General features: G+C 39.3%; 2 protein-coding genes and 3 long non-coding RNA genes across 7 annotated transcripts; 2 read left to right on the forward strand and 3 right to left on the reverse strand.

Annotated features, from left to right (window-relative positions):
- Positions 1 to 10,504: 10,504 nt before the first annotated feature.
- On the forward strand, positions 10,505 to 37,754 carry LOC148846077 (S-adenosyl-L-methionine-dependent methyltransferases superfamily protein). Its single transcript, XM_088956227.1, has 5 exons — positions 10,505 to 10,708; positions 10,839 to 11,321; positions 36,351 to 36,595; positions 37,021 to 37,321; positions 37,415 to 37,754. Exons 2-4 carry the CDS (start codon positions 10,873 to 10,875, stop codon positions 37,260 to 37,262), a joined length of 936 nt encoding a protein of 311 aa, XP_088812353.1. The 5' UTR covers positions 10,505 to 10,708; positions 10,839 to 10,872; the 3' UTR covers positions 37,263 to 37,321; positions 37,415 to 37,754.
- On the reverse strand, positions 33,223 to 46,880 carry LOC148846078 (uncharacterized). Its single transcript, XR_016102599.1, has 3 exons — positions 46,454 to 46,880; positions 46,298 to 46,359; positions 33,223 to 33,552 (listed from the first exon to the last, which is right to left on the reverse strand). It is a non-coding gene; the product is annotated as an uncharacterized LOC148846078 (long non-coding RNA).
- Positions 46,881 to 49,691: 2,811 nt separating this feature from the next.
- LOC148846079 (uncharacterized) lies at positions 49,692 to 50,396 on the reverse strand. Its single transcript, XR_016102371.1, has 2 exons — positions 50,062 to 50,396; positions 49,692 to 49,912 (listed from the first exon to the last, which is right to left on the reverse strand). It is a non-coding gene; the product is annotated as an uncharacterized LOC148846079 (long non-coding RNA).
- Positions 50,397 to 63,223: 12,827 nt separating this feature from the next.
- Positions 63,224 to 110,047, reverse strand: EDA7 (embryo sac development arrest 7). 3 transcript variants are annotated; one of them, XM_088954306.1, is made up of 17 exons: positions 109,775 to 110,047; positions 109,504 to 109,652; positions 108,603 to 108,701; positions 108,382 to 108,473; positions 106,324 to 106,424; positions 102,068 to 102,158; positions 88,410 to 88,468; positions 88,131 to 88,251; positions 87,700 to 87,768; positions 86,216 to 86,268; positions 86,008 to 86,116; positions 77,014 to 77,184; positions 76,734 to 76,892; positions 68,292 to 68,384; positions 67,358 to 67,540; positions 65,715 to 65,920; positions 63,224 to 63,994 (listed from the first exon to the last, which is right to left on the reverse strand). In XM_088954306.1, the coding sequence occupies exons 2-17, from the start codon at positions 109,628 to 109,630 to the stop codon at positions 63,643 to 63,645; spliced, it is 2,085 nt and encodes a 694-aa protein (XP_088810432.1). In that variant the 5' UTR covers positions 109,631 to 109,652; positions 109,775 to 110,047; the 3' UTR covers positions 63,224 to 63,642. The 3 variants fall into 3 exon arrangements, with proteins under 3 accessions (XP_088810432.1, XP_088810431.1, XP_088810430.1); XM_088954305.1 differs by having other exon boundaries at positions 109,504 to 109,657; positions 109,775 to 109,902; XM_088954304.1 differs by having other exon boundaries at positions 109,504 to 109,840.
- Positions 110,048 to 115,204: 5,157 nt separating this feature from the next.
- LOC148846081 (uncharacterized) lies at positions 115,205 to 118,714 on the forward strand. The gene is made up of 3 exons (XR_016101858.1): positions 115,205 to 117,136; positions 117,229 to 117,330; positions 117,414 to 118,714. It is a non-coding gene; the product is annotated as an uncharacterized LOC148846081 (long non-coding RNA).
- The last annotated feature ends 25,465 nt before the right edge of the window (positions 118,715 to 144,179 follow it).

The following is a 144,179-nucleotide window of genomic DNA, read 5'->3' on the forward strand; positions in this document are numbered from 1 at the left end:
TTTTGTACATAATGACAATCTTTTAGTACAATTTTTCCTTCTCTAAAAATTAACTCCACGGTTCCTATGGCCACGGCTGCAACAGTTACAGTAGTCCCCAAGTAGATTATGACTTCTCCTTCACTCAGCCTTCTGCTTACCTTGAACCCCTACAGTGAGTTACACGCATGAGTTGAAGCCCCGGAGTCAATACACCAGGGTGCAAAAGCTACCAATAAATTGGTTTCTATAACACAAGTTTCGAAATTACCTTTCTTTGATTCTAGGTAGGCAGGACAATTCCTTTTCCAGTGGCCGGTCTTCTTGCAGAAGTGACAGGCATCCGATGCTTTGTCTTTCTTCTACCTTTTGCTCTTAGTGGCTTTCTTCTGAGGCTTCTTTGCCTTCCTCTTTCTCTGACCCGTTTTGCTAGCTTCAACAAGCATAGCTACAAGCTCATCCTTTTTAATCAGTTCTTTAGCTCTTTGCAACATATTGCTGAGCTCTTGCAAACTGACATTCAACTTGTTCATGTTATAGTTCATGATGAACGGATTAAAGGAAGGAGGTAAAGAATTAAGGATAGCGTCTATCTGGGTTGCGAGGTCCAGCCCGGATCCAAGAGCCTCTAGTTTGTTGATGTAACCCATCATCCAAAGACAATGGTCATGAACTTGTTGGCCCTTGGACATTTGAGTGGTCATGAACTGCTTCAAGACCTTTTGCCGAGTAGAACGATTCTGCTCTTCATACATCGTCCTCAGGCTGTCCAATATGTCCTTGGCAAGTTTGATCTGATCGAACTGCCTCTGTATTGGGTTGTCCAAGGAGGCGATGATGTAACACCGGGCTAGAGAGTTTTTCTCCTCCCATTCTTGATAGTCTCTCCTTCAGGCCTCAGAAGCCCTGTCTCCCGAACGCTCTGGGGCAGGATTCTTTACCACTTTGTCCAATTTTTCTGAAGCTAGGACCAGCATAAGGTTCTTGTACCAGTCGGCATAGTTTGGGCCCTTAAGCTTGTTGCCATCAAGAAGCTTTGCAAAAGATCCATTTGCCATTTTCTAATAAAAGAGCAAACATCAGTCCACAACCTAATTTGATTCATGTTCATTTCATAGATATGGATTTTAATCTACGATCCATTTCCATTTATTCATCTTTGAGATTTCCCTCCTTTCTCAGTGATGGAGACTACGGGTTGTCTTTGGAAATGTGGGAAATCACATAGGGTGCATGGAGCCAACTGTTTCAGCTGCATAACCCCACCACCTTTCTGTGAAGGATCATATCCACTCATCATATGAGTTTTCCCTTTGGCCTCTGTCAGACAAGGTTCAGAGCCATTTTCAGGTAAACATTTCTGTCCAGTGAGTGCTTACCCATCATATTCGTGAACACCAAGGTACCGTGAGAGAGTTTCCATTTTCTGGTGAAGCCCCTCCCACATTGGCCTATGACGCCCCTATCATCTTATGAAACACTCAGACAAGCCCAACAGCAAATGGATAGCCCATTTTCTGGTGCGTTTCCTCATTACTGAAGAACCCATCCTTATTCTAATGATGGAAGGCCTTTAGAGAGTTCATCATATGAATCTCCCTATCACATGCACTCATATTAGCCGGAGGGAACAAATAATTATGCCTTAGTTTGATTTGGGTCAAACCAAAGTGGCTCCCACTGACTTTCATAAAGCCAGATTTCGGTGGGCCCTAAATCAGCTAGAGTTCCGCACGTAACCTCTTGATGAGGTGTGGGGCCACCACTGAGGGAGGTCATCCAATGACCAAAAGGGACACCATGGCAATGATGTGCATTCAGCCATGGTGTGAGCAAGAGCCACTGTCGAATGAGCATGGGCCAAGCACTTATGGCCCATGTACGCAGCACATCACACATCCATACATCTCATGCAGGGATAAATTGATCCAATCAATTAATTATCTGTAAGGGCCGTTGGAAGCCCGTTAAAATTCCATAATCTTAACCATTAATATTATCTAGGTATATGTGCTGAATTAGGGTTACCCAGTTCGGCCCATATAGCTTTATCCTTTGAAATGGGTTTTTGCAGTTTTAACTGTTTAAAACTAGGCCTTTACAGGCTAGGCCAAATTAACCATTTAATTAAATATCAATCCTTAGGCCCATTAGTGGGAAAAATAGGGCTGACTTTCAACCTTGATTAAACCCTAGAATTGGTCCAAACAGTTTGAACCAATCTTGGTTCGAATGGGTCTAGGGTTTGATTTTTAATTAAATCCTTAATTCAAGAAAATAATCTGAAATTAAATAACTGATAAAAGAAAAACAAAAATCAGTTAATCAGGGCTGTTCGCACACTCCATCCTACAAAACAGAGGTTAGATCACAGATTGCAATTTCTTAAACTACAAATCGCGGATAGCAAATCTCCCATTTGCGAAATCTCCTCTGCGTCGCCATCTTTGATCCAATATTAAAATGAATAAAAATCCTATTTCTATTAATTATTACATCAGATCAAATACCTATAATAAAAAAATTATTTACAGACCAAATGTAATAAATAAATTCAATAAACTACAAATCTTGCAGTTCTCCCTGCGCAAACCAAGATTTCGATCTCCTCTTGTACGAACAGCCCATAAATCAAGAAAATTACAAAGAACTATTCTAAATAATAATCAGATTTATTTAAAATTAATTTCAGATTATTTGCCCATCTATTTTGGGAACAAATTTCCCAAAACCCATATCGCGCAAATTGGGTAGAACGCCTTCTCCCTATTTGCGCAGGTTCAGATCTGAAACAGAATGGTTCAATATTTGAACCATGGCTCTGATACCACTAAAGGAATAGGAAATCCATCACATGGACGCCCAAGATTGCGGAATAAAGGGGGGCAAATTTCAAAAATTTTTCTTTCCCTTTAATTGGGAATCAAGTTCCCTATTTAGAAAATCATATTTTCAATGATCATTTTTGAACCATAAACTGAACCAGATCTGAACCAAAAGGAGGAGAGAGAGATAATATCTGATACATAGAAATAATATCTCTCAATGGAGGTGTTCACGCCCAAGGTAGAAACCAAAATCTGCTCCCACTGAAGATGGCGCAGTGTAAGGTGGAGCAGAATCAGCAGTGTCCTTCCTAAGAACTTGATTCTTCCCAAGAATCATGTGGACGGCTTGTGAATACAACTCCTACCAATCTTTTCTCCAAAAGATTGGAATCAAGATCCAATCTTGATTTCTCCCAAGCAATGGAAATCGAACTGCTATAGGCGGCGGCTGCAAGAAGGAGACAGCTAGAGAGTATTTGTAGGGTGCAGAATTCTCTCTTCTGTGATCTCAGCTCTGAAGACAAGACTTGAGTCTGCTGGATGTTGTGTCTAAAGGCTGCACTTTTATTCATTTACAATAAATTCATAAAGTACATCATTTTGATTGAAGCTAAGGGCATACAAAACTGTCTAACAATTGTTGAGTTCGTGAAGGTAACATTTAGTTTGTTCTTGTTATAGTTCATGATGAACTGATTGAAGGAGGGATGCAGGGAATTTAGGATGGCATCAATTTTAGTTTCATGATCAAGCCCTGAACCGAGAGCCTCCAATTCATTAATATAATCCATCATCTTTAGACAATGGTCATGAACCTGTTGGCTCTCTGTCATTTTTGCGGTCATAAACAACTTTAAGACCTTCTGTCAAGTAGAATGATTCTACTCTTCGTACATGGTCCTCAGACTATTTAAGATATCTTTGGACACTTCAATCTAATCGAACTATCTTTGTGTCGGATTGTCTAAAGAGGCTATGATATAACACCAGGCAAGAGAATTTTTCTCTTCCCATTCTTGATACTCTCTTTTACGGGCCTCAGAAGCCCTATCACTGAGAAGATCCGGAGCAAGGTTTTTAGCAACCATGTCTAATTTTTCAGACGTTAATACCAGCATAAGGTTATGGAACCGGTTAGCATAGTTTGGGCCCTTAAGCTTGTTGTCGTCCAACAATTTGGTGAACTGTCCATTTACCATTTTTTATAAAGGCAAAGCAGATTATTAGTCCACAACCTAAATTGGTTCATGTTAACTACATAGAAATGAATTTTAATATATGTTCCATTTCCATTTATTCATCTATGAGATTTCCCTCCCATCTTAGTGACGGAGATTACGGTTATGTCTCTAAAAATGTAGGAAATCACATATAGTGCATGGAGACAACTATTTCAGCTGCATAACTCCACCACTTTTTGTGAAGGATCATATCTACTCATCTTATGAGTTTTACCTTTGACCTCAGTCAGACAAGGTTCATTGCCATTTTAGGTTAAACATTTCTGTCTAGTAAGTGTTTATCCATCATATTCATGAATGCCAAGGTACTGTGAGAGAGTCTTCCATTTTAGGATAGACCCCCCTCCCACATGGGTCTATGATGCCCCTATCATCTTATGAAATAATCCAACAGACTCACCAACAAATGGATAGCCCAATTTTATGGTGCATCTCCTTGTTACTGATAAGCCCATCTTCATTCTAATGATGGAAGGCCTTTAGAGAATTCATCATATAAATCTCCCTATCACATGGACTTATATTTTGATGGAGGGAACGAGTAATTGTGCCCTAGTTCTTATTTAGGTCAAACTAAAGTGGCTTTCACTGACTTTTTCAATGTCAGATTGAGATGGGCCCTAAACAGGCTAGGGTTTTGCACAGGTCCTCTTGGAGATGAAGTTGATGTGGGCCCCATCAAGAAGGGAGATTATCTAATGATCTTAAGGACACCATGGCAATGATTTGCATTCAGTCATTGTGTGTGAAAGAGCCACTATCGACTTAACATGGGCCAAGTGCTTATGGCCCATGTCTGTAGCACATCACACATCATACATTACATGCATGAAACAATCACATAATTGATCCAATCAATTAAATCATCTGTAAAATCCTAATTAATTAAAACATTATCAGCCCATTATATCCCTTAATTTTATCAAATAACATTATCTAGTTATATCGGCCCATTAGCAAATATGCTGAAAATGGGCTAAAGTAGTTTTAATTCACTAAAATTGGGTTTTACAGGGGTGGGCCAAATTGCATCTTGTGATGGGCCATCAAACCCCTGGCCCATAACCGAATTTGGATAAGAAAACTAACCCATCGAACCATGGGTTCTGTTCAATCAAATTGGACCAAACCTAGGTCAAATTCAGCCTAGGGTTTGGTGTCCAAAATAATAAGCAATTTCAAGAACATGATTTGAAAACTAATTACAGCCCACTCAAGATCAGCAAGAAAATAAATCAGAGGGTTGTAATGTGATGTTTTTGGAAAATCTACAAACCTGCAAAACAAAGGTTAATTGCAAGTAGCAAATTCAGTATCTGCAAAACGCAGATTGCAGATCTTGTATCTGTAAAATGTCTTCTTCTCCTCCATGTGAATCAACACTTCTTCCAATGTAAAAAAAAAAAAAAGAAAACCCCAACTTTCTATTAATTACATCAGATCAATCCCATACATTTTGTCTAAAAATAAAAAAAGTTATTTACAGACCAAAATAATAGAATAGAAAAATGCAGAGTGTGCAAATCTTGGTACCATTAAAGATTTTGATTTCCATCACACATACAGCCTACACATCTACAAAATAATCACAAAACCATTCCATAATTAAATCAGAATAATAAAAATTAATTTTCAGATCATATGCCCCATTACTGATAATCGAATTCTCAGAAAAACATCAATTTGTGCAAATCGGGTAGAACCAATTCTGCCCATTTGCGTAGGTTCAAATCAGGTTTGATTTGGTTCAAGAATTAAACCTGACTCTGATATCACTAAAAAGATGGGAGATCCATCATATGGATGGCTGAACCATGTAGGGTGGCTGGGCAAATTTTCAAAAATTTCTTTCTCCCATCCGGGAATCCTATTCCCTAATTTAGAAAACTGCATTTTCAAGGTTCATTCTTGAAACAAACCAGACCAAATCTGAAACCAAAAGGAAGTAAGTAGGGATGTACTTGATACGAAATAACAATAACTCCCAATGTAGGTGTTTACACCCAAAGAGGTGATCAAAACCCGCCTTCATTGAAGATGACACAACTTATGGTGAGGCAGGATCAACAAAGTGGTTCTTCAGCAAGAGCCCTAATTCTTCAGCAAGAATCACGCAAGGGGCAGGTGAGCATGACTTTAGATTGTTTTTTTTATAAAGAAACAATATCAAGAACTATTCTTGATCAAATCCAAAAGTGGAAACCGAATTGGGTAGGGGCGGCAAGAGGAGAATTCTGCATATTGCTGAGTGCATAAACTAGTAAATTTGCCCCCTATTTATAGTATTCTTTGGATCTGCTTCCTAATAGTTTCTTGATCCAAATCTGATATTTGGATTTGGACTCTTAAATGGATAAGACTTATCTTATCCTTTAGCTACTCCTGATCAAATTATAAATTAGAAATTGCCTCATTTTAATTAACTCACTTAAGCCTAGTTTAAAATGGGCTTTAGGCCCATTTAGTCATATAGCTCACTTTCCCTTTAAGTGCCAGTTAGTTTGGCTCTCTTTGTATGTTGTGGAACCCTAGCATTGATTTACACATTAGCTACATGGTTTAGCCCAGCCTCTGTTACAAGGCCTAGTCGAATTCACTGCAAAACATAGTGAACCCCTGAGTCCATCAGTATGGGCTTTTAATGGGCCCAATATTTTCACTAAATGGTCCTTGGGTCCAACCACCTTATAAAGGCCTAAGGACTGTGAATAGATGCAAGATTAGCCCATCAGGTATTACCCTCAATGGTCTTACACTTAACCTCTTAGTCCATAATGATTAAGCATTGCCCAATAAAAGAGGACATCTCCCTTGGTTGCAAAGTATAGTGTTGCACTCTCTACTCACATGGATCCGAGGAATTAAAACATTTTGCAAATATTTTGTGAACCATAATATATATGTATATCTCTATATAAATATATTTTGCAAAACAAATCACAACACTTTGAAATCAACTGCCGGTAGTTTAGGTTTCTGATGAGGGTGGATTTGGCCCTCTAGTGAAAATATGACACCTGACACCTCATGCCAACTAAGTGCAGCCTCTTGACAACTAGGTAGTTTGCCACTTAGGGGCAGCTCGGCACCTACAGGCAGCTCGACACAGGTAACTCGGCACCTGGTCAGCTCGGCACCTCACAGGTAGCTCGGCACCTAGTCATCTCGGCACCTCACAGGTATCTCGGCACAGGTAGCTCAGCACCTAGTCAGCTCGGCACCTCACAGGTAGCTTGGCACCTGGTCAACTCGGCACCTACAGGTAGCTCGGCATAGGTAGCTCGCCACTTAAGGGCAGCTCGACGTATAGCAGGAAGATCTCCTGCCTGACAATCGTACCTGACAGATCCGAAGACTTGTGCCCACGTCTCTTGCCAGGCGGCGCCGTGCCTGCTAGCCCTGAGAACTGTCCCTTGCTTGGCAGAGCCGTACCCTGCAACAGCTGCCTACACCCGCCACCTCAGCTCTGGCAATAACGGCTACGACAGAGAGACAGAGGCGGTTATGCCTGGCTTGACAGAGGCGGTTACGCCTAATGTGACTGGGCACCGCTATATAAAGACTCTGACCCCCAAAGACAAGGGGAGAGAATGGAAAAATGGAGTTCTCGCAGGTCCCTCAGCTCTCGCCGCCTACAAAGGAGGGAAGATCACCTCATGCAGAGGGTAGTCAGGTAGCTCACCACCAAAGAGCTCATCACCAGGTAGCTCACAACCAGAGAGCTCGTCACCAGGTAGCTCACCACTAGAGAGCTCATCACCAAGTAGATCACCACTAGGGAGCTCGTCACCAAGTAGCTCACCACTAGGGATCTTGTCACCAGGTAGCTCACCACCAGAGAGCTCATCACCAAGTAGCTCACCACCAAGGAGCTCGTCACCGAGTAGCTCACCACCAGGGAGCTCGTCACCAAGTAGCTCACCACCAGTCAGTTCACCACTAGGGAGCTCCATCATCCTCTGAGTCATAGGCCACCTAGAAGCAGGTCAAATGACGAAATACTTAGCCAAAAGTTGATACATCACCAAAAATAAAAAAAATTGGTATGTGACCAGGACCGGTTACATCATTTTCCATCAGAGAGAGTGCATTCCCTGATCATTCACCTTGTTCGGCAAAGGGGTTGATCATGTCACTGTGATCACCCACTCAGGTGAATTCTTGAACTGTTCCAACATACCCAAGTTTTGACCCCCATTAAGGATCTCACTGATTGGCATATCAAAGATAGCCCAATCCTATACCTAGTGCAGTACCATAATCGAGTCTAGGGGTCAGGTATAACATTCCAGTTTTGCCTATTTGTCTCCAAGGTCTAGGGCAATACTGAAATTTGGTCCAGTTCAGGGTTTCAAGAAAACCCACACTATATGTACCTTAGGTCTCACCCTAGCAGCTGAGACATGCCATCCCAACCCACTTGGCGGCGCATCAGTGTCAGCCTTGTCAGGATAAATCTCCTAGATCTATCCTACAACTATGAAGATTCTAAACTAACACAAGTCTCATAAGTTTCTAGTTTAAGGGTATTACACAGAAACATACCAAAATAACATGAATCAATTATAAACTTTATTCATTTTCAATAAATATCAATAAGTACCTCATCCTAGAGAGATCTCATAAGACACGTGGTGAAACTTTAGAAGTGTCTCTTGACAACTGACACCGAATCAAAGATTTCATTCCCTAGTGAGAATAAAATTCTTTTGGCTCATTTCTTTTGGGATCTCATGCTCTCTTCTTATAAAAGGAGGCCTGACTTGTAACGAGAATGACATTCTATCAATTAGAGCCTTTAGACTACCCTTTGCCCTCAATCTTCCTTCATCTTTCAAGGAGAACTCTGTACATAGCCTTACCGCCATAATCACAAATACATATCAAAGCACTCAACTCTAGAACTGCAAAGAGCTTGGTTGGATTTAAAAGTGAGATGGGTGACAGGAGGTCATGTGTCATCCTTTATCCTCCAAAATGATGAATTTTGTAGAGCTATTATTGATGGGTTTCATAGGTTGGCATGGAAAGAGTCCCCTTTGTAACAAAAGCACCAAACTTAATGAACTTGCTTTTATCATCTTGGGCATTTGACTAATTCATTTCAGCAACACATGTAAATGAACTTATACGAAAGGTTCAAAATATCACTACACCTCTGTGTATAGGCAGAGGTGCATCAATGCATTATGTTTTTTTTTTTTTTTTTTTTTTTCAAAACTTGATTTTTGGGCATGTTTTTTATTAAAATAAAGGGGTCCCAAAACACCTGTAAATAGGTGTATCGAGACCCAAAAGATATGATACAATACGGCCGATCGTATCAAAATTTTGAACCTTGCTTATACCTTCTTATATATTTCAGTAAAAATACAAGGAGAAAAACTGTCTCCATAAGACACATTAGCATCATTTCTATTTGTGCAAATAGATTAGATAGCACCCATATATCCAACCCAATATCATTTCTATTTGGAATGTTGTCAAAATTAGAATCAACCATTTAATCTCAACATAGAAGACGACAAACAATGTCTTCTTTTAAAGGGTAATTTTGATATTTTTAAAGATTTAAGTCGCACATGCCATCATGTGATATAGATAACTGATGGACCGCTAATATTAGGGGTTAAATTGGTAGCTTTTGGAAGTTCAGGTACTATAGTGCATGTTTTTGAAATTTGGGTACTAGTATGAGACTAGCCCCAAAGTATAGGAAGATTTACCTTTTTTGAAAGTATAGGAAACTTGTCCAAGTAAAAGTTGAGAATTCATATTGGCTCATGCGATGCACATCTCAGCATGCATTGAGAACATTTACTATACTTGTCTTGCAGAGATGTTCTCAATGCATACTTGGGATGTGTTATAGATAGAGGTGTAAATCGGGTTGTTTTAGGCTTGCCTGACACAACTTTATAGGCTACTTCTGCTTTAGCGGGCCATGATATGTTGGCCCATGGGCCTATGTGGGCCATGCCTGCCTCCTTTGGGGATCTTAATAGGTTAGGCCTGGCACAATCCATGGCATGAGCCTCGGCATGCTTGGGTTGGACCATGCTGTTCTATAGGCCAGACCTTGGGCCAAGCTGGGCTGCATGCTAGGCCTTGGGCTAGGCCATGAAAGGCATATTTTTTTTAAAAGAAATTGAAAAAAATAATGAAGAATTTAAAATAAATTAACAAAATAGACAAAAATTAAAAAATCTTAATATTTTGTTTTATACGATTTTGATGTAAAAATAATACAATAAAATTAAAAATTGTAATACAATTAGAATAAAATAGTATAATGAAATTAAAAATATATATATATATATATATATGTATGTATAAAAACCGGTACAGGCCACTTTGTCCTGACGTGCCATATCGGCCTTGTAAATCTGAGCCCGATACAGGTCATACCGTAGGCGGCACCCGATTTACACTACTACACATGGGTATTCGAAAGTTGAGCCCATAGAGCGGTCTCTTCTGCATTCTGTAGTATTCTCAAAAAAAGTTTAGAATAGAGTTGAGCGAAACTGTGAATGTGGGGGCGCAGGGGAGAACTTTCGAGTGTTCGATAATCAGAGAGAAGAGAGGACTGTGTCTGACGAACAAGTTGGCAACTAGAGGAGATCAACCTCACTTAAGTCTGTCCGTCTTCCAGCTCTGGTAAGTTTCATTCTTATTCTTCTTAAAATGTACGAAACAGGACATCACCTCCTTCCTTTTCTTTTGTTTATTGGGAGTTCCTGGTTTTTCAACTGTTGTTTCTTACTTTATTGACAAACTCATTGAGCAGGGAACTGAATAATAGTGTGTGAGAGATTGCAAGGATGTTGCCAATGGATCCTGGAAAAAAGATTTCTTTTCAGGGCGGAATCTGTGATGGAGATTTGGTCATTGTGTATGAGAGGCACGACAGCATGAAGGCTGTAAAAGTACACGAGGGTTCAGAGCTTCAGAATCGGTTTGGTGTATTTAAACATGCTGATTGGATTGGGAAGTCTTTCGGGTCCAAGGTTTTCAGCAACAAGGGTGGATTTATTTACCTGTTAGCTCCCACTCCTGAGCTTTGGACTCTGGTTCTAAGTCACAGGACTCAGATTCTATATATTGCAGATATCAGTTTTGTGATCTCATACTTGGAAGTTATTCCTGGTTGTTTGGTTCTTGAATCGGGTACTGGTAGTGGTTCCCTAACCACTTCACTTGCAAGGGCTGTGGCTCCAACTGGTCATGTTCACACATTTGACTTCCATGAGCAAAGAGCTGCTTCAGCTAGGTGAGAGACAGAAATAACAGCACTTGATATATTCTTTTCTGATGTTTCTGTGCACTTTATTGACATTTAGAATGCCTTATGAGGATAATATTTATATTTACTGTGGGGTTGTCTTAATTCGTGTATTCTACTAGGTGCTTTTTTTTACTCCGTTTTTCATTTTTAATAGTGAAGGGTAATATGTTTCATCCCTGTAAATACAAGTGCCTATATATAGAAGAGATTATAAATTGGCAATCAGTGAAAGTTCAAGACAAAAAAGCATGATGTGCTAACCATGCTTTCCATACAAAGGGGTTTGATTTAAAACAAACTGTGAATGGTGGCGTCTGCTTTCCTTAGAATATCTTCTGAACGTTTGCTCTTGTTTGCAAATACTCGTGCATTTCTCTTAGAAAATATGAGCTATAGTAGCATGTTGAAGCAGTCCCCATTTTAGCTTTCTTTTATTGCCTAATCCCTTGATCTGCCAAGAAAAGAAAAGGTCCTCAACCAATGCTGGAGAACACCATATTCATCAAAAAAAAATGCTGGAGAACACCACATAAACTCCAAACATCTCCAAAAATGTGTCAAACAAGACTGACCAGATACCACAGTGGAGAAAACTGATGGTTTACTATTTCCTCCACCTCTCCTCACATTCAACATGCTATATCCTGCAATTGCATCACTATTTTCACAAGATGCTGCATTATTACGAACTTTCAAACAGTTTCTGTCCACACCGGGAATGCTACCTTGTTGTTACTCTCTCTCTCTATTGGTATTGGAGCTCTTATTTGAAACATGATATGCTGAATGTAACTAGAGTTTAATAACCTGAATATTAAATTGAAAATTTTGCCTAGTTACTTAAGATAGTCAAGTCAAGGGGCAGCTGTTAGACCTTGATGCTGTGCAGTCACCAGGAAGTCAACCTGTTCTTATGACAACTTGACTGAGTGGTCAAAACTCTTAATGCAACAGGTTCCACATATTATATTTTTTCCACTTTTAGCAACTTTAAACTATAATTTGATTGTTGATGGCAACACTAAAACTTTAGTAAGGAGCTAATGTCCCAATCATCATAGTGGACCAGTACCACTTAAAAAAAATCTTTTTTATTGGGAGGCAAATCATTTTAAAAGGAACACCTGTAAGATCTGTTATAAAAGAAGACCTAACTGGTGTTTACCACCTTATATGTGTTTTCTTTGTAATGTTAGCTGTGAAACTACCTTCCACTTACTAATATACTGACTCTTTGTATCTAATATTTGGGGAGTGGGGTTTTCAGTCTTTAGTTGTAGGTGGTCTCCACTAGGAGATGTAGATCACTTCTTTAAGACTTCTTTTTTCACCATTCAATACAAGAGAGGGAGGATAATGTGGAGGTGCACAAGGGAAGAAAGGTCTGAGACTGAAATCTAGGATCCATAGGGTTTGGGGACTCAAAAAGAGTTAAAGCTGATAGCTGTATTACAGGGGCTGAGACTGGGCAGATCCTTTGGTTATAGGAATATAGTGATGGAAGATGACTCCTTGGTAGTAGTGGGTTGGTTAAAGAACAATAGCCAAGGCTTGTGAAAGTATCGGTATATCATGAAAGAAATGAAAATAAATGAGCAAAGCTATAATAACTAACGAGGGATTAAGCTCACGAGCCATACCATGAAACTTTGGGAGAGAATAATCGAGCAAAGAATATGATATGAAACAAGTATATCAAAGAACTAATTTGGGTTTATGCCAAGGAGATCAATTGTGGAAGCCATCTTTCTTTTGAGAAGATTGTTCGAAAAGTTTAGAGAGAAAATGAGAGATCTCCATATTGTTTCATTGATCTAGAGAAAGTATATGATAGAGTTCCTAGATAGATAATATGGTGGGTCTTGAAAACGAAAGCGGTTCAAAATAGGTATATAGATCTTATTAAAGATATGCCATGTATGATGATGAAAAAACCAATGTTAGAACACCTATGGGAGAGACATCAGATTTTATAGTTATGATGGACTTTAACCAAGGTGCAGCACTTGGCTCATTTATTTATTTATTTTGAAAAAGGTAAGGTAAATTTATTGACTGAAATCAGAACCATACAAAGAAGCTCCCAGGAAGGAAGCAAAGGCTGAGAACAGCCTCTCAGCTTTCATTACAACTCAAATATACTAATAGACCTTAACTGAGACCCCAAGATGCTAGGATGGAAGCCTTTCACGCCTGCAGTCCAAGACACTAATTTTCCCACTGCACAAGACACAAGACTGTCCACCTCCTTTTCTTTATTTTGAAAGATTCTTCTGTTTCTCTCCGCCCATATGGAACTGATTACAGCTGCAGGGATAGCCCACCACACACTTCTAGCCAGCTTTGAAAGACCTAACATATCCCAACTCTTTAACAGATCTGATACCTGTTTTGGCATGACCCAGGAAATACCTTTAGAAGAGAGAAAATGATTCCAAATTCCTGCCGCGAATGGGCAATGGATGAAGAGATGATTGTTGTCCTCCTCTGCTTGACCACACAGCTCACAAAACATGTTTTGAATCAGAATTCCTCTTTTTGCCAAATTCTGTTTAGTTAGGTTTTTATCCAACACTACCACCCTCAGCAGTGCATTCACTTTGAGAGGAGGAATCTGAGTCCAGATTCTAGCAGCAGGAAAATTTTCGATTCCTCCACCAGCTAATCTTCTGGCAAAAGAATTTACAGTGAAACTTCCATCTGCATTCCACTTCCAGATCCATGAGTCTTCTTCCAAGGGGTTCAAATCTGACTAGAAAGCAATTGTAACAGATTCATCACTTGGTCCACTTCCCAATCTTGGAAAGGTCTTCTGAACGTAGGACTCCAGGCAAGACTATTCCCAATCAGTTCACAACAATCTGCCACCATTACATCTTGATTCTCTGCAAGTTGAAACAGGTGAGGAAACAACTCTTCAAAGGACCTATTGTTACACCATTTGTCTTTCCAAAACTTCAAGCGAAGTCCTGAACTCAAACACTTTGGATCAGAGGGTAGATTTCCATAATTTTCTTCCAAAGAGAGCAACCCAAGGAAGGAAGGTTCATGGTGGTTAACCAGTCCCCTCCATCTGTTTCATACTTGGCTGCAATTAAAGACCTCCACCAACTTGTTCTTTCTCTAGCAAATCTCCAGATCCATTGTCCCATTAAAGCTTTGTTAAATGTTTTCAGACTTCTCACTCCTAAGCCACCTCTTTCTTTTGGAGTACACACCTGTTTCCAACTGACTAAGTGTATTTTCTTTTCCTCCTCCCAACCCTTCCGTAGGAAACCCCTTCGGAGCCTTTCTAATTTATTCGCCACTTTGGTAGGAATTGCCGAATTGGGAAGAGAGAGAGGAAGTAGGAGGGGAGGTTAGACAGAGAACTCTTCAGTAGAGTGATTCTACCCCCCAAAGAGAGATATTTAGCTTTCCAGGACGTCAATTTCCTTTCCAATCTTTCCACCACTGGATCCCAAATTAGAGAGGAAGAGCACTTAGCCCCCAAGGGAAGCCCTAGATTCATTGTTGGAAGATACCCAATCTGACGAGCAAGAGCTTCTGCTAGAACTTCAAGATTCTCAACCTTCCCCACTGGAATTACTCTACTCTTGGCCCCGTTAACCTTCAAACCAAATCAACACCCCAAGCATGACCTCCAGTTGATCTAGATCTGCATCAATAAAACACAGTGTGTGATCTGCAAACTGAAGTAATTGGACCTTTTCTCCTCCTGGTACTGATTCAAACCCCTTCCACAATCCTTCTTCACTAACTCAGTGAACAAAAAGGGACAACATTTCCATTATACAAATGAGGAAAGGGGGTCCCCTTGTCTGAGGCCTCTAGAACTTTTAAAGAAGTCAGCTGATTCACCATTAACTAGCACTACAAATTTGGGGGAAGAAACACAAACTTCGATCTAGTTCCTCCATTTCTGACCAAAATTCAATTTTTCCAAAACTAAATCCAAACATTTTAGTTAACATGGTTGTAGGCCTTTTCAAGATCCAGCTTACAAATCAGCCCTGTTTTACCCTCCCTTCTCCTCGAGTCTATCAATTCATTTGCCACCAGGACATTGTCTAACATCTGCCTTCCTGGCACGAATGCAAATTGATTCTTTGCAATCACAGAATTCAGCACTGTTTTCAACCTTTCTGCTAGAGCCTTTGCCAGAATTTTCTAGAAACTGTTTAACAGACTGATGGGTCTAAAATCTTTAATGTTAGTTGCCCCTTCCACTTTAGGAATTAAGGAGATGAAAGTGGAATTTAGACTTCTTTCTAGAGCTGCATTTTGATGGAAATCTTGAAATACTTTAATTAAATCTTCTTTCACCACCTCCCAGCACTTCTTATAGAAAAGACTTGTAAGACCATCCGGCCCTGGAGATTTATCTACTTCCATATTCTTGATCACATGCCATATTTCAGCCTCAGTAAGGGGGCTTCCAACTCTCTTTGTTGAGAATCAGAAATCTTCCTAAACTTGAGATCTATCGGAAAAGGTCTTTTAGTCCAAATTTCCTAGAACAATTCTGAGAAGTATTTGGTGGCAATTAGCTTCATCTCATCCCCAACCTCTCCCACTAACTCCTCAAACTCCAACCTCTCAAGCTGATTAAATCTAATTCTTGCATTTGCCATTTTATGAAAAAAGCTGGAGTTCCTGTTCCCCTCCTTAAGCCATTTGACCTTTGCCCTTTGCCTCCACTTAATTTCATCTCTAAAAGATAGCTTGTCAATGGACATCTTTGCTTCCATTCTTCTCTTTCTATCTTCCTCTGTTAGAGGACTAGATTCCTCAGCCACATCCAACTCCTTGATCACTTCAAGGCACCTCTTTTTCTTTGATTCTGAGGTCCCACAAAACTCCAATCTCCAAGATTTCAGGGTTTCCTTAACTACTTTGATTTTTTTTTTTTTTTTTTTTTTTGCAAATTTGAACAAACTTGTGCCTTCTAGCTGGAATTCAGTCCATTTAGAGCTCAACAAGGGAACCAACCCCTCTTCAAACCACATATTTCCATCTTGAGAGGTTTTTTTTTTTTTTTTTTGGAATTTGCTTACCACATACCAACTGGATAGGAGCATGATCTGAGACTGGTCTTGGAAGGGCCACTTACTTTATGAGGCTAAAAGCATTCTCCCAATTCGGAGATATGAGAAATCTATCTAACTTGACCAACGTCGGGGACTCTTGGTTATTTGTCCAAGTAAATCGGGCCCCCAACAAAGGAAGATCAACCAGTTCAAAACCATTCACAAAGTGTGCAAATCTTCTCATGTCCCTTGTCTGCCTATTCCCTCCTTTCTTTTCTCCAAGAATCTGACCACATTAAAATCCCCACCTATTACCCAAGGAATAGAGTGCACCCCTCTTGCTTCAGCAAGGTCTTCCCACAAACTCTCCCTCTCCGCACTATTTGTTGGCCCATAAACATTAGTGAATTGCCCTTGAAAGCCTCCCTCAAATTCCAAGATTACCGTTATCGAAAAAACCCCAACTCAAGAAGAGACAAGCTTACATTTTGATCTATCACAGATCATTAAGATACCCCCCACACTTCCTCTAGCTAGTTTACTCACCCATCTTACCTGACCATCCCCCTAGACACCTCTAATTACTTCTTCTTCCACTGCATCCACTTTAGTTTCTTGGAAGATCACCACATTTGATTTCCATCTTTTAAAAAGATCACAGATCACCAACCTTCTCCTACCTGACCCTGACCCCCTCACATTCCATGAAAGAATTTTTAAATCCATTAAATAAACGAGAAGAAACCCCCACCCTTTCAATGACCCTTCCCCTCCCCCCCCTTATAGATCCCTCTCTCCCTTACCTGCCTTGTCATTCAAACCCCAGACAAACCTCACCATTTGTCTACTCCCCCCCCCATTTCCACCTTTTTTTGCATTCAGCTTGCCCTTCTCCTCTAACCATCGCTGTTCAATCTTTTCTAAATTGTTCACCGTTTCTTCCTCCATACCCTCAATTGAAACCCCTAAAAATTTTCCCAGCCCCAAAATCTTGGAACTCACCCATGTCAAGGTAGTTTCTGCTCCTTTACCCTTGTCTCCCTCTTTCCCATTAACTCCCTCTCCGCCCTCATATTTTTTCACCACATCCAAATCCCTGTCTCCTCCCACAATTCCCCCCTCCCCACCTCCAAGGAACATACCTGGTTTTCACCAACTTGAGGGCTGAATATCGTCTGGGAAGCTTGGGCTTCCTGACCACTTATCATTGCTAGTGGCATTATTTTTGCCAACTCCACTTCGGGAACCTGGATACTCGCCAAGGTTAGAGCACCATCTTCTTCATTACCACACGAAACTGGAGGAGTTGTCATCGACTGGTCTTGCCCTTCTGGATGTAGCGCTCGCAATCGTCTTCTCTATATCGGCGAGTCTCTTCCAATTGAGCGTTGAGAGCGGATTTTGCTACTTTCAAATGGTGGAAGAGGATGCATTTGGAGCCAATTTGGGCCGGTCAGAGCCAAAGTTCCAATCTCAAATTGGGTTTTCTGGGCTGGACCCAAATTTAGACGAGTCCAAACATTGGTGGGTTGGACCCGCCCCGGAATAATCCCAATTTGGGGTCTTAGAGGAGATGGCACTTCCTTTACTACCCCTCAAATTTCTCCATCCGATCCCAACCCCCTCCATTTGTCGTCCTTTTTGACTACAAAGAGCCCCCAACTGGCAGCAGGTTCAACTCCTGAAGGCATTCCATCAATGTCTCTTTGAACCAGTTTTTTGAATGGCCCACCTAGTTTTGCTCTTTCTTTGAATTTTGAAAATTATCCTGATTGTCTGTCAAGATCTCCATCTGACGGTTGTCCCAAACGGGATCAACTTTCGGATCCACCCGTACGACCTGACGGGACTGAATCTGATTCCTTTGTGTTTCTGGCCGTAAATTTGACTCTCTACCCTTCTACCTTCTCCCTTTCCGGCGAAACCCTCCCCCCACAGCTTTCCTCTTCTTCGTCCATAAGAACCAGGGTTCTACTCACCGACGAACCATCCCTCTTTTCCTCTAGTCCCCGACCCCTCTCCCCCTTCCCTTCCTCCCTTGGATCCCTTCTCTCCTCCCTTCTAGTCACACTCGGGCCTCTCTCCGTCCAAATCCACACACTGAAAGACAAATCTCTTGTCACAATCTCCACTTTGTTTGGGATCACACCCCCTGCCTTCACCTTCATTCTAACCCACTCGTAGGTTTTGATTTCTTCCAAAGAATCATCTGACCCAAGGAATCCTCCACAAATGTTTCTGATATCTTCTATTATACTTGGACACCACAGAAGCAACGGTAGCCCGAAAACCTTTATCCAAATTTCTTTCGGCTCACTGAATGACCCCAACTTCTCCGGACAATAGTTGAACATCGTTTTCTCCCACTACTCCAATGCAAGTCTATTTTGACCCCAAGCCCAAGGACCGTTTTGGATAACCCATTCCACCTCTTCTTTAGACAGGAAGATGAACAGAAACATGTCTTCAACAAGTTTTTTCACCCTCACCCCACCCACCGCACTCTAGCAACTTGCAGCCCAGGCTTCCACTTCATCTACCGAGCACTTCCTACCAAAATAGCCCACTAAACAGCCTTGTAGGAAGACCCTTCCTGCCCTTATCCCCTCCTCCATCGCTTCTAACCAAATCCTCGCCCCGTCCATCCTCTGAACAGTTTCTCCAAAGCTCGGCCAGACTCCTGCCATTGCCACTTTCTTGTATTAAAAATTCCTTCTGAAACTAGCACCCCTTCTCCCTGCGTTTAACCACATCTCCGCTCTCCACCTTCTTCCCTTACCTTTCCCGAACTAGATCTTTTCCATCTATAGGCAGCTCTCCAAACCCCAACGCTCACCGGCCTTCAACAAGGGAATCATCGTTCTCCATTGATGGTCACCTTCAACAACCACCTTTGTCACTACTCTCCTTCATCGCCACCAACCTTTGACGTCTCTCACCTTCGTCGCCACCCACTGTCGCCTCTCACCTTCGTCGCCCAGGCTTCCACTTCACTTGGCTCATTTATTAGCACTGGTCATGGATGAATTGACTAAATATATTCAAGAAGAGGTCCTATAGTGCATGTTGTTTGCTGATGACTGATGACATCATATTTATTGATGAAACTAATGACAGATTAAATGAAAAATTAAACTTATGGACGAATGGCTTAGAAACAAAATGTTTCAAGGTAAGTAGGACTAAAACAAAATATATGATATGTAGGTTTAATAACAATGGGAGTGAAAATAAGGTTATACATAGGATTTGAGACCAAGAAGTTGTGAAACGATATAACAGACTCAAGAGGACATATTTAACCCAGAAAATTACAAGTGAGCCCAATACATAGACGTCTTTGAACCTTTTGCTTAGCTAGACCATTTGCCAAATGGTTTGCAGATCTTCTAACCCAATTGACTTGAATCATCATTTCTTTAGATAGCCATTTCAACCTTCTATAATCATTCCTTAAATTCCAAGTTATTTTTTTGATAATTGAAAAGTTACTTCATTACCAAAATGGAAGCAAAGTTACAGCACCCCAAAGAGAGGCGCGAGGTGTGACCTCTCTTGAAAGTAAAAGTAAGTGTAAGAAACGACAGTACAGTATAGTCAAATCATTACAAGGTTGCCCAATACAGATGTTCCCTCAAGACCCCCTGTTTAGCGAAACCATCTTTTTTTGATCAATAACTTCGAAACTTTTATTGATTAAAATACTTTAGGATACAATGATAAGATACAAAAGAAATCAGCACGGTAAGCTGACCCAGTACAGATTACAAGTGTGCCCAAAACATATCTGTTCTGTGAACCCCTTGCTTTGCTAAGGTATCTACCAGACTGTTGGCAAATCTCCTTACCCATCTCACCTGAACTGACAAGTTCCTCGACATCCATTTAAATCTTCTGAATTCATTCTTCAACTGCCATGTCACCCCTTCTTTCTGCAACCATTTGTCACAATTTTTGAATCTCCCAAGATGATTAGTCTATTGATCCCCAACTCTTTGGCCTTCTCAACCCCATATACTGCAGCTAGAAACTCTGCCCTTGTCACATCACCTACCTCCACCGGACCAGAGTAAAGGGCAATGATGGAACCATTTTCATCTCTAATGGCCCCCTCGATGTCTGAAGGGCCGGAGTTACCCACACAACATCAAAATTTAGCTTCTTCCAACCCTCTGTTGGAGGGGACCAAGTCTCAACAGACTGTCGTCTCATAGATGATGAAGCAGCAATAAGTCCCCAAACCCTGAAAAAATCTTCAACCTTGAAAGCTGAAAACAGCTTCAAACTTTTTACCCAATGAGCCACTCCTAGTCATACCACTGATACCATTAGGGCTGAATAAGCCTTCCACCCTGCCAGGAGAGGACCACCTGCACCCAAAAAGGGAAGTAAACCAATTCCAAATAAAACTGACAAAAGGGCAAGATATAAGAAGGTGGAAAACAGTCTCACCATTCAATTTACACAGGACACACCAGTTAGGGGACAAGCACCAGTTTGGCCTTTTTCTTTGAAGAACATCAAAGGTGCAAATACAACCATGAGAAACTTCCCAACAAAAAGCACTGGCTTTAGGGGGTATAGGAGGGCACCAAATTTCTTTGACTGGAAAATGAGAAGAAGATTGTGCGGCAACCACCCTCCCCCAAACAAACTGCACTCAACAATCCTAACTGTTGACACTCCAATTCAACCCTGGAAGGTGAGATGGTTGACTTAGGAACTTAGAAATAGGCTTACTTTTAAACCTGGACAGGTCATAAAGAGAAGGAAAATTTTCACCCAAAGGAATATCCCCGATCCACACATCTTCCCAAAATTTGATTTTGCTACCAGTGGACAAGTCATACTTGATAAAATTTAGGAATGTAGGGAGAACATCATGGATGGCCTTCCAGGGAGCAGCCAAGTTAGCCCTACGGAGACATCTAGCATCCCATCCGTTGCTCGACATGCCATGAATGCTTGCAACCACTCTGTGCCATAATTTCTCATTTTCTTTTGGAAACCTCCAAAGCCATTTGCTAAGCAAAGCCTGATTCTTGAATCTAACATTCCCTATTCCCAAATCCCCTTCCTCTTTCAATTTCCTCACCTTTTCCCATCTAACCAAATAATTCTTCTTCTTTTCCCCAGGCTCCTAGAGGAAATCCCTCATGATTTTTTCAATTTTCCTCACTATCCCTTGTGGCATCCTAAACACTGACATGTAGTATATTGGGAGATTTGCTAAAGTGGATTTAAGTAAGGTTATTCTCCCCCCAATGAGATATAGTTCCTTTTCCAAGCCACCAACCACTTCTCAATCCTTTCCACTATCGGAGACCAAAAGCTAACAGATCTAGGGTTATCTCCAAGGGGTAAACCCAAATATTTCATTGGCCATTCACATTTCTCACAGCCTAGGGAATTTGCTAGATCTCTCACTTGATCCTCTTCAATATTAATTCCAACCAATAAACTCTTTGACCAATTAATCCTCAAGTCATTCTCTTAAAGAGTTTCACAACCAACCTCAGATTTTCCACTCCCTCCCTATTTTCTCCATCACTAAAGATTAGAACATCATCTGCGAATTGTAAATGAGTGACTAGCACATTATCGCTCCCAACTAACCATCCCCTAAATAATTGCACACAATTTGCTTTTGAAATCAATTTGCTTAGGGCTTCAGCAATCAGAGTAAAAAAGAAAGGAGAAAGAGGGTCACCCTGCCTAAGTCCATGGTGAAGGGATGAGAGATCCATCATATGGATGGCCGAACCCTACAGGTAGGTTGGGCGAAATTTCAAAAAATTTCCTCTCCCCTCATCTGGGAATCGTATTCCCTGTTTTAGAAAATCTGCATTTTCAGTGATCAATCTTGAACCCTAAACCAAACCAGATCTGAAACCAAAGGTAGGAGAGGGATATACCTGATAAAGAGAAATAGTATCTCCCAACGAAGGTGTTCACACCCAAAGAAAATCTCCAAAGACTGCTCCCACTGAAGATGACACAGTGTAGGGTGGAGTAGAATCAACAATGTTCTTCCCAAGAACCGAACCCTTCACAAGAATTTGATGGAGGCTGTGAGCACGACTTCAGATCAGCCTTTCTCCAAAGACTGATATCAAGAACTATTCTTGATCGCTCCTACTAGAATGGAGATCATACTGGTAGTTGATGACAAACAGGAGGAGAACGCAGGGAGAAGTCGGTGCAGTCACACTGTAGCTGTCTTCTCTCTCTGTTATCTGAGATCTGATATCTCTGGGTGGGTTGGAGTGAATTGAATGGTTTGCCCCCTCCTCCTTTTATAGACCTAAAGAGATCAATTCCTAATCCCATTAGGAGTTTCTTAATTCAAATCCTCATTTGAATCTGGACTCTCTTTAAGTGATAAGGATAGACCCTTATCTTATCTGCAGGTTAGATCAGCTCTCTCCTAATCTCATTAGGAGGTTTCCAGATCCAAATCTCTATTTGGATCTAGACTCTCTGAGTGGATGGGGATAACTCCCTATCCTATTTGTTGATCCAAATCCCAGATCCGCCCTTCTTTAATTAGTCTTACTAAACCAGTTCGAAATGGGCTTTAGGCCCAATAAGTCTTATGTGCTCAATAAGCTTCCAAACTGCTGCCTAGTTGGGCTTCTTTGTATGGCGTGGGACCCAAACATTGATCTACACATCAGCCACATGGGTTTAGCCCAGCCTCTGTTACAAGGCCTAGCCGAATATACTGTTATGGACAGTGAACCCCCTGAGCCCATCACATGGGCTCCTAATGGGCCCAACACTTACACTAAGTGGTCCCTGGGCCAAGCCACCTTATAAAAACCCAGGGACTGTGGGCAGATGCAAGATTAGCCCATCAGGTATTATCCTCAATGGTCTTACACTTAACCTCTCAGCCCATAATGATCAAACACTGCCTGACAAGAGAAGACCTCTCCCTCGGCTGCAAAGAACAGTGCTGCACTCTCTACTCACATGGATCTCGGGAATATAAACCTTTTGCAAATATTTTGAAACCATAATATATATATGTATATCCGAATATAAATATATTTTGCAAAACAAATTTCAACGATTGAAATCGGCTACCGGTAGTCTTGGTTTCCATCAGAGAGAGTGCATCCCTGATCATTACCTTTGTTCGAAAAATGGGCTGATCCTGTCACTATGATCACCCACTTAGATGAATTCTCAGACTGCCCCAACATACCTAAGTTTTGACCCCCTCTAAGAATCTCATTGATTGACATATCAAAGACAACCCAATCCGACACCTAGTGCAGTATCATAATCGAGTCTAGGGGTCAGGTGTAACTTTCCAGTTTTGCCCATCAATCTCCAAGGTCTAGGGCAATACTAGAACTTTGGTCCAGTTCAGGGTTTCAAGTAAACCTACATTGCATGTGCCTTGGGTCTCACCTTGGCGGCTGAGACAAGCCACCCCAACCAACTTGGCGGCACACCAGTGTCAGCCTTGGCAGGATAAATCTCCCCAGACTTATCCAACGGCTGTGAACATTCTAAACTAACATGAGTCTCATAAGTGTCCAGTTTAAGGGTATTACAAAGAAACACACCACAAGAACATGAATCAAATATGTACTTTATTCATTTACAATAAATGTCATAATGTACATCATTCTGATTGGAGCTAAGGGCATACACTGTCTAATACATGGAATCCTTCAAAGAAGTCATACACTGGCCCATCAACTATTACAGAAAATTGACAAGTTTGTAGACACCCCATGATCCATTTACACCACAAATTTCTAAATCCACATTTCCTCATAATTTTAATCAAGAAGTTTCAATCCACTAAGTCATAGGCTTTTTCCAGATCCAGTTTGATAGCCACTCACTTTCTCTTTAATCTCTTTTGGGCCTCAACGCATTCATCGGCAATTAAGATCTGATCAATTATCTGTCTATCCTGCACAAAGGCCCCTTGAGCTTAAGAAACGATTGGAGAGATCACCTTTTTAATCCTTAGAGACAACACCTTTGCTATCACCTTATAAATACTAGTGACTAGACTTATTGGCTTGAAATCCCCTAGTTGGTTGGCATTATTCTTCTTTGGGATTAGAGCTAAAAAAGTAGAATTCATTCCCGAACTTATCACCCCTCTCCTTTGAAATTCATTAAACACTTTGATCAGATTTCCTTTAACTATGTCTCAACAATCTTGATAAAAAGCCATTGTGAAACCATCTGGTCCTGGTGATTTTGATCTATTCATAGAAAAGATTGCTTCCTTAATCTCTCCCTCTTCAAACCTTTTTTTTCAGAAATTGGACTTCAGACTCCTCCAAAGTCTCCCTCTTCAAACTTGTTTAGCGAAACCATCATGCATAGCATGTGTTGACCTTCTCACCCAACGTGAACTAACATTCATGTTGCTTGTTAACCAGCTTGCCTTCTTTAGGAAATCCTTGTAGCACTGAATTGTTGAGCTCAAGTCTGTTAACCAGCCCACAACCACCTTAGAATCTCCTTCAATTAGGAGATGCTCCACTCATATTTGATTTTCTATCTGAATACCTTGTAGAGCCGCCAATAGCCTTGACTGAATCTCCTATTCCCACTAGACCAGAGTACAAGGCCAAGATGTTGCTGTTCTTATTATCTCAAAATCCCTCATATGCATAAGGGGCCAGGATTTCCTTGACTAATGCCATCAAAATTCAGTTTAACCCAATCTTCAGGTGGCGGAGTCCAATCTACTATGACCTTTTCTTTTCTGGATGAGCTGTTTGCCACTATTGACCAGTTTCTCCAAAAGTCATCAAAGGAAACACAACGGAAAAAAATCCAAAGTTTTCAACCAGTTAATTGCCCTTGTTAGGATACATTCCTTGACAAGTAAGACACTTCGTTCCTTTTCTTGAAAGATTCTTGCATTTCTTTCTTCCCAGATTATCCAAAGTGTAGCAACTCTAATACGTTTCCACATAGTCCCTCTTCTAGTCGACCACACAAAGGTTGACAGGTCAAAAAGCGGATTTACATATGAAGGCCGGTTCCACCTACATCCAAACAAGGCAAAAGTCCAATCCCAAATAGCAACAACAAAAGAGTAGGAAGTTAGTAAGTGGAAGCAATCCTCACCATTAGCCTTGCAAAGAATACACTAGTTAGGGGATAAGAACATGAAAGGCTTTTTCTTCTACAAACAATTTAAAGTATTGATCTTCCCATGTAACACTTCCTAGTAGAACAGAATAACCTTAGGGGGAATAGGTCTAGTCCCAAATTCCTTAATTGAATAGACACCTTGAGCATGGGAAGAACAAAGGGCCTTAAAGAATGAAGCACAAGTAAAGAAGCCTTTGGGGTGGGGAAACCAAATCCTCTTGTTTGACTTTAGAGGATCCAAACAAACACTATCTAGGATACGAAGAAGTTCCAATACAACATCAAGTTCAGCATCTTTTAAACCCCTACGGAAGCCAAAAATCCAATTCAAAGCTAGAGGGGAGAAAAGGGGAAGGAAGAAAGTGGGAGACAACCTTATGCTTAAATGAGGAGATAGAGTATAGTGAAGGGAACAGGTCCTTGAGAGATAAATTACCTACCCAAACATCGTCCCAAAATAAAATAGAATTCCTAAACAAGCATCATACCTGACAAAGTTTAGAAAAAGGGGTAGGATACCTTGAATTGCTTTCCAAGGAGTGGTCAAAGTAGCCCGACGAGAAACTCCAGCATCCTGGCCATTCTCCAGACAGTCATGAATATTAGCTATCACCTCATGCCACAACCTCTCTTTCCAAAGGCCATCTCCACAACCATTTACCTAACAAAGCTACATATTTTAGAGCCAAATTCCCTATCTCCCATCTTATTAAGTGATCATTTTTCTCTCCCCTAGGCTCCCAGAGGAAGTCCTTCATTAATTTCTCTAATTTTTTTTGCCTACCTAGAGGGTATCTTGAACACAGAGAGATAATAAACCGACAAATTAGCTAGAGTGGCTTTAAGCAAAGTTACTCTATCTTCTAGAGATATATAACTCTTTTTCCAAGATGCTAGCCTTATTTTCAAATTTCTCTAGGATTGGAGTCCAAAAAGAGCTCTCTTTCGGATTAACCCCTAGGGGAAGCCCAAGACAAGGGCCAAGAAGCTACATGACAACTTAAGCACTCTGCCACAGACTCAATAAACCCTTCATCTAGGTTAATCCCTACTACACAACCCTTGTCCAGATTTATTTTTAGGTTAGAGAACTCCTCAAAGTAACTTATTAAAGCTTTAAGATTCCTCACTTTTCTTAGGTTAATCCCTTCATTGAAAATAATAATATCATCAGCAAATTGGAGATGGGCCATTAGGACTCTTTTTCTTCCTATCCTCCAATCTCTAATTTCCTCTTCCTTGTCTTCCTTTGAGAGTAGCCTACTGAACACATCTGCTATCAGAGTAAAGAGAGAGGGGAAAAGGTTGTTCTGCCTTAATCCTCTACTGGCTGGAAATAAGTCCTTAACCACACCATTTACTTGGACTGAAAAATGAACAAAACTAATAGTCCTTCATCCAATTGCACCACCTATCACCAAAACCACAGTTCCTTAGGACCTCAATCAAGAGGCTCCAATCCACTAAGTCATAAGCCTTTTCTAAATCCAATTTACAAACAATACCTTGCTGGCCTAATCTCCTCGTTTCCTCCACACATCATTGACTATTGGTATTTGATCAGAAATTTATCTCCTTTGCACAAAGGCCTCTTGATCTTGGCTTCTTAGAGGAGGTATTACTGCTTTAAGCGTCAAAGACAAAACTATAGCCAAGATTTTGTAGATGCTAGTCACCGGGCTTATTGGCCTAAAATCCTTAGGGTGTTTCGTATCTATCTTTTTTGGAATTAAGGCTAGGAAAGTGGCATTGACTCCCGGGCTCACTAAGTGTCTTTTTGCAAACTCCCTCTTAAATTCCGTGTTATTCCTTCTCCCCTTTTCAGCCAACTTAGTGAACTCACATTTATTCTCGAGTCCCCTTCAATAATCAGTTTCTCAATACCAAATTCTTTTGCTTCCTCTAGGGGTGTAAATGGATTGAATTCGAATTAGATCAGGCAATATCCGGATTCAACGGATATTGAAAATTAATATTCGAATTCGACTAATTAATTATTTTAAGTAATTAATAAATATAAAATAAATATTTTATTTATATAAAGTATATAAATATATAAATTATTTATATAACTTAATTATTATATATAAATTATATAAGACATTTAAATATTTTACATATTATATATAAGAATTAAATAATCGGTCGAATTCGGATATTTATCGAATTGAATCAGGTCATATCCGAATTTGACTGATTAGATATTTGAATTATCCAAATTCGATTCGATTATGTCGAATCTCGAATTCGAAATCGGATTTTCGAATTCCGTTGACACCCCTAGCTTGCTCCACCCCATAAACTACTGCCGAAATTTCTGATTTGGGTACATCACCTTGCCCAATTGGACTTGAGTACAATAAGAGTATAGCTCCTTTTTGATTCCTACTCCACCAATGCTTGATAGTCCCAGATTATCCACAATTTTACCGTCAAAATTTAGCTTCTTCCAACCACAGTTTGGTGGTGACAATTGCACAGGGGGCTAAACAACCCTCCCAAGCTGATAGGAGGGGACCACCTGCACCCAAAAAGAGAAGAAAACCAATTCCAAATGCAGCCAAGAAAAGGACAGGAAATAAAGAGATGAAAAACTCAATGTGACCTTTTTACGGTACCTTGGTTTGATAATTCATAACAAGGGAGGAATTGAGGAGGATTTCACATATAGAATTAGAACAGGATGGTCAAAATGGAGGGGTGCTAGGTGCATTTGGAGTTTTACGTGATAGGCGAATACCACTTAGGTTAAAAGGAAATTTCTATAAAACAATTGTAAGGGCAACTATATTGTATGGAGTAGAGTGTTGGGCAGTTAAGAAACAAAATGTCCAAAAGATGAGTGTGGCAAAAATGCATATGCTGAAGTGGACGAGTGGAAAAACTAGATAGGATAGGATAAAAAATGAGGTCATTTGTAGGAATTTATGAGTAGCTCCAACAGGTGATAAAATGAAAGAAAGTAGACTAAAATGGTTTGGTCATGTTCATAGAAGACCATCGACAGCACCTGGAAGGACATGGGTATAAGTAGTAAGAAATGATTTAATCACCAATAATTTAACAATGGATATGACATTAAATAGAATAGACTGGTGAAATAGGATTCATGTAGCTGGCCCCATATAGTTGGGATAAGGCTTTGATGATGATGATGATGTGCATAGAAGACCATCAACATCACTTGGAAGAAGAATTGATTTGTTACAAGTTGAAGGGGAAAGAAGGGAAAGTGGTAGACCAAAAAGGCATGGGTATAGGTGGTAAGAAATGGTTTAACCACCAATAATTTAAAAATGGATGTGGCATTAAATAGAATGGACTGGTGAAATAGGATTCATGCAGCCGACTCCATATATTTGGGATAAGGCTTGGATGATGATGATGATGTAACGTCTAGGGAAGCAGGAACTACCTTTAACTGGTCTCAAAGTTCAGTAAATACTAAATGGTTGATTGATGCGATGGATAGGCAATGGGTGGATATAGAATAACTTTTCTTGGGGTTAATCTCCCACTGAATTCTTGTAATTGGTAAAATATAGGGTTTAGAGTGGATGTTGAGACCATTCCAAATATCCTATGGCTGTTTTGTGTGGAAAGGGATAGTAAAGTTCTGAGCACTAATCAAAAAGGGTTCTTTCCTGTAGGATAGGGGATGGACTATGCATTTGGTTTTGGCCAGACAACTGGTGCAACAAAATCTGTCTTTGCCACTCCTACACAAACCTATTCTCCATTGCATTTGACAAGGAAATCAAAATAGCTGACTGCTATGAAACTAAGGGTGAGTAGATCACTTGTTGGCCAGGCTTTCAAAGAAATCTACAGGATTGAGAGGCTGAGGAAGTATCCTCCTCACTTCAGACCATTCAGTGTGGGTCTCTGTGGAGTCCTACATTAGGTTGCTGGTGAAGGGATTGCACAATAGGACCAACAGTTCTTTCCCTGTTTAAGTGACATGCAACCCTCTAGTTCCATCCAAAATTTCTTACTATGGTTGTTTCTCAAAGAAATGCTGCGGTACCAGCACCAGGTATGCAAATTAATTTTGTTTGGTTGAACTGTTTCAAGTGAACTAGTTGTACTTTCCTTGCCTCGTGTTATGTGATAACAACTTTTGGAGAAAACTGACGTTTCCTGTTATGGAGAAATGTTTTCACCTTTTTGGTTCCATATGGCCTTTAATGGTGCCTAGCTGTCTTAAATAGTAATAAAAAATTGTGCACTGGGTTCTATGCACAATACCACCTACATTATGATTTCCAAGACAAAATTCAGTTACAGCACTGCCTGAGATGGCAATGGTTATGGTACCAAACATACCCTCTGTTGGTTCGGCTGTCTTAATATGTATGCTTATCTTTGTTGGGTCTTAAGTCATTAGTTGTTGGGCCTTAGTTATTGGGCCTAATCTTATTTAGTGTTTTATTTGTCTAGGTGTCCCATTACTAATCAAGGGCATTCTAGTCTATTTATGTAACATTATGTAATACACTTATTTATAATAGAGTAGGGCCGACTAAGAGATTCATTGCCGCCATTCTCAAATCTTCCTCTCCTTCTTCTCTTCTTCTTCTCTTCTTCTTCTCTTCTTCCTCTCCTTCTTCTTCTCTTCTTCTTCTCTTCTTCCTCTTCTTCTTCTCTTCTCCTTCTTCTCTTCTTCTCTTACTGCATCATATTTGATAAATCAAATGCCATCCAAGGTATTGGGGATGAAAACTCCTTTCTCAGTCCTTTGCCCTCATCTTCTAGACTTTTCTCTTCCACCGAGAGTCTTCAGTTGTGTATGCTTTATACATGTAAAGGATCCAAAGAAGGCCAAACTGGATCCTAGGGCTACGAAAGGAATCTTTTTGGGGTACACTCCTACACAGAAGGGTTACAAGTGTTATGATCCAGTCACCAAGAAAAAATGTGTCACAAAGGATGTGGTATTTTTTGAGTCTCAATCATATTTTCATTCTTCCCAGAATCCTTTCAGGGGGAGACTAGCGGGATGGAAGAGGATTCTTCTGTTCCCTCCTTTGTGCCTCTTTCAGCCTCGGACCTTCCATCTTCTCCTCCTGATCCTCCTAGTTGTGGTATCCCAGGTGAATCTAGTGAGGCTCCCATGGAAGGAAAAAGGGTCCTCTAACTCATGACAACAACCAATTGGACTCGGATCAACCTGTCTCAGCAACTCCAGGTAATCCTATCACACATCCCTCTGACTTGGATCTTCCTATTGCCCTTCGTAAGCCTACCCGTTCTTGTACTATCCGACACCCCATTGCTGATTTTGTGTCTTACTCACATTTGTCTCCTCGTTGTTCTTTTGTGTCTGCTCTTTCTTCTGTGCATGTCCCTACTAGGTATTCAGAGGCAGTGTTCGACCTAAGATGGAAAGAGGCTATGAATGAAGAAATGAAAGCCTTAATGAAAGCATGGACTTGGGAATTAGTGGATCTACTGGAAGGCTGCCATCAACATTGCAAATAACCTAGTGCAACATGATAGCACGAAACATATTGAGATAGACCGCCACTTTGTCAGAGAAAGAATAGTCTCAGGAGAACTCTGCAGTCCTTATACTCCCTCCGAGATGCAGATCGCAGATGTTTTGACTAAAGGGCTAGCTTCAATAAAATTCTTGGACTTACTTGGCAAACTAAACATGATTGATATCCATGCTTAGCATGAGTGGGAGTGTTGGTTTGGCTGTCTTAATATGTATGCTTATCTTTGTTGGGTTCTTAAGTCATTAGTTGTTGGGCCTTAGTTATTGGGCCTAATCTTATTTAGTGTTTTATTTGTCTAGGTGTCCCATCACTAATCAGGGGCATTCTAGTCTATTTATGTAACATTATGTAATACACTTATTTGTAATAGAGTAGGGCCGGCTGAGAGATTCATTGCCTCCATTCTCAAATCTTCCTCTCCTTCTCTTCTCCTTCGGCAACTGTATTCCAGCAAACACCCTCAGGGGGTGTTAGGTACCACAGTGAATTCATGTTCCAATTGCTTGTGGAAAGCACTAGACTGCCCATGCAGGGCAGAGCATGGCATATTTGGAACCAACAATTCATGGTTATGGAGCACAAACCATTGTGAATTTTTGAACATGGTTATTTCTCGTTTCTAGAACACACCACATTTTGTTTACTTCATAAACCGTTGCTTCAGTACATTTTACCTACGAATAATAAGGGCAGCCCAATGCACGAGGCTCCTGCCAATGTGGGGTCTAGGGAGGGACAGATGTATGCAGCCTTATCCCTGAACATACAGAGAGTGTTTCATTTGAATCCTGGTCACCCAGGTCGCAATGGAGCAACCTAACTGTTATGCCAAGGTCCACCCTCATTTTATCTGTGAATTAGTACATTTCAAATACCATTTTTGTACAGACCGCACATGCAAAAATGGTATTAGAGTTTCAAAATGCACAATTTCAAATACACCATTGTGGAGCCATGTAGTCCGGAACACACTGCACCTGGTTGAGACTATGGGTACCACACACGTCTTTAATTAGAAGAGCTATGCTAGTTGGGGAGACTGAATGCGTGCATGCAATATGCAGATGAATGATCATCTTTTTCTTTGTTGTTCCATTGCAAGAGAAATATGGTGTTCGATTCTTTTGGAGGCTCATTAGATGTTGGTTTGGACAAAGAGTATCCAATTAGGCAGGAAATTGTGGCATTCTATACTAACAGAAGTGATTTGAAACATGTGGACTGAAAGAAATCAAAGAGCCTTCAACCTCAAGCATTCCCAAGATGATAAGTACTGAGAAAGGTGCTTAGTTCACTCTTCTCCTTGCTTGGAACAAAGTTGACCTAAGGTGGCATTCCAAAATGTTACCATAACTGAAGAAAAGTACCACTACAAGCTAGAGTGGCATTTGTGAAATACATCGCTAATCGTCAGGTCGGTAAAAGTATTAGTGGCATTTCTATGACAGTATGACTTTTAGTGAAAACTTGTGAAAACACCATTCTGGCATTTAAAAAAAATGACTTTTTATTGCTCTCCTGTGGTGCTTCTGAATACCATAATTAATTCAAATAGTGAACCTCATTGTTAACTTTTAGCGGCAGTTTTGAATGTCACAACAAAGCAACCGCTATAGTGGAAATTCAAAGTGCCACCAAGGATTATCACAAAAGTCGCTCCTAATGTTATAGCAACAGTTATTTTTCCATATGGTGTCACTTTTCAATGCCACGTCAAAGTTCAACTTCTTTAGTAGCAATTATAAGTGCAGCTAAATTTGCAAAATGTAGTTGCTGCTAAATGTTTGAATATATTCACTCATAAATACCAAAAGAATGGTAAAGGGTATGTTTTGTACTGTGGCTGCTTCTCAGGCAACGTTTGTACCTGAATTTTGCCTTGGAAATCATAGAAGTAGGTGGAGTTTTATGCACAGAGCCCAATGCATATTTTTATTATTATTTAAGACAGCTAGGTGCCATTATGTGCCAAATAGGACCAAAAGGTGAAAATGTTTCTTCAAAGCAAGAAGCATCATTTTGGTGCTTCATCTAAAAGTTACTTTCACAATAGCCCAGGGCAAGGAAAGTACAACCAGTTTACTAAAACAGTTCATCCAAACAAGTAGTTTGGTTAAAATTAAAACAACTATATGGTGCTGATGTGGCTGTATTTCTTTGAGAAACTAGCACAACCAAATATATACAAAAAGAAGTAACAATAAAATCCATTACTTATTACATAATGGTAAATTGACTTGTATCATTGAATATTGGTTCCATTCTACTCCATTGGATTAAATGTCTAGTACTATTAATAAAAAAGAGTGTCAAACATTAAAACTAATTACATATTTGACCTAATTGAATATATATATATATATATATATATATATATATATATATTTGTCTAAGAGAAGTTCATTACAAAACATTTATACAATTATCACTTTCAAGTCATGGCTCCAATAATGGAGACTCCAACAACAGAGAAGTTCATCCATGGTTTCCAGTAATCTTCGATCAAAGTTAAAGATATTTTCAATGTACTCTTTTATAAACTTTCTCCTGAAAAAATAATCACATTTTGTTAAAAAATTCTTAATCAACATGTAAATGTAGAAAACAATGATAGCAACTATGCATGCAAAATAAATACTTAGTACAAGAAATTTAACTTTAGTCGGCAGTCATTTGGTAGCTAGTTGTAGAAAATAAGACCAGCAATAGAAAGGAAAAATGCATTTGTTCTCTACAGAAAAGACAAAATGGTATAACAGAAAACTGTAGTGCTTCTCGAAGATAGTGTTGGCGGTTCAAAGACATGAATTTCTAGAACATATCAATTTTGAGAGAAAACAACCACATGGACTTTTATCTCTCACTTGTTTTCTGTACTGACAAACTTCCAGTAGAAGTTGGAAATAAATAGAAATCTGTTCGATCAACCAAAGATTACTCAGAATTGCATTATCAAATAGGGTATCTGTCCTTTAACATAGTAAATAATAAATCAATTCAAGAACAATTTAGTAAAGAATTAAAAATTAATTAAAAGAAACAGAAACAATAATATTGATAAAAAAAAAAACAGAAACAATAAAAGCTTCTGGAGCTCCTCCAGTAATTATTCTAGGCTATTAGAAAGACATCAACTTTCATTCTTCTGTGGCAGCACTGGTAGCACTCAGGTCTCAACTCCATTCAAAAACAATAGATCCAACTACCATTGCTTTGGTTCACCCATTGTACATTTGTAAGCTAGGAGGCTGATCTAACCATAGACTAAGAGTCTAGGACTTTTTCTTACTTCTAGAAAATACTTGACTACCAAGTACCAAAAAATCAGCTAAAGAAAATTGTTTAGAGGCATTCAGTGATATGAAAAGTCATAGTCCACCTCAAAAAGCTTAATGGAATTGGAAAGCATTCCATCTTTATTTTTGGTGGCTCAGAATGAGGAAAGTTAATGGTTATTATGAAGAATATCATGGCAGCATCATTTGGAACCCCAATGTAGAAGAAACATGAATCATTGGTAAGTGGAACTGAAGGTGGAGGAGTTTCTGCACAGAATTCAGTTCATTACACCTCTGGTGGGGTAGGCAGATTGCAGGAAAGTGGGACAAAAAGGTGCTTTTCCTGTGAAATCCTTTCTTGCATTTGGGCAGCTGCAAAGTGCAGACTTCCCCTATGTGTGTATTTGACAATCTGCTTCTCCATCCAAAGTGAAGTTTTTGGCTTGGACTGCAACTCTGGAAAAGTGCCTCACCTATGATAAAACTTCTTAGTAGAGGGCTGAACCTGGATAGCCCCAACTGCCCCCCTTTGCCCCTTTGTTTTGAAGACTGAAGTGTGAACCGTATTTTCCAGCTATGTTTGGATGGGAGGGCTGCTTTTTGGAATCCATCAACAGTTTTCTGCTAAGCTTGCAGCTTTAGAGGACTGATCAGGAAAGGGAATGTTGTGTGGGGCTTAATATCTATGGTCTTGTTTTGGTGTGTTTTGGCTTGAAAGGAACACTCAGTTTTTTTTTTTTTTTTTTTGGTTTGGTTGACAAGGATATTCTGTTTTTATGTTGTATGGCACATATGAATCTCCTATCCCACACCCCAGCAGTACTTTGTTTTGATTTTTTATGGTGCATGTGAATCTCCCACCCCACACCCCCAGCAGAACTCTGTCTTTATGTTGATACAGAGATGCTGTAGCTTTTGTATAACTCCATGTACAGTTCCTTAGTGTACATGGGATAAGCATTGTATTTATTCCTCTTTTGTTTTAATACAATACCTTACCTTTTATAAAAAAGAAAAGAAGAGATTGCTGTCTGAAATTCAGTCAAGAATTACCAATTAAATGGGAGAAGTAACTCCATTTTATTTTTACAAAATCTTCAATGTTTATATTTCAGATTGGATCTTTGTTATATTTCAGCATTGTTGCTATGGGTGTCTGAGCAATGTTAAAAAAGTTCCTTTTGTTTTTCTATGAAATCTTAAGTGTATCATTCTGCGAGCTGTATCACAGAAAGCATCAGTCTTAATGAAAGTTGCCTTCACTGTGACACTGTCTGGTTTATCCCTCTACGAGACCATCTTATCTCATTACTATTTTAGGGATATCATTCTTTGGAACCCCAGATTAATTTAATCCAAAGATGGAATGATTAGCAGCAATATTCCTCCTTGTCGATTTCTTGTAAAATGAGAATGCTTTTCTGAAAAAAAAAAGGGATTAGGTAGCAGTAGCTAGCCTAGATAGGGATGGCAGGCACTTTGCTGCATGCAAAGCATTCTTTTTATCACAACTAACAAAATTTAACAATTAGCAGTAAAATAATGCCCCTAATTATCCTTGTGTTTGTCAGCATCCCCTTGACAATTACCAACAGAGGTTTGCACCCAGCATGAGTATGTGAGATCTGATGTAAGCTTATGATTTAAACTGGCCATGTAAATATGAAGGACAACACATTTAACCTGAAAAACTGCCTTATTGGAATATTTTCATGGAAGATTTTAAATTATGTTGGGGCTTATTTTAAATTATGGTAAAATCTCAGACTGGCAAGTGTGAGAATACAGTTTTGAGTCGGAGAGGCAAATTTTTGCAAAAAAACAAATGCCAAAGGTTAGGAACATATCCATTCCTTTCTCCTCAAGCAACAAAAATAGAGTCAATAACAACAGATAGTAGAAGTTAACTGGAAAGATAGAATGGTAAGTGAAAAGAAGACAAGTTGGGGGAAAGGAATAGAAGACAATCAAGAGAGGATATATATGACTATCCTAATTTTATTTTTTGAACTTACAAATGAGACAAAATTTCTTTACAAGATTTTGATTTATCTTTCCTTTCAACAGGGAGGATTTTGAGAGAACTGGTCTGAGCAGCTTGATTACTGTTGAAGTTAGAGATATTCAAGGTGAGGGATTTCCTAATGATTTTTGCGGTTTAGCAGATTCGGTCTTCCTTGATTTACCCCAACCTTGGTTGGCCATTCCTTCTGCTGGGAAAATGTTGAAGCAGGATGGTATTTTGTGTTCTTTCTCCCCTTGCATTGAGCAAGTCCAGAGATCGTGTGAGACTCTGAAGGCAAGTTTCACAGGTAAGCTTGGGTGTCATGTTATCCTGGTTGACACAATTTGCATTTCTTGTATATTAAGTGTCTTGATTCATTTTAATTATTTGTTTATTTTTATTGAATTGATGGATAACCTGGCTATTTTTCATGGTAAGAAATGTTAAATGGATGTAAATAGTCAGGTTGACAGTAGCTTATGCAAATTTACTATGCTTGTAATTGTTGACCATCTGATTAGTAATGAATTCTTTTTTTCTTTTCTTTTCTGTCTGGGAGGAGGGCTGGATCTTTGACCTGTCATAGGTTACTCTATTTTACACAATAGCTTCTGTTTTCCTCTTGCTCTTGTTAGTTTTCTAATTAGTTTGATTCTTGTACCAGTAAAATAATTAATATTTCATAATTGAACTTTTCTTTTTTCTTATTTCCTCCTTTGTTCTTATGTATAGATATAAGGACGTTTGAGGTCCTCCTTCGCACATATGAAGTCAAAGAAGGAAGGATGGAATATGGGGCAGGTGATGAAAGTGATTCTCTCGGGTCTCTTCCTTGCAAGAGGAGGCAATGTTCAAGTGATGGGAGCATTGGTAGTGAAAGCTTTAGTGCTCCTGTAATCATGGCTAGGCCGTGCTCTGAGACAAGAGGTCACACTGGTTATTTGACATTTGCTAGACTCAAATGCCTGCAGTAGGGAGCCAAACGACCATACTCTCACATTAAGGCATCAAGAGGTCACCTGTCTCGTTACAGGTTCGTGCAATCCCCATCCTTGGAAATGGAAAGAATGGTTTGTTATTCAGTTTGAATGGGGACAAAGTCTGAAATTGATATTAGTCATTACAGGTTAGGTTCAAGCTTCATTAGCGGGGAGAAAATATTTGTTGTTGATCGTTAGTAAGTTTTGGAAGGATTAAGTGAAAGTCAAAGTCACTTGTTATTTGTTCTACCATAAAAATTATTTATTTATTTTTTGGTTCTCTTTTTGCCTCTGCCTTGTCTAATTTCATCTTCCACCTGGGGTCCCTTTCTCTGCAAAAGGAGCTGAATTTTTTTCTAAATTGTAAAATTCAAGTTATGTTTGTTGACCCTTCTATGATCAACACTTTGTTTTGTGCCTTACAAACGGAGATAGATACTACTTTGATTACAAAATTTCATAAATATCATGGAAATTCCTGACCAACTTTGCATATTAAGTAGCCAATAAGACTATCTTTACAAAAGCTGTAATAAATAGTAACTTAGATCAAACAAGTCATGAACCAAGTCATTCATGCTCTCATTATGCCTTCTTCAAGCTTGTTTCCATGATTCATGAATAATTTTAAGAAATTAATAGCATTAACTTATCACATGATTCATCCATAATAGCCAATATCACATGATAAATATTAGTGCTATAATACTAACTACATAAAAAAAGAAAAAGAAAAGAAGAAAGAAGAAAGAATGGTGTTATAATGTTCTACAATCATGATCGCTTTCACATGATTCATCCATTAGTAGTCGAGTCCCCTCTAACTGTGTCACATGATTTCATCTGCTTTACATCTTTCTCCCCTTATGTGTTAGACAATGTATGTCCTTAGTTTCAATCAGAATGATGTACATTATGACATTTAATGTAAATGAATAAAGTACATATTGGATTTATGTTATTATGGTATTCTTTTGTAATACCTTTAAACTAGACACATATATGATTCGTGTTAGTTTAGTTGGATAGATGTGGGGAGATTTATCTTGTCAAGGTTGACACTGATGTACCGCCAAGTTGGTTGAGGTGGTTTGTCTCAGCTGCTAAGGTGAGACTTGAGGTACATGCAGTGTAAGTTTTCTTGAAACCTTGAACCGGACTAGAATTCCATTATTGCCCTAGACCTTGGAGATAGATGGATAAAACTGGAATGTTACACCTGACCCTTAGATTCGATTATGATACTACACTAGGTGTCGGATTGAATTGTTTTTGATATGCCAATTAGTGAGATACTCAGAGGGGGTCAAAACCTATGTATGTTAGGACAATCCGAGAATTCATCTGAGTGAGTGATCATAGTGGCAGAATCAGCCCCTTTGTTGGATAAAGTGAATGATCGGGGATGCACTCTCTCTGATGGAAACCTAAAGTGTCGACAATTGATTTCAACCGTTGAAATTGGTTTTGCAAAATGTTTTAATTTTCAGGATCCATGCGAGTAGAGAGTGTAACACTGTACATTGTAGCCAATTAGATGCCATTTCTTGTTGGACAGTGTTTGATCATTATGAGCTGAGAGGTTAAGTGTAAGACCATTGAGAGTAATATCTGATGGGTTAATCTTACATTTGCCCACAGTCTTTGAGTTTTTATAAGGTGACTTGACCCAATGACCATTTAGTCTAAATGTTGGGCCCATTAAAAGCCCATGATGATGGACTTAGGGGTTCACTATCTCCTATAGTGAATTCGGCCAGGCCTTGTAACAGATGATGTGCTAAATCCATGTGGCTGATGTGTAAATTAATGTTTTGGTCCCATGCCATACAAAGATAACTAACTGGGCAACAGATTGAGGGGTTAATAAACAGATAGACTTAATGGGCCTAAAGCCCAATTCGAACTGGCTTAATGAGATTAAATAAAAGAGAGTTGTTTTGGGATTTAGATCAATAGATAGAATAAGGAATCATTCCTATCCACTCAAAGAGTACAGATCCAAATAAAGATTTGGATAAGGAAACTCCTAATTAGATTAAGAAGGCCGATCTTTATCTGTAGATAAGATAATGGATTATCTTTATCTCTTAAAGAGAGTCCAGATCCAAATAAAAGATTTTTGGCATTCTTCTAGGGCCTGTGTCAGATCGGGAGTTGTCAGGCATATGCCTTTCTGATGGAAGAGATTTCTCATCTTGATTTTGAGCCTCCTAAAATAACATTAATAACCTCAGTCAGGGGTGTGCTTATTGGGGGTCGGCTAGCTCCAAGGCCAACTTAGTTGGTTGATCATCCAATACAAAGTCCCTTAAGTATCGCTTTTTGATGAGGGTTTCGATCTTAGTTTTTAGCTCACAACATTCTTGTGTCATGGATGAAGTTGTAATGATATTAACATTACTTGTCTCAATTTTCCTTTTTTTGGGTTCTTCCTCATTTTAAAAGGCCACCACATGAACTCCTGCTTCCCAACCTACATAAGGATGTAGCTAGAGGAGTGTAACTATCGTATAACGGTGAAACTTGCTTAGTCTCTTATTTCTTGCTACTAGAAACAAGCCTCGACTCATCTCAGTTCTTTCTCTTCCTGTTAGCCCATTCATCAATCGCTAAGTGTTTGTTGGCCTTGGTTTCATTGACATTTATGTATTTCTTTGCTCTTGCCAAGAAACTAGCCATATTCCAAGGTAGCTTCTTGGAAAATGAAAAGCTGAAGGCCAATAACATGAGGTCATTAGTGGTGGCTTCTACGACTATCGCTTGTGAACTTCGAGAAGCTCTTGGTCAGCTCAAAATAGGGAGTCACCACCCCTTTTTTTAGAGGAAATAGACATTATTTCTACTGTGAAAATAGACTTTATTTTCTTGATAGTGACTCCATTTTCTATGAGAAAGACACTCAACCAAGAGACTCTAAATTCATTTGGATTGGGAGAGGGAAGGTGTTTAACACCCATCTCTCCAAGTTGTATATGATAGCCCGATATGGGAGTTATTTAGGTTTTCAACTTCACAAAATTTGAATTAATAAACATGGAACTCTAAAAACTTGTGAAAAGAATCCCCCTAACATCTTTTAATCTTGGTTTTAAGGGGATGTTATCAGGAATTTGGTACTAATTTTCCCTAAAACCTTTTCCTCTCTCCCTCTAATTCTGAAATTATAAGAAGCTTTTAGAGATTTAGAGTCTCAATAAATCTAAATTTGAACTACCAAAATACATGATAAAAAATAACCAAATAACCAAGAATTAACTAAAATGTACTAACAACACAAGTTAAGAAACTTACCTCTTTAATTTAACCTTGATTAAGCTTGATAGTAGTAATTCCATAACCTGAAAATTATGTCTTTTTGAGGATTTAGACCAAGAGAATGGCTTGTAGTTCTTTGATGTGGTAGAATGAATATTTGAGAGATTTTTTTTTTGCTTTTCTTGAATGTTAGAACGTTATTACATAGAGAAATAGGGCGATTTTGGAAAGTTCTAAACCTAGATTCTAAATTTCTATTAGGGATTGAAATGGGATTCTCTATTACATTTTTCCTTCTCCAAAATCACCTCTATATCTTAATTACTATCCTATTTATAGAGAGGAAAGATTGGGGAAGGTTATAGGGTTTAATCAGTTACACCAAGATTTCAATGATTTTTCTAGGGTTTCTCATGCCTAATGGGGTTATATTCAAACTTGTTCAAGTCAGGTTCGAATTTAACCTCTTAGTGGCAGAAAATGTAAAAAGTGGTCATAATGGCCCTTATGTCAATTTCTAAGTTCAAGAATGGTTACTTTGGGTTTTTGGGTTCTTTTGGTCTATTTGGTTTGTCCTAATCAATCTAATGGAACAGTAGGGTTTAAGTGAAAGGATGAAATCATCCCCCCAATCTCTTGAGGTCTTAGGTTGGGACAAATAATGGGGCGATTTAATTTGGTGCATCGAAACATAATTTTTTTTTAATGGTTAAACGGGTGAATTAGATCATGAAAATCATGTAATGGGGTGTTTTGGGTATCTGATCATGGTAGTGAAGTTTCATTGGTCAAATGAGGTTTGTATGATGGAGATCTGCGGCTGGTAGGCTCTAATAAATGAGATTTGCTGAAACAGAATCTTTACTTGATGATGGGTCAAACGAAGGAGTTTTGGAATGAATTTTGGCGGGTAGGCATTTTTAAGCACCTTGAATATGATAAAAAAGTTGGATCATTGATCATAGGTGTGGATTGAATTACTTGATTCAGATCAAGATTTTGGCTTATGACTTTTCAATTAATGAAAGGGCTTGAACCAAAATCTTCCTTGTTTAGCAGTCAAATGAAGGAACTAGGTCATGAAACTTGAGATATTGGATTTTTTGGGTTATTTTGGTTCATGTCAAGGTTATAGTTTATGGCTTATCCATCAATAAGTAGGCTTAAAATGGAATATTGCTTATTTAATGGTTAAAATGAGGAATTAGGTCATGAAATTGGACAAGTGAGTTGTTTTGGGGATTTTGGACTTAATAAGGTGCTGTGTTGCTTACGTTACGACTTCTTGTGCACTTTAATCATAAGCATCAAATTGAAATCTTTATCGAACAAATGATTAAACAAGGGAATTTTGAGTTATAATTTGGCATGTGGACATGGGTTAAGATGAGGAGTCAAGTGAAAGGTTCAAACCTGAGAATGAATTTGTTGATTTTGGCTGTCTAGTTCTCATTATCCAAGGTTATCAGAATGAAATCTTGGCATCTTTATAGTTGATCATCACAAATTCGATGTGAGATTTGGGATTGATCGTGTCTTAATATCCCCAAGGCATTGAATGTATCGCATTTGATTTTATGGAGTCAAAGTTTTAACACTGCATAGATCAGAACTATTGGTGAGAAAGTTGGTGTAACGAATAGTGGATCTTTGAAGTTTGGTCATGAAATTTAAGTGTAGCTAAATTTTAGTTTCCTAAGTTTAGGGGCCATGTCTAATCGGGATACTAAAGCCTATGTAGTGTCACATGTTGATTTTAATGTTCTTATTAATTTTTAAGTTTATGCGTGTAGCTTACACATGAGAGGGGATTTTGGGTTTTAACAAGTCTCAACTTAGTTTGGTTATGTTTTCAAATTTTAGGGTCTCGAAAGAAGGCATAAAGAAACAAGGTAAAGGGATTGAGCAAAAATTGGGTACTAACATCACTTAGTCGAGGTCCTTCGAGTGCTTTGGTGTTGAAACCTTGGATAAAATTCTGAAGTGACTCCCCAAGTCTTTGTTTTACAGCTATTAGCATAGCCAAGGCCTTCGAGCAATGATGACTGCTCAAAAAGTAAGATAGGAAGAGGTCCGTAAACTAGTCCCATGAGGTAATGGATTGTGGGGGGAAACCTTAGAACCATCTCTTGGCAGTGCCCTTGAATGTTGTTGGGAAGGCTCTGCACATCAAGGCATTAGAGAAACTGTGAAGAAGCTTGATGATGTGGAAGCTCTCTACGTGTTCTTTTGGGTCTGTGGTTCCATCACAAGTTTCCAAAGTGGGAACCTTTCCATCACGATAGCGTTGACGAAGGCCTCCACCCGATGTTTGATGGCTGGTCAAGGAATCAACTTTGCTTTCCTTTACCTCGTGAATCTCAACTCGGATAGCACCGATCTCAACATTGATGTCATTGAACCTACGTTCATAGTCATGAGGGGATGTCAGCTTGGGGTGTCTCCCAAATTCGTGAGATGGTTTTATTGGGAGTGTCCCATGTTGGATGGAATATTCCCTCCTTGGGAGCATGTGTTGTTTAGGTGTTCGTAGAGGTCTGAGACCTGAGGAGGGGGAATGAGTTGCTGGTTGGTTTTGCTCTGCTGGTTAGGATTGCACCACTCTTCTCTTGGTGTTCACTATGTTTGTATGTAGGTCCAAGGCAGAGCAGTGCTAGCTCACCAAAGGCTATTGCTCTTAGTTTGGAGAGGTCCTTCCTGGTTCATCCTCTGAGTTGTTGGCTAACCTCCTACTTTGGCACCCCTAAGTATCAACAAGTCGGCCGTGCTCAGGTTGGCCTTTGGCTAGTTGCTCTAGGTTCAATTTACTGACGAAGAGTGGCATGTGTTGCACCAATTTCTAGAACTGCTCCTGTGTGGAGAGATTCTGAGGAGCAGGAGGAATGTTGTTTCCTACCCTAGAGTTATCCTGGTGATCGGCCATAGTGAATGGAATGGGGAATTAGATATTATGTTATTTTATAAATTAAAATCTCAATTTATTAACTTAAATGAATTAATTGGATTAACTTAGATCAAATATTACTAAAATGAATAAATATGTAGCAAATGAATAATAAAATTAATATAATGGTTATATGAGTAGATTATTAAATAAAACTAATATTTCTTAAACATTTACTTGTTTAACTTAGATTTATGGGTAAACTACTTACATTGGTAAAATTGTTATAATGTTATTATTAAGTAGATTTTTTAATTAACATTTAATATTTATTAAATTAAATACTAAAGTCCATTAAGGATTTATCAAATGCCTAAACAATTAGTAAAGTGATTAATTAATCAAATAATTAACTTAGAATAATGGGTAAAATACTTAAAGCTCCTATATATTTTTGGAGTAAAATAGAGCAATGCCCTTATTAATTATTAAATTAATTGGATTGCTTTAAAATAACTTGTTTTAATTATTAAACTAAGCATTTATTATTAAGCAATTAACAAATACATATTTCTTATATTATGGATATTGTACTCATATAACCATAGACTAATTGATCTATGCAAAAAAATCAATAGAAAAGAAAATGAATTCATTAGGGAAAATGAGAAAAATAAAAAACCTGGGATTTTAGATTTAGGACAATAACAAAAAAAAAAAATCACTTGATTTGTCCTAGAAAATGCTGATACTTGCTGCTTATAAACTTCTATTTTATGGATATTCGTACCTTCTATCATTCTAACTTGGTATATTATATGTTATTTTTACCAATTTATAAATTTTAATTAATTTTTTCTTAAGCTTTATGGCTTACACCTCACCTTTTTGGGCCATTACGCCTCAACTATGCCTTCAGCCTTTAAAACCTTGATGCTTCTTAGTTCTTACCCAAATGATCTTAGAAATTTGATTTGAAACTAATTGAGAATCTACTATTGACAAATTTAGATATTTGTCATAGAAAACATGCTTAGGATATTTGCACGATCTGACGAAAATATGCAAGTATTAACCTCAAAAGAATCACATTAGTTGGTATATCATCAAAAGCAAATGCTTCTAAGTTCTAAGATTGAGTCCAAAAATTCCACTAGCTAATTATAAAATATGTGAATCAATTAGAAGTGCTCAAATTCAGCATTTCATAAACACCCACACTGATGAGGCCTAACCCATCCTATCAACGAATTAAGACAAATTTCTCATAAGGCAGCATGAGTGTGTCAACCTAATCAAAACAAATTAATTGTCTAAGTTTGTCCACCAATCAAGAACATTTAGACTATATATATATAATCATAATATAATAATCATCATGATCTTAGAATGCATATCAAGAACATTTCACAAAAATACACCTATTGATACATCTAAATATATAATAAACTAACTTTATTCAAAATAAATGTAACTTAACAAAACCTAATCAAAGAGGGGACAGGATACATAAGAACAAGAAACAAATAATAATTATAATAATAAGAAAATTCTAATTTTCATGATTTGCCATTTGGACCTTCAAGCTAGAGTGTAAAGATGGCCAAGGTCTACAAATCATATAGAATGTAGAGTAAAACATTGTCAATGGACTGTCTTCAGAGTGTGAGTATAGTCTAATTTTTAACATTTCTTCTTTAAAAATTTGAAGTTTGGAGTGCCATATTGGCTTCTTATTGGGTAGGATTTGCTTAGAGAGATTAGGGGTGAGAGGACACATATAATACCAACCGAGGGATTGGCTCGCTGGTATCTTATTTGGTTCTCTCTAGCATTGACACAGAATCATAGGATTTGCTTAGAGAGATTAAGGGTGAGAGGACACATACAATACCAACCGAGGGATTGGCTCGCTGGTATCTTATTTGGTTTTCTCTAGCATTGACACAGAATCAATTCCCGTATCCACCGATTTTGGGAAAGGGGGTTATTAGTTTTTAGTGGTGCGTGGCACCAAATACCAACAGACACTAAGGTGAAAAGTGCTGGTTGTTATAAGAAATGTTTTAAAAATTGACCCAGAACTGGAACCGCTTTGGCCACTGGTTTTCGGGTCAGTGGTTCAAACAGATGGCTAATTCCAATTTAAAAAATAATTCAAATAAAAAATGGCCAAAACCATTGTTTGAATCGAACAAATTGATAGTTTCACTGTCTAGGCCAACGAGTTGTTAACCAAGTCAATGATTTTCGGCTAAAGAATGAGTTGAGGGTATAACGGAACTGGTTACCTAGAAGATTCCTGGACCAAATGGTCCGACAATTCGGGTCAACAACAATTCGTAAACACTGGTTACAAGTTTCTTTTTCTTATTCTGTAGTAGGTAGTATAAATGTTATATGCTTATAATTAGGGATGGCAATTTCTACCTACCAGGTGGGTATAAGCCCCTACAAGTTGCACAGGTACTGGTAGGGTATGGTATTAGGCTAAACCTGACCCTCCCCGACCTTCATATTATTGAAAAGCATATAAACCTTATGTACAAGTGTTAAATTTAATAATATTTTAAATTTTATATAAAGAATTATTTATAGTTTATATATTTTCTACATATATTAATCAAATAATTGAAAATTTTATTGTTTATGTGTTATTTACTTATTTATTGCTTATATATGACAAAAATTAATTAAAAATTATACATGATTTATAAATCCAACCTGCCCCTATGTTTGCATTTTCAGATATGAAAAGGGTTTTAGATTCTAAAAAGGGAAAATTCCTGATAGGTACCTGTAATTTAGGCCAAGTGCCAATTTAATAACCAAACTTTAAAATGCCACAATTTAGTATTTGAACTTTCATTTTGCCACAATCTAGTACCTGGCGTTGTAGTCCGAACCATGGTTTCCGCATCATACGTTCACTGCCACTGTTTTGACCTCCTATTTATGATTTGATCTCTGTTATGCAATTCTTCCAATGGAAACTTTTTTCTTTGAAAAACTATAAATAAATAAAAGTGAACATAATGCTCACCAATGAGAAATGTAACCCTTTTATGTACGCTGTAAATAGGCGTGTTATATATGTCAAATTAATTAAAGAAAAATCCTCACGATTCACCAACTAGTTGTAGAAAAAACTGCAAACGGCCCCATGGGTGGAATGATATCGGGAGGCATCGACGGTGGTGGGTCAATACTCGGAGGCCTAGGCGATATTTGATCGGCGGTTGAGGTGGCACTACATCCGGCGGCTTTGGTATCGGAATATCGGGAATGCTCGGAGACAGAATTGGGGGTCTTGGCTAGGATTAGGCCTCGACGGTATCTGAGATGGAGTAGGAGGATTGGGGATCCCTACTTCAGGCAGTGGCGCGGTTTCGATATCCAAAACTGTACGAGTTGCAGGCACCTCCGGTGGAAAAGAGGATGGCTCCGGAGTTGGCCTCGATGGTATCTCCGGAGGGCTTGTTGCAGGTGGATAAGATGAACCGAAGGCAGCTAACACATGACGAAGTGAAAAGCGGACGTGGTTTGGGTTGGTTGCAGCAAGTGGCTTACATCATATACCAAGGAAACTGCTTTGCAAAGAATATGTGAGAGAGGAGATGGAGCGGTGGAGTTTGAACAGTGTATTTTTTAAGGATAATTTTGATATTTTCAAAATTTTAAAATCACACATGATTTCATGTGATATACATAACTGACGGTTATTAATAATAGGTATTGAGAATTTTCCCTTTTAAAAATTCAACCCAAACCCACTATTAGCTTTGAAACAAGTAGAGGTTAGGAGTTTTAGGAAGATTAGGATGTAAAATTTACCTAACCCAAACCCGCCCACTGCCCTTATTAATGCAATAGGACCGTGGCTGTTTTTCTCTTATAGACAAACTTTTAGAAATGGAATACATGGGCCATGTAGCTGTGAGTCCCATCAGTCTTTTAGCTCAACCGCAATTATGGGTCTTATGTCTCCTAGCAGTGAGTCTGGATCTCCTGCCTAGTGGTGGTAATTTTCACCCAACCCATTGAATCTACCCAATCCACCCATTATCTAACCTATCCAACCCATTCATTTATTTGGCCGGTTGTGTGATCAATTCATCATTAAATCCATTCATTTAAATGAGTTGGACAGTGGATAATCAATGAGTTAATCATTACAAACATAAATATTAATTCTTTAGCTTTTTTTTTTTATTTGAATTAAATAATTTATTATTAATACATTCATTTTTTATTAATTATTAACTAAATTTAGTTTTGTCTTGAATCAACACAATTCATCCAACATAAATCCAAATCAATTTGATCCGAGTTCGGGTCAGTTCAATACAATTTGACCTAATCTAATATATACCGATTTAGGTCCATCCGAATTCGAAATAGACCCCAGACAGAATGGTTTGGTACCACTTGCTTTGCCCAGTTTGGATCATTCGGTCCAACAAGTATTCACACAATCTGATTCGACTTGATACAAGGTGATCTGAGTCGATCAATATCTGCACAACCGACCCGATTTACTTACGTTGACCTGCTTTGGTTCCAAACCCGTGCACAAACATGATATGTTCCAATCCAAGTCAATCCACTATTGACCGAGCTGGTTCGGCACTGATCCAAAACTAAATGGTTCAACTACTCTTGATGTGATTAGCTTGAAGATAATCCAATTAGATAGTTCAAATTGGGCTGAGTGGTTTGAACCTAAGTGGTTCGGTCAAACCCAAAGGTTTGAACCTAAGTGGTTCGATCAAACCCAAATTCGCACTTGTGTACAAATAACATGCATATAATGTGATTTAAACGTTTACCACTTGAGTAAATAATAACTATAATTACCACCAAGCTATGACCAACTATTTGTTAAGTGATAGATAGTTTGTTTCTTAATTCCACAAATATAAGATTAATGGATTTAGATGAATTAGATTGGATTAAAACAGGTTTGGATTGAACCCAACTCATTTAGTTTTATATAATTAGGTTATTAATAAGTTGACATTAAATTGAAACTCAACCTAAATCAAACCCAACCCAACCTATCCAATTACCACCGCTACTCCTGCCCACGAGAAATCTACCAATAATAATCACAGACACACATGAAGAATATTATTAGATAGGGGAGATGTTTCCAATTCTTGTGGGCAAGAGATCCGGAGTCAGCATAAACAGGCCCAAAATTGATTGCCAAACCACAAGCTCGAAAAAGACACCAACTCGGTGCAGTTTATTGGATACAGCTTCGGTTGCCCACTTATAATTCAATGGGCAGCCTGTTATGTCCCCTCGTATTTATTATGCTGCTAGTTTCCTACCAAACCACTTTTGCTACGACAGTGCTGTAATACCAGAAAACCAAAACCTCTGATTTATTAATACAGCCCCACCTTTAATGAGATGAAGTGACATCAATTCTCACACATGCATTGAGAACATCTCCCGTGATTATTATTCACGAGGGAGATGTTCCCAATGCACAGGAATGTGCATTTGAGGAGCCCATTTGCGAGGAGAAATTCGGTCTCGTAGCAATTGATAGGTTTTGGCATGTGATCTGTGAAAAGTAAATCCCATCTTCCTCGAGAAGAGGTATTAGCTTTGAGTCCGTATCTTCGCCATGTTTGTTCTATATAGTATTATGAAAGGAGAGATTGTTTCCAAATCACGAGGATAGTGTATTGTGGTTAGACGTGGGCAGAATTTGTGTGAAAAAGAAATCCGGAGTCATCAGTTTTTCCCTCGGAAATCATCCTTTACGGTGGAACTTAATATTGCCCCAAATGAATGACCATCGTGATAAATTATCCGATTAATCAAATCATTACATCCCGCATCAGGGTGATTGTCGACAAAAGGCTCACACCATTCTAAATCTTCACACTTGTACGAAGGATTTTGTTAGCACCAAACCCGATTTTATTACGAGAAAGAGGGGATTTTGAATCACCTGCCGACAAAATAGATCCCAACTCCGACGCTGGGGTGATCCCGCGTCTCTAGGAACGCCGTGCGGCCAATCTCAGCTACTGGGTCTGGGTTCATCGGTAAAATAAAAATCTTGAAAGATTGAAGAAATGTAAACAAGAGGTATCAATCGTTCACTTTGACAAACAAAATCATTTGTTCGAAAAGCTCTCAACCGTATGATCTGTATCAGATGCTCGACTCACATTGAGGCTTGGTGTTAACTAGATGGGCTTCACCGAACGATACACCGGCTTGATTATGATATTTGTAGTTGTAGAATGTAGATAATGGAATTTTCCTGCTTAAATCATGACACTTCATAAGGTTTTCTCATAATAATGCAACTACGCTGTGTCAATTGTCAATTCCCATTTTACATCTCTCTCTCTCTCTCTCTCTCTCCCTTCAATTTCTTCGAATCCACGGCAAAGAGCATTGCCCAAATGACTTCAATTTCTTGCACCAGTTCTCCTTGCAACAAAACTCCAATCTTTCCGAGATGCAAGCAAAACAACTGTGATTAGATAAAAGGGTTGATTTTAATTTGCAGTTTTGCACTTCTCTGTAATTGCATCACTTGAACAAAAATTAATTACATAACAAAAGAAAAAGGAAAGGAGAAGAAAAATGGATCACTCAAGGCCAGGCCAAGTCTACACACACCCTGAGCTCCGGCAGATCTTCTGTCATGTCTGCATTGTTCTCCCTAGCTTCAGAAGGCTTTTTAGCCAAAATTCCGGCAACCCTTTTCTTTGCAGAAGCAGAAGCTGCGGCGGCAACGGCACAAGAAGTAGGAGGATAAGGAGAAGAAGCTGGGTTTGCGTCTTCTGGGTGGAGAAACTCGGACAGAAGAAGAACAAGGGAAGCCATGAAAGCTGATCGGTTTGTGAGTTGTCACAGTGTTCTTTGGCCTTTGGACCAGATTTGATGGATGGATGAATTTAAGGAGAAAGGCATAAATAAATACAGCGAAGCCCATTGATTTGGGTTTATTCGATGAATCTATTGCGTATTCACTGGTTTTTAACTTACTGCCAACAAAAGTTGGTGGGTTCTGCAGTTTTCGGTATTTGGGTTTTGGAAAACAAGGGGCAGTGAAACCAGATGGCTGCCCCTGGATCACGGTTATTTCTGTTGGTTTCCTTTTATTGTAACTTTGTAAACGGCGGTTAATGAGGCCATCCCCATGAAGGGCCCACTACAATTGTACCTTTGTAACATCAGGTACATTTATTTATTCCTGGTTGGTGATTGTAGGGCCCAACGTCAGAACCATGAAGGGTCAGGATTGTTAATTTATCGGATTAGATGGTTTTGTCGTTTTGACACGTGGCAGGCATCCAAGAGGTCAAGTCTGAATAGAATCATTTGATGATTCTAACCATTCTATTTTCATCTCATCTAATCCAATTCCTTTGGATGCACAGGCAAGATTCCAGTCCCTCCGGCCAGATATTCAAAACAATCTTCCAAATTCCAATCATTTTGATTCATGTATGGGTCTTGATTTGCAAGAAAACTGAGAGGCAGCCAAATGATATAAGCATATATATGAATTCGAATCCCGCTATTAATACTTACCTCCGAGAGTTAAATAGGGAAAATGTCCAATTAGTACCCTGCATTCTGTATCCTGTATTTGTGGTTAGTGTCATTTTACGTACTCAAATGATATAAGCAGATATATGAATTCAATCTGATAATCAGTCTTAATTAGTATTTGAAAAGATATAAATGTTTTTTAAATATTTTTTATTTTTATTTTTTATTAATCATTTAAATTTTGATATAAAATGAAGAGTCTCAAATCCTTACCTATTTTGTTCAAAAAGGCTGGGTCATGTCTTTTGAGCATTCTTGTAACCCCAACTTTATTGGACAAAAGAGGCAAGGATTTGAGGTTGTTCATTTTATATCAACATTTGAATGATTGATAAAGAAAATTAGAAGACAATCAAAAAATGGTTTTGTCTTTTTAAATGCCACTTAATGATTGGTTAACGGCAAGTACTGAATTGACATATTTCAAAAGTTGTATACTAAATTATCACGTTTTAAAGTTAAAGGACCAAAGTGATGCTAACCCCAAAATACAGAATATTAATCGAGAATTTTCTCAAAAAATAATAAAAACAACTGACATGTTAGTGGGTATTCTTATTTATAGGTGTTGTGGGCTTTGTTTCTAAACCCACGTGACCTAGGAATATTCTTGGTCTTTTGGTGGATTTGACAGATCGACATGATACCTGAAAGGATTTGGGTATCGACAAATCACAACCCCACGTATATTTTGGTGGAAAACCACTATATTGGTTTCTATTTTCATGATGTTAGTTAATTGGTTGAATGTTTTTTAGGTATCTCGTCTTTCTGGCAACATAGTAAAAAATTAGTCTAGTGTTTGGTTTAAAAGAAAATGTAGAAGGAAAGGAGAGGCAAGGAAACCTTTTCTTTTTTCAAACCAAACACAGCCTTATCCAATTTCATATAATCCAATCAGATAATATTTGAACACATATCCTTATGTATGCATAAATAAATAAATATTATGTTTATTAATAATGGATTCAATTTTGTAGGTTGACTTGGTAGTAAAAGGTTATAAATAAGTTTACCTCCAGTTCATTTTATTAGTGATATATAATATTTTGACCACTTTTTAATTTAAATTTATTGTATGGTATTCAATATGTGATATTCAGACCAATCCGTTTTCAATCCTCAGTTCTGATCCGATTGATAAGATTTGATGATAATGAATCAAATTTGAACATTGGAGACAACATGCATAACGAATACAATAATTCTACAGCTAGTAATTTCCTATTCTGTCACATATCAGTATCTCTAAAACCAAATATGTACCGGAGCATATTGGTCAATATCATAAATATTTTAAACCTTAGTTGAATAGGAAATTGGAAACTGATGTGGGGTTACCCAAAACAGACCATTTGAGGCTGGGAGAGTCAACCCACGAGTACGAGATCAAGGAACGAGATCCACTATAGCAGGGATTACCCTGCTCCCATCGTAGGGAGTCAACTGCAATGTGTTCACGTGACCGTGCCTCCCTGCCTAAGCCATTGTAGGCCCTTGTACGGATTCCGTCTCAGGCATTCATCTCCACCTACCTCCAAGCAACTCAAGTATAAATAAGGGTATCTCCCTCCAGGTAAGGGGGTTACAAAATCAAAACCAACAGCTATTGTTGTAAGGGCTATTGCAATAACTGCTGTTGGGACTTTATTCTGGAGCTGACTACAGGATCCTACCCTCGTACTCTCCCATTCATACCCTGTACTAACTTGATCGTCGGAGACTCTGCCTCGGGTTCTCACCCAGGGCCTCCGACGAGTTTCTGCCTTGCAGCACTTCGGCCACCTACTCTCAACTTCTACCATACTCGAAGTCCACCCCGCCTCGGCATACACACATTGGCCTCAGCAACGACCTCTCTGAGTCCTCAAAGCCTTCGACCACCCTTCGAAGTCTAGGGGTGAAATTACATTATTGTCCTCGACTATTCCGAGCACCAACAATTAGCAGGTCCCCCAAGCTCCGACCTGTCAACATGGTACGAAGAACGATGAATACGTAGAGTCTTGTCACCAATGAACAGTTCTAGGTCGTGCTCAATTGCTTGGAATATTTAATACAACGAGTCGAGCAAAACTTCCCCCAGGCAAGAGGTCACACCCAAGGTGATCGCCCCACCGGGGAGTCAACACAGCCAGGCCAGCGCGGGTCCACCACCCAGTCGACCCCCAGTAGGCCGAGCCCTCAAAATCTAGCAGCAATCACCCGACCGACCCATGCTTTAGCACCTTTAGACCTCCCAACCAAAGGGAGGAGGATCCAAAACGATCGGAGGATAGCCGTCAGCCCTCCAAGCAGCATCACCGACGTCGTAGGGCCAACCCGAGGGATGAAGGCGGGCGCCGCGATTGCCCCAACGCCCATTTCAGGGCCAAGGGCTGGCATCGAGCCTCTTCCGCTCACGTCTCGGACCTCTGGGATGTCCTTAACGACCACCACGCTAAACGCGAAGCACGCAGTCTCAACTCTGAGCACTCTGGAGTCCGTGTCGAGCACCACCTTGTTCGTGAAGACTAGGATAGCATGTAGGCCATGCCCAACCCCATGTTCGCCAAACTTCGAGCCAAGCTTAAACAGGTGAAAGAGGGCCGAACTGACACCTCGGCCAAACAAAGCTCCTGCCAAGAGAGAATGGATGCCTTCTCCCTTGATATCATCGTCGAGCCTCTACCCCCTTAACTTCAAGGCTCCCGCCTTGGAGATGTACGACGGGAACTCTGACCCAAACGACCACCTGGAAAGCTTCAGGGCACTCATGATCCCATATGGGTACTCCGACGCCTTGACGTGCTAAACTTTCCAGGCAACCTTCAAGGGGGCCGCTCGGTGGTGGTTCTTAAGCCTCCCACCTCAGTCCATCAATTCATGGGAGCAATTCTCCAACATGTTCCTCGCGCGCTTCATCAGTAGTTGCCGCCCTCAGAAGAGTGTCGTCTCATTGATGACTGCCAAGCAGAAGTGAGGGGAAAGCTTACGGTCATACATTGACCGCTTCAAGAAAGAAGAAATTGAGGTCTGTGACCTCGACCCCCTGGTCTCCATGCATGCCGCTATCAACGGGCTCCTCCCTGGCTTTGCTCTCAAATGTTCCGTGGCCAAAATCTAACCGAAGACAAAGCAGGAGTTTCTAGAAAGGGCCCAGAAATATGTTGTGGTTGAAGAGGCCTCAGCCACAGATGCCCATGAGAGGGGGTAGCAATCCCCCATGACGATGCATTGGTGGTTTCGGCCATCATTGCAAACTTCATAGTCAAAAGAATCCGTGTAGACAGTAGCTCCTTAACCGACATCCTTTTCTACGAGGCTTTTGAAAAGATGAAGATAGTTCCAGAGTGCCTCTAACCAGTAGATGCCCCACTAGTCAGCTTCTCCAGTAACATCGTCAAATCGGAGGGCAAGATTTCCTTACCGGCCACAGTAGGGATGAAGCTCCAACAGGTGACAAGGATGATAGAGTTCCTAGTCGTGAAGATTGGCTCACCCTATAATGCTATAATGGGGAGGCCAACCCTTCACGCACTCTAGGCAGCCATTTCTTCCTACCACCTCGCCTTGAAGTTCCCCACCGAGCATGGCGTTAGGGTCGTTCGTGGGGACCAGAATGCCGCTCGTCAGTGCTATGTGGCAACATTGAAGGGCAAGAATAAAGAAGCTCAGCCACTAGAGGGTCTCGACCTCAGGGAGGAGCCAGCAAGCCGAGACCAACCGGCCGAGGACCTTGTCTCGGTCCCCCTAGACGAGGATGAACCCAAAAAAACAGTCTGCATCAGGTCCAACCTTCCTCCTGAGAGCCTATCTGAACTGGTAAGTTTCCTCAGATTCAATGCCAACGTCTTTGCTTCGGTCATTACACACATGCTGAGCATGGACTCGAGCTCTAGGCCAGTTTACCAAAAGAATAGGAACTTTGCACCAAAACGTTGGAAGGCCATAGAGGAGGAAGTTGAAAAGCTACTAGATGTCGACTTCATCCGAGAGGTACACTACCCTAACTGGTTGTCAAACGTGGTTATGGTAAAGAAAGCTAACGGGAAATGGCAGATCTGTGTTGATTTCATAGACCTTAACCGAGCCTGCCCCAAGGGCAGTTTTCCTTTGCCGAGGATAAACCACCTCGTTGACGCCACTGCAGAGTACGAGCTGCTTAGCTTCATGGATGCCTTCTCCGGATACAATCAAATAAAGATGCACCCAGACGATGAAGAGAAAACCTCATTCATCACCGAGCATGGCACATAAGGCTACCGTGTGATGCCCTTCCGCCTCAAGAATGCCGGGACCACCTACTAGTGCCTTGTCAACAAGGTGTTCAAAGAGTAGATGAGGAAGAACACCGAAGCCTATGTGAACGACATGGTAGTAAAGAGCATGAGGGCTGAGACCTACGTCTCAGACCTAGCCGAAACCTTCAACACCTTGCGGAAGTATAACATGAAGCTTAACCCCAACAAGTGTGCCTTCGATGTTACATCAGGCAAATTCCTAGGTTTCATCATCACTCATAGAGGCATTGAGGCTAATTCTGAGAAGATCCAGGCCATACTAGATATGGCACCCCCGCGGATGGTGAAGGAGACCCAAAAACTCACCAACTGAATAGTAGCCCTCAATCACTTCATGTCAAAGTCAATCGACCGCTGCCTACCCTTTTTTCGTTCCATCAAGAAGCTGAAAGAGTACTACTAGACGGAAGAGTGCCAACGTGCCTTTGATGAGCTCAAGGCGTACCTTACTTTGCCTCCCCTTCTTGCCCGACTAGCCGAGGGGGAAACCTTGTACCTATATCTCTCGGTCGGGGATGAGGTAATCAGTTTAGTCCTCATCAAGGAAGCTGGCATGCAGAAGTTGGTTAACTATGCCAGCAAGGTCCTTTGCGACGATGAGACCAAGTATCCTAAGATAGAAAAGTTGGATTTCACCCTCGCGATTTCGGCAAGGAAACTCCGGCCGTATTTTCAGGTCCACATTGTAGTGGTCCTGACGAACCATTCCCTCAAGGTGGTCCTTGCTAAACTTGAGAACTCAGGACGCCTGACGAAGTGGGCCATTAAGCTTTTAGAATTTGACAGCTAGTACCAGTTGAGGCCCGCGATCAAAGCACAAGCCCTGGTAGACTTTATAGTGGAGTACACCTTTGGTTAAGCCCTTCGCCAACCCCTAGAAAATGTTGAGGGGATCATGTGGACGACGAGGCTCAACCTCAACGGAAGCTCTTTGTAGATGGGTCCTCCAATGCTATAGGAAGCGAATCAAGCCCCATCCTCCTTACACCAGATGATATTGTCCTGAAGTATGTGCTAAGTTTCGACTTTCAAGCATCGAACAACGAAGCCAAGTACGAGGCCCTCCTCACTGGTCTCCAACTTTCTAGGGACCTCGGCTCCTTACATGTCAAAGCCTTCAATGACTCTCAATTGGTGGTGAATCAAGTCAACGGGGAGTATGAGGCTAGAGAACAAAAAATGTCCAAGTACCTCACCAAAGTCCAAGATCTAGCCCGCCACTTCCAATGCTTCTCCCTACAATGGGTCCCACGAGTCGAGAATGCGTGAGCCAACTCTCTCTCCAAGTTGGTGAGTACCTCGAGAAGCTACTTCAGCCCTCCATCGAAGAAGTCCATGTGCTCCCCATAGAGGTTGAACCTTCATGGATGGATCCCATCGTCAACTTCTTGTCAACAGGACGGTTGCCCGAAGACAGAAATGAGGCAAAGCGACTTAGACGACAAGCAGACCATTATACCCTGCTAGAGGGAAAGCAGTACTGAAAATCCTTCACCTTGCCTTACCTCCGATGCCTCCGTCCGGAGGAGGGCAATTATGTGTTACAAGAAATTCACGAAGGCATCTGCGGTAACCACCTCGGCGGGAGATCCCTAACCCAAAAAGCTCTAAGGCAGGGCTACTTCTGGCCTACCCTCCACAAGGGCACAACTAGATTGGTGGAAAGATGTGACCCATGCCAGAGACACGCCAACTTATGCCACGGACCGGCCACCACCCTCTCGGCCCTCAGTAGCCCATGGCCCTTTGCCAAATGAGGCATGGACCTCCTTGGACCCTTTCCCCTGGCCACGGGAGCAAGAAGTATCTCGTTGTCATGGTAGACTACTTCATTAAGTGGGTAGAAGCCGAGCCTTTGGTCACCATCACAGCGCGAGCCATCCAAAACTTCTTTTGGGAAAACATCATCTACCGCTTCAACCTACCCTATATGCTAGTCATCAACAATGGGAAGCAATTTGATGACACCAAGTTTCGGGAGTGGTGTGCCTCCCTTGGCATCAGGCAACAATACACCTTGGTAGGCTATCCCCAAACCAATGGCCTAGCCGAGGTCACCAATAGGACAATACTGGATGGACTGAAGACCAGATTGGACCGAGCTAAAGGCCTATGGGCTGAAGAACTAAATAGTGTACTCTGGGCTTACCGAACTATGCCTCGGATAGCCACGGGAGAAACCCCACTCGGCTTAACCTATGGCACAAAAGCAATAATCCCAACAGAGATCGGCCAGGCGACACTCCGAGTTGAAGCATATGCCGAAGCCAAGAACGATGAAGGCCTTAGGGCAAACCTAGACCTGCTGTAAGAAGCCTGAGAGCAAGCATAGATAACGGTAGACGCTTACCGCAGTGAGTGGCCTGCTACTACAACTCTAGGGTAAAAGAAAGACCCTATCAAGAGGGAGTCCTTGTCCTTAAAAAAGTCATGGTCCCCGAACTCGAAGTAGAGAAGCTGGGCCTCTACAAGATTAAGCGATTCATCGGCCCTAGCACTTTCCACTTTGAACACCTAGATGGAAGAGTTGTACCTCAGACATGGAATTCGGAGAACCTCCAGATGTACTACAAATGATTGTAATATCTTTTTAAAACTGTGGAATGAACGAAGCAAAGTTCTCTTCGGCTCAATGCTCAGTGTGTACCTACTAAGTCCTTATGACTCTTCAGCCTCGCGACTGGCAGGGGCGCACGGCCTCCTCCGAGGCTATACCCCCTCGCTAGATCGATGCCAAGACTTAACGAATAAGTAGCGGACACCTTGGCTATGACTTAGTGCGTCAGAATACGCCAAGACGGACGAGGGCCCCATGTGCCTCAGCACTTGCCTCCTGAACTTTCACACTTAGTGCTACCAGCAAAGGAAGCCAACCTCCTTAGAGCATTGTGCTCGACCTCGTCGAAACAAGTGTGCGGAGGCATGGGAGCTAAGAGAACCTCAACTCGACCTAGGCCCCATGAAGCTAGACGAGCCCCAGCTCTGTCTCGGCCACCCCCTAATACGGCAGGCCACATCGGCCCCGCTGAACCCAACACTTAGAAGATTGGGAGACAGGCAAACCCTAGCTCAACCTCGGCCCCACTCTATATCGACAGCCCATCTTGATGTCTATTTAAGTAAAGGGAAGAGAGACAGGCGAGCTTGGCACCCTGCTTCGGCCTCTCCCCATCATAGGCCTCTTCAGCCCCGCCTAAGTGAATGATTAAAAGGGTGTTAGGCCAGGCAAGTGCTAACTCAGCCTCGGAGGCTTTGCTTCAGCCACCCCTTCTCCATGATCCTGACACGCAAAAATAAAACAAAGTAAACCGAAGAGACTACACTCATCCCACGTTGTGTTTTTTCCTTTGGAGGGGCAAGGAACCTTCGACAACAAGAGCATAAGTGCAAAAAACGATGTGAAAACATACAAGGAAAGACAACACAACAAAACACAAAGTGCAACATTTGAAGCAAAAGATAAAAAAACTCAGATTTTATTTATGCACAAAAAAATCCTTCTGTCTTTACAAATTCAATTTGTTCTATGACCCTTCAAGCTGAATACAAAAAAAAAAAAAAAAAAAAAAAGCCTGGCTTAAGCCTCGCCATTAGCTGGAGGAGGAAGTGCAGAGTCGGAAGCCTCTTCGAGAGTATCGGGAATCACCTTCAAAGATTCAGCACCAAAGTTCGAAAGCACCACCAAGAGTGCCTTCTTGGTGTCCTCAATCCCGTCCAAATAAGCCCCGGAAGCGACATCGACCAGCTCGCTAACCCGCTTCTCTGCTTCCTGGGCCCTCTTCTTGGCGTCAACCATCTTCTGCTTGGCCTTAGTAGCCTTCTTAGTTGCCTCCTCAGCCCTCCACTCTGCATCAGCCGCCCGCCTATTTGCTTCAGAGATGCCCCCTCAGCTTGTCGGAGACGCCGCTCGGCCTCGGAGACAAGGCTCTCAACCTGAGCCCTCTCAATCTACTCCTTGGCAAGAAGATCTTGTGTCTTCTTCATGTTCTCCTCGGCCTCCTAGCGGAACCTCTGTTCGTCAGCAAAGAACCGCTGCATCTCGCGACACTTCTCCACGGCGTTGGCGGTAGTTTGCTGAAGCTTGTCTTTCTTAGCCTCCAGCTTATCCATATTGGCCAGGGTCAACTTCAACCGATCCCCTAGACCAACAAAATGAAGGCAGCCCTACAACAAGAAAACAGTCAGTACCCAGCAAAAAGAACAAAGAAAAAAGAGAAGCAAAGAGGGACAGACTATTACCTCGGCCAGGCTCTGCAACCCCTGGTCGTACAGCTTGTCAGGGGCCATCCTCAACATCTGGAAGCGGTCCTGAGACAACAGGGACCTTCTTACCAGTGCTGGGTCAACTTTCGCATTGCGGATCGAGTCCCCCTCGCGAACCTCCCACTAGGGGCAGAAGATCTGGTTAGACTGCTAGGCAAGCTCCTCCAATGGCATAGGAGTAGAGAACGGCCCCATCCACTCCATGTGGGACCCCCTCGAAGCATCACCGGCAGAGCTCTTGGTGTGGGCCACCTTCTGCTATGGTTGACCCCCCACGGCCCCCTCGGCCGGTCTCTTCCTCCCTGCCTCGACCTTGTCGGCACCTCGGCCGGTTGCTGCAACACCTACTCCTCACGCCCTGATTGGCCCTCCTCAACGGTCCCCTTCCCCTTCACGGGGATCTGCGAAGTGGCTCCCTTCGGGGGAGTTGTCGAAGAGGTCCCTTTCGCAGGGACCTTTGCCCTCATCCCCTTGGTAGGGACCTGGCGGGAAGACCCCCCTTTGCAGGGGTAGAAACCTTCTCGGCCTTCTCCTTCTACCCATTAGAAGGTCTCTGAGGCGCCTTGGCATGTTCCCTTTGCATGGCACGAGCACGTTCCAGAACAGCCTGGCCGGCATCCATTGGCACCTCTACAAACAAAGTGAAGTCATCAGTGAGGCAAGAAAAAAAAGGTAAAAAAGAGAAGAGAAAAGAAAAAAGTAAGGGGAAAAAGGGCGTATTAAAAGGTTGCAGGATCTCACCTACCAAGGGGAGCAAGGCTAAGCCCTGCAAAAACTAGTGGGACCTCCTCCTCCAACAAGGGCTGGGCTCGGACTATCCCTAGGTTGAGCAACTAGACGAGGTCATCGTTCTCCTCATTCAAGAGCACGGGGACACTCTTCTCCGCATCTTGGATAACTTCTCCCCACCCCGACTTAAAGGACCAACCCTTGGGGCATGATGAAAAGAAGAATTTTCCCTTCCAGTTTTGCACGGAGGAAGGGTTGTCTATCGGCTTAGTCTTACAGGGCTGGAGGTAGTACATGTCGTCCTCGGAGGAATACCTCCTTAGCACAAACAACACTTGAAAGAGCCTTAGCATCAGCTCCACCCTTGGAACCGAGCCACCACCAGCATGGCCACTATGGTCCTAATGACGTTGGGCACTAGCTAGCTGAGAGTAATCCCATACGTCTCAACAGTTCGAGAATCAGTGGATGAAGGAGAAACCGAAGATTGAATTGGAGGAAATGTTAGTAGACGCAGATCTCCCCCCTCCTTAGGAGTCCACGACCGTTCGCCTACTTCGGGCACCCTCATACCATAGGACGAGGGAATGAAGTACTGCCTTGCCAGATTTTTGACCTGGTCCCCATCTAGAGAGTTCTTGAAACCCAGGCGGAGGACACTAGTCCCAGCTACTACCTGGGCAGCCCTCGTCCCGGGAACGTGGTCTAGGGCTCCCTCCCCCACAACTAGGCAGGCCCCTTCGGCCTCCCTTAGTGTCTCAGAAGCGGCACTCTGCGGCACTCTCACAGGAAGGGTCCTTGCCACGATGGCTGCCTTCGGCACCCTCAGGGGCTACCCTTTCCTAGAGCACCATGACCTCCCGTCGGAGGGGGGCAAGGGTAGAAGGACTCAAGGGGGAAAGGTGAGAAAGGGTACAGGAAGAGCTCCCTTCCGACTCATGCGGAAGTTCATAGCACTCGGGTCCAGAATCTGAGAAAGACATTGTTTAAAGTTACCAAGGAAATGTGGAGGAAGAAAGAGTGAGAGTAGAGTGTTGAAGGTTGGAGAGTCTGGAAGCTAAGTTCACTCGAAGGCAAAGGCGCTTAGAGGCAAATGACAGGAATGCTACCCCTAAAGGCCCTATTTAAAGAGGAACGAACAACCTAGATTTCTCAAGATCCAATGGCTAAGAAGTCATCGCCTCCACTACCCATTCAAGGCACGCCGCGTGATGCTCAACCTCGAAAGGCAAAACGACACGCTAGCGACAGCTCGGATTGTCCTCGATCCAATGGACGTGAAACGCCTCCACACCTGTGATCCAGTTATGCCGCATCCCTAAACGCACACCCTCAGAAGGCGAAACGATACTCACTCTCGAAAGGCGAAACGACGCTTTGGGTGAACCGATGTGTCTGCCCACTATGGACCACCAGCTTACGCAACTCGATAGCGCGGATGTGAGCATCGGTTAGACCGAAAAGCCGTCCCACGCATGGGTCCTCGGGCTTCACAGGTCTTCGGCCTAAACAGCCTTTGGCTCCACAAGTCTTCGACCTAAGCAGCCTTCGGCCCCCCTTGTTCTCAACCCAAATGACGGCACCAGAACGTTCACACTGAGCGCGCCTCCCAAATCGCTTGTCCAAAGCAACAGTGTTGTAAACCACTCGCAGCCTCGACCCTACACATAAGGACAAACCAAGCAGAGACACGAAAGAGGACGCCACCACAGGGTACACCTCGGCTGCTCGGGCCCACTAGCACTCACCATTATTACTCCCATCAACTGAAGTCGAACTTTCCTCTTTAGCCTCGGGAGTGGGGGGCAAATGGTGTGAGGTGACCCAACCTAGCCCATTTGAGGCTGGGAGGCCCACCCACGAGTGCTAGATTAGGGAACGAGATCCACTACAGTAGGAGTTACCATGCACGCATCGTACGGAGCCAACCGCGATGTGTTCGCATGACCCTACCTAAGCCGTTGCAGGCCCTCGTACGGCTCCCATCTCAGGCGTTCATCTCCACCTACCTCCAAGCTGCTCAAGTATAAATAAGGGTACCTCCCTCCAAGGGGGTTACAAACTCAAGACCAACATCTATTGTCGTAAGGGCTATTGCAATAACTACTATTGGGACTTTATTCTAGAACTGCCTACAGGATCCTACCCTGTTACTCTCCCTCCATACCCTGTACTAACTTGACCATCGGAGACTCTACCTCGGTTTCTCACCCGGGGCCTCTGACGAATTTCTTCCTTACAACACTTCGACCACCTACCCTCGACTTCTACCGTACTCAAAGTCCACCCCGCCTCAACATACACATATCAACCTCAACAACGACCTCTCTGAATCCTCAAAGCCTTCGGCCACCCTTCGGAGTCCAGGGGCAAAATTACATTGTTATCCTCGGCCATTCCGAGCACCAACAGAAACTATACCCATATTGCACTTTCATATTTCATACATGTCAGCATGGTTCAAAGTATTGGCATAAACGATAGGCAATCCAATGGGCAATAAGAATTGAATCAGGATTCGGAACATCTCTAGAAAGGGTATTATACTTGAGAAATGGCCACATATCCCAAGCCCTAACTCCTCTGTGTTTAACATATCGACAACCCTAAAATTGGATGCATATGGGTGCATGCTGATAGGCTGCAATATTTTGTACCTTCCAGTTCCATGTAAGTCATTATTATATAGATTATGTACCACATTTTCCACTTATTTGAGAGAGAAGGAAAACATAGATAATTGCCAGTAGAAAGCAGTAGACCAAAGGAAATACTCAAATAAGGCGTCAAAATTCTCAGATGGGTTGTCAATAGTTTAAAGGATTTGAAGACCCACCATGGAGCATCAAGATGATCAGAGTGTTACTTTCTTTGCCCAAATGTAGGCTGAATGCTTCTGTTCTAGCAGTAATAGATTAAGGTTGAAATTTAAATATATTAGTATGACATTTTGGGGAGCCTCATAACTCATTTCCTTTCCTCCAAAAAGGTAAAATAAAAAACAATAATAAAGTAAACTCAAGTAAGGCTGACGGTCGTCATGGCTTTGCACAGCAGTTGTTACTTTCAACAATAAAGCTGTGTGGTGTATCAAGAATACATTTGCTTATACAACAAAATTGCCACGGGACATGGAGACTGTTGGCTGATTATCTCCCAAACAATTAAATAAATATCTGTTTGATTATAGGACAAAATTGCTAGACATGGAAACTGTTAGCTCCTATATCCATCCTTCAAACAAAAAACACCAACTTGTAAGAAACCTAGTGATAATCAGCGTTGACAAGGGAATACATCTCTTGTACCATGCATTACTCTTCTGACTGCCCCAAGTAGTGTGCTCACCAGAAAATTCATGCAGACCTCATTTTCTGCCTCTACCTCTGCTCTTCCCATGACTTACTTTTTTCCCTCTGCCATGATGGCCTCTGCCCCGGAAATCTGATCTATCTGGTTTCAGGCCCAATGACTGGATTCCCCTTCTCTTTCCTTCTCGTGCATCCTCCTTGTCCTCTTTGTACTTGGCTGAGCTTCTAGACACAAAGGAGATTTCCCGTGACCCCCCTGGTCCAAACTTCACATCACCAGGGACCCCAGAAGGCTGTTGGCCTCCTAGGGAAGCCACTCTCTCGCCTAGTGGAAGAGAATCATCCTTTGCAAGTGACACACGGTTCCAGAAAGCTTCTGCATGTCGCTCATCCTTCACTTCATATAGTCTGCACATTTTACAAATTACTTTTAGTGGGAAAGAAATTTTCCTTTTCTGGCTTTGATGAAGAAATTCTACTCAAAATGCACTTAACATAGAATTTTACTTATAAAGCTTTGCAATAAATTTGGCTTAGCCAAGTTGACATGCACAATGGAGTTGTGAAGGATCATTATGATCATCCTTATTAATTTTACATGAACAAAAAACACAAGTTCATAATCCAAAATATGGCAGAATCTTTGTTCTCTATTGTTTGGCACTAATTTAATCAACTTAATTAAGGCTATTAGATTAAAAATTCTAGCTAACAATAATAAATGGAAAGGGTTATTCAGGTTAGACTCAAGCATCCAGTACAATTTAATATAAACTTACAAGCACTGTTTCCTCTCTTTTCTACACACTAACGGTTTATTGAAATTATGATTTTCAGCATAGCATTCACCAGAAATAGTAACATACTAGTTCTCAGCTATGTTCACTATGCCATTTATGTAAATAGTAATCTAATGTCAGAGTTATTTAGGCTCCATTCAATTACATGGATCAACACTTGGTTCAAACATGCATTTGTTTCTACCTAAGATTTGTCCCCCTTACGTGATGCAAAATTTGCACTTTATCTCATTTGCACTAGTTTTCTCTCATGTAAAATGGGATCACATCATCTTATTTTCCATTTTATTCAACACAAACAAATAAGCTTCCCTCTACTTTTTATTTTCTCTTATATAGACTGGAGAATACATCATGTTACTTCCAAATTCACTCCTTTTAAATAAAATAAAATAAAACCTGAAAAACAAGTAAACCAGAATTTGCACTTGGCCCATTTGCAATCCATCCATTTGTACCAGTGTAAATGAAATTTCCACTGCCAACAAATGAAGCCTTAGGGTTTCAAGTGTTAAGACAAAAAGGATGCCTACAGGTTCCCTAAATGTCGTGTCAACCACTAAAAGATCAATATCTGGCCAGGCCAGCTTGGACTTTTTCCAGTAGTTCATTTCCTTTGGTGTTACATCACTGACTGTAAAAAGATCATTTACACCTACATTCTTTAGATTATTAACCAGGTATTTTTATAGTCTCATTCAGGAAAAATATTTATAAACAAAAGTAAAATATTAAGAAAGGATAAGAATGTAAACCAAATATTGTCTAATCACCTTTTTTAATTTCATTATTAAACTTAATACCCAATATAACTGTTACTTCTTACTGAATGTTTAATAATTTTACTTATTTGATACCATATAATTTAGTAGGCAAGGCTTACATGATGATATAATGTTCTAATACTAAATAATATTAAAATGTTCTCATCAACCTTTCTCTACCATATAAATTCTTATGACGCACACTAATGGTCATTGTTTTTTCCTTTTTGTCCTACATTTTTATTTACTATTTTTCCAAAGAACACTTGTCAATTATAATTCTGTAATTTTCAAGTATTTTAAAGGGTGACTGAAGCTTGCACCTTGACCTCAGAACAAGGCAAAAGGAAAATGTTCTGGAGGTTCAACCTTGCAGCACATGCCTAAAAAGTAAAATTGTCCCAATACCAAGTTAAAGACCAATTCTAAGCAAGTCCAGTTGTGCATTTGTGATATTTTTTTTAAACAATCAGGAGCTCTCACATCTATTTCAATAGTTTCTAATACTAAACAGTTTTTAAATCACTTTGGTTGATAATACATTTTGTTCGTAGTCCATCTCACCTTGGAACCTTTGATGCTTCCCTTTTCTTCTTGAGCTCATCTTCTGATGATTGAGCCATTCCAGATGCATCAGAATCACTTAAACTCTGCTCTTCTTCATCCTCCGAAACTGGCTCAAAATGCTCCTCAATCAATGAAGGCTGTTTCTTGGAACCCATAGGATGTAAAGCCATAAATTGTTCCGAGTTCTCATCAATTTCGAAGTCCTGAAGAGGAAATCAAATTTAAGTAAGCATTATAATGTACAGTGCTGAGGAGAAAGGAAAGTAAATATGTCATAAAAGGACTATTTATGTAAAAATGTAAATAACATATTCTTCAGTCAATGTACAAGCCTAATTCTAAGTTTCTGACTATTTTGTGGGTATCCACGTTTGTGAGTGGGTGCATGTATTACATATTTTTCAATTGAATTGTCATGTTCAAAAAAACCAAGACTTATCCTAACTATTTGAATATGGTATATGAATATATGAACCATGCACAATAGATTACTATTCCAGCCATGTTAAATAAAAAACAATATTATTGAAAGAGACACATAGCTAGCAATAAAACATATAGTTAGAAACATTCAAGTGATGACCGAACAAAACAAATTCAACAAAAAACAAAAAGAACACGTTTCCAAAGTTAGAGTAACATGGAAATTAATGTATAGAAGTTTTATTTGTATTTGCCGCCTCCAGTTTCATCTCATTAAGATGCAAAAGATCTCAACATCTTTTTAGGGGTTTCTCTACTGTTGCTATAGTAACACAATACACTTTCATTTATCAAAAGAAAAGCCCTTTCATATGGAAGTGTGCATGCCTGTGTGTGCGTCCAAGTCTAAATTTAGCATTTTAAACAAATACAGAATTACAGATTGAGTATTTTGTGGGTACTCCACGTGTGCGAGTGGGTGCCTGTATTACATATTTTTCAATTGAATTGTCATGTTCAAAAAACCAAGACTTATCCTAACTATTTGAATCTGGTATATGAACCATACACGATAGATTACTATTCCAGGCATGTTAAATAAAAAATAATATTGTTGAAGGAAACACAGCTAGCAATAAAACATATAGTTAGAAAAATTAAAGTGATCACCAAACAAACAAATGCAACATAACACAAAAAGAACACATTTCCAAAGTTAAAAGTAACATGTGTGCATGCTTGTTTGTGCGTCCAAGTCTAAATTTGCCGCCTCCAGTTTCATCTCATTAAAAAAGATCTCAATATCCTTTTAGGGATTTCTCTACTGTTGCTATGGTAACACAACACACCATCATTTATGAAAAGAAAAGCCCTTTCATATGGAAGTGTGCATGCTTGTTTGTGTGTCCAAGTCTAAATTTAGCATTTTAAACAAATATAGATTGAGCCTTCATTTTTTTTTTCATTTTCTTTCCTATTTTCTTCTTTTATCAGTAATGAAACACTTTACTGCATTATCAAAAGGAGGACTACAAAAAGGTCATTCCCTATGTGATGTCAGGAGATAACAAATCCCATAAAAATCAAAGTGAAAAAAAAACCCCAAAGTGTTTAACTAATCCAGCAGAATACACCTCATGATACAGGTAGGTCCTCCTGACCCCTTCTGGCTGGACCACCATCAGTATTACATACTTGGAAATCCATTTGGAGTTTACCTTATTTTCAAACATTGCCGCAAAACGCTCATCATTCAGCACATCACTGCTCAATCCCTTCTTTTTCTTGGACTTTTTCTTTCCGTCCAATTCATCTACATCTTTCACTTCATTCTCCACTTCATCATTTTCAAGAAGACGAGCTGCAAGAATACGATTGACTTTAGGTAATTTCCTCTTGATCTGCAGAGAAAAATGAAAGGAATGTGAGATAACTCACGTGTCAAAGTATATATTCCTTTTCTCTAAAAGCAAAAGAAGAAAAGCTTGATTTTCCATCGAGATGAAACAATAGAGATTTCTCATCTCCAGAAAAAGTGATTAATTATCAAGCAAAAGCATATATTATTTTTTTTTCTAGAAGCCAACAGAAGCATTTGATTTCTCCACTGGGTCAAAATAGTATAGATTATAGAGTTTCTGGTCTTCATAAACAGATTCCCCAAGTCAATTAAAATACTCAAGGACTTTTCTGCACTGTTACACTAATGTATCTGTCAGTACAAGATATCTTTACTTTCTAAAGGTGTCACATGATTCTATACTGCTCTTGTGAAAAATGAAGCAGCAAACCCCTGGTCCATATCAGTTTGCCATTTTTATCTCAAAAATAAATAAATAGCGCTGATAACAGACCCCAAATTTTTTGATTGGATGGTTTAAAAACTATAGAAAGTTCAATAAACTAGATGCCTTCAATCTAGAATTTCCTACAAGTATCAACCTAGTGACTGTGTGAACCAACATAGTTCGACCACTGATGCCTCTCAATTTAGAATTTCAACATGTAGATACATTGCAGGAATATTTATGCAACAGCCAGAAGTAGAACCCTACTTACCAAAAGTAAATTGTACATCTAGCTTACAAACTAAACTGTTCGAATCAAATAAACCATATGGAAAAAGAGAGATTCAATACAAAAGCATCTAACCGTAATTCGAGATGCACGTTCTGATTCCAGCTTCTCTTTTTTCCTCTGCTCTATATAAGCATCATATGCAAATGGATCTGCTAAAGATTGTGCCTGCAACATTGCAAACAAGAACATGATATCAAAACAAAATCAGCTTTTATCTATTTCCAATACTTTCATGATAGTGGCCCATTGTTTTCTTACCTATAGAACAGACATGAAGTTGATACATTAAATGAGTCAACAATAAACACATTGTGGCAAATATGCATGCAAGTTGCAAGCAGAGACTATTTAAGGATATCTATTTATTTCGTTTTCTGGACAGAAATTATTTTTTTATCAAATAACCATGTCAAATATCTTCATTGATAACAAAACATGGAGAAGGTTCAAACATCTAGTTGCTCCAGAAGGGAAAGCAGACAAGGCGTTTGGACTGTCAATCTGTCATACCTTCAAAGTAGTTTAGCATGAAAGTACAGGTGGTCGTTTGGACTGATGTGTTCTATACTTTAAAAATTAGAAAACAAGAGTACACAAAAGTCCAAATCATGAAGTGCAAAAAAATAGACTCCATGCTTTTGCACGCTAGAACACTTCTACATTTAACCCAAGAGACACATCCATGACAAGTATGATATTTAAAGTCCCCATAACACCCACCACCCCCTCTTTTACCATTTTCGAACCCTAATAAATGAAGAGGCTCTCACCACCACTCTCACAGACAATACCTCCCACAATTTTCCAACGTTCCTTCCATTATCATCACCAGAAAACAACTTTCTATGCACAAGAACACATCATTCAACAGGTTAGTATCATGTTTCTCTCCTTTTCTCGAATCAGATTATCAAACACCATTTCAAACCTTTTTTTTTGGCATTTTTTCACTATAAATTTGGGTTAACAGAAATCAGTTTGAGGTATTGATCTTCCAAATTCATTTAATCCTTTTTGTCACTGTAGATTCATCTAAATCCTCTTTATCTTGTTGTATATTCATGTTCCAACCTACATTTGACCACTAACTTTCCATGTTATGAACAACAATGTGTTCTTATTCTTGCTGTAGATTCATGTCCTTTATACGTGTAAGCTATAACTGTGTTATTAATGTCCATGTTACCGTCCTCTTTTTCTATTTGAATTTATTATGTGAGTTTTCATGTTATCATGTTACTATGGATGTATTTGGACAGGGGATGTACCCCATCTAGGGGTGTTCAGATTGTGAGCCAACCCGACCAAACCAGACCAACCCAACCCAATTTGGTCAGTTTTTTGTAATCACCGATTGGTTTTGGTTCTCACAAGTAACTAAACCGATAGATCAGGTTGGTTTCAGTTTTCACACTTGAAAACTGAAATTAAACTGAACCAAACAAGTAATTCACTAATGTAGAGTGCTTCCATCATTGGTTATTGGCCCATTGCTTCTTACTTTTGAAATCTTAGTCCTTTCCTATCCTAGTTAGCTTTAAGTTTAAGTAACATTAGCTAAATGGGGAATTGCTTTTGTCTTGGGATTGTTATTTCCCTTTTTCAAATATTTCTTACTCTCTTTTTTACTTTGTTTTTGAGTTGAAAAATTTACACCGAAAAGGAAACATGGAAATGAAATATGGGGGGGGGGGGGGGGGGGGGGGGGCGTTTGAGTCAATTTCAGTCTTTTATTTATTACTTTTTTGGGATCAGCAAGCCCTGCAAGAAAGATCCCTAAGGCTTTAAACTTGCCAAACTTGGGGAGAAATTTGAAATATCTGTTGCACACGCTAAACACTACACAACCTCTTTCTTTTGCCCATTGTTCAAACCAACTGGCTAAACCGACAAACCAACCCCAACCGACCCTTAATGTTTGGGTCGATTTCGGTTTGGTGAATAAGCAACCCGACATGGTCAGGTCGGTTGAAAAAAATCATTGAAACTGACCCAACCAGACCCATGAACACCCCTAACCCCATCAATCTAAGGGGAACTATGGTTGGTTCTTGAAGTGTTTGCAAAGATAGGGATTGAGATCCAGTCAGCTGTAAAATCTGTAATTGAAATCTCATAATTTTTTTTTTGATAATTGAAAATTGATTTCATTAATCAAGCAGAATAAAACTTTACAAGCATCCCTTGGAGAGGCACAAGGTGCAGCCTCCCCTAAACATTACAGGTGGTCAGAGAAAAAAAGATTACAAAGCTGCTCAAAATAACCGATCCCTAGCAGACCTTTGTTTAGCAAGATAAACAGCCAAAGCATTTTCCTCTCTACCCACCCACTGGTATCTACACGACATGTGCCTTGTTAAACATTTAACTTTTCTAATGTGATCCCTATAACTCCAAAGAACTGAGTCTGGACTTGACAACCAGTCCACAATCACCTTAGACCTTAGAATTGATTAGCAATCTGAATTCCTTATACTGCAGCCAACAACTCAGCTCTTGTAGAATTCCCTATCCCATAAAATTGATGAAAGACTCCACCTCACCGGACCATATCCCACTCTATTCTTCACAATAGCTCTTCATAGGAAGAATTCTCCCCTAAAATATCCTTTTAGACCTCTACTTCCACACCTCCCAAAAGATTGCAAAAGGCAGTTGATCCCATAATATCTTCCTTCAGCAGGAATCTACTCACTCTCCAAAAAGAGAGGAGCTCAGCCACTAATTGAGGCACCATTGGCTGTGAAAAAGTTAAGGAAATGACTCTATATCAGATGGATAAAAGGGCAGTGGATAACAAGTCTCTTGCAGAATTAGGTGACCCTCCATAAAGGTTAAGTAGCATGCATTGCTTAGATTCATTCCTTTTCTTTCAATAGAAGAGGAAAAGAACAAAGGCTACAGAATTGGTTAGATATCCATTCCATTTTTTATCAATAAATCCATAGTATGAATCTGATACCAGCCAGTAGTCCACACCAGAAAAATAATCTTGGATAGAACCTTCACTTGCCAAATCCAACTGCAAACAATCTTATGGAACAACCCAATCAAAACCTTATAATAAGATTTAGTAGAGAAAGAGCATGGTAGTTCCCTGAGCCAGATCGAAGAGTCCCTGATCTGGGGGTTTAAATAGAGACCAACCAACCTCAACAGTCCCTAAATTTTGGCAGTTTGGCACCCAAACTAGCTCAAAATCCAACCCATACATCTGTCCAAAAATGAAAGTGCTTACCATTACCAGGTTCCAGCCTTATGTTCTTGTTCAACCTGGAAAGTAGATTTTGGAATCCTATCACAGAGAGAGTTAGAGAAAAATTGACAACCTGGAAAAAGGAACTACATCTTCAGAGGTAGATTAACCTTAATAAAATTCACTATAGTAAATCTCCTAATCTACTACCTTTCAGTCTTTAAGATCCCACAGAAGATAGCAAAGGTGATAGAGTATATAATGAGAGATTTCGTATGGGAATTAGGGAAAAGAAAAAGGGACCACTTGGTGGAACGAAGTATTTGTCACTCTTGGGTAAATGGCTGTGGAGGCTGCTTGTTGAAAGTGAAAAGTTGTGGAGATAAGTGGTGGCAAGCATTCAATGGGTTGTTCAGAAATGTTTTTTTTTTTTTGGAAGAATTTATGATGCCAGAAAAAAATGATACCAAAAAGGCTGAGTTTTTGACCAATCAAAAAAATCCAATGAATTTTGTTAATTAACAAATTCTCAATTGAACCTTTTTTTGACCATAAATTTTCCTAGTATCATGTCTTTCCGGCATCATAGTTGAACCCTTTTTTTGATAACTAACAAATTTCATTAAATAAAGCAGAATTATATGGACAAATACAGCCTCCCATTTATTTATCAGCATACAAATACAGCCTCCCATGGGGAGGTAGAATGTGCTACCTCACCCCATTACACAAAAGTACAGTTACAACTGTGCCAAATACATCTGTTCACTATTTACCCCTTGGCAAGCGTGTCAGCAATCTTCCATTGAAAGCTAAACACGGTATGATGCTTGTTCTGGGGATAAAATTTGGTTTTGGGAAGACGTATGAGTGGGTAACTCTTCTCCTAAGAACCCATTCCCCTTCTTGTATTCTATTTTATCTTTCAAAAAAGAACCTACTTCAGAATTGCTGGCTTTTTCATCATCATCCTCACCTAGGGGATGTTATTGGGACTTAGGATTCCAAAGAAGATTGAGGGATGAAGAAGCTTCTAGTGTAATCAATTTGTCACTTGGGTTTCTTTACTTGTATGTCCTTTTTGAAGGCTCTTGGACATCCCCTCACCCCTCAACTATCATTCCCTGTCAAAGAAGTGTGGGAGGTGTATCATGAAAAGATCAACACTTTAGACTTGGTGCACACTTTGTAAGGCTAATGGCAAGACTTGTTATCATTTACTAGTCTCTTGTCCATTTGTTGCTTACATCTGGTAATGGTTTTTCTCTTTCTTTGATTGCAGGTGGGTGGTGCCTTCAAATATGGCAAGATTGTTTTGTGCATTGACTTTCACATGGCTAAGAAGAGGATATTATGAAGATGCACAAGGGCATAAATTGTGTGGACAATATGGGAAGAAAGAAATGCAAGAATCTTTAAGGAGGGAAAGAAGTCAAGAGGCAATTTTTGAATGCGTCAAGGCTAAGGTGGTGCAAGGGGTTAAGTCCATGGAGTTATTCTCATCCTATTCACATGATGATTTGTGAAGAAAGTGGGTAGAGGCGGTTGCATCTTCTTCAAAGAAATTAAAAAGCCATAAACAATGGACACCACCTAAGGAGGGTTTCATTAAACTAAACTTTGATAATAGTAGTGTAGGAAACTTGGGTCCATCAGGAGTTGAAGGTGTTTTAGAATCATGGAAGGGAATACCATTGATATGTTTTCAGGTCAAATTGGCCCTGGGGACTCCACAAGGGTTGCGCTTTATGATGTCTTTCATGGACTACACCGGGCAAGAGAAATGAGTTTGACTGATTTAATTATAGAAGGTGACTCCAAGGTTGTAACTGAGTGGCTGAAAAACAGTGAGAAAGCAATATGGGGCTATAGAATGAACTTAAACAGATCAAATGGTTGGAAAGGAGTATGAATATGAGGATAAAGATACAATGGGTATAGAAACTTGCAAATGGGCCAGCTGATACTTGTAGAGATTGGGCCAAATGGGCCTCAGTTTTTTTATCTATAAGTAGTTTTATTTCAGCTGTAGTGGGCCTTCTTTATGGGCCACAATACTTAATGTTTCTTATGTCTTTGGGTCAGCCGCCTAACTAGGGCACCCATGTAATTCTTCACCTTTTAATATTCAGCATATATAAAGTGATTGAGGGATAGAGGGAGAGACACGATTCAGCTCTCCTTTCCTCTCTTTTCTTCCTCTTGCTTTCTCTTTCACCTTAACATCTTCTTCCTTCCTTTTCTTCTTTATTTTCTTTCTAAAACCAGGACTTTTGCTGGGCTATATTTCTTCTATACTCTAGCCAAGCAAGGGGTTAATAGAAATCAATCGTATTGGGCTTGCTTATATAACGTTTATGCTTCTACCATGCTAGGGTAGTATTTCTGAAGGGTTGAATGTAATGCCTTGTAATACTTCTGAAAAAATATAATCCAGACTCCCAATCCATAGGAGCAGTACCTTACCCCCATCACCTGCCTCTGCCTCCATGGATGAGAATGCTCCTCCAAAACACCATAGCCATTTGTTGAGAAATGTTCACCGCTTTCAACTTCCTTAATCCAGTGTGTCCTTTCTCTCTTGATTCACAAATTTTGTCTCAAGCCACACAGTAAAGCATTTGCTCTTCATTTGGACCCTTCCATGAGAAATTTCAGTGCAATTTTTCCAATGTAGTGGTGATTGGAAGTTACACTTGGAGATTGATAGTCTCAAACAATTTCTGATTAAGGAGTTTGAAATTAAAGATCTTGGAGAATCAAGATACTTCTTAGGAGTCCAGGTAGCCAAGTCCAAACATGGTATAATTATATCACAAAGAAAGTATGCACATGATTTTCTTTAAGAGACTAGGAAAATGGGGTTTAAACCTATGGATACACCAATTGATTAAAACCACAAGCCAAATGCAGGAGAAGTGTTGAAGGACAACACCATTTACCAAAGATTGGCGAGAATATTACTTCATACACAGCTAGTGTCATCAACCAATACATGCATGCCCTATGAGTACTTTATACACTAATCTTGGACATATGAAGGTGGAGCAATGTTTTAAAACTGCAAGGCGCAAAAAAAGTACATATATTTAAGTTTAAAAATATAAACTTCAATTATAAAATAAAAGTTAAAAAAAATTATTTTTTATCAAAAACCAATTATTATTTTGGTAAAAAATATATTATCTCAAATTAAAATACATTAACATAAAATGTAAAACATATTTAAAATCAAAATTTAAAAACAAAATCATGCATAACATATAAAACATATTTTTTTTGATAAATATATAACATATAAAACATATTCAAGAATGTAAACTCTTAATCACTTTCTTTTTACCAATTGCATTACTTCAAATAGCTAATGTGATGTTAAACATTATGCATTCCTAATTCTATGAGTTGCCTTTGTACCAAGCCCCTTGAGGCAAGCCCAAACAAATCCACATCAAGGTCTTAAATTCTTAATCCCTATAAAAAAGTTTTTATAACCTTAGGTGTCTTTTAAAAATATCTTTCATTAGGATGAATGAATGAATGAGCAACATTAGCAAAGGCATGTGCCTTTTAAAAGTGTCACTTAGGACCTAGGCATGGTGTACCCTAGGCACACCTTTTAAACCACTGGGTAGAGGTGTATACAAATACTGGCCATGCAAGCTATGGATGATAGACATTCCATTTTTGGCTATTGTGCTTTGGTTGGAGGAAATCTAGTATCATGGAAAAACAAGAAACAAAGTTAGTAGCTAATCCTAGTGCAAAGGCAGAGCATAGAGCCAATGACACATGATGTTTCTAAATTTTAGTAGTTTTGAAATCACTCTTGAGGGAGTTAGGTGTTTCCTTTGAAGAGCCCTTATGCTGTATTGTGATAAACAAGCAGCAATAGATATTGCTTATGATCCCATACACATAACTGAACTAAACATATTTAGGTGAGTACACATTTTATTCATGAAAGGGTGTCAACAGGGGAAGTTTGTCTTGTGTTTATTTAAAGATGCAATTGCAGATGTGTTTACCAAGGTGGTGTGAAGTCCAAGTTGACACATGATCAAACAAGCTCAGAATGATCAATATCCTCCACTTTATTTTTTTACAGTCTGTTTGTGGTTATATCAGTTTTCTATATGTTTTCATTAGTTTTTATATTATTCCACCTAGGTGTCGTGGTCTAAAAGTAGGCTCAGTCTACCTACACTTGGTGGGCTGCATTGAGTAGCATTATAGTAAATTCTGCAATATGATTTTCTGGCATTTTGATGTCATCTTTGGGCAGAGTTTCAAAAGCTTAACACCCTCTTTTGAGGGGTGGTCAACCTCCTCGGGTGCCTACCCTTGGCACTCCCAAGACCAGACATCCCTTGCAAGGAAGCCCTGGTTAATGGCTACATGGCTACCAAGGTTCCTCATGGGCACATGCGCTTATGAGGATAGTAAATGGGTCAGCACTAAGCCTTATGCATGAGAGGGAGGCCATGCATGATAGTTGGATATAAACATCCCCCTTCACTTTGCATACCCTATGCCTAGCGCTAGGGTGTGTTCAGGGCCCAACGATTGCCTAGCATCGACATCATCAGCATAGTTCCCCTTTGGCATGTAGTGTCGCCTCACATGGACTGGCATGAGCCAAACAAGAGCCCAACCATGGGCAATGAGGTCATGATCCAGTGCCGCTGACCTTGGTCGAGCCATCAACGGGCCTACACTTGGCCACCCTTACATAACAAAAGGGTTGTCCTTGCTGCACGAGGCTAGGATGCTGCATGGGTTCTTTCCATTGCCAAATCCAACCCCGTCAGTCCATGACATAGGGGTATGTTTGCATTTTTCATTTTGTAACTAAACAATAAATAGAAGAGGCTTGCTGCTCAAAAACATTCTGGCAGTCATGTTTTTCTCCCTTCTCTAATCTTCTTCTTAATATTTTTGTCATTTTTTTTCTTTAATCTACAAAGTTATTTCTGATATTTCAATTCCAAGTACTATCGTGTGCAAGTAGCAACTGCAGATTCTTTTGACCAAGTGAAATGCAATGTCAATGTCTTCAATATAGCTAACAAAACGGACAACCTTCGGAGTTTTAAATTACTAAACTTATGGTTCTACTCCACAGTTTTTGAAAATGTCCCATAGATGTAAGATTCTACTACTATATTTTTCAAAGTTGGAAATTTACAGGTAGAAAAGTGAAAATGCTTGAAACGAATAATGGTCCATGAAAAGTGAACTGGTTTTGTTTCCTATAATAAATTTATCCCGCACATAATGTTTCTCGAAGAAAGATGCAAGATGAGAAGCAGCATTACCTTCTTATACAACCGATAGTCAATAAAGAAGCCATGCATATAAGCTCTAAGAAGATTAGTGCCAACCAAATTTGTCAAGTTCAACCTCTCAAGGTCTTCTTTGGTCAAAAACTTAAAATCGTCATATATGGTTGTTTCAGCACTCTCCTCCATTTCTTCCTGCAGTGAAAAAGTCCAACAAAAGGGATCAAAAATACAAAATTAAAAACCTCACAGTAAAGAAATAAAAAATATATAGGTAGAGAATCAAAACTAATGGTATCCAAGCAAACAAGCACACCGTTAAATTCTCAAGGTACGAACACCATTTAGGAGCAGGACCTAAGGCAGGTATGAAGTAGGATGGTATCTTGCTGCAGTCTAGAGCCAATATCATCAAACCACTCTCGCGAAATACACATATGTCATTGATAGTTCCATCTGTTGGCTCTATACTGGTCAAACCATCTCCCTGAAGAAACATAGAAGAGGGTGGGAAATTATTGTCAGGAATTCTTTGGAAAGTTTAATAAGCATTATTTTACAAAATAAAAGTAAGAAATATATTAAAAATCCTAATAAATAACTTAAAAGCAATATCATTGATAGAAAAATTCCCATAATGTTTCATAGCAGCATAACAAGAAAGATCCTAATCATAAATATAAGTTCATTTCTTGTTTCAATTTTTTTATTTTTTTTCATTCCATAAAGTAAACTACCAATTTCTGAATGCTTGTTTGAAGATCGTATTAAGTCTTAATAATTTGGTGGTGTACATCTCCAGTTTAGTTGTGTCGGGCCTGCTGTTCCTTGTTGTTAAGAAATTTTAATATCTGTTACACAAGTTGTTAGAAGTTCAGAAAATAACGGAATAGCTAATCCTGCCTCAAGACTGAATACCCCTTTGGGTATTGGATCAGAGTGTACAATAAATCTTCTAAAAAAAATGTTCACTGCTGGACATAGGAAACAAGGATATGTTAATGGGATTATGAGAAAACCAAGGAATCTTCAGAAGATTCTCCAGAGTATGAATAGTAGCAATTAGTTCAAGAATCCCATGGTTATGACTTAGCTTCTCTTCTCCCAACAAAGGAACATTGCTTGTAATATACCAATTGAAGCAGGAGATCTCTAGTTTGCATGAGAGAAGTCTCTGGCAGAGTTCTTTTTATTTATTTACTTTTTCTTGATAAATAGTCTGGTAGAGCACTACTCCATTCTTCATAGGATATGGATCTAAGGATCGAAAACTACAAGAAGTTCAAACCTTAGTGCAACAAGGATGGGGAAAATCAAGTATCAAACAGGAGAAAAAAAGAAAAAACTACATTTTTGAATTCCTCGATAGGTAAAATCCAGAATAGGGATCGTTCTGGTATAGATAACATATTTAAGAACAGCTACCTTCACTGCGTCACGTTCAAAGTTTAGAAAGGTAGAGAGTATTTATGCAAGAGACTCAAGAGACTCCAAATGGTAATGATTCAGTTTTTGTTGGTGCTCATAAAGGATAAGAAAGTTAACAGTGCCTCCAACATACCTAACAGCATCACCCTCCACAGAACATTTATCGGTATCCACCTGAGACATGATAAATATTTCCAAGGAGGAACTACAAAAGCTCAGGATCCACTTCCAAGCTTGCTGCCGGTGCCTCTTCCATTGCAGCATTTGCTTATTCAGGCATCCACTTTCAACACCATGTATCTATTCCTCCTATCCCTTGAATTATTTATTTAGGGACGCCTAACCATATAATAGGTAAATCTACCTTGTTCTTCATTCTAAACATCATCATCGTCGTCGTCATCATCATCCAAGTCTTATCCAAATTACATGGGATCAGCTACATGAATCCTGTTTCGCCAGCCCACTCTGTTTAAAGCCATATCCATTGTTAATGTAAGGCCATGAAGTGTGGTCAGGCGGTGGTCAAGCTCCAAAGGTCCAAGGAATGGTGGGAGAATATGTTGGTGATAACAGAGAATCTCATAGAGAAAGAGAGAGAGAGAGAGAGAGAGAGAGAGAGAGAGAGAGAATATGAGTTTCTCTCCCATGAAATGGATCCACTGAGGATTGAAGGTCTTGTTGTTAATGGGCCCTCATATGGGTATGGGGCCCCTATTTATAATGTTTTGGGACTCCATATTCTGGAATCTTCTTAATTTTGCTTTTGCCTATTTTGACCCTTTAATTGATATTCTATAAATCTCTAGCACTTAAGTTGATGAAAATAGCTCTAATTAGATGAACAACTGATTTAATCCAGTTCGGTCTGACTCGGTTTTACATCGGGTTTACTGGTTTAATGTATTTATATAAATTCATTGTCTTACAATTAAATTATTGGCGCTTAAATTTTTCATTCTATACATTCTTGTACAAAATAAGGTTAGAATTGCCAATGGTTTTCCTATTTTTGTAAATAACCAGGAGTCTTTTCATTAATATAAACAATAATGTACAGAGAGGATTATAAGGGCTAAAGATACCCTAAAGAGTACAGATATTACAACTGAGCCCAGTACAGTTGTTCCCTAACAACCCCCTGGCCTAGCTAATGAATCAGCTAGCTCATTGGCCTCCCTTGGGACCCACTGAAAAGTTGTTGTCAATCCCTTTAGTAGCCCTTTGATTTTCTTAACCCCATCTCAGTAGATCCAAGCTGCCTTCTCTTGTCCTTTAGCCAGCTAACCACCACTTAAGAATCCCCTTCAACAAACAGCCTTTCCAGATCTTAACACTTTTGCTTTTTGAGCTCCACACAGGACAACTAGCAGTTCAGCTCAAAGGCCATGTTTGGTTCGAAGGAATAGGTAGGGAAAGGAAGGGAAAGGCAGGGAAACCTAACACAAGGTTTCTAAAGGTAATAATGGAATCTCCAAGACCAATAGGGCCCAAGAATAAAGCTAATATATTCCCTTCTTTATCCTTGAACCAGTGTTTTAAAAAAGTGCAAGGGCCATTTTGTGCCAGAGGCACAAGGCAAGGCACATGCCTTTTTGAAGCAAGGCACAAAAATGCAAAAAACAAAAAAAAGGCCAAAAAAATGCTAACAATTGCCAAAAATTCAAAATTCCAAATTATAAAAATATCAAACACATTATCAATTAAAAATATAAAAAATTAAAATAAATGTTTTAAAAAACCTACTATCCAAAATTAAAATACATAAACATAACATGTAAGACATGTTTAAAATGAATATTTAAATATAAAATCGAGCATGACATATAAAACAAATTCAAGCACATAAACTCTTAATCTCTCTATTTTTCTTTCCAATTGCATTACTTCAAATAGCAAATGTGATGTTAAACATTACATATTCTTGACTCTACAAGCCGCCTCTATACCAAGCCCCTCAAGGCAAGCCCAAACAAGTCCATATTAGGGTCTTAAATTTTTAATCCCTGTAGAAAAGAAAGGTTTTATAACTTTAAGTGTCTTTTAGAAATATCTTTCATTAGGATGAATGAATGAGAAACATTAACAAATACAGGATTTTCGGAAAGGCACACACCTGGGCTGAAGCACAAGCCGCACCAGGTGCACACCTTTTGAAAATACTCCTTCTAGGACCTAGGTGAGGCGCATAACCTAAAATCCGCATCACCTGTGCACCAAGGCATGCCTTTTAAACCACCGCCCTGGCCCCCTCCCCCCTAAATGCCTAAAGGGCCTCAAGGCTGCTCCCATCAAAATTAAGTTCTATAAAGTTTTCCAAGGGCAGAGGCCAGCATTTGATGATTTTTTCTTCCCTTATAGATTATGAAGCCACTTCCATCCAATTTCTTTTTATATCATCAACAGTGTGGGGGTGAGAAAAGGTCAAAGGATTTATTTAACCCAATGTATCACCCTAATTGTTATGCAAACCTCAATAGCCTCCAAATGTCTTTCTTCTTCCTTGAAAATTCTCACATTTCTTTCTTCCCATGCTATCCATAACACAGTAGCCCTAAAACACCACATTATTCTCCCTCTCTTCCTTGACCAGTAAACATGCACCCTAAAAGAGAAAAGCACCAATCCAAAATAGAGGTAACAAATGAACAAGAGATAAAAAGATGTCCAATAGTTTCACCTATCAGTTCGGTTCCATGGCAGAACCTACCCTGTAGGGGTCGGTTCTAGGTTTTTGGAACCAGAACCTACCTTGTAAAAGTTGGTTCAATCCTTAGCAATTCCGAGGTCAGTTCCAGGGTCTACCTGTGGAACCTGTTCTTTCTTTAATCCCCCCTTCAAAAAAAAAAAAGTATTTTCTTTAAAAACTTGATTTTCAATAAATATAATATATACAGTTTAAAACTTATATTATCTTTATTGATTAAATTGAGAAACTTAATACGTAGATATTATTATGTGGTTCAAAACTTATAATTTAAATTTAAATTTTGTAAATATTACCTTTTACCTTACTTGTTTTACACATTCAAATATTAAAATGAAATCAAATAATCACATAACTTGCGTAACTCAATGGTCAAGTGAGACCATGAGTGCTTAGGTTCAAATCTTCACGTTCCCAAAAGTATTTTGGGGTTTATTTAAGGCAAGTTCGGTTCCAAGGCAGGTTCCACCAAGGTCAGTTCATTGGGTAAGTCCGGGTAGGGTAAACCCCGAGACCTTGGAATCGGCTTGGGTGGGGGTCGGTTTCAACTTTCAAGAATTTGGAACCAGACCCTACCTTGTAGCAGATTAGGTAGGACCTGTTCAAGGCCAGTTCGAGGTTGGTTCCATTTAGTTCCGGGTAGAACCTACCCATTTGCTCACCCCTAGTTTCACCATTTGCCTTACAGAGAATGCACCAGTTTGGGAACAAACACTTAGTTTTCCTTCTTTTATGCAATAAGTCCATAGTGTTGAGTTTTCCATGATAGACCTCCCAATAGAAAGCCTCTATTTTTAAAGGAACAGGTTTACACCATACTTCAAGCATCGAAAAAGAGGCCACGGGAAATAGGGGAAACCAGGAATGAAAGAACAAAGTACAAGAAAAAGCACCTTTGGGGTTGAGGATCCAAACTTTCAGCTTTTTTTGATATCTCACCCCAATGGGTGAGATATCACTACGGGTGCTCACAGTTTGGTTAACTGAACCGTGGGGTGATTTTCAAGCCGATCCGACCTGTTCGGTTTTTAAATCTAACTGAACAGATGCAGTCAGTTAACTAGTCGATCGGTTAACCGGTATCCACTGAAAATTAAAACAAGGGAAAAAGCCTCCCCTCTTGTAGAAGAGACTGAGTGAGAATCGATGGACGAATCTGACTTCTGAGATAGAGTGAACAGAACTGAGACAGAGAGATGAGAGATTGAGAGAGATGGGTGACTGAGATTGAGAGAGAAGAGACTGAGTGAGTCTGAGTGAGTGTCAAGTGAGAGAGAGACTGAGAAATGAGAGATTGAGAGGAGATGCCAGACAGTCTGAGAGAGAGTGAAGGCTCTGAGTCTGAGAGTCAGAGAGTCAGAGAGATGACTGATGAGAGAATGAGAGCCGATGAACAAAATTAACTACTGAGACAGATTAGAGTGAGACACCACCGGTAGGTCTGGCCTGTTGGGGAAGAAGAAGAGTCTGAGAGAGAGAACAGAGAGTGAGACAGTTGGTCGCCTGGTCAAACGTCAGTGATTCGGTCGTCAGAGGCCATCGGTGATTCAGTCGGAGGGCGGAGCGCTGAAGGCCACCGATCTGTTGGGGAAGAAGAGAACTAAGACTGAGAGTCTGAGAGAGTGATAGAGAAAGCTCAGAGTCTCAGAGAGGGAAACAAAGGGGAAACTGGAAAGGCACGCTGGAGGTAGGAGGCCAATTATTACTTATTAAGGGTTCGATTTTCGAAGAGACTGTCAAACACTCAAACTACCAATTTGGCAGTGTTCGCCTATTCGGTTTTCAATTGAAATAAAATATGATATGTTTTAATTTTCAATTGAAAGGTTCGATTTTCAAAGAGAAAGGCTGAAAGTCTCAATTCGGCAGTCTGACACTCTTAGACTACCGAACCTTTTTATTTGATTTTCGAAAAAAATAAAAAATATAATATATATATAATTATATAAATATATATTACTGTATATATATCGATCGGTTCAGTTAACCGCCGGTTTTCTTAAAAGGTTAACCGGAACCAAACCGAAATTTTCGGGTTTTTGAAAACATCGAACCGATGGGTTCGGTTAACCGATTTTTCTGTTCGGTTTCAGTCGGTTCGATTTTTTGGTTTTTTTTTGCTCAACCCCTAGATATTACCACATTATCTTATGAAAACCATCTATGTGCCAACCATGAAAGTGAGTTGGGCAGGCTCACCCTTAATTAGGATGTTTCAAGTATCCCCATGATAAATCCCATCGAAATGCCCTACAATATTACCTAAGGACCCTCTATTTATAAGTAAATACAACTATAATAGAAATGCCTCATGAACAGATGTTTCATTTTATTAACAAAAAGATCAAATACAAAGTAATGAACAAATGGAAATCTCATTTCCAACAAGTTTTAGGACCTGTTAGGCAAGGGGACTCAATAAAAGGGGAGATGCCAGGAGTCTTTTTTTTTTTTTGGTAAATGATCAAGAGCTTAAAACCAGTATAAGCATCCCTTGGAGAGGTGTGAGGTGCAACCTCCGCCACATCAAAAATAAATAGAACAAATTAATAAACAGATTACAACTGAGCCTAGTACAACATATCCCTATTTTTCCCTTGTTTGGCTAGAAAATGAGCCATAGTATTTGTTGATCTCCTAGCCCACTATATTCTTACATTCATACACCTTGTATACCATTTGAATTTATTGATTTCATCTCTATAGCACCACAATACAAAGTCCGGATTTAGCAGTCATCCCACCACCACCTTACAAGTTACAATCACCTTTTATTATTAGATTTACCATACCAAGCTGGTTTGCGATCTGGATTCCTTGTGGTGCAACAAGCAATTCGGACCCAATAGAATCTCCTTCCCCCACCAGTTCTGAGAAAAGTGCCAAAATATTCACATCCTTGTCTCTCACCACCCCTCTTACTCCAAAGCAGCATGAGATGCCTTGACTGCTTCCATCAAAGTTCAGTTTTAAGTACTAAACTGGAGGTGGTCTCCAAGCTACATGTGTTTTATCCTTCTGAGAACAGCTATTGGCAACCACAATCCAGTTTCTCAAAAAATCATCAAAGAAAACTGATGAAAACATTCCAAGATTTTTAACCAATGTATCACTCTGGTAATCACACACTCCTTGAGTTCTTGTAAACTTCTCCACTTCTCTTCAGAAAATCTTGCAGTTCTTCCACTTTTTTGATCCACACAAAGGTAGATGGGTCAAATAACATACGTATATCTGAAGGCAGATTCCACCTGTAAGTACATGTAGATTAGCATTGCAGAGACCGCAATGAGGATCACAAATTATGAGTACACGAAGAATTAATCTTGCAATGAGGACTGCAATGGCACAAAGCGAATTACCGGAACACCTGCGGTGAACATTGTAATGGCTGACAAACTACAAGCAAACACAAGCAGAGACATCTAGGATGGATGAGAAACGTTCCAAAGTGATAAAGGTGACCATTTACACCTGTGATGTCATACACAATCATCGCTGAGAGTTGAAGACTCAACAAACAGGGATCGTCCCCTACTAAGTCACAATGAGCAACAGCGACTCGCCGTGTCATAGTAGGCCATGTCACTGAAACATGTCATCATCAAAAAAACCTTATTCCTAACGTGTGACCACGAGCAAGCTTGAAAAGGGTTGTAGCCAAGACATACCATGTGAGAATCTTAAGGGAAAGGGAATACTAATACCAAAAGATCCTCGTTGGACATGTGGCAAAACCCCAATAAAACTTACCCACTAAGCACCAAATAATCGTGATCCACTTTCCAACAAGAAAAGTCTTTATTTGTATGATTCTCATTATAGCCTCGGGATCTCCCTATAAAAGGGAGAGATTCGAAGGCCCATGCACGAGATCAATCTTGAGAGTCCTTTGCCTTCTAGCCTTCTAAACTCCCTACTTCAACCTAATCCCCTTTCTCGCAAAGCTCCCTTTGCATCCTTGCTCTCACAGACCCTTGGTCATCCTCGACCTTTCAAGGAGACCATCCCTTGTTGCCTTACCAAGTTTAGAAGGCTAGAAGACGAAGGACTCTCGAGACTGATCTCATGCATGGGCCTTCGAATCTCTCCCTACTCCCTGCTTCACCCTAATCCCCTTTCTCACAAAGCTCCCTTTGCATCTTTGCTCTCACAAACCCTTGGTCATCCTCAGCCTTTCAAGGAGACCATCCCTTGTTGCCCTTCCACCCTACCTACAAAACCTTCACTCACGCACTCACAGTCATCCTCTGTCTAGAGACCATGACCATCCCTTATTGCCTTACCACCCCACCTACACCACCTGCACCCAAACAAAGAGAAGAACCAATCCCATAATTTTGTAGCAAAAGAACAGGAAATAAATAAGTAACAACAATCCTATCCATTACATTTGCAAAGAAAGCACCAGTACAGAGATAAACACAGAAAGGATCTCCACTTTTGCAAATTTCCCAAGGTGTTTACCTTCCCATAAAACACTTCAAACAAAGAGCATCAACTTTTGGGGGAACAAACCTACACCAGACTTCCTTGAAGGGAAACTCTTGAGGGTCAGGGGACTGACAAAGAGACTTGAAGAAGGAAGCACAGAAAAAGGAACCCTTAGGATGAGGAGAACTCGTCTATCTAAGATAAAGGGATCCAAACAGACATTATCAAGAGAATACAAAATGATGTAGAACTCGCCAAAATCCCAACTCAGTCCCAAAGGAGTAACAGAAGGGATGAAGAACTTCTCTCTTTGCTCTTGTAAGACTGCTAGAAATATGATGGTGGAGGGAGATTCAAAGGTGGTGATGGAAAGGCACAAGGGTAAAAATCAAGGACCGTGGTGATATACATCAGTAAGGAAATCAGATATTTAGCACAAGAAATAGTCTTAAGTTTCTATTGGGTAAGGAGATTGGCAAATGTATGGCAAAGGTTTTGTTAAACAACAGGTTAATAGGAAACATTTAATTTGGGCTGAATTGTAATTTACATTTCTGTGATGGGATAGGTGGTTGTCTACCAGACTATGCTTGGGATGCCTAGGCATGTTCTATATATAATATTCTTTCAATTAAATCAATAAACTTCATAGTTACTCATCAAAAGACAAAATAAAATAAAATGGTTAAGAATGCAAATGGCTTATCAAAATCATAATGTCCACAAAGAAAACAAACTTACTGTGTTAGGATCCCAAATTCTCACAATATGATTATCCGTAGTGATCAACTTTGGTCTTTCAGAATTAAGAGTATGGTGCCATTTAATATCCAGTATTGGGCTGCCATACCTATAAAAATAATCATATCAAACATAGAAGAAAGTCAGAACTGAAAAAAGTACATCTCATTGTTTTAAAAGCATTGACCAATTCCAATGAGACACTTACATGTGATCCTTCACCCGAACAGGACAGGAAGAGCGCAAGTCATAGATAAATACCTGTAATTTCAAAGGCACAAATAGATCTAAGGTCAGAAGGGATGAATGATGAATATGAAGCTTGAAACAAAAAAGAAAACAATTTTCTAAGCTTTTAGGAATACAAATCAAACCACAAGAATACAAGCAACAAAGTTATATTAGAGAGTGGTTGTCCTTATGCTATAGGGGTCATTTCTTGATGGAATGGTAAAATCTCATGCTAAAGTGTAAGAAACAAAGTTTAGGTGCATATCAAATCCACAACTCCCAAGACAACTGACAGTAGACCAACAAAGGATAATGGCCCTTTGTAGTTATCCTTGTGCTCAAACATGTGATGTGCTGATAGCCTCAAAAAGTTTGTAGTTTGGTCCAAGATTATTCTTATTAGTAAGTTTTGAATAACTAATAGGAATAAAACATAAAAGAGAAATTCAACACTAAGTTCTATAATGACATTCTTTTACAATGTCAACAAGTTGACACAACCATCTAAAATAACACCTCACTCTAATAGAATGATGAGAAAAAGGTCAGTTTCAAAATCATGAAAACAAAAAAAAAAAAGTTTCTCAAATGAATAAAGAACAAGGTTGAAAAGGGAACTAAATGATGTGAATTCCAATAACAACCACAAGCATAAAATGAAAAGAACTACAGAAAACAGGAAAGTGGAGAAGAATAATTTGGGGGGCCAATCAAAAAGAAAAAATAAAAAAATAAAAACAAAGAATAACTTGAGGTTTTAATCCAACCCAATGAGTTAAAACCTCAATCCTAACCCATCATAGTCTTCAACCCAAGGTTCTCAACCCTAACCCAAACCCAGTCATGAGATCTGATTGGTCAGGTAGGGTTCAGTTAGAACCTTACCTACCAAATTTACAAACACATGGATGAAGACACACTATCATACCCATGCATGTACACATAGTATATATGCAAATGATACATGGGCAACATTTTAAAATAATTTTTTAAAATAAAAGACCCTTCATCATTATTCTCTCTCCTCACATCCACGCATCCTTTTTTTTTATAATTGCACATCTCACGTGACCTTGTATATACATAAATCAATACATATGACATACATATTGCATAAAAAAATAAAATTACAAGTGTAACAGATTCAGGTTGAGTTGTAATAAATAAATAAATAAGACCATTAACTTAACATCAAGAACCAGCACCATAAAGCTTCTGGAATTTATATCATTAATAAAATGGCCATTCACGATAATTAACAAATGATATATTCAGATAAATTATTTACATCAATATGATGATCTGTCATGATTCACCAACCCCTATTTCTTCATGGAGATGTTGATAAGAGAAAAAAATATACCATTAAAGATAATTAATAAGGTATGAAGCATAACATTAAGGTAAGATAAGATCAAAATCAGATAAAGACATTTTATTACCAAAGTGATGAAATTGTACCTTTCCAGCACTACTTCCAACAGCCATGAGGAAACCCCCATCTCCATCAAACTCTAATGTAGAAACTTCCTGCAAATCAAGCAATGCAAATAGGGGTCCATCTAGGATCAAAGAAGCAAATTAACAATTTTCTACATGACCAAAGTTATGATAGCTCATTAAAAAAATGTTTGGCTGCAGAGATCTGCTGTCCATTTGATGATAAGTGTTGTTAGCAAATTCTGCATGTCTTGTTTGCCTAGCAGGATAACAAGGGATTTGGACAGCCTGTCCATGAGACTTAGCATTCAGATACTCATTGAGGATACCACATCCAAATAAATACTATTTTGCACACTTCATAAATGCCAAACTAATTCGCAGAGATAATTTTCAGGGCCTTTAGACCTAACAATCATTTTCAAAAGTTCACAAAGACATAGAAACACTACCTGATTGGTATCACCACTTGGAGAAACAGCATTAATCCTGCCAACTGAAGTTTTTGTTCTCATGTCAAAACATTCCACGGCACCATCTTCACCACCACAAGCAACTAGCCCATGAAGTTTACTGGATCGGAAAAATGAAAGTCAAAGGGAAAATGTGAAATGAAAGAATTGGAGAAACAAAAATTAAGGAAAGAGAGAGGGAGAGATCTGTATCAGCTATAAACATTCATCATTCTAATAAACAACTTCTGGACCACTATTCTATCATTCTTCAATAACCTTCGAGAGACTACATTTATTGCTGGGGATTGAGTGTTGAGTGATGAGAGAAAACGACCCTGTAAATTAAAGAGACAATATCAGTATTTGCAGCTATAGATACAACAGACAAAACAAATGCAATGCAATGAGCTACTATTTTACATCTAGAACAAATATCAATTTATGCCACAACCATGCCAAAACACATCTAGGCATATCAAAACAAAAATATATGAAGGTGATCTAACATATTGAGATAAGGGAGTTGGTTGTCTGGTTTAGCCATCGCACATCCAGGCCCTTCCCCAAGATCAAAATTCATAAGAATCCAGGGCATATGGGACCAAGGGAGTACTGCCTCAAGGTCAAACTTAAATTCAAATTCAAATTTTGTTGTGATCCTGGGTTCTCTATTCTTAATCCCAGGTAAGGCATAGGACTAGTTCATTGGTGGATGGGCCTCTTTCCAGGGAGATGGTTGTGCTGGGTTTAGAAGACCAAGTTTCAAGGCCTGTTGCAAAAAAGTGGGTGTGTCAATTAGATACTGGAAGTTAAGGTTTAGGTGGCAAGATCACTGGGTCTATATAACCATGTTAGTGAAGAGCCTGATTCTTCCACATTTACAGGGTTGGAGAACAGAGACAGAAATCCAGTTTCTCTAGTGAGGCAGGTCTAGGAAAAGCATTGAAATCAACACTGGCGGATGAGGTCTTAGTAAAAAGGGAAAGAGTCAATTTATCATGTATTGAATTTTTTGGAACTTGTGTATTTTTGTGTTTTTAGAATAGTAGGGGTATTTAGATCATTTTGCACGTATGTGGGGTCTGACTTAATAGTTTGATTTTTTAGAGTCAGAGATTATATGTGTCTAAAATTTCATAGTAATTAGTTAAGTAGTTTAGAAATTATTTTCTTATGATAGTAGCCATATTGTAATTTCTGGTTTTTCCTAGTCCTAGTAGGATTGGCCACCCATAAAAACAAATAAATAAATGTAAGTCTTTAAAATAACATTATAATGAAGTTTGAGTGATTTTTCTACAAATTATGCTTATGGTAAGTGATTCCTATAAACCCTGCAATGGTTCTAGATCCTTTTTTTATCAGCAACACAAGAAAAATTTATTATTAATTATAAAAGGAGTACAATAAGGAGTTGTGGGCAAAGATCAGGTCCAAAACCACTTTCAATATTTACAAAACAGCCCAAAACATGGACTGTCTCTGAATTCCACGTTTAGCTAACCCATCTGCCACTGTTTGCAGATCTTCTAATCCACTTTACCTGGATTATCATATCCTTAGAAACATGTTTGAAATGTCTTAATTCATTCTTTAACTGCCATATTACTCCTTCCCCCTTTTTCAGCCAGTCCACAACAATTTTGGAATCACCTTCAATAATATCCATGCACAGCTGCCAACAGTTCTGATCTCACCACATCTCCATGCTGAATAGGTCCTGAAAACATAGCTACAATATTTCCATTTTCCTCCCTGATGACCCCACCAATACCCGAAGGTCCAGGATTTCCCATGCAGCTGCCATCAAAATTTAATTTCTTCCATCCAGCACATGGAGGTGCCCAAACCTCAGTTATTGGTTCTAGATCCTTGTTGAGTGATTCCTAGTTTTCTCTCCCTATTTTCTCACTATTTTTGCAAACAGACATCAATGTCTACAAGTCATTCATTAGAAAAGTTTATGCAATATCCCTAATGTTCAGAAACTGCTAATCTCCTGTCCATTTGTTGCAGGAATTTGGGATTGGTTCTTTTCTTTGTCTGGGCACCAGTGGAACTTGATGTTGGAGGTGAAGAGCTTGTTTGATTATTCTACCTTTCCTTGGCCAAAGAAAAGGGGAAGGGCCTTGTGAACAAGGGCAGCAGTTGTCTGGACCATCTAGGAAGAGAGGAATGCTAGAGTTTTTCTTGAGAAAGAAAGAAGTGAAGAAGCAGTAAAAGAGTGTGCTATGACTAGAGTGATACACTAGGTTAGAACTTTGAACATCTTTTTACATCTCTCCTTTGATTATATTTGGAGAAATTGAGGTGAAGTGTCTAATAGTGTAAAGACAAAAGGGTTAATTTTGTCTTTTCTTCCTTTTGTATCTTGGGAGCATAATTGTATTATAGTCCTTGTACACTAGATCTTTTTACTTGTATACTAAAATGTACATTATTTGTATCTTGAGGACAGAATGGTCCATTTATCTTTTAATACAAATATTCTTTTCTGGATGTGGACGGTCACTTTCAACACACCCATATAGCCTTCTTTCTCTCTTCTCCTCTTCTATTCAAACCTACTCTGACATGGTATCAGAGCAAGTCAAAATCTGATCTGCTTGTGGTTTCTACCTTCTATTCATCTGCTATTAAGAGGTTGACTTACAGTAGTAGTGAGTCCTTTTTAAGTATGCATGATATTTCCATCTTGGGCTGTTTCGATCAGCCAAAATCAATCCTTTCTCTAGGATTTATGCATACTTAAATGGTATTCTCTTTGGATCTCTTTTGAGAAACATCAGATCTCTACAAAACCCTAGATCTGAGAACGCCCAGAGAAGTTCTATTGATCCTATTTGGCTGGTTTGGATTGGATCAGTTTTGAGAAGGTTTTGGTCCCTCTCTTTTGGGTCAGCATACTGCTGCAGTTTCCTTTTCTGGACAAGTGAACAAAGTCTTGGTGTTTTTATTACCTTTTTGTTCTGATGAATGAAGGTGTTTTTATTACCTTACTATAGGGTGTTCTGATCAGACTTTTGGACAAAGTTTGGCATCTCTATTTCTTCCTTTTATAATCCCTTTCAAGGAGGTATTATCCCCGTTTACAAGGTTTTTGTTAAAAGTTCCCTTGGAATGTTGTTTGGTTGCTTTGGGTGGACTGATAACCACCTTATTGGAATTATTTTTGCTGCTGTTTTCTGTTGTATGTTGCTTGGCTCTCTGTTCCAATGGCTCTGGAAAGGGCTGATACTCTTCTCATCAACTTCAATGGATCCAATTATACCTTGTGGAAATTTGGGGCTATTTGGATTGCTCAACTACTAAGCTTAAAGATTCAAATGCCAAGGCCCTACAACAGTGGAAATTTGATAATGCAAAAATTCTCTATCACGTGCACTAGTTAAATGCTATTCCCATGCATCATGCATGGGTATAGGACTGCTTATGAGATTCTGTATTTCGAGAAGGAATATCAGCAATCTAATATTCCGAGACTATATCAAATAGAAGTTGGTATATTTTCTTATCATCAAGGAGAGAGGAAAATTCAAGAGTATCGTGCAAGGTTCATTAACCTATGGACTGAATATGAACTAGTGCATATGGTAGAGAATCCCTCAGCTTTCAAGGAATTCAAGAATCTTTACAGACAGGGGGACAGAGAAAATAAGTTATTCTGGAGATGATCTCTACCAAAGTGGTGCATTGGCTGAAGTCTCTAGAACTTTTTAAAGATTTTCAATGGATGAATTGTTAAGTTGGAAAAAAGTTGCCACTTCAGACTTGGTTAAAATGGCATCAAGTTGAATTTTGATGGAAACAGTGCTGGAAATCCAAGCCCCTCGGGCATTGGGGGTGTGCTAAGGAATGAGGAAGGGAAAATAATTGCTCTCTTCTCAAGACCAATTGGAGTAGGTGACTCCCTTAGGGCTGAGATTCTGGCAGCTTTGGAAGATGTACAAAGAGGAGCTAAACATTAGCAAATTTATTATAGAAAGAGATTCCAAACTGGTGGAGGGTTGGATGAAGGAAGACAAGATTGGAGTATCGCTTCCACAGGACATCAAACTAAAAGTAATTTGGGTCAAAAGAAGTGCCAACTCTTTTGCTGATAGGTTAGCTAAACAAGGGGTGAGTAGAGTTCTTTCTTTTGGGCTCAATTGTAATATCTTTTCTGGTTTGTTTTCTGTTTTTGGCGGGAGAGTTAAGAGTGCTTACCTCTCCCCTTTGTAGTTTGTACCCTTCTCTCTTATTAATGAAATTTACATGTTATTAATTAAAAAAAAAATCAATGGGTGAGAAGATCAGCAAATGACTGATGCATCAGCCAAGCAAGGGGTTAATGGAGTGATGTACCTCACACCTCTCCTTGGGATGATTGTAATGCTGTATATTTTGATTTCTCCTAATAAAATTCAACTTACTTATCCCAAAAAAAAAATAACTGGTCCAAGTTTTTTTTTCAATTTTATGTCAAAACCTAAAGTTTTCTTATCAAGCAGTTTTCATCATGCTGTTCCAAGCTTTGTTCAATTTGTACTGAGTTTCATCTCAAAGCTCCAGAATTTTTGTAATGTTGTGCAAGATGTGCTCCAAGGTCAAACCACATCAAAATTAGTCAATGCTTATACTTATCTAGAAAACGAATTCCCTTATTTGGAATTTTTCATAGTTCTGTGACAAATTTTCAATTGTTGCAGTTAAGCCCCAAACCCCTTCCTAATCTAGCCAATCTCTGCCTTAGTCTGAAAATCATACCCAAGCCCTTCTCTAGCCAGTGTTGCTTGCCTTCCTAAATGTATGGAGTATCCATGTCAGATACAAGTCAGATTCTGCACTCAATGCATTTTTAAAGGAAACTTCTATGTGACTCAATACAAGTCAGCTTCTGCACTCAAGATAAGTGAACGGCTAATGCACACAATGAATGTCATTTTTCCCATAAAATGTCATAGTAACAAAGACAATCTTTAAAACCTTATTCTATATGTTCATAATGTTAAAACTCAACAAAATATGGACTATTTTTTCTACAGGTGTATCTATGAGTCCTTATTTCTTCATCTTGCTGAATTAGACTCCTGGATACACATCAGGTTCTGGTTCCCATGTGTGTGTACATGTTGCATTGGTTCTAGCTATTTATTTTATCAATAACTGAATGGATTTCATTAAAAAATAAGCAAATACGAGGAGAGGGGAGAGAGAAACTCCAGTAGCTCCCACCCCCCAAAAATGAAAACATTACAGCATAGCCCAGAACAAATCATTTCTTCCCACCCCTTGCCTAGCCAAAGCATCAACCAAGCTATTAGCATCTCTCTTAATCCAGTTAAACTGACTTTCTATTCCTTGAGCCATATCTCTGAACTTCCTTTTTTCCATTTGTATACTCCCACCAGTCCATCTCCTCCTTTTGGAGCCATCCAATAACGAGCTTTGCGTCCCCTTCAATTATCAGTTTGGAAACATTTAACTCCTTGGCTTTCTGAATTCCTTCTATCACAGCAAGGATTTTAGCTCTCAATGAGTCACCTACACCAATAGGGCCAGAAAATATAGCCCTAATAGTGTCTTCCTCATCTCTGAAAGCTATGCCTGAAGGTCCAGGATTACCCTCACTACTACCATCAAAATTCAATTTGATAAAATCCATTGGGTGAGGGGTCCAGGATGGTTTAATTACAGTTTCCAATGGAGCTGAGTCAGCCACTTCCCCCAACTTCCTCATCAGATCAGCAACAGAAACTCCTTCAAATAATTTCAGTGTCTTCGCTCAATTGATCACCCTAGTTGTCATTGCTTCAATGAGGGCTCCCCTATTTCTTTCCTTTTCTGCAAATAATCTTTGATTTCTTTCTTCCCAAACTGTCGAGCAGATAGCAGCTCTTGTTCATCTCCACAAAATGTTGCCTCTTCTTTTCTTCCAGCTAACAAAGGTGGGGTAGAATAGGCATTGTACATTTGACAAGGGATTCCACCTGCACCCAAATAAGGAAAGAAACCAATCCCAAATTGGAAAAAAAAAGGACAAGATATTAATAAGTGATGGGAAGACTCACCATTAGCCTTGCAAAGAAGAACCAATGAAGATATAAACAAAAGATAGGTCTTTTCCTACGGAACAAGTCACAAGTATTGACCCTACCAATAGGGATGGATTCTAGCCAAGCCGAACCGAATAGCTAGCTATTTGAGCTTGGCTCGCCAAGGTAATACAAGACTGTAATACAAGACTCGAGCTCGAGCTCGGTTCAAGCTAGAACCTTGAGCTCGAGCTCAACACAAGTCAAAAGCTCGTAAGCTCGAGCTCAGCTCGGATCAAGCTCGACTTGAGAAAAATGTTTTATAAAAATAAATATATATAAAATATTTTTTATTTGATATTTAAAAATTTAAGAATTATAATAATTAGTTATTATTATATATAAAAAAACATATTATATATATAATAATAATAATATTATTATTATTATTACAATAATAATAATGCATGTACGTATGTATGTATGTATGTATTCAAGCCGGCTCGCGAGCCTCACGAGCCAAACTTTATTAGGCTCAAGCTCAACTCGATTAATAAATGATCCTGTAAATTGGGCTCGAGCTCGTGAAGAGCTCAGCTCGTGGCCACCCCTACCTACCAAGAATCACTTCCCAACAAAAGCCACCAATCCTAGGCGGAATAGGCTTACTCCAAACCTCATTAACTGGGAAAAGTTGGCCCCAGTTGTCATTATTCTGGGTTAGGATAGAAAGAAAGAAGCATAGGCAAAAGTACTTGATGGGGAAAGAGTCCAGATTCAGCAATCCCTTCTTGGAGGGTCCAAATACACTCTCTCAAGCTTTTGGATCAAGATAATAGCATTGTTCGCCTCATAGTCTCTAAGACCCCTCCTAAGACCCAAGTCCAAACAAATCCAGAGGAGTTCGAATGGTTTATAAATGAGGCAATAGGTTCATCCTTCTGGTTAGAAATTGCATAAATTGAGGGAAATTGCTCTGAGAGTTGCATTACCGAACCATAAGTGCTCCCAGAATTTAACAAAATTACCAAAGCAAGGGTTATACCTGACAAACGGTAAGAATGAAGGATGGCATGAATAGTCTTCCAAGACGAAGCTCTAGTAACCCTGGCTGCAATGGTTCTAGCTAATTAGTTACTTCTTAGACTCACAATTGGGTCGTTCCATTCCTACATCATATAATAACAGAATGACCAGTCCTACATCATTTGGTATCAACTGTATGGATAAATAGGGATGCTTTGTTTCAGGCCTGTGTGTAATTTGTTTTGTTTTCCATTTGGTGGGAAGTTAAGAGAGTTTATCTGCCCCCATCTTGTTGTACCTCTTCTTATTTTTTAATGAAAGTTATTCTGTTATTGATCAAAAGAAACAGTTCAACCATCCAAGAAAAAAGATCCTTTTCTGTTGAGTCAGAAGATGTCGCTATGATGGCTTCAGTGATCAGCAGATCTTGACAGCTAATAAATAATCTTTTCAACTGGTATGCAAGGAAGTATATACTGTATTGGGAATCTTATTTTTTGGTAATAAAAATAAAATTTATTAAAAAAAAAAAAGAGAGTACAAGAGAGGAGAGACCCTAGATCTCGAAAGAGAAGAAGACAAACAACCTCCACAACTCATCACAATAAATCAAGACAGCCAGTACTTAATAAAACACCAAACCAAAAACCCAAAATGAAACCACTAAAGACAAACCAAAGCAGAAACCAAAGAACAAGCGGCTCAAAAACAAAATCAAACTCAAAAGTAGCATGATCATAAGACTTCAAACCCATGAGAAAGCAACAGACCCCTTGAAAGGCCATCACCAAAAACAGCCTCAAGCACTGCAACCTCTGAATCACTGACCACTAAAACTACTGGAAATTTTCTTGGTCTTCACAATCTTCTTGCTTGGTTTAATCCCAAAAAGGCTCCATTTTAGTCTAGAAAAAACCTTTGAAACCAGAACAACTCGCTGTTTTCTCTGTTTCTTAAATCTTCTACTTTCTAGAACATTTTTCCGGAATTCCAACGAGTAAGAGGGATTCTCATTAATCCTTTCCAACTCCATCATTGTGTATTTTTTTTTTTTTTTTGCAAAAAGCTGGGCATCAACCAAAGCTTCAGTCTTTTCACCAATATCCTCTACCAAACTAGTTGCAGCTAAGTTATTGTGGCTTTCATTGACTAGTGGAACCTGCACTTGAGGACCTCCATCACTCTCCCTAACAGGCAACACATAGTGTTCTTCCAGTTCTTTGAACATTCTCCTAGTAAATGACTCACTTCCCAAACCTAGAGTTTTATTTACCTCCACGGTCGTTTATACAATCTTAGTTACATCATCGTCTTTGTCAATCTGATGAATTTCATCCATATGAACTTCTTCCTCATCCTCCTCACTTGGGCTTCCTTCCTCATCTGAAGAAAGAGCACCAATATTGAGTCCTTTCAGTTACAGTCTCTATCATAGACTTTGTTCTGTAAGTTCTTCTCCTGTTATAAACTTTTGATCTCCCAATAATTCGGCTTCTTTCTTTAGTTTCTCCTTCAACCTCTAACCCCCTCTCATCCAGGATAGGACTCAAAGCCAAAAACAGCCTGCAGATCCTTCACTGTTTTTCTTTCACCATCCTCAGGATTCAGCACTAGGACTTGATCATACCCTTGGTCAAGCAAAAAACAGTCCCCAACTCCTTTGAAAGTTTACTTTCAGAATTTACCCCCAAATTAAATTCAGAGAAATAGAAGGCATCAAAATAGCCACCCTCTGAATCACACTTTTGCAACTCTAACCTTTATATCACAAGCCCCTAACCTTTCAACTTTAGCAAGCCTCAAACTTAAAACTCTCCCATAGCCGGTCGACCAGTAGAAGGAGATTTCAAAATGCCCACCTTGAGTGCCTGCCTCTCTTGCCGCCTTCTCGTCTCTCACTCGAAAAGGGGGTCTTCACCAGCAACTACGATCCTAAGTTTGAAAACCTCATCCAAGTAAAATAGATCTAGAAAAGATGGTACCGATTTTACATTCCTTGGTCTCAACTAGAAAACTTGCAAAATATAAGTTCTCCCATCTTCTATTCCTCAAATTAAATCTCCTAAACCTTCCCACAGTATTTCCAATAGCTTTGAAAGCCTCTATACTCCACACATGTAACAGAATCCAATAGATATCGATCCATACGAATCTCAATTTCTCTATATCTTTTCCTAGATAGGATGACCATCTACTGAAGAAAACTTCTGGGTTCCTTCTTCTCCCAATCCTTTCCCTTGCTATTGCCTCTTCCATGTCTTCTCTCCACCTAAAATTGAAGAGGAAAAGAAACGTTCCCAATCCTTTCCCTTCGAACACAGGAGAAACTCAGGTTTCCCCACTCAGCAAACACTCAATCCTCCACCTCTCTTATATAAGGGTCTGAGTGAACAAACCTACCTACTAAGCACCTCTTTAGAAATTCCAACCTTTCTCCCACCTTGCCTACTTCCTTGAGTGACACAACCTTCATCAAGCTTGACATTGGATCTAGAACTGTTAGTGTCTAGTGTGTAGGGGTATTTATATCTTTCTGCTTATGTTTAGGTTGCTGATGTGTAAGATTATGTTAGAACTAGTGTCCCTCACTTAAGTAGGGGCACATGTGTCTTTTCCACAGTATTAGTAATATAAAACAAATCTGGCCGAATGGGAGAAGAGATTTTTTCTCTCATTCGAACCAGACCTCTCTCTCCCCTTCTTCTCTTCTCTTCTTCTTTCTCTCTCTCTCTCTTTCTTTCTTCCTTCTTGACTATTATCAGCCTAACAGGATTCAAGGGCAGGCCGAATTCTAATATGGTATCAAAGCCAAACTGAGCAAATCGGGTCTGCCCAGAATTCTGTTCTCTGTGCACCCAATCTAGGGTTTTCTCTTGATTTCTTCACCATCTGTTGCAGATAAGGGAAAGGGATGAAAAGGAGTGGTCGCCCTCTTCCCTAGGAGGTTTCTATGCCTCCAGTTGTGCTGTTCGTGGTTGGTTGCCATGGTTTCTAAGAAGCCCTCCCCTAATCGATGAAGAGAAGAGAGTTGATTTGTGCGTTGCAGTGGGTGTCTTGTGTGGTCTAATTTTTGGGTGATTAGGTAAGAGATTTCTATGCAATTTCTTGTTGTGAACCAAATGATAAGTCTGTTTCAGGTTGTATGGTGAGATTTCAGATTGTAGTGTGCTAGGGTTTATGCTGTTTTCAATGTGATTCGAAGGGGGAGTGGTCCTCAAACTGTGTGGTGAGTTTTCAGGTAGTTGTGAGGTAGGGTTTGTGGTGTAGAGATTGCAATTTTAAGCAACAATAAATGTTGAAACCATTGTGCCGAATTCAGCAATGGGAGACAGCAGTGATAGCAAGACTAATGTAATAGTCCCTACTGACTACCTGAATGTTCAAATGACCTCCATTAAACTGAATGGAGAAAATTATGTACCTTGGGCTAAATTTGTAGAAGTTTTTCTTAAGGCAAAGAAGAAGGTGAAACACATAAGAAAAGAAAAACCCTCCACTAATTCTCATGAGTATGATGACTGGGAACAAGAAGATGCACAGATTATCACATGGTTATGGAACAGTATGGAACCCAAGATTAGTGTAAATTTCATGTTTCTTGATACTGCCAAAGAAGCGTGGGACCATGCTAAGAAGTTGTATTCGGGTCAAGACAATACAACCAGAGTATATCAGCTGTATCAGGAATACTTCAATATGCAACAGGGTAATCAGAGTCTTGAGGAGTACTATGTTAGTATGAGAAACATTCGTAATGAGTTGAATGTTTATCACCCCCTCACTTCTGATGTCAAAATTAAGCAACAGCAGAGAGAACAGCTTGATGTGACTCGATTTTTGGTGGGGCTGAAATCTAAGTATGAACTAGTGCGGGCTCAGATACTAGGAGGGTCAGCTCTCCCTTCCTTAGAAGAGGTGTTTGCTCGACTTAGGAGGATTTCCATTGGATCTACCAAGAACTCTAGTGTTTCTGATAGATCAGCCTTTGCAGTGTCGAGGGGCCGTGGTGTTAGAGGTGGAGCCCGGGGAGCTCAGTCTAGCCGTAGTGGTAGCAGTGGACCGGTATATGGCCGAAGTGGTGGTGGTAGACCTACATATAACCGTAGTGGTGGCCGTACTGGAGGACGAGATTCAGGGGGAGACCGTGGCGGAGGACGTAGTTCGGGTCCGAGGAGGTGTACACATTGTGGTATGGATGGACATACCATTAATTACTACTATGACTTGCATGGTCCACCCTCAACTTGGGCCAATCATGCCATGACTAGTGACAGTAGCTTCAGACAGGAGAGCCGTTCAACTGATCAGATACTTCCTACATCCACAGATGTTCCCGAGAAGAAGATGATGAGTGTCCCCCGTGATGAGTATGAGAGGTTTGTCTAGTCCACATCACAACAGAACACGGCTACTCTCACACACTCAGGTATGGCTTGTTTGGCATCTACACCCAATCCCTGGATTATTAACTCTAGAGCCTCCAATCACATGACTGGAACTCAGGTGTGTTTTCTTCCCTCTCTCATTGCTCAACATCACAATCTATTACCCCTTGCTAATGGCTCCACATCCTCCATTTGTGGTGTTGGCAATGTTAACATGACCCCGTTACCTTTATCCTCAGTTTTGTATGTCCCTAAATTTCCGTTTAACCTTGTGCTTGTTAGTAAGTTGACCAAGTCACTCAATTGCTCTATTACTTTTTACCCTTCTTCGTGTGTTTTTCAGGATCTCAAGACGGGGATGAAGATTGGTGGAGGGCATGAAGCTGGTGGATTGTATTATCTTGACGGTGGTGGAAATACATCAACAGCTCTCCAGTCATCTCTCTCTCCTCTCCAGTGGCACTGCTGATTTGGTCATCCTTCGCTAAAAGTTTTGAAGTCTTTAGTTCCTTCGTTGAGTCATCTTTCTGTTTTGGATTGTAAGTCGTAAAAGTTGGGGAAACATTATTGTGTTCCCTTTAGTCCTAGGGTTGATACCCGTATGTCGAGTCTTTTTCTTTAGTTCATTCAGATGTTTGGGGTCCTTATATAGTAATGTCATACAATGGATATAAATATTTTGTCATTCTTGTTGATGGTTATTCAAGGATAACGTGGCTCTATTTAATGAAAGAAATGAGTGAAGTGTTTGAAGACCCTGGCAGATACCTGCAGCTTGTAGGTAAACTGAACTATCTAACCATTACTCAGCCAAACATTTTATTTGCGGTTAGTGTGGTAAGTCAATTCATGCAGAAACCTCTGGTTCCACATTGATGTAGTTCTAAGGATAGTGAAGTATTTAAAAGGGGCTCCTGGTCGTGGTTTGATGTACACAAGTGGTGGAAAACTTGAAATAGAAGGACATACTAATGCTGATTGGTGATCTACCACAGGCTATTGCACTTTTCTTGGGAGTAATTTGGTGACATGGAAAAGTAAGAAGCAGACAGTTGTGGCAAGAACCAGTGCAGAGGCAGAATATAAAGCTATGACACATACTACTTGTGAATTAGTGTGGCTAAGGAACCTTCTACAGGGAATGGGATACACTGTTGACACTCTAATGAAGCTCTACTGTGACAATTAGGCTGCAGTCCATATTTCTTCTAATCCAGTGTTTCATGAGAGAACCAAACACATAGAGATTGACTGTCACTTTGTGAGAGAGAAGGTGCTGAGTGGAGTGCTGGATACTGCATATGTTAACACAGGGAACCAGTGGGCAGACTTATTTACTAAAGGGTTGAGTCGGGGAAGAGTGGACTACATATGTAACAAGCTGTGATTATATGATATATACTCACCAGCTTGAGGGGGAGTGTTAGTGTCGAGTGTGTAGGGGTATTTATGTCTTTCTGCTTATGTTTAGGTTGCTGATGTGTAAGATTATGTTAGAACTAGTGTCCCTCACTTAAGTAGGGGAACATGTGCCTTTTCCACAGTACTAATAATATAAAACAAATCTGGCCGAATGGGAGAAGATATTTTTTCTCTCATTCAAACCAGACCTTTCTCTCCCCTTCTTCTCTTCTCTTCTTCTCCTTTCTCTCTCTCTCTTTCTTTCTTCCTTCTTGGCTGTTATCAGCCTAACAAGATTCAAGGGCAGGCCGAATTCTAATTAGAACCACCGCAGCTATCAAAAACCAAGTTTCTGATCAGAATCTCCTGATCTCAATCTCAGCTCAAAAGTCACTGTTCACCGTTGTCACTCACCACCGCCGTCGCTCACCATAGGATTGCTTCTTTTATAAGTAATATGAGGCTGGCAAGGGTAGGGGGTGCGTTTAGAGATCAAGAAGGAAGAGTGGTAGCTTTGTATTCAGGACCCTTGGAGAATGGTGATGCACTGACAGCAGAACTAGGCAGCGTAGGCAGGGGTTAAAATTTGTTAAACAGTTTGGTTTCCACAATCTAGAAGTGGAAGGGGACTCTTAGGTGGTTATTTCTTGGACAAGAAGCAGTACCCAAATCCCTTGGGTTTTCCGATACAAATTTAGGGAGATTGTAAACTTAATAAGGGAGTTATATGTTTCTTTTAAATGGGTGAGAAGAACAACAAATGGCTTGGCACACACTTTAGCTAAACAAGGGGCTTTAAGACAGCAGTTGTTTTGGGAAACTCTGTGATCTCTTGTTGTTTGGGGTGGATTACACCCACCCTCTTGGAACCTTTAAGTTTGCCTTAATAAAATTAATTTTCACTGATCAAAAAAGACAAAAATATCAGATGTGCACAATCACAGAGAGAACTTGATTCCTTTTTGGAAAACTGAGTTTCCACATGACAACAGAATGTTGCAGCCAACTGCATACAATTCAGATGGTAAAGCAGAACAAGAGGCAAGAAACCCCAAAAGAGAGGGCCATATATAATTGAAAGAGTAGTTACAAGATTTAAACACAAAACCTGTTCCAAATTAATTCTGTAAAGATCTGGCGAGGAGGCAGCACAGAGCAGGTCACAAGACCAACAATCATATTCAGTATCTCTTCCCATCCTATAAAACAAATATGTATATGGATAAGTCAGGTAGACCCAAATTCAAATCCAAACAAGTAAACTATCATGAATAAATATTCCTAACCTTAATCTTTAACTAAAGAGCCAAAGTGTGAATCAAAATATATAGGAAACAAGAAAACTATCAGCATTCGAGAACATGTTTTTCTTATGCTGTGGTGAAAAGCATACAGCTGCATGCTTGAGTAAGTGTTTGCCTTCATGTATTTTTTTTATGAACAAAGATAGTTTTATTACTTCAAAAAATAATGGAGAACTCATACAACAGCCCATGGAGAGGAGCAAGCTGCAGCTTCTCTCAACTGATTACAAAGAAACTTAAAAGGAGAAGACAAGCATTACAGCTGAGCCCAAAAATAAGGCTTCCCTATTTGCCCCTTGCTTAGCTAAGCCAACATCCAAAGCATTTGCTGATCTCCCCGCCCATTACTAACAGACATTCCTTGTCAGCCACTTAAATTTTTTTACTTCATTTCTGTAGCACCATATAGTTTCCTCAGGGTTCTGCAACCACCCCAGCACCACCTTGGAGACTGGAGTCCCCTTCTATAACAAGCTGTCCTACACCTTTTTCTTTTATCAGCAAGCTGTCCTACACCTAATTGATTTGCAACTTTCACTCTTTGTATGGCTGCTAACATTACAACGGTAAAAATACAATTCTGAACAGTGAAAGATGAGGTTATAATGTTATATACATACAAGTAGCTATAATGCTAACAGTATTTCCTTCTTACCAAATATACCATAATAGAGCTGCTGAAATTACAAAAACATCAGGTCAAATAAGGAATTTTAAACCTCATTCACTTCTAAATTCTAACAATTTTTTTCGGAATAAAAATATTGAATCAGAAAATCTCAATTTCGTTTTGTTAAATATGTGATGTTATATCAGGGAGAAATATCATCATTTTATTGTTCAGTAATATAACAAGAGAGAGGGGTCAACTGGTTCACTTGACTCTAAAAATTCTCTAATACATTTCTTCTTCCTCCTATGGTTTCCTCGTTACTATTTATCAATAATCACAATTTAGTAACAGAGCATCTTAGAGAGGATTGTACTGATCACTACACAAACAATACCTTTTTGATATCACCCAGTCTGTATGTACGAATAACAAACAGAAGTGAGCTAATGGGTTAATGGGTGGCATACCCTAACTGGTACTGCTTCAGGGAGAGAGTTTCACTTTAACCACTGAAAGCTTACTTGCTTCATCACTGTGAAGCTTTGAGTTTTAGCTTCTCATTTGCCCTAGTTAGTACTTAGTAGCCATTATCATTGTGAAAAGAATAAACATGCAGAATAGCTATGTTTATTGTTTGTATGGCAAGGTAATTTCTGATAAGCCTTTGAACTCACATGGTCTTATTGGAAAGGTTAAAGGCCTGTGGAGGAAGAAGTTTGAGTACAATGCAAAGATGTTATTAGAAGTTGTTTGGATAATATTGCAGAGAGAGAAGCACAGGTTGAAGGTCCTGAGAAAGTCTCCATTGAACCTATTCGGCATACAAATTGAAAAGTAAGAGGGAATCCATTTGGCATCCGTTCCAATATGAAAAACTCTCACTACTTTGCAGCAGCTGTGGTATTTATTGTTGGGCATAAATAGAGAACCCATGGGAATAAAAAGACAAATGAGTTGGATGGGCCGGTAGGATTGATGAGAAATCTCATGGAGTTGAAAGTGAAGCGGTACCAGGAGGCTACAGTCCATAGCTTGAAGTATCTGAGGAGTTTTGTAGAAAGAAGTTTATCAACAACACAGAGAAGCCACATGGGTTGAATAGAATGATAACCAATGGAAGACTTTCAAGGAGATCAGTGGATCATTGAACATAGGCAATAATGGTTTTAGAGAAAAGAATAAGGAGAAAATGGTTGATAAGTCTCTGAAGCCCCACGGTAAGATAATGGAGAACAATAAGCAATCTCGGATGGAGGTTTGAAAAAGAAGCATCATATAGGCAGCCATTCACTGGTGAAACTTGGTCGGTGGACAGAAAACCATGGCAGTTTTGCTATTCATAAAAAAGTATCTAGGAAATATAATTCCCTAAACCAAAGCACACTATTTGCCTACAAGGTCAGATGAATGATGCCCATAGATATCTAAACCTTAACCAGTTGAGGGAAACTTAGAAATCAATGCTGATGGAAGGCATGGTTGTCAAGGCGATACCTTGGTGACAAGGTGCCCTTGGAGGCTCGCCTTGCCTAAATGCCAAGCAGTTTTATATACTATGTTATAAAATACTTTTATATTCTTAACCTTTTGAGATTATAATTATAAAATAGGCATTATTAAACTAAAATATTCATTTTGTGTGTTTATATACATATTTCTTTTTACTATTTTCTTATTTATTAGAGTTTAATCAACATAGACATTGCCAACTGCTGTATTGAATCCTCAAAGACTTCAAAACCTGAACCAATAAGGAAGAACTTGATTTTTTGTCTAATTAACACATTTTCTTCTTCCACATCTTCTTCTTCTTCTTCCACCTATTTCTTTTCTTCTTTTCCTATAACAAGAATAGGGCTTCAGCCCTATATTTTTTGAATTTTCTTTTCTTTCTGTTTTCTTCTCGTGAATACATGTGATTTCCTAGACTTTAACATGAAGTTTAATACTTATGAAAATTATGGATAATTATTAAGGAAATATGGTTATGGAACCTAGGGAACTACCCTAGGATACATGTTTTTTAATTAAAAAAATCCATCGCCTAGGCACCCGCCTAAGCATCTAGGTGACAAATTATGGATAATTATTGAGAGGTCTGGCATGATATTTGAGTATCTCTTCCACCATACACTTTATTTCCAGGTACCAGTTTTTGGGCTGCCTCCTAATCCTCTTTTCTTGATAGTATGGGAGACCCTGTTTCTGGTCTTGCCCTACACTATTAGGCTTGATGTTGTACTCTGCTAATCTCTTTGCAGTAACAAAGTTTCTATTATATATGCATGTTCCAATTTCATTCAGTTTCTAATGGGCACCACACCTCAATATTCCCTTAGGAATTATTAGGTCTTTAAAATAGCAAGAAATTCATAGTCTAGGCAATATGTTCAAACCATGATTTATCTCCTTGAGAGACTGTACTTGTACATACAGTTCTGTTTATTTTTAATAAATATGTTATTTAGCACATCTCAGTATCACACCAACTCTCAGTTTCAGCAAGTTTTACATCGCAAGCTTTTCACTTATTGGCATATTATCATATTTTCTCCTAACTTTCAGGAATGTCCTTATGATGTTCTGTCAACAGAAATATAGATTTTAACGTGCAGAACTTAATTAACACTAAATATTTAATTAAACTTAAAACAATGTAAGCACCATAGACACCTCAGCTTGAAATAAAAATAATAGTAAAAAGTTAAACCTTTATTTTTTCGATGCAACCAGAAGAATGGTAGGAGATAATACTTCGATCTTCAAATGCCATAAATGAATAATAAACCTAACTTTTACACTTGATCATAAGAAGCTTCTAAAATACCAAAGAATAATCCACATATTGAAGGTGAGAAATGATTGACCCATACTTGACCCTGATTCCCTTGTACATTCTAAAGAAAGCCAGTTGCAAAATCACTAACGAGGATGAAGAAAGAGGCTGAGGTCAGACAATGCTAATACCATATCAAGATATTTTTTTAAAGCCTCGCTAGTTTCTGAGAGAAGAACTTTTTATAATAATATTTACCCTTAATCAGTCTTAGAATCAGTATTACTCCTCAATTGTTTCATTACATTATGAGTTGATGAAACAGTTCTATTCGGTAATTGGAAGACTGACTATTCTGAGGCTTTTTCAGAAGCAAAACAAAGGTTATCAGTACTTTAATACTAAATATCAAGCTTTTTTTGTAACATATTTTAGAAGTCATCAAAAGAATTAGACTCCTTGCAGAAATAGTCCTTAACATCATATCCCTTAGATACCAACCACTAGATCGTATTAAGAGAAGATGGCGATACAAAATTTGGTTAAAGAAAATTTATATTGAAACATCCATGATTATTCAAGAGACACAAAAAAAGGTAGCAAACAAAATAACTTCTAATACAAGAACAGAAAATATTAACACTATATTCTGAAAGAAGGATGAAAAAAACCTTGGAATCCGTAAGCTGTAGTGGCTTCCATATTTTGCATGCAGGCAGACAGAACGATCAGCACACAGGAATGCAATCTTTGAATAATCATCAGACAATATCTACTTGAGCAGAAAAAAGTGAAAACAATGTGTCACTTCTACCATTGAATTTTTTTTGGTATTAAATAAAAAAAAAAATTATTAAGTTGAAGGACAGAGAATACAAAAGAGGTGATAATAAATACCCAGACAAAGAAAAACAGCCCCCAAAAACATGTACTCCCTCCCCCTCCCCCCTCTCTCCGACATTAAATAAAACAGCATCTCCATCCTTGGTTTTTTTCCCTCTTTTACTTTCTATCTTAAATTTTATCATATAAAATTATAGCCTTCTTTAGTTGCTAATTGATATGAAATTGCTCTATTAAATACCTATTATATTAGTAATTAATTTTCAAAATATTGAAATGTATATTTAAAATACTTTTATCTTTTAAATATGATGATTTGCCATGTTTTGAGAGGAAATTGAAGCTAAAACTACAACTACAAATGCATATACATTCAATTGAATTTATGGCTATACAATTGGCTGATCTTGGTGTCCAACTATATTTGATTTCCATCTCCCTATCCAACTTTTTTATATCTCGGATTTTTTTTACTGCCATGAACCCCCAATATCCTTTGTAACTACTACAATTGCAAATGCGCATACATTCAATCGGATAGGGAGATGGAAATCAAATACAATTGGCTAAAACTACAATTGAATGTTTTGGATTTTCTATCCAACTTGGAATATGAAGCTAAAACTACAATTGCAAATGCATAAGCCATACAATTGGCTGATCTTGGTGTCCAACTATATTTGATTTCCATCTCCCTATCCATCTTTTTTATATCTTGGATTTTTTTTACTGCCATGAACCCCCAATATCCTTTGTAACTACTACATGGGAATCTCCTTCCACTATTAAATTCCTGAAGCTTAGACTTCTATCCAGCTATAATCCATGTTGAGTCCTGCTCTTGGGTAATCACTATTATCCAATGGGACCAGAGAACACTGCCAAGATATGTCCTTCAAGGTTTCTAAACCTAATCCTTGTTCCCCTGGGTTAGCAAGAATGTAGACATCAAAATTCATCTTGATTAGACTGAGAAGCATAGTTCATAACAAGTTGGATACCTAGGGGGTAAGGAGTTAGCCACAGTTTGCCAATAGGATCTTTTCTTTTAAAGATTTTCAAAAGTGCTAATCTTCATGTCATCATGTGTATAGTGTCCAAACAGAAAGATATAAAAATTGGACCACACAAAACAGTCACAGGAAATGGGCAGGATCTGACTAAAGCTTTAAAAAACGAACATAAAAGAACAAAACAGCATTCACAGGAAATGGGCAGAATCTGACTAAAGCTTTAAAATACGAACACAAAAGAACAAACCAGAAGAGTTGTGGTCCAAATTCTACCATCATAGAAAATTCCAAAAGCATACAAGACTCAATGATAGACAAAACTACTGAGAAATGAGTTTGCTTTTATTTGTAAAGACGGATGGATAGAAGGGAATTAATCCTTTTGACAGTAAATCCTCCACTAGGAATCTTCCCACAATTTAGTTCTATCTCCAGAAGCAGCATCAATTCTAATGAATTATGAAGAAGGAAGAAAGGAAGTGAATACATTTCAAGAATGATGCAAGGGTTGCTCTAGCATTAAGTTAACATCCAACCATTATTCATTAAACCATGAATGCTAATAAGAACCTTATGCCACAACCTATCAAACTTGGTAATCTCCATAGCCACCTTCCCAAGAGAGGAATTCCTAAGCATAATAATCCTACCCAAACCCAAGCCTCCATCCTCCTCTCTCATCCACACAATTTGCCATTTGATGAAATGGCAAGCAAGATTTACCATGTCAGATTCATTTCCTATAGCTTCACTGGAAGGGTCTAAATAAGGAAATAGTAGATAGTCATTATGCATTATCAATAAATCTGTCTTGGTTGTTCTTAAAAATTGAAAAATAATTGGCATTTCAGACCAAATGGTAAATGTAAGCACCTGGAAATCTATTATCTCAGAAATCAAGTGCCTTTCAAACTTCAACGACAATTCCCTTAGCTCAAATACTTTAACTTGTGGAGGATAGATACCTGGATATCAAAAAAAAAACCTGAATAATTAGCATGAAGTCAATGAACCGTACAAGCATAACATATAACAACTCTGTAGATACAACAACAACCAAAAAGTATACAAACATAGTATGAACCTTTAATTACCAGATGCTATAAGAAATTCTCCGTCAGGAGTCACCTTGATCTTGGTTGTTGCAGTTTCAAACCCCAGATCCTGGATCAAATCAACCCTCCGTCTGTAGTCTAATTATGAAAACAGCAAAAAATATGCAAAGTTACTTAAAAGACATCATTGATTGATCGGGAAATATAACTATTCAATTAAAAGAACATAAGAGGAGAGGTGTCTACAATTGCAATTACATTTTGCCTTTTCTTAGTTCATAGATTTAATTAAGAGCCATGGAATCCATTATATTGTATAAGAAAATACACCCTTCATAACGCATGTGATTATCAAGTGTTGTATGTACATGTAAAGATGCAATAAAAATATAGGCTAGAAATTATCAAAAAATATAAAAATATAGGCTAGAATAAAATATCAAATCGCAGTTAACAGCATGCTTTGTGATTCATCCACCTTATAGAAACACGTGGGTTAAGTGCTCAGACAAGAAACCAAATCATGTAATTTCGTAAATTTTGCAAAACCAATTACACCTCCAAGGCAGAATCTGTTTAAAATAGTAAGCACAACACATAATGTAGTCTATTTACTAAATTTCCTTCATTATCATCGACATCTGCCTAATCCCACCAAAGTGGTTCGGCAGCACGAACCTTGTTCTTCCATTCTGCTCTATCTAAGGTCATACTAAACCTAAACCTTCCTTTTATTTCCTTTCCTATTTTAAAAGGGGGATTTTTGGAGTTTTTCAGAATTTCGTATGGTCGGTGCTCATTGAGTGGTCGAATTCGAATAGCATAAGATTACATTCAGAACACCTAATAGAATTATTAAATGGTGGATTGCCCACTAGGATACATTCTCGTAAAACCAACAAACAAAAAAAGAGGACAGGACAAGGGAAAGGGAACCAACCTTTATCTTTCCGAATATTTTTCAGCCTCTTTTTCTTCCAATCAGGCACAGAGCTTCCGCCCGATACAGAATACATCTTTACGCCATTAATGGAGGTCGACTTAAGGCTGCCTCCCTTGGAAGCCATGTTTAACTAACTCCTCAACGAACTGGGCTGAATCCAAACAGACCCAATCAAAGCTAATCTTTAAAACAGACTGGAGAAGCTTAACCGAGGCATACCATAGAGAGAACAAGGAAGAGAAACAAAGGAGAAAAGGAAGCTACTTGCCTGCAAAGAGAGATGGGGGTTTCAGTAGAGTGCCGCCCTATGAACGGAAGAATTAGAAAATTAATAGGAGCGTTTTTTCGCTTTTGTGGATTTATCGGATCTCTCCTCCGATACGCGTTTGGCGCGTCTTTTGGTCTGCCAAAAATTGGTCTTTTTCCTTTTATATAGCATAGACCGAAAGATGTAAAGACGAACGCGTAGAATGACCAAAAAAGACGAAAATAAGAAAACTCCAAACGAAGTTTTTGGCTTTGCGGCTGTTTTTAACATCCCAACCCAATATACTCGAACCAAACGCCTTCCTATTTAAAAACAAGACTCCAAAAGCTCAACACTGTCTTCTTGTCTATTGTGCTGTCAAAAAGTCTACTTAGAAAGACTTGTGAGTGCAAAGCTTACCGTTTAAAATATGTTTTCATATTTAAAAACAAGACCACAAAAGCTCAACATTGTCTTCTTGTCTATTGGGCTGTCAAAAAATCTACCTAGAATGACTTGCCAAAGTGAGTGTTTCTTCTCACTTTTAATTTTTTAAATTTTAAAAAATGAAAAAAATAGGAAATAAAGGGGCAAAGCTTACCGTTTAAAATATTTGTGTATTCATATTTAAAAACTAGGCCCCAAAAGCTCAACATTGTCTCCTTGTCTATTGGGCTATCAAAAAATCTACCTATAGTAAGACTTGCCAAAGCGAGTGTTTCTTCTCACTTTTAATTTTTTAAATTTAAAAAATGGAGAAAATAGGAATTAATGGGCCGAAGCTTACTGTTTAAAACATTTGCACATGCGACTTTAGGGGTCATCCATAGCTAACATGTTTCAATGTGATTGGAAGTGCACTACAACCTAAACAAAAGTGTTTTAGTAAAGTATTTTTATAAAAGTACTTCCGTAAAAGTGTTTTTATAAAAGTACTTTCGTAAAAGTGCTTTTGTAAAAATACTTCCATAAAAGTTCTTTTATGTAAAAGTACTTTCATAAAATTTCTTTCATAAAAGTACTTTCATGTAAATGTAGTTTTATAAAAGTGTTTTCGTAAAAGTATTTTTATAAAAGTGTTTTCATAAAAGTACTTTTATAAAAGTGCTTTTGCAAAAGTAAATATTTACAACAACAATTTTATAATTGATTATTTTTCATGCTGCAAGCAAGCCAATTTTTGTGCTATGGGTTGATTTTTCATTCTAAAAAGAATGTGGTCATTGGCAAGAATTTTGTAACCAAACACTCTAATGCTATTCATTCTTGCCTAGAATGAGCAAGAATTAAGAGAATGAGGCCCGTAGTAGTGAAGCAAACATGGCCTTAATGTATTTGTGGAGCTTGACCAGGTTTATTGCTTAAATGTAAACCAAACCATTTTTTTAATTGTTGGGGAAGATGGGGTCACTGTAACTTAGGAGGAGAAGCTCTGAAGTGCGTCTGAAGACACTGTCTTTAGAACGTTATTTGCCCCCACTCAGTTTTACTGAGTTTGTTGTTGGGTTATAGGCAAATTCGTTCCCAGGATACAACAGAGCCTTGGGCGAGAATCTGCAATCAACAAAGTTGAAGAGTCTCCAAAGAAACCTTCTGTGAGACTGTAGCAGATCGGACTGAGTGAGAGAGAGATAGTGATTTTCGAAATTGTGTTTTTGGAGTCTGATTCATGCTCCTTAAAAAGTTGTTAACAGTTGGTGACTGTTAACTTTGAATTGTACCTCTTGATCACACTCGATCGAATCGTGACCGTTGATCCCATCAATGGTGATCAACGGTCATCAATGTACCGTTGATTCATGCTCCTTAAAAAGTTGTTAACAGTTGGTGACTGTTAACTTTGAATTGTACCTCTTGATCACACTCGATCGAATCGTGACCGTTGATCTCATCAATGGTGATCAACGGTCATCAATGTACCAAAAACAAAGCCGCCCATCGCAAGTCACGCGGGTGCGCGCGAGCAAAGTGCGAGCAAAGTGCGCCTCTAAAGTGCCTCATTGCGCCACACACACGCGTGCGCGCGCGCTGCGTGGTATCAAATCCCCATACTCTCCTCTACTAATTCTAAGGAGTGTAAATCAACTCCTATTGAAATATTGAAAACAAAACTTATAATTTTCCAATGTGGGACAAGTTCAAAACTGGGTTTTGTAAGAGAAAAACTGATTTTTTCAAACAAGTGTACAGGTGCAATTTCTCATGTAATTGACCAATCAAACCCATTTATCGAATCCCCATACTCTCCTCTACTAATTCTAAGGAGTGCAAATCAACTCCTATTAAAATATTGAAAACAAAACTTATAATTTTCCAATGTGGGACAAGTTCAAAACTGGGTTTTGTAAAAGAAAAACTGATTTTTTCAAACAAGTGTACAGGTGAAATTTCTCATGTAATTGACCAATCAAACCCATTGGATTTAATCTCTTATGAGATTAAAATCCAACATTAATCTCCTAAACAATTTTTTTTTAAAGAGTAGCTTAAATGCATCAATTGTATATTGAAACCCACAAAAATGCATGCAAGTCTCCCTTCTTTCTCTTCTAACATCCACTAAAAGTCTCTCTTTTGTTTGGTGATTTGTATTATTTGCTCATCAATCCAACCTTTCAAACCGAAAGCCACACACATGCTGCATGCCTTGGTAGGCACCAAAAGAAATGTTGCAACTCTCTATCATCACCAATGGTCATGTGATTACCCCACAAATTATTTGAGGGTGATATAAGCGGAGCTGTTGAGGGAACTGGAAATAGAAAATGAATGCATGAAGATATCTTGCAAAAACAACTACCATTTCTTTTAGACATAGTGAAAAACCTAGGTCATGAAGTACTTTCCATTTCAAGATTTAAAAATCAATTAGGGCTGCCAAACTTCTATGTTCTATTAATTAACTATGAAGAGAGGAGAAAGGGTGTGCATGAGAGAGAGAAGAGCCAGGGGAGATGCGTTTAGTTCTAGGTTTGGGAGAGAAGGGGAAAATAGGGGAACGATGTTAGGATTAGAGGTGTAAAACGGGTCATGTTGGGCCGGCATGGCATGTGATGTAACCATTTTTGGTCACGTACCAATGTTTTGTGATGTAAATTTTTTTTGGCTAAGTACCTCATTATTTGACCCGGTGATGACGTGCCTTAGTGATGAGCTGCTTATAGCAAGTTTCTTATGGCGAGCTGCCTATGGTGAGCTGCCTGAGGCAAGCTGCTTATGGCGAGTTGCTTGTGGCGAATTGCTTATGGCGAGCTACCTGTGGCAAGCTGCTTATGGTGAGTTGCCTATCTGCATGTGGCGAGCTGCCTATGGCGAGCTGCCTGTGGCAAGTTGCTTATGGCGAGTTACCTGTGGCAAGATGCTTATGGTGAGTTGCCTATGGCGAGCTGCATGTGGCGAGCTGCCTATGGCGAGTTGCCTATGGCGAGCTACCTATGGCGAGCTGTCAAGAGGCCACACTTAATTGGCATGAGGTGCCATGTGTCACAATTCCACTAGAGGGCCAAATCTGCCCTCATCAATTGCCCCCACTCCCGAGCTGAGAGTAACTCAGCGAAGGGAGTAGATTTCTTTTGGCCAGTAAGTTGACGAGCTAGTAAGTGCTGATCCAATTCCTAGTGTGGCCTGTAGGCTTTGGGAGTGACTCGTAGTCTACTCTTCTTTGACTTTTGCCCGTGCCGGAGAGGCGACCGGGTCTTAAGCGGTAATGTGGCCCGTAGGCTTTGGGAGTGACTCATAGTTTACTCTTTTTTGACTTTGCCCGTGCCAGAGAGGCGGTCGGGTCTTAAGTAGTAATGTGGCTCGTAGGCTTGGCCTGTGAGGTGTCGAGCTATGATGGTGCTGCATCAGCTTTGTAATGTTGGTCACCCACTCCTACAAGAAGCTACTAGGAGCTCGACCTTCGGGGGCAGCACTAATAACTTTAGGTTGTCAGCTCACATGGGAGCCTTGGAAGGCTTGACCGGTAAGGGTGCCTATGTAGTCTGTTGGCCGCCAACTCCCGCGGAAGCCACAACCGGTAAGGGTGCCTATGTTACTTAGTTCGTTAGCTCCCTGCATAGTCTTTGAGTTTATAAAAAATGTAAACTATAAAGCGATAGCTTCAATTTCTAAAAAGTGAGGACTTAGCTTTGGTAAGATGAGAATTTAGCTTTTGTATGATGAGAAATTAGCTTTTATAAGATGAGAACTTAGCTTTTTGTAGCGTGTTCCCACAGACGGCGCCAATTGATGTAACCGTTTTTGGTCACGTACCAATGTTTTGTGATATAAATTTTTTTTGGCTAAGTACATCATTATTTGACCCGGTGGTGACTTGCCTTAGTGATGAGCTGCTTATGGCGAGTTGCCTATGGCGAGCTGCTTGTGGCGAGCTGCCTGTGGCAAGTTGCTTATGGCGAGCTGCCTATGGCGCTGCTTATGGTGAGTTTCCTATGGTGAGCTGCATGTGGCGAGCTGTCTATGGCGAGTTGCCTACCACTAGTGTTGCTATGCAAGGGTCACGAGAGTTGAGGAGCAACATGCTCTGATACCAATTGTTACGTGGCTAAGCGATGAGGCCCCGTGCGGCGGTCTATGGGGTTGAGAAAGCCTACAAATGCAAGCAACGACACACAAAAGGCAACAAAAAGGCACACAAATTAGACAAGAGGCAACTTGTATTGCACTAATCATTGGTAAGTACAAGCACACAGTACAGTGTCGAGAGGATCTCGTGCTTAACCTTTACACACTTATGATCTCATTCAGACTACCTATCTCCTCTCAAAGAATACGATAAGCTTTTAGGGAAATGACGATAGAAAACATCAAAATGATGAAAAATCATACTATGTAATTACAATAATATCATTGGCAACTCCCCTTACAAAATACATGTATAGTCCACCCATGACACATATAGTGACACCCTGAAGGCATGATGCTAGGTGTTTGATGGCGCCGTGAAGAAGTGACTCGTGACAATAACGCAAGAGCACCCTCTAACTACCCCTTCCATCGAGTCCAAGAATGGTTTGAAAAGAAAAAAAAAAGAGCAAATTTTTTGTATTGTAGTATTGTCAATATGCATCCGAATCGATGACGCGGTCCAAGTCATTCTCCCGTCAGGACTTAATGGTTAGATATTTCTGAACAGCTGGCAATTTCTGATAGCGTTGCTCGATTCTACGCTTCCTAAATTATTACGCTTCAAGCGTGTATTCAAAACGAATTCGGTGCTCAACACGGTCGAAAGACGGTTATTGACAGGGCGTGCCTTTTGAATTAATGTGGCCTGCCATTCCCGCCTTGCTGGGGGTATTTGGGGAATTTTACATGGTTGCTTTCATTCTAATAACCCGTCGAGACTTGAGTGCGTCTGTTCGTATGTCTCATTGCTGTTTACTCTGCGACACGCGTTAGTATTGAAGAAAGTTCTTATAAGAGGGTGTGAGCATACCGGGCGTGTTTGTGTTCAGTGGGCGAAGATAATTTCTGCGTCATTGACTCTTTTGAGGTTCGATTGGATTTCTACCCATGGCTCTACGTCGCCACCGGGACATTAGAACTGTTGAGAGGGAGGAGAGAAGAAAAACTGAGAAGAGGGTCGAGTGCCCTTTCGTCGATTTTGTGAGAACGGTTAACATGGCTAAAATGCTTTCGAAACGGGAAACAACTTTGGCCGCTACCGGGGAATAGGGGTTTTGGCCTCCTGTTCCTGTGGCAAGAGGTATAGAAGGCATATTCGACCATGTTCTAGGTACCGAGTTGCTATGCCTTTGTGGGCATTCGGATCAATGGTCATCTGGTGGAATTTTGGTATTGTCGCACACACACATTTGTTGGGACGTTTGGAGAGTTCACAGTGACGATTGAGGACACGGCCGCTTTGTTGGCGTTGCCTGTTGGTGGTGCTCTGTCCGCCCATCATCTGCAACACATCAAGTTCATCCCTGTGGATTACAGGGAGTTGTGAGACAAATTGCTTCATGCGATAGGCTCCTTCAAGGCGCGAGAGGACCAGACCACATCTCGCGGAAAGATGTCATTAGAACACTGGATAGAGTTCTGGTTCGAGTTGCATGACAGTTGCGATGTGATAGTGAGGGGTAGGGATAGTCAATGCCATCTTGCCGAGTTTATTCAATATGTGCTATCCCGACTCGTCTTCCCGGGTCTGCTAGACTATGGGTTGTGTACTTCTTTGGTTTCCCTTGCCATCCTTACCACGACTGGTCACCAGCTTCTCCTGGCTTCCATGTTCATGGGGTATTTGTGCGAGCAGCTAGGTGACACAGTGAAGCAGCTAGTGGATCTGAGTTGCAAACATCGCGTCAATTATATTTGTGCATTGTTCCTCTGTGAGTAGCTCGATCTTGCAGTGACCCCGCGTCCGCTTGCACGTCGCAGTGTTCCCATGGCGACTCTACAGGGGATGGGTTCGAGAACAAGACCTTTGAGGCTCGTAGGGGGAAACGATGGTTACAAGCCAGTCGCCATAAAAGCTTCCAGATAGCTGAGATCGGTGTCTAGTTGGCTTCCCTGGGTGGGTTAAGTGGAGGCCCTATTCCTAGACAGTTCCCCATGCTATGCCGTTTTGTGCTAGCGTGCCTGTCGCTGTCGACGTAGACCAACATTGCGCTCTAGATGTGAATAATGTCGTAGTGGGCATCAGCCGGTTGATCACATGGCCCGGGGTGATAGTGTATCTCGATCGCAATGGTGAATCGCAACCGGCTATGTATCGCCTAGATCGGGTAATGCGCCGATTCGGATATGACGATCTCGGTGGGTAGTTTATATTAGGCTACTGGAGAGGCTGTGTTCTGGGTCCGTCGATACAATCGAACCTTCCCGGGTTGTTCGCGTTTTCCGGTTGTCAGTTTCTACAGGGAGCCACGATGCGAGGCCCTGCAATTGGCCTATCTCTGTGCGTTGCTGGCGGGTTTCCAGGAGCTCATCAGGAAATCCCCTAGACCTCGCCACGTCCTAGAGCCTCCAGAGGATCACGTTACCAACCGGGGTGCCGTCCCTATTTATATCGCAACGCATCCTTCAGCAAGGGGTGCAGGCAAATGCAAGGGGGTCCTGCTGGTGATAGAAGAAGGGTAGAGTAGCCGCTCGTCGATTACCAAAAGGGTACGATCTATGCGGGTCCCCCGTCTATCGCATTCTGTAGATGTGACGAATTCTTCCACTGTCACTCCTTCGCAGCTATCCGCTGGTAGTCCAAAGGTTTAGCCTGCGACATCTGTAGATGCGATTGCGCCAGCGACCAAAGGCTCTCTGGGATCGCCACTCTTGGGTCCCTCCACCGCAGGGGTCATCATCCATTTCTCGAGTGGGCGGATAAAGAAGAGGGCAGCTCCGCACTGGAGGTGCTTCCATGAAGTTGGTGACATGGTAATCCCCCTTTTTTGCGATGACTACGATCTATCGCTTTTTCTGCGTCATAAGCACAATTTTGCTAATGTGTTCATTCGTCGTTATTGCAGCTAGTGGAGAGCGGAAGCGGACGGGTCATCAGTGAGAGTTCCGTAAGTTCTGCGGACCATTCAACGGGCGTCTTGCTTGGTGCCGACAACGAGCAAAATTTGGTAACTTGGCAAACCTGTATGGGCACGTCACCCTTTGTTGTATGCCTTGGTAACTAACTGTTGGGTTTTCTATACTTCTGAAGCGGGTAAATCGCAGCGGTACACGGCTCGATAATGATGTTGTCAAGGTCGATGAGGCGGGCCATGGGGTAAGTTGTGACTCTTTTCGTGTTAACTCTCCCTTATTCTCTCTCTTCCTTTAGGCTTTAGTGTGAGTCCAATAGACTAACTGTTTGTGTTTGAATTGTTGCAAAATTCATTTGCTGAGCCTGTCGGTGGTGCGGCGGGGGAATTAAGGGACGAACAACCCCCAGGGCTGAGCCTATGGTTGGTGTAGGGGGTGTGGGTTCTAACGAGAACATTCGAGATGAGGCAACATCGGCAACACCTCACGCTGGGCAAATGGCAAGGGGCTCGTGTGCACTGGTATCCGATCTGCAAGCCGTTGCCGCTGCCGATAGTGTTAACGCATCCAGTGGTGCTGGGGAGGGGGAGACTATGATCAATGGTGGTGATGCTTCTTTTTGACTGGAAGTTGCCGGTGATCTGGAGCATTATCCCGGAAGCGCAGGGAAGGGTCTTGAATTTACTCTCCCTCCTGAAGAGTTATCGTATGAAGAAGAGTTGCTTCAGATCTGGCGGCAACTGTTGGAGTACTGTGATCACCACAACATCCTCCTTTGCATTTCCCAATGGTGGATCCGGTGTTGGTCCAAGGCAAAGAGGTGAGGTATAGCATATCTAGTGTTGTTGCCTCATTCGCTCCCCATGTGATTCAGGCGGGGTGGTTGCCGAAGGGAAAGTTGCATCCTGAGTTCGTGGGTCCTGCTCTGAATACTATGGCAACCTTGATGAGTCGCATAATGAGTCAAGCATCGGAGGAATTATCATGGGCCGATTTTGCTTGCCGGATGGAAGCCTATCGTGCTTTCTTGTCGTATGGGGCGAACCGAAAGGCGTATTGTGGTGCTTGTGCACGTTCTCTGAAAGGCGGGCCGTGACATCCCTCAGGTAGACTTGTTTCGTTCTTTGAAAGACATTCGAGGACGACACTTGGTTGTTGAGGCCAGCATGAAGATGGCTATTGAAAGGCTGGCGACTTTGAGGGACGAGTGTGCACAGTAAGAGCGGATCCTAGAGGATTACGGGGTGGAGTTGGACTCCTTGAGGAAGTACGAGGAGATCAGTGGGGTGGTAGACACAATAGTTGCTATACGCAAGGAATGGGCCAAATAACTTTCATTGTAACATGTCATTGCCAGACCACCTTGTATTTTTGCACTACTGCACTTTAGTAAAACTCACGATGTATAGTTTTCATTTTGTTGTGATGCATCATCGCTGTAGAAGACTTTGTCATAAATGATGAAATGATTAACACAAACGGTGAAGCTTTATCGCTACTAGCGAAATGCATATGTGTATCCCAAACGATGAATGTTTATCGCAAATGACATATGCTTACGCTGACTGGTATTGGTTTACGCTTCGACGGAGACTAAGTCATTTGCGCTTAGTTTGTTTGTATGAGTAAAGGACTAAACCGCCAGTGATCACCTTCGGGTGTAATCAACTATTCAGTGTAGGCTGTTTATGGAGGTGGGGATCACGCGTATTCCTTAGTCTTTGGCAATTCGATGTAACCGTCAAATGTTCCTGGGGAAGGAGTGTTGTGCTTGTGATCATCGCATGAAAGGGTTGCATCAGTAAGTGTTGGTTAACGAGTCTTCTGTTGGGCTTCATTGTGTTCGAGTGTAAGTATGTTATGATTTTATCGCAATTCATCATCGCAATCAGGAGGAGTTGACTCAAATAATCTTATATGGCTTAAGTAACTAAGCAAGAGGGTTTCACATGTATTGAAACATTGTCAGGTGCGGGAGAGCACCAAGCAAAAGAGTTGAAGTGTGGGGTGTGCGTTGATGCCTAGAAATGAACTTGTGTCTTTTGTGGGCGAAGGAACACTATTGTAGTTTTGTTAGCCTTCCTAGGACTACGGGTTGCCATACCTTAGAGGAGTGGGGCCTTTTATGAGCTATGCAGTGGGCATTTAGTTTATTGCAACCAAACCTTGGGAGGGTTGAGTGTTGTTTGCAAGTGGAGTGTCATTGTTATTATTGGGCAGGTGAAGTTTGTCGTCCCAAGTTTTATTGTGGTAGGGGTCATATTTCCTGTTAACGCAGTCCCCCAATAGTTTCATGGATGTCAATAGAATTCAAGTCTTTTAGAGTCAAACGCCCGTTGGACTCTATCGCAATCGTGCACAAGCATAGTAAACTTTATCACAGACTGTTAGAGAAATCGAACAATGTTATTTCGTCATTCTGAGATACTTTCGGATGTGAATGAGCTGACTCGAAATATGTGAATAAGTGACTAACATATTCATAGAAGGGGGTTGTCCAATACCTACATGAACTGCGAAGTGAGCGTTAAGGTCCATTTTTGTAGAAAATGGAAGTTGGGCTACTTTGTAGGGGGATTGCATTTCGCCGCCCATATAAGGGTCGAGGGTTGTCGTGCCTTAAGAGGGCATTGTCCTTCATGTGTGGTGGTTTGAATTTAGTTCTTAGACAATCGCATTTGTAGATAATAAAGCATTTGTATTCATGGATTGGAGAGATATCATACCTGATGTTGTCAGAGCCCTCCTAGGGCTGCCAGGGGATGTGAGTGCAAGCCTGGGGTTGCCATGTGATATCAGCGCGCCTGGGGTTGCCAGGGAATGAGTGTGTCTTGGGGGTTTCCAGGGAATGAGAGCGCCTGGGGTTGCCAGGGAATGAAAGCACCTGGGGTTGCCAGGGAATGAGTGTGTCTTGGGGGTTTCCAGGGAATGAGAGCGCCTGGGGTTGCCAGGGAATGAAAGCACCTGGGGTTTCCAGGGCCTTCGGATCGAGCATGCGGCATCGTGGAACCGACCATGGCATCTTAGAACCGGCTAGGGAATGAGTGTGCACCTAGGGTTGCCAAGGCCTTCGCATGGAGCATGTGGCATTGTCGAACCAGCCACGGCATCGCGAAACCGGTCTTGGCATCTTGGAACCGGCTAGGGTATGAGTGTGCACTTGGGGTTGCCAGGGCCTTTGCATGGAGCATGCGGCATCGTGGAACTGGCCATGACATCGCGGAACCGGCCAAGGTATGAGTGTGTGCTTGGGGTTGCCAAGGCCTTCTCATGGAGTATGCGACATCGTGGAACTGGCCACGACATTGCGGAACTGGCCGTGGCATCTTGGAACTGGCTAGGGTATGAGTGTGCACCTGGGGTTGCAAGGGCCTTCGCATGGAGCATGCGGTATAGAGTGCCTGGGGTTGCCGGGGTTTTGAGCTACGCCTAGGGTTGCTAGGACCTTTGCATGGAGCATGCGACATCATGGAACCGACCACAAAATTAGATTGCCTAGGGTTGCCAGGGCTTTGGTAGAGACCATAATAGAGGAAGGATATCTAGATATATGCGTCATGATTTCATTCTGATAAACAACTGCACATGTATATAAAGAAAAACATATTTGCAATCCATAGAAAGAGAGAAAAGAAAGAAACAATATCAATCATGAGATCAGGCTATAAAAGGTCGAGAGGTGAAAACATATTATAGGGTAAGAGGTCATACATATTCATGCGAGTACAACATATGATTATTCAAAGTAAGGTTTCAACCAGTAACCATTTATGGTTTCAGCATCATCACCCATGTCTATATTTTTTAGCACATAGTAACCTAATTCAGATGCCTTTTAAAGTTGGTTGCTAGTGCTTGTTTGTATTTGTTTTGTTTGTCCGCTGCCCTGTCTCTAACGGACATCTTAGATGTATTTGTTTTGTTTGTATTTGTTTTCACGAATGAACTTGAAATGGTGGACGAAGGTGCTGTTGCGTGTCCTCCATCATAGTTGGCTAGTAGAACCCAAGATGCAAGATATGGTTGTGTAAGGCGAGCTGACCCTAATGAATCGCGGGTTCGAAATTGTGGGCCACCTCCAATATATTGTCAATTTCCTCGCCAGCCAAACATCACAAAGGTCTACCCGTGTGTGATCTCCATTACAACATGTCGTCCTGGAGGTAAAATCTCTTGATCTTAGACAATAACTTTCTCCTTATGTTAATGTGGATCGGAAGTATGTGCTTTTGCAGGTATTTTATGTATACCTCTCTCCAGTCTTCATCGCAAACCACCAAGCATTCTTTGCTATCTGTCCATGGGATGCACTTGTCACACTCCCATTATGTTTTATCCGAATCATATTTCATCATAGGCCAATAGTATCCCAATCACTATAATTTGCAAAATAGGGGACCCGCAGCTACCCCACAGGTGGCTTCATGGACTTTGCCAAGCGTGGCTTCCGCTTCCTTCTTCCCTAAACACCTTGACCTTACGCCGTTCGACTCTAGATGGTATAATACCCCTTGCATCAGCTGAAATTTTGCGATCAACCCTATGTCCTGGGTCTCCATTTTCTGCCCTTTTAGTTTCCGTATCACCTCATGCCTCCAATCGTTGACCATTATCTGCTCTTAAACCTCCACTTGAATTTTTAGGGTGATAGTCGATTGTTCATCGATGGCTTGGACAATGATCTCTATCAGCTCGGGGCTATCTTGTATCTTAGATCCTAGCACGGCTAGAGCATCGGCGAACCTATTTTTGGATCTATTTTGATGTTTGAAGCATACGTCGAGACCATATATCAGCTTCTATATCAAGGTCCTATACGGTAGGATGTTAAGCTCCTTTACTACTGTGCTTCCATCGAGTTGCCTGATCACCAGCTTCGCATCGCCAAGCACCCTTATCTTCTTCGTGCTGTATTATGCGAGCACAAAAATTAGAGTTTAAAAGAAAAGGCTATTTTCTGTCCGTCAAGTGAAGCCAACGTCACCCCGGCGCCGGCAGAGGTGCTTGTACTACTTCCATTAAAGGTTAAGGTCCACTCACTATCTCTTATTAGAGTGACCGTGGGTAGATCCCTAGGGATTTCTTTCAATATGGGAAAATCAGAGGTAGACGGGAAAATGGCCAAGAGGTCGGCAGCGGCTTGACACTTAATGGCTTTAGGCTGTATATACTCTACGTCGTATTCGCTAAGCTGCATCATCCACTTCACAAGCCTTCTAGACAAGGGAGGTCTGCCCATAAAAAACTTGATCGGATCATTTCGTGCCATAAGCTTCACCTTCTGCCCAAGGATATAATGCCTAAATTTCTGTGTGGTGAAGACTAGGGCCAGACATTGTTGCCCCATGCGAGAATAGTTTTTTTCTGCTGTCTTGAGGGTTCTACTGGCGTAATAGATGGGGATTTCTAGTTTGTTGTCATCATCCTGTGCCAACAGACACCTTATCGCTTCCGGTCCCATTGTGATGTACATCCTGAACTCTCGTCCATCCTTAGGAGGCTGCATCGTAGGTACTTTGGCCAATGCTCGTTTCAGTTGTTTGAAAGTGTCTTCATGTTCCTTGAACCATTTGAATTCGATGTCTTTTTGAACTAATTTCATTAGCGGTAGGGCCGAGTGAGCAAGGCTAGGAATGAATCTTCTTAAGTAGGAGACTTTCCCGAGGAAGGTCTTCAGTTGGGATTGATTACTAGCTGTGGTCAGTCTAGAATGGCTCGAACCTTGTTTTCATCCAGATGTATCCCATTTTGGTCTACTCAGTAACCCAAGAATTTACCCGATTGCACTCTGAATGCACATTTCAGTGGGTTTAGTCTCAATTTGAATTTCTGGCATTTAGTGAAGATTTTCCTTAAGATTTCGGGGTGTTCCTCTTTCTTCTTGGCCTTCACTACTATATCATTTACGTAACATTCTACCTCTCGGTGGATCATGTCATGGAAAATACTAGTCATCGCCCTCTGGTATGTGGCCCTGACATTCTTTAGCCCAAAAGGCATTATTTTGTAGTAAAAATTTCCTATGGGCGTTCTGAAAGTCGTGTGAGGGGCATCCTTGGGATCCATGAAGATTTGATTGTTCCCGCTATAGGCGTCTAGAAAAGAAAAGAGTTTGTGCCCCATTGTCGAGTCTATTAATACCTCCATATTGGGGAGATTTAATGGCTAAAAGCTGAATGGTGAAGATTAGAAGTTAGGTGGCTCTTAGGGTTAGATGCTAAAATGAGAGTGCCCTAGAATGGATGGTGGATATTAGAAGGGATGGAAGGTGAGGATTTAGCAGTTAGGGGCAGCTAGGGTTTGTTAAGAGTGAAAAGAATGGGTTAAAAGGCGCCATAGGGTTTGCTAAGGTGTGGGGAGCATGCTAATACAGTAGAAGGGGTGCCAAACTGGGTTTAGCATCTAGGAAGTGCCCTCCTGCTTTCAGTTTTTCACAAAAACGCTCTCCTCTCAGTTGGACTTCACACCAGCTTCCCAAAATCTACATTTCAGCCATGAAAACTTCCTAGTTTTCCCTAGAATTTGCACAGAGACCCTTAGAGGCCACAACATTGCATTTAATTGGAACAAGGGCACATATTGACTATTCTAAGGCAAAAAATACCCCTGAATTGATGCCCTTAAGGCATCAAAATGCAGAGTTATCACACCCCAAACTTAAACATTCTAGTCCCTTAGCAATGCAGCCTTAAAATTACACTGATCATAGAGATATTTGTCATCTCAAGATCTTCCCTGATAGAATTAGTCAAGCATCCTGATTCCAACATTCTCAAACTCTATATAGACTGGTATTGGGCTTAAGGGGTAAAATTGTCTTTCTTTGAATATTACAGAAACTTGGCTTAAAAATCTTATTTACCCTTCCATTTGTAGATTATCTTGATAATTTGAGATTGATTTTAAAATTAGACATACATTCTTCTTATCAATTTTTGATAGTGGATTTCTACCCCTGAACTTGATTTGCACACTTATTTCTATTGTTACCTTCCACCGTTTGACGTGAATCTTGACACTTGCCTTAGGTGAACAAACCCGATTACTAAGTCTAGGGTGTCCATTGACCTTTTATTCTCATTTTTTTGCAACACTATTGAGGGTAATCCATTATTTCTAACAATTTGAAGATTTTTTTTTGTCTAATTTCTCAATCTTTCTCTTCTTATCTTGGCAGAGGCAAACTTGAGAGTCTTTTCCAATTTCTAAATGGTTTTGAAAATATTCAAATAAGACAAGTTTTGACTCTTATCACTCGTTACCAATTTCTACAAAATTCAATATTCTTTTATCAGTTTCATCAACTTTTTCTGTTTGGGAATCTCTTTTAATGGAAAAAATTTTTAAATTTCAGTGAAATTTTAGTTTTGCATATTTAAAGGCTTAGCTCCTCATTTTTTTTTTCAAAATTTTTGTTCTCTCTCTCTTTCCTCACCCCCAACTTAAATGCCATTGTCCCTGATGGCATGACTAGAATGATGCGAAAAGGATTTGGGCAAAAGGAGACAATGGATAGGGTTTTCCTAAGGGGTTCAAGGTCTGCCACCTGGTCTCGAATCAAGAAAAGAAAAGAAACTCAAATTCTAAAAGCAGAAACACTAAAAACTACATTGGGTTGCCTCCTAACTAGCGCTAAGCTTAACGTCTTCAGCTGGACACATTCATGCACTTTCTTCATCTAAACTCTTCGACTCACTTTCATCTTCTAACAGACATGGTTCAAATTAGGCTAACCAAGGGGTAGACAGGGCATCTAAAAGATCATCCACTATATTTGCCTTGCACTCATATTTCCCAATGTTTGATACTTAGAGGCACTAAAAATGTTTTACTGGACTTTCTGCTCCCCAAATGAAATGTCCATTTCTCCCGATCTATAGTTAGTGTTTGCATTGGCCATTGCTAAAAATGGACATCTTAAGATTATCAGGATGTGGTTTAGTTCCTCAGTTGGGGTCATGTCTGGGACAATAAAATCCATTGGGAAGTGACAACTCTCTACCCTAACAATGACATCCTCAATGACACTTCGAGGAGTCTTGATTGACCAATCAGCAAGTTGCAGAATTACTAGGGTAGGTTCTAACTCGCCGATCTTGAACCTGTCATGAATGGAAGGAAGCATATTTATACTGACCCTTGGATCCAATAAAGCTGGATCGAATGTGATTCTAGAGATGACATAGCTTATGAGAGGAGCACTAAGGTCTTTCATTTTTGGGGGAAAGTGGTTTATGAGAGTTGCACTAACATCTGCCAAGGGCATTATTCTTTGTGGAGCCACTCGTGGCTCCATCATTTGAGTACACAACTCTTTTAAAATCTTGGCATAGGCTGGGACATGTTGGACCGTGTCGAGGAGAGGGAAGTTAATATGGACTTCCCTACTCTCCTCGTTGCGAGTCTCTTTCTTCTTTCGCACCGGCTCGACTGTGAGTGTAGTTGGAAAGGGAACTACGGGTTGGTTCACTAAAGGTTATTCTTCTAAAGTTTCATTTCCTTCTTCTTCTCCTCCCAACTTAGGGTCTTCCTGCTCATTTTCTTCTTCATTAACTCTCTTTTTCTCACACGGGTCCTCTAACATCCTCCCACTCCTTAAGGTTGTAACAACTTTGGCATTTTTAGGCTAAGGGTTCTTAGGAGGTGGTTGAATTTGTTGTGGAGGAAAACCTAGTGGCTGATTTCTAAGAGTAACAACCGGTTGACTTGGTATTTTCCCTACTTCTCTCTTCGCCTTGGCTTCGGCTAGCCGTCCTATTTGGCTTTCTAATCTATTGATGAACAACTGTTGATTTAGGATTATTTGTTGAAGCTACATGAATTGGTCATCTACTGTACGACTTTGAGGAGGTTGAGGGTAAGCCTAATATGGTTGGGCCGGTTGGTTCGTAGGATACATCTATTGGAATTGGGTCTGCCCTTGTGGCTTCTAAAATTTCTGGGCCATGGAGTTATATGGATGATAATATTGTTGGGACTGTGAATTGGTTTGACATGGTTGAGCCGGTTAAGTCCCAAGGTAATCATTGTGCTCCCAATGAGTCTGGGCTTCAGACCATTGAGAGTGCACATCTAGTAGGGGATGTTTTTGGAGTTGGGCCCTATAATTGAAGTTGGCCTGATTTTCCCACCTTGGGTTATATGGGTGAAAGAATTGGTAACCATTGGGTTGGAAAAATTTGTTGGCCGCATGTACTTGGTCTAGAATGACTGGTTGACATGGGCTCGCCGCAGGGCATGGGCTAGCATGATGGGCCAGGCTTGCACAGATGAAACATGTTGGATAGGATGACAAGGTTGGGTATGGGCCACTTTGTTGACAATATGCAAGTACTTGGTCAAGTCTTTGGGCCATCCCATTAATCTTGTCCAATTGTCGAGACACATGGTTCTAATCTATCTGTGGCTCAGGTTGGAAGTAGTTTCTCATTCCACAAACTTTGACCATTGAATTCATTTTCTCTTATTTTTTTAATCCCCTTTTTTCTTCTTTTTTTTTGAAATTTGAAATTTAAAAATTTAATTTTAATTTTAAATTTAGATTTTGAAATTTAAATTCTGCAATTTAAACTCAAATTTGAAAATTGAAAAAATTTCTTATTTTTTTCTTTTTTTAAAATTTTTTTATTTGAAGTTTGAAATTTAAATTCAAATTTAGATTTTGAAATTTAAATTCTTGAAGTTTAAATTCAAATTTGATTTTTTTTTGTTTTGTACTTTTTTTTTGAAATTCGAAATTTATATTCAAATTTAGATTTTGAAATTTAAATTTTTGAAATTTAAATTCAAATTTGAATTTTTTAAAATTTTATTATTATTATTATTATTATTATTATTATTATTATTATTATTATTTTGAAATTTGAAATTTAAATTCAAATTCAGATTTTGAAATTTAAATTCAAATTTGAATTATTAATTTTTTTTTTTAAAAATGCAAGCAAATCAACCACACGACCTATGGGCTGACCTAGGGTTTCCTAAACTAGTGATTCAATGAATGTGAATCCTCTTAGGTTCACTTGGAATTACACCACTTTCTTTGGTTAGGTAGGTAAGAGGTGGGGATGTGGGAGGCTCTCATTGCTCTCGCAAGGACCTAATTAAGTAACCACAAAACCTGCTTTGGAATAGCCATTTAACCTCTTTCCTTAGACACCAACTGCCAGTTAAGAAAAGTAATTACAAGCTTTCCTAAAATTCAGCACACCTTTGAACCAAGTGTAAGGCTTCCCTAAAGGATCTTGCTATCCAAATTTTAATTAGGTTTTAGGGTAAACCACACGTGAAGGGCGGTGATTTTTGGGCCAAGGAAGGGTGATGAAATCTCTACCTTATCTTATTTAAGTTGGGTGCCCTTAAATGGATTAACGAAACAAAACCATCAAACAAAGTGAATGCATCTAACTACAATGCATGAACAATTATTTCTAAAATGCAATTCAACAATATAACATAAAAGAATAAAAACAACTAAGTAAAAGAAGCAATTAAAATAAAAAGAAAACCTAGCACATTCACAACTAACAAAATAATTTCAGTGATTAAATAATCCTATATGATGCATGCTCTAAAACATATCAAATCCTAGATGTTGGAATGCAAATGCAAAACTTTTAAAATATTAATTTTTTTATAACTTTTTTTGTTTTTTTTTTTATATTTTTATATTTTTATATATATTTTTTAAATTTTTTCAAATTCAAAATTTTAAATTTTAAATTCAAATTCGAATTAAAATTAAAATTTAAATTTAAATTCAAATTCAAATTCAAATTCGAAATTTGAACTTAAATTAAAAAATGTAAACAATTTCCTATTTAATGATTAATTATTCAATTAAATAACTAAAAAAAAGAAATAAAAAAAACTAAGTACAAGAAGCAATTAAAATAAAAAGAAAACCTAGCACATTCACAACTAACAAAATAATTTCAGTGATTAATTAATCCTATATGATGCATGCTCTAAAACATATCAAATCCTAGATGTTGGAATGCAAATGCAAAACTTTTAAAATATTAATTTTTTTTATAATTTTTTTTTGCTTTTTTTGTATTTTTATATTTTTACATTTTTTTTCAAATTCAAAATTTTAAATTTAAAATTCAAATTCGAATTAAAATTAAAATTAAAATTTAAATTCAAATTCAAAATTTAAACTTAAGTTAAAATATTTAATCAATTTCCTATTTAACGATTAATTATTCAATTAAATAACTAAAAAAAAAGAAATAAATAAGGCAACAAATAATTATAACAAATATAAAATAAAAGAATTAATTATGCTAAAAATATTAACAACTATCAAAATAAATTCTAACAAGAAAATTGCTATTCTAAAAATTAAACCAAAAATAGAATAAGCAAAATAAAATTATGTGGCAATAAATAAAATAAAATAAAATAAATGATTTTTTTTAATTAAAAGAAAAACACAAAGCTAATAAGATAGAAATTCTAACAAGAAATTAAAATAAAGGAAGAAAAATGGATCTAGAAACAAAATTGAAGAGAAAAAAATAATACTAAAAAAATAAATCGAATCTAGGAAAAAATAATTAAAAATTCGAAAATCACTATTCAACTGAAAAAAAGAGTTTGAAAAAAAAAATAAAAAGATCAAAAGTAAAATGGAACGACTACACCTCAAACGCAATCTAATTTCTCTTCTTTTCTCTTCTGTCCCGCAGTTCCGCAACGCTCCAGTACCCCACCTTTTGCTATTTTGTCCTGCAGAATTAAAGAAAAATAATAATTAAGCTGAGATAATGGATCAAGTAACAAAATGGAAAAAAAATGAAACAGATCTGGACAAAGAAAATAAAAATTATTCTTTGTGCTTCCCCGACAATGGCGCCAAAAACTTGGTGTGTCCGGAAGCGCATTGGTAAACACCCCGGAACACCAGTTCAAACATTTATAATTTTTACCATCTCTCAAACAACTACTAACGTAGTAAATGGGTGAGAACGGGTCGTATCCACAGGAAGAAAGTGAAAAATTAATATATACTTAGATCCGGACAAGAGAATGCAATCGGAAATGGCAGAAAATATGAAAATAAAATCTATTTTTGCTGAAATTAAATGTTTTGAATTTAAACAAGACAATTAGTAAAAATCAGAATTTAATAAAGTATGAGAATCAACAAAGGAAATAAAAGAAATAAATAGAAAAATGATTCAGAATCCGGATCCGATGGTGGTAGCTGTAGATCGGCCAGACAGCTTGCAGAAACCCCTTTTGAGAAGATCCGGGTGTCTGTCCTTTCTACAACCCTCGAACCCCTCGAGACACCTTAGTCTTGAACCAAACGAATTCAGATTTGCAAAACAAAGAAATGAACAAGAATTAAATCTAAAAGACTGTAGAAATAAAAATAACAAAAAGGAAAATAAAGAAAAGAAATGAATGGTTGATCAGATCCAGTGGCGGTAGTTGCAGATTGGTTGAACAGCTTGCAGGAACCCCTCCTGACAAGAACTGGGTATTTTCCCCTTCTACAACCCTTGAACTCCTCAAGAAATCTTAGCCTTGTAATTGGGTGAATTGACCAACCCCTTCTCCAGGGCCCCTGGGGTCTTTTTTATAGAGAATTGTAGATATAACTAGAATTAGAGAGAAAGAGGGGGACAACAGTTGGGTTTTAGCAAAAATATGAATGCCTTAGGGTTTAGAATGAAGGGTTATGATGGTTCTAGGGTGATCCTAAGGCTGAGATGAAAAGGAGAAGGCACCCAATATTATGTAAGGTTGAGATTTAAAGGCTAAAGGCTGAGTGGTGAAGATTAGAAGTTAGGTGGCTCCTAGGGTTAGAATGCTAAAAACAGAGTGCCCTAGAATGGATAGTGGAGATTAAAAGGAATGGAAGGTGAGGATTTAGCAGTTAGGGGCGGCTAAGGTTTATTTAGAGTGAAAAGAATGGGTTAAAAGGCGCCCTAGGGTTTACTAAGGCGTGGGGAGCATGCTAATACAATAGGAGGGGCACCAAACTGGGTTTAGCAGCTAGGAGACGCCCTCCTACTTTTAGTGTTTCACAAAAACACTCGTCTCTCAGCTGGACTTCACATAAGCTTCCCAAAATTTGCATTTCAGCCATGAAAACTTCCCAGTTTTCCCTAGAATTTGCACAGAGACCCTTAGAGGCGACGACATTGCATTTAATTGGGAAAAGGGCACATCTTGATTATTCTAAGGTCGAAAATACCCTTGAATTGATGCCCTTAAGGCATCAAAATGCAGAGTTATCAGTACTCACACCACCTACCGCCGTGCATGCCTTTTTCTGTGTTTACTCCTGGGGGTGGTGGTGGCAAAGTGATGATCCCATCTTCCACTAACTTGCTCATAACCATGACCACCTCCTCCTTGGTTTATGGAAAGGGAGGAGGCGTTGACATATCTCTTCTTTCTTGGGTGTTATTTCTTTGGTACGACCCTGGTCTGGCCACTCCACGGTTCTGGGGCCTCTTGTCAATCGCATATGCCTCTTCCTTGGTGTGCGGGTTTGTACCCTTGACTTTCCGCGCCATCCTTTCTGAACATTTCCAGAGCTGGCTAAAGGTCTCTGCTTTGATGTTTTTTATGCCGATGCGATATGCCGGGTGTATATCTTGAATGCATTGTTCGATGAATTTCTTCTCAATGGCGTGTTCGTCGAAAACAGAATGGGTAAGCTTCTGAAACCTCAAGATATAGGCCAGTAGATCCTCCCCTGGCCCTTGCTCTACATTCCGAAGATCCGCCATTGTCAGCTACCTTTCTAGTGTGAACCATTTTTAGGAATTTCCTTGCTAATTCTCCCCACAAATCGATGCTCTTGGGGGTGAGGCTTATGAACCATGTGTACACTGGTCTTGCTAACGATTTTGAGAACTCCCGCACTTTAAGGTCCCCGTCTAGAGCAAAGGGCCCGAGAGAATCTTCAAACTTGCTGATGTGCTCCTGCGGGCTGCCTCTTTGCCCATCATACTAGGGCCATTGCTGAGGGGAGGTGTACCCGGTAGGATACGACTTGTATAGGATGCGGTCGGAATAAGGTTTCTATAAAACCACTGAACCCTGTGCCCGGCCACGACTCTCAACCACCAGCCCTTGGACGTATTCCTTCAATTCATCCCGACTAAGGGGAATTTCAGATGGTGGGTTAGCACCAAATGAAGTGCGGGGTTAGTAGGTGGGTGCGGACCCCACTTGGGACGGAGCTAAGTTGCCTCCATGGTGTTGTTCGGGTACGCCAAGGAAAGTGGGTGACATTAGGGGCGAGACAGTTGGGGTTGGTATTCAGGACGCCGGGGATAGTGGCGGCTAGTGTTTGCTCTACATGGGCTGAGCAACTCAGTATATTTGGAGGGTACTTCTCGTCTCCTCCATGCTTTGTTCCATTCTTTTGAAATGCTCCTCAAAGAGTGGAAGAGAAGCTTTGAACCCATAGATTTTGCTTGACAGGATCTCGATATCGACCAAAATTGTTGTCTCTATTTTCGATTGGTTCTCAACTCCGAAGTTGACATTTTCCAAGATGTCGTTTTGCTCTTCAGGGATGGTAGTGAGGTTAATTCTCCTTGAAGCCATCCTTCGTAATCGAAGATGGAGAACCAAAGATTCTACTATAAGGAGTAAGGGAAAGCGATCTCTCTCTTTGAAGGATGAAGGAAGGTTTATGAGGGAAAAGTGGGCTTGAAGGGGAATGAGAGAGTTGTATGTGTGTTTGAAGATGCCGGTAGTGAGTTGCTTACTATTTCTCTGTCCCTTAACCATGAAGAGGACTCTCGTATTTATGGAGGGAGCACTAGGACCCCAAAAGGTAGGAGACGAGGACATTCACTCTATATCGGGAAAGGAAATATTCTACTTGCTAGCAATTATTGGATATGCTACTAGGTGTCGCCACGTGTTTCATGAAGATATCCTCGGGGATCAGCTTTTCTTATCCTTGAGATCTTCATTACTCACGAGGGCTACTGCTTTTTTTCATGCACCGTCCCTAATCCTACGCGGGGATACTGACGTCATTGTCTGAAAGTCGATGTTCACTGGCGTCATGTGATGATTCATGAGGCCTTTCTTTGTACTGGTTCCATGTGTTTGGGTACACGCTCAGGTCTCGTCGCGGGTTTGGTTTGTTGTCCTCTTGATCCGTTGTGGGTCTGACCTTATCACATAATTGAGCGTGCTCGTTTTTTTGTGGGTGAATCTTTCTGAGGTCCGTTTAGCATGCTTCGGGTTTATCGCAGCGATTGCGGTTAGAATGTAAGTTAATCGTAGCCCGGGGTTGGTTGTTGATTCTTCACAAGTATCTCAGTGGTGGTGTTCTGGTGTGTGAGTATTCTTTAAGGGTCTAAGTAAGCTATATGTACCTACAGTATCTACTACACCCATTCAAATAGTTTAAGAGCTACTAATATCTATCACTAGCTGAACCTATTCAATCCATCAATTCAAAGAGTTTAAGGGTTGGCTGTGCAAACGACCTCAATCAAGCTTAATGGGATACAATGCAATTTCTATGGGATACAACCTTCTCATTGCACGGTCAATCTCATGGTCAAGTTTCTTAATTCCATTTACAAAATATTTGACAAATTCCAACCGAAGAGCTTCAAAATAAACCGTTCTAGATATTCATTGTTCTACAGCATATTTATTATTTGCAAAGACTTATGAAACTTACTTGTATGTCTTGCCCATGGCAAACCCATTTCGGCCTCTCAAGCATAAGGCCGCATTCATATGTTCCTCCCAGACACAAATTACACTCTCCAGTTGTATATATTTATGAAGTGAAGTTTATCTAGGAATTAACTTATCACTTCTTTTTGAGACTTGGTTTTTAAATAGAATTTGATTATCAGGTAAGGTTTCTCTGCTCTGCGAATTTCATTGTTAGCTGTGTAGCAGTGATCCCTTACAACATACTAAAATTTCCACTGAGTTTTGAGTTCACTGTGACAGTGAATTTGAATCATGTTTGAATCACAGTGGAACATTCTCTAGGATTTTCCTTTCTGGTGTTGATCAATCTTAGACTCTCCTCTTTTTCTGCAACTTGACCATATGAGTTATTTGAGATTTGATAGCTTTGTACAAACTATGATCTCAATGTTTTTTTTGTTGCTTCTGATGAATATCAATAGAAATTGATTTTATTCGTTGTCTTATATTGATAATAGCTTCCTTCGTAAAGATGGAGACAACCAATATTTATTTATTTGAAAATAATAAAAGAATACAACTATTTATACAATATTTATTTGAAGAGAATGAAAGAACGGAGGGGGGGGATTAGAAGAATACCAAAATGATTAGAAATTAACAAACATTACCTCTATACAGAAAAGAAGGGCTAGGATGATTCGTCTACAGTAGTGGTGTTTCTTTGGTGGCAGGAACTGTCCAGAACGATAGCTTGGAAGATGGTGGCGCTAACAAAAGCCGTGGATCATGAACGGTTGTTGACCGGCTGTGTTTGAGAAGGGAGAAAATAGGATGACAGGTTGAGACTTCAGAAAGACATGGAACCTAACTCAGAATGGTTTGGTGGATTGGAGAGTCATTTCTTCAAAGAACTCGGATGGTTTTCTTTTTCTTTGCATACTCATTGCAAGGGAATGTGAAGAGTCCTTTCTTTTTTTGGTTCAGGGGGAGAGGCGGGGAGATTTTGTTTTAACATTAAAAATCAACTTCACATATGCGTACCCAACGGGTGCCCACATGCACATCTCAGCGTGCATTGGGAACATCTCCCTAAGTTGTCACTAGATCGGTGTTCCCAATGCACGGTTGGGATGTGCTGTGGGGCGTCTGTGGGATGAGCTTTGCATGGCTTTTGAACCGCCATTGACTTTGACGGTCGGACCGTTTGGCCCCGGAACCATTCAGGCAACCGGTTCCATTTTACCCTAAATCTGGTCCCTGGTAAAAAACTATTGAATCGGTCAATGATCCGTTGACCTGAGCGGTCGAATTGTTGACCCATCGACCCATTCAACGGTTTTGGCCTTTTTTATTTTTAATTATTATCTTTTTATTTTTTTATTTTTGTTGTCAGAACGGCTCGTCCAATCGAACCATCGACCCAGAAACCGGTGGCCCGAACAATTCTGTTTCCAGGTTGTTTTTTTTAAAACGATGGCGTTGTGGTGTGCAGATGTGAATTTCTAAAAATGTTTTATTGATTTTTTATTTTTTGACTTTGTGTGGCTACGATGGTTTTCAAATTGCCGTTGACCCAAACAGTCAGGCCGTTCGGCTTGAGAACCATCCAAGCAACCGGTTTCGTTTTAACCCAAACCTGGTCCATGGCAAAAAACCATTGAATCGGTCAACGACCCATTGACCTGGACGGTCGAACCGTCGACCTATCCAATGGTTTTTGTTTGTTTTTTACTTTTAATTATTTTTTTATTTTTTATTTTTGTTGTAAAAACGAGCCATTCGCTTGAACCGGACGATCGAACCATCGACCTGAAAATTAGTGGTCATAACGGTTCCATTTCTGGTTCATTTTTTAAAACCATGGCACTCTATGGGGTGCATATGTGAATTTGTAAAAACCTTTTATTGATTTTTTATTTTTTGGCTTTGTGTGGCTAGCATGGTTTTCAAACTGCTGTTGACCTAGATGGTCAGACCGTTCGACCTAGGAACAGTCCAGACAACTAGTTATGTTTTACCCCAAACCTGGTCCCGGGCCAAAAATCGTTGAATAGGTCAATGACCCATTGACCCGGGTGGTCGAACCGTCAACCCATTCAATGATTTTGGCCATTTTTTATTTTTAATTATTTTTTAATTTTTATTGTCAGAATGGGTCGTCCGTTCGAACCAGATAGTTGAATCGTCGACCCAAAAACCGATGGCCAAAACGGTTCTATTTCCGGGTTGTTTTTTAAACCAAGCCGCTCTGTAGGATGCAAATTGAATTTGTAAAAACATTTTATTGATTTTTTATTTTTTTGGCTTTGTGTGGCTACCATGGTTTTCAAACCACTATTGACCCAGACGGTCAGACCTTTCGGCTTGGGAACCGTCCAGACAATTGTTTCTATTTTACCCCAAACCTAATCCCTAGCCAAAAACCATTGAATCGGTATACGACCAATTGACCCAAGCAGTCTACTCGTTGACCTGTTCAACAGTTTTTGGCCATTTTTATTTTTAATTATTTTTTTAGTTTTTGTTGTTAGAACGACCTATTCGTTTGAATCAGATGGTCGAACCGTTGACTTGAAAACTGGTGGCCAAAACGGTTATGTTTCAGGGTCATTTTTAAAAACCTTGGCGCTGTGTGCGGTGCATATGTGAATTTGTAAAAACCTTTTATTGATTTTTTAGTTTTTGGCTTTGTGTGGCTACCATGGTTTTCAAACCGCTGTTGACCCAAACAGGAACCGTCTACGCAACCAGTTCCATTTTACCCCAAACTTGGTCTCTATCCAAAAAACCATTGAATTTGTCAACGACCTGTTGACCCGGGCGATTGAATCGTCAACCTATCAACCTGTTCAATGGTTTTTGGCCATTTTTTATTTTATAGTTTATGTTGTCAAAATGAGTCGTCTGTTTGTACCGGATGGTCGAACCGTCATCCCAAAAATCGGTGGCCAGAATTTTTGGGTTTTTTTTTTTAACCATGGTGGCTACATAATGGGTGTAGCCCATCCCTATAAAATGGATTGGAATTCTGAAATTTTTTAGAGTTTCACGATTGTTCTAGAAATTTACTAAACGCTAAACAAAATAGAATATGAGGACACTTGTTAAAGGGTTGGAACATAAAGATAGGACTAGGGATGATCATTTTGACCCAATCTTTTTATTTTTATAAAACATTTTTTCTCAAATCAAACTCGAGTTGAGCCGAGTTCGAGCTTATGAGTTTTTGACTCGAGCCGAGCTCAAGCTCAAGGTTCTAGCTCGAATCGAGCTCGAGCTCGAGCTTGAGCCTAATACTACCTTGGTGAACCGAGCTCGAGCCTTGTACTATTCGGCTCGGCTCAGATCGAATCCACCCCAAGGTATGGGCTATTAGAGTCAATGCAACATAAAGGATACTAATGGTCTATAATAATTAGGTTTATCAATAATATCCAAAAATCTGGGGTCCAACATGACATTCAATACAATTATCTCATATTCGAATGATGTATTTATGTAATTGGATCGGGTTTGGGTTTGACTCCATCCAATCGGATTAAAATCCTAGGTAGGACTTAAGATGAATTTTTACTAAAACTTTTTCAAAATGTCTAGATGTATAACCTATTACCCATTGTTTGAATAACTAATTTAATTTTCAACAACTCAAATGTATAGTTCATTAGATTGTTTTAAACAAAATAACCTTTAAACGATGATTGTAAGAAAATGTCATTAAAAATATATTGTGATTTTAATTTGTGAAAAAAATTCAATTGTCCATTACTAAATTTCAACATTCTTGTAACAAACACTCAATTATTTGTCATTGTAAATATTTTTTTTGTGATCGACATTAAATTATTCATCACTATAAATCAACTTTTGTGATTTTGTGACAGACATTTAATTGTCCGACACTATAATTCAATTGTCTTACACTATAATTCAACAATTAGTGTTGATGATTAAATTTCCCATTATTTTTTTTTTGTGACGGATGATAATTACTATCCGTCACTATATATCAAGTTTTAGTGATTTTGTGATGAATAGATTCTTGTCCATCACTATAAAGTACATTTTAATGACGAAACTTCAATTATCGGTTGATATAGACATTTTATAGTGATAGAGAATTATTTCGTCACTTTGCCATCACTAATTATTGTATTTCTAGTGACGGAACTTTAAATCCGTCACTATAAATAATTTATAGTGACGGACATCACTGTACATCCGTTACTAAATCCCAATTTTTTTGTAGTGTACTTTTCATATCATAGTGCTTTCACTACTATGTCATCCATAGCATTCGATTTCCTTGTGCATCATATCATGAAATAAGCTTGTCATCGCTTTCTAATACGTGGCTCTGGCGTTCTTCAGGCCAAAGGGCATTTTGAATACCATGTGTAGTGCATCTACAGGGCCCATATAGATTTGATTATACCTGTTGTAGGCGTCTAAGAAGGGGATCAACTGGTTTCCTGTCATTGAGCCGATGAGGATGTTCATATTCGGAAGAGGGAACTCATCTTTGGGGCAGAACCTGTTCAGGTCTCTGAAGTCAACATAGCACCCAAGGTGGGGGTGGGAATAGTTAGTGTGCTAATTTCGTTCTAATAACCGTAAACTAATGTACTAGGAATGGGATACTAACCCTAGTTGTCTGTTCTTCTTTTTTATTGGAACCACGCTGGCTAACCATTGTGAGTGTGCGATGGGCTTGATGAATCCTACTTTCAAAAGTCGTTTGACCTCCTCTTTGATTTCCAGAGCTATTTTTGGTTTGAAGATCTTCTATGGTTGTTTCATAAGTTTGAATTTCGGATCGATGCACAATGCATGTTCGACCTCCTCTTTGAATTTTAAGGTTAATTCTTTTAAATTTAGCATTTTTCATGTAATTTTTCTTTATTTTTTTTAAATTTCAATTATTTTTTTGGGATGACCCGAATTGACCCACGGGTCAACCCCAACCCGAATATTTAGGGTTAGGGTCTAGCATTTGCCAACCCAACCCGAACCACCCAATCCAATTGCCAGGTCTATAGGTCATCAATTAATCATGAGAAGGTTTAATAACTTAAGACATAGTGAAAACCTAGAGGAAGGCCCTAATCATGAAGATCTTCTAAGACAAGTATAAAGGATTTTAGAAAGGCTTAAAGGAGTTTAAGGACTACTACACATGAGTGCACCACAGGAGGGACATTTTTTATCTTTTTCAAAGCAAGGTTTGAGTGGCAATTGAATTTAGGAACTAGCCTGATTCTTGGATTGGGTATGCAGGGATCACTCCAAGAGATAGTATCCAAATCATTTAGAGCAAGCAAGTCAAATTTGGGACTTGGTCCAAAAAGACCCCATAGAATGTTTGAGGTGGGGGGGGGGGGGAACCTAGAGTAGTATGATTATGATTGCTTGGATCAAAATAGTTGTGCTAACCTCGTGGGGGTAATTAAACCTAGTGACCAAAGGAAAAAAGACTAGTGTGAGGATGTGATAGTCCTAATGGTGTTAGGATGCAAAGCTTCGGGGGTTAAGATTAGAGAACCAAGACAATCAATTTGGAGTAGCCCAAACCTCCCTATGCATTTAGAGGATTCCATAAAGGAACAACAAACTGATCAATAGATAGTCTCTATCCATACTAAATCTTCTGTGTTTGGTGCTCTAACAATTTTTCATGGAATCCTAGAAGATCTAATAAACACCAATTTTTAAATAACTAGTAAAAGTAAACGCGCATTGCACGTGGCAATATCAAATGATGATGATGATAATAGTCAGTAATCGAATGACCTTACTAGTTGAAGCATTAACCTATTTAACTAGAAAAATGGACTATGATTAAGATATTAATTCATTTTTTCTTTATATTTTAGCCATTTCTATCTTTACTAACAATAATTCTTAATTTTCAAACATATTTTTGTTTAATATGAAGAATAGATAATATTAATGTATGTTCATCTTTTCCTATAAAATTTATAAAAAATTCTATATTTTTACTTTTTTATTATTTAATTTATGAGATAATAAAAATTACTTATTTATCAAGAGGAAATGCAATTCTAATATATTGTTTGAATATTGGTTTTTAATATTGTGTTCAAATAAATTATATATATATATATCATTTATATATAATGTATGGTATTTATTATTTATTTATAAACATGTTATTTATATTACATTTTTGTAAACTTATTATATGATGAAAATAGTTGAAAAATACTTGTATTTTTTTCTTTTTCTTTATGTCAACTATTATACTTTCTTTTCCTTTTAATAATTTAGGATTTTTTAAAATTAAATCGAATCGTATCAGATTCGGATATCCAATATCTTGATCAGATTCAGATTCAAATCAATATTTATGAGATTCGATAAGATCTTTGGATCAAATCAAATTTAATCCGTACCAAACCACTTGCCTATGATGACCTAGCTAATTAAATTATTGAACCATTTGACATGGTTAGTCAGGTCATGTGTTAGACATTAATGTTCTTTATTTTTTATCCTAATTTTTATCCCATTTCTTCTATCATTAATGAAAATAATTCTCATTAAACACACTTTTTTATATGATGAATATATAATATTATAGAATTTACCCAAAATTATCTACAAATTTCCACATTTTCTATAATTTTATGTATTTTATTATTTAATAATAACATCATGTGTTGATCCACTTGACATGGATAGTTGAACTACTAATCCACCACTTGGATGGAAAAACCATTTTTTCTTTTTTGGTTGATTTTAAATCATGTATTACATTTTCATCATCAATAAAAGTCATTCTTATTTTGGCATTTATTTTTGCACATGGTAGTATCAAATGATGTTGATGATAATAATTAGCACCCAAATGACCTTACTGGTTGAACCGTTAACCTATTTAACCAGGAAAATGGACTATGATTAAGACATTAATTCATTTTTTTTTATTTTAGCCATTTTTATCTTTATTAACAATAATTTTATTTTTCAAACATATTTTTTGTTTAATATGAAGAATATATAATATTAATATATGTTCAGTTTTTTTATAAAATTTATAAAAATTATATATATACATATATATATATTATTTAATTTATGAGATAATAAAAATTACTTATTTTCCAAGAGGAAATGCAATTCCAATATGAACTTTGGTTTTCAATATTGTGGTCAAATCACTTATATATATATATATACTATATAAATATGTTATTTATATTGCATTGTGTAACTTTTTATATGATGGAAATAGTTGAAAAATACTTATATTTTTTGTTTTTTATTTCAACTATTATATTTTCTTTTTCTTTTAATAATTTATTATTTTTAAGAAAAAAATTAAATTAGATCGTATAAGATTCGAATATCCAACATCTTGATCAGATTCATATTCAAATTTGAATCAATATTTATGAGATTTGTTCAAATCTTTGGATAAGATCAGATTTGAATATACCCTGATTCAAATATGATCTTATCTGTTTGCATCTCTAACAAATCACTTGCCTATGGTGACCTAGCTAATTAGATTATTGAACCATTTGACTTGGTTAGTTAGGTCATGTGTTAGACATTCATGCTCTTTATTTTTTATCCTAATTTTTGTATCATTTCTATCATTAATGAAAATAATTCTCATTAATCACACTTTTTTATATGATGAATATATAATATTACAGAATGTACCAAAAATTATCGATAGTTTTTTACATTTTCTGGAATTTTATGTATTTTATTATTTAATAATAACATCATGTGTTGATCCATTTGATATGGATAGTTTAACCACTAACCCACCACTTGGATGGAAAAATCATTTTGCTTTTTCAATTAATTTTAAATCATGTATTCCATTTTCATCATCGATAAAAGTAATTCTTATTTTTCACATTTATTTTATTTAATATGGTGAATATATAACAATAGAACTGTATCAAAATGCTTTATACAAAGCTTATAGATAGACAGGTAGATAGATAGATAGATAGATATAGAACTGTATCACATTTATTTTGTTTCATATTTTTTTGTACTATTCTATTTTAAAAATTTTATTTTTAATTATACATTATGGATTAACATATTTGACTTGAAAGGTTGAACCACTAACCTACCCCTAGATAGGAAGATGGTTTAATTTTCCATCAGTTTTAAGTTGTATATTTGATATCCATCATTAATAAAATTATGTCTATTATCATACTTATTTTTATAATTTCTTTTTTTTATATTTTTTATATTTCTAAAATTGTATTATTTATTTATGATATCATGAAATTATCCATTTGACCCAAATGGTTGAAGTACTCACTCACGACATAGATGGAAAATATTATTTCATTTCTAGGTTTATTTTAAAAATATAAAATTTCATTCTATTGATAACTATTGTGTATGGATTTATTGATGGAATTTAATAATGATAAACAAAAGTATTTTCTATATTTCTAAATTTGTATTATTTATTTATGACATGATGAAATTATACATTTGACACAAATGGTTGAACTACTTACCCACAACCTAGATGAAAAATATGATTTCATTTCTATATTTATTTAAAAATATAAAATTTCATTCTATTAATAATTATTGTGTATGGATTTATTAGTGGAATTTTTTGGTGATAAACAAAAGTATAAATGTTGGATTCAATGAGAGAGAATGTGATTTATTTAATGACTTAAATGTGAGACTTAATGAGTGGTAATTGAATGTACGTAATGGTATTATTTTATTTACATTTTTTACCCTTTCAATGAAAATGAATTAAATTCAAGGGGAGAGGTATTTTAGTAAAGAAAAATTCTAGAAGTCAATACTTCATCATTCACACTTTTATAAGTATTGTATATAATATATATATAACCCCCTCCTCCCTTTGCATGCACCAAAGAAGAAGTGATAATGATAATGATAAACTGGTAGAGGACCGTGTCATCAATTTTCCACCACCACCAGTAAGAGTTGACCTAGAGAAGGAGAGACATGGAGGGATGTGGTGCAACTTCCACCAATCGTGGAACCATGACTTAATGGACTACTTCACACTTTGGTAGTTGTTTGTACAAAAGGTGAAGCTCGACGATTTCGTGAAGAAGAAACCAACTCAAGTAGAGACAAACCCCCTCCTCGTGCACACTCAGGGAAGGAGCATCAATGTGGTCGGAGCGCCAGGCCGAGACCACCCGGATGTGTTAATTCAAAGATTCGAACAAAGCCCGGAGCTACAACAATTCTTGAGTAAGCAGGGGGCTAGTGCCTCGACAAGGAGGCTCGCCATCAGGGCACTGGTAGAAACATTCAGAAGGCCATTGGAACCCCATCGATTTGATAGATCGCATGTAGAGTTCACCCCAGATGACATGCTAGCAATCGACCCCCATAATAACCACCCCCTGTACATCACAACGAAGATAGGGGATATGAAATGCGGCGATATATGATTGACCAAGGCAATTCTATAAACTTGATCTCTGTCCATACTTTAAAGCTGATGAACATTCAGAAAGAAATAGTTAAAGGATTGCCTATGGAGGTCACATACTTTAACGACAATGCGTCCATCATAGAAAGGTCCATTGAATTACCTATCGCGATAGGGTCGTTCACTATTACCCAGGAGTTCTAGGTGATCTTAGGGAGAACAACGTACCATGCTCTGTTGGGACGCCCATTGATACATGGCCTGACCTTGTTTCCATTGACATATCATCAGTGCATCAAGGCCAAACACAGGGGCCCTGTAGTGAGGATTCCAGGATGCACATCTCATTCAACAAGTCAGAAACCCATTTGTAGGATGCGATCTACTTACACTAAGTTGGCTGATGAAGGTGAGACTAGAGTGGCCAAAGTAGAGAGTATACAACTTCCGAACCTTGCGAGGGAATCCCCTATGACACTGGAGAAGAAGAAGCGATAAAGGTGTGTACGAGTCACTAGCGAGGATGGGAAGAGTTACTATACCATCATGGAGGAGTACAAGGATGCGATGCACCAGCCACTAAGAAGGCCATCCCTGAGGTATGACTTTACGATTATCACTTGTTACATGCCATCAAATGATCATTGTAAGCTATATTGCCATTACTAGAATTGAATGACTGCTATGCATGCATCTACTAATAAAATCAAATGACCACTATATATGCATTTACTACTGTACTAAAATCAGATGACCATTGCGCATGCCTTTATTGCTGAAACCATATGGTCACTTGATGAACCTACAATTTATCTATATTTTATGAGGTTTTTGCATGAAATTTTATGTTGGTTTAATTAGATTTTGCCCTATTTTAGCTTGATTGCAAGAAAGATTTCAGGGGGAGCCAAATCAACAAAAAGAAGGCAAAAGCAAGAAAAGAAAGCCCAAAATTTATCAAGTTCAGCCCGGCCCAGCCATGAGAGCAAGGGAGTTTCATTCGGCCCAAGTAGTGCAAGCTAACTCTTTGGAAAACCCAAGGGAAGAAGCCTAGCAAGAAGGAAATTTCGGCCCAACCCATTTTTAGCCCAAATAACAGCCTAGAGTGTAGCCCACATGAGCTCAAAAGCAAGCTAAGTTGTAGCCCGAATAGCAGCCCAAAGGGAGCTAGGGGCGGCAACTCCTAGATGTTTCTTGAAGAGAAGGAGGGAGCACTCTAGAAGGTTCATGAGGGGTGTAATACACCCAATTCTAGAGACTTCAAGAAGGGGCAAGAGCCCCCTTGAAAAACTATATAAGGAGGCCTCTAGGAGGGGGGAGAGGTGTTCAATTGCTTGAGAGGAAGGCTCTCCCACTCTTAGAGGTTCGGCCACCTTGAGAGAAGAGAAGAGAAGAAGGCTAGGCGCAAGGAAGAAGAAGAAGAAGGGCTGAAGGAAGTTCAAGACAAGCAAGCTAGAAGAGAAGGTGAGTTCGAATTGAGGGTTTGTGATTCAAAAATCTTTTGTAATAAATCAATTGTAGTTTCATTCTCTTTTGATTCGAATTCAGTTTCTTTGTTATATTTTCTTTCTTCTTTCTCCTTGTTTCCATTCTTCCTTGATGTATTTCAACTTGTAAAATTTCAGTTCAACAATCTAATTCTTTTTGATTCATTCAAATGGTCATGAATTATACTTAAAGTTTCTTGAATAAGGGTGTTATTGTAGAGTAATTCGGCCAACTAACCTTCAAAACTCAGATCTGAATTCTCAGATCTGAGATTGCAAGATCTGAATTGCTTGAAAGAGAATTCAGATCTGCAATTTTCAGATTGACCAAATTAATCTACAGCTTGGAATTCCTAGAGTGCTTGAG

Source organism: Nelumbo lutea, chromosome 7, assembly GCF_056320005.1.
Source record: "Nelumbo lutea isolate HS-2025 chromosome 7, American lotus-T2T, whole genome shotgun sequence".
NCBI lineage: Eukaryota > Viridiplantae > Streptophyta > Magnoliopsida > Proteales > Nelumbonaceae > Nelumbo > Nelumbo lutea.

Coding starts and splice junctions, on each gene's coding strand:
- LOC148846077 (XM_088956227.1), top strand. CDS start 10,873: ATGTTGCCAATGGATCCTGGAAAAAAGATTTCTTTTCAGGGCGGAATC. Junction 11,322..36,350: donor CAAAGAGCTGCTTCAGCTAG/GTGAGAGACAGA, acceptor TCCTTTCAACAG/GGAGGATTTTGAGAGAACTG. Junction 36,596..37,020: donor TCTGAAGGCAAGTTTCACAG/GTAAGCTTGGGT, acceptor TCTTATGTATAG/ATATAAGGACGTTTGAGGTC.
- EDA7 (XM_088954306.1), bottom strand. CDS start 109,630: ATGGCTTCCAAGGGAGGCAGCCTTAAGTCGACCTCCATTAATGGCGTA. Junction 106,425..108,381: donor CTGAGATAATAGATTTCCAG/GTGCTTACATTT, acceptor CTGCTCAAGTAG/ATATTGTCTGATGATTATTC. Junction 88,469..102,067: donor ACAGAATTAATTTGGAACAG/GTTTTGTGTTTA, acceptor TTTAATTTACAG/GGTCGTTTTCTCTCATCACT.